The 144,179-nt window shown below is 44.9% G+C and overlaps 2 protein-coding genes across 2 annotated transcripts; one reads left to right on the top strand and one right to left on the bottom strand.

The window, feature by feature from the left end:
• Positions 1-44,032: 44,032 nt before the first annotated feature.
• Positions 44,033-47,218, bottom strand: LOC138363564 (uncharacterized). The gene is made up of 2 exons (XM_069322918.1): positions 45,959-47,218; positions 44,033-45,919 (listed from the first exon to the last, which is right to left on the bottom strand). The coding sequence occupies exons 1-2, from the start codon at positions 46,739-46,741 to the stop codon at positions 44,033-44,035; spliced, it is 2,670 nt and encodes an 889-aa protein (XP_069179019.1). The 5' UTR covers positions 46,742-47,218.
• Positions 47,219-55,412: 8,194 nt separating this feature from the next.
• Positions 55,413-140,830, top strand: LOC138363563 (adhesive plaque matrix protein-like). Its single transcript, XM_069322917.1, has 9 exons — positions 55,413-55,422; positions 98,151-98,542; positions 99,105-99,419; positions 100,483-100,693; positions 106,338-106,454; positions 109,779-110,293; positions 123,179-123,446; positions 131,962-132,294; positions 140,439-140,830. The coding sequence occupies exons 1-9, from the start codon at positions 55,413-55,415 to the stop codon at positions 140,828-140,830; spliced, it is 2,553 nt and encodes an 850-aa protein (XP_069179018.1).
• Positions 140,831-144,179: the final 3,349 nt, after the last annotated feature.

Here is a 144,179-nt window from a genome sequence, read left to right as displayed (position 1 = left end):
AAGGATTCTACTTCTGTATGAAGTGTAGGTCTAAATGTTGTGGGTAATTGGTTATGACCCACTAAAGCTATGTATAAGGTAGCTGTTAGTGTGATCTAGGCTAACTGATGTGTTACACTATTAGTTGACACAATTAATTAAATAGTTAGCCTAGCTTCTATCACACAAGGATTAGTTATTAATGGTTAATATTTTAATTATAAATTTAATGCCTATCCGGTTCGATAAGGACCATAATGTGGGATATTTGGGTTTGATTCTGATTAATTAATAATTAATGTAGCAAATTAAATTACAAAGGACCACCCGCTTTTATAGTAAAGAGGGAAACTGAGAATTTCAGATCATTGGATAAAATTCTAGAGAAAACCAGTGACTATGGATATAACTAGAAAGCATGATCATAAGAATAATTAATGGGCTGTATTATTAAAGAAACAAACCTCAAACACCTACATTGGGGGGTTATTACTGGAGGTAAGTACGTCCAGGAATCAGTGTGGTTCGTTCACTAATTCAATTAATAATAATCTAATCCTATAAATAATGCTGAATATAATATCATTCACATAAAGAAGAACATGAATATGAGCATAATAATGAGTTACAGTAAATCACACATTAATATCAAACATTCTGAATAAATCAAATTGCAAATAATGGATAAAAAGAAATAAGCCTTAGCTGGAAGCAGATTCCTTTAGATAACCATAGTAGTCCTCTTAATTCTCCAGATTCGGTACACTGACGAGTGGTACGGGTTAACATGGAGGAGGCAGCCGGAGGAATTCTTCTCTCGGGCTGCAAGATAAATAACTACCAGTAGCAATTGATTTAACTACTCAATTCATATTCAAAAATATTAATATCTACAGATGGAATTCTAATCACCTGTTATTAGGTGTTATCCCACGGCGTAACGAACAATCACCCCGCTATTAACAGACCTGTAAATGATGCATCAAATAAAGGAATACTTAGCTGTGGGCACTGTATAAGTATTAAGATTGCCGTAATTTCGCATCCCAGGCTCCGGTGAACCTATCCTGGATAGTGATGCGTTTCAAGCTGGCTGATCACGTGTCGTCAGGAACCAAGTCAAGGGGTCCCTAACACCAGCACTAGTTGAAGATATTATCTGCAAGGTCATTCACGCCTCACAGTGGCGGCTTTCATCTGAGGATGGATCACACCTGTCCTATTTGCTGGACAATGGCGTCTTTTATGAGTACGGTAAGCGCAGCTTTGCCTCCTTTCGGCTCTGCACGTGTCCGCGTACTGAGGATGGTGGCGTCCCTCCAACCCACGCCGAGTCGACGTTCATAACACAAATTATTGTCACGAACATTAATATTTCTCGCATTCGCGCTTGAAACTTTAAAGACTGGACGGGTTTATTATTTAGAGGAACGAAATATTATTATTTACTGATTTAGGAATAGTAAATATATAAGGGAGAGGAATTAATGTCTCCCCATGGCATTCATTGATGACGTTAACTCTATCGCGAGGTAGACGCTATGATTCTAACGCTCTATTCGGCTTTAAGTTAGAGACCAATTCGTCTGCAATCAGTTGTCATACAGAATGCTTTAATTATGGAGAATCGTATTTAATTCTCACAAATTGAATATAATGTGTTTTACTGTAAAGAAATCTGACGCAATACTGGCGTCAGGTGACGAGAATTCTAGCCTACTGCACAGATGAATTATTAGTACATGAGAATTCTACGAGTTGTTAATTTTACTTAATACAATATTTAGTATGGTTAGTAATAAGTAATGAGAATACAACAATGCTGTATTCGATGTTGGAAATATCCAACAGCTCATATCAAGTGGATAACACCAGCAGCATATGCCAGGTTGGCTAACATTTAGCCAACCTTTAGAACGGCCTTTAGAAACTTGTGAAAGAAATCTTTCAGAACATTATATACCACATATGTCAGACCAATCCTGGAGTATGCGGCTCCAGCATGGAGTCCAAATCTAGCCAAGCAAACTGGAAAAGGTTCAAAGGTTTGCCACCAGACTTGTACCCGAGCTGAGAGGTATGAGCTACGAGGAGAGACTACGGGAATTGAACCTCACTTCGTTGGAAGACAGAAGAGTTAGGGGGGACATGATCACCACATTCAAGATTCAAAAGGGAATCGACAGGGTTGATAAAGACAGGCTATTTAACACAAGGGGCACACGCACTAGGGGACACAGGTGGAAACTGAGTGCCCAAATGAGCCACAGAGATATTGGGCTCAGAGGTTCCTGAGCCCAATAGGCTCAGAAACCTGTACACCTGTTGATTGACGGTTGAGAGGCGGGACCAAAGAGCCAGAGCTCAACCCCCGGAAGCACAACTAGGTGAGTACAACTAGGTGAGTACACACACACTTTCATTCACACTTCCCTTGTCCCATACTTTGAGAGAGATTTTCTAATTTATTCACTCTACAGTTTGGGTCACAACAATGGCCTTCTTAAAAATAAATGATGCCTTACAAACCTGCTCAAATTTTAGGGAATGGTAACTAGCTATTCAGACAAGGACTTTCAGTACATGTAGTATACATGGTCTTTGTTAAAGCTTTTGATAAGGTGCCATATGAAAGACTGACATGGAAAGTACAAGCACATGGAATATATGGTAGAATACTAGAATGGATCAAATAATGATTCTAACAAAGAAAGTAGAGTCGTCCTAAACGGAAATAACTATGGCTGGAAAAATGTGGTGAGCGAAGTACCGCACGGGTCCATTTTGGGGCCATCCCTATTTGTCATATATATCAATGACATGGAATAAAATATTACAAACCATATCATCAACATTGAAGATGACGCTTAGATTTATGGTAAATTATGGAGTGACCATAATATTGAGGCCTTACAAAGCGAGCTACATGAACTCCATAAGTGTCGGAAGATTGGCAGATGCTCTTTAATACCGAAAAATGTAAAGACCTTGCATGTGGGGCATAACATTGCACATCATAACTATCAAATCAAAAGCCTTACCTTGCAGGAGGTTGATGAAGAAGGACCTTGGAGTCAGAATCCACAAATCAGTAAAAGTTGGTCAACAAGTGGGAGCTGCAGTAAAAGTTGGTCAACAAGTGGGAGCTGCAGTAAAAGTTGGTCAACAAGTGGGAGCTGCAGTAAAAGTTGGTCAACAAGTGGGAGCTGCAGTAAAAGTTGGTCAACAAGTGGGAGCTGCAGTAAAAGTTGGTCAACAAGTGGGAGCTGCAGTAAAAGTTGGTCAACAAGTGGGAGCTGCAGTAAAAGTTGGTCAACAAGTGGGAGCTGCAGTAAAAGAAGCCATCCACATCCTAGGAATAGTCAGCCGCTTGACGTCAGTCAGGTGCTTGTATTATTGTAGCCAAGCATGGAGACCTCAGCTTCAGAGAGGCACATCTGCTTAAGAGTTCAACACCTGGCCAGAAAAATCATTCATGAACTAAGTGGGTTCCCATACGAGGAATAGTTGAGGGTTTACAGGGTTAACAACACTGCAGACCAGACATGACAAGGCTGATCTCAACGAAACTTAAAATATTGAAGAATTTGTGGATCCAGACCACTTCTTCAGAAGGTCAGATGTATCACAAACAAGTACCAACGGTTTTAAGCTCAACAAGACACAATGTAGGACAGAAAATAGGTGATGCTTTTAGTATAAACCCATGGAACTGCCTACCCGCCGAAGCCGTAAATGTCAAAAGACTGCAACAATTTAAGATCCAAATAGACAAAATCATCAGAACAAATGGACGTGACTTTTGACGAAGCCGGGTTCGTCGAGGACACTCGAGAGATAGTGGCCTTCAGGTAAGTTCAGGTAAATATGTACACGTTGGACTGGACGGCGTGAGAATAGCTTGAACTGCTTCAACTCTTTGTGTATAAATTATATCTCAATAAATTGATTTTAATTTCAAATTAAGAAATAAATTTAGAAATCAATTTATTTAAATTTTAAAACATCAGTGGCCAAATATAAACATATGTCACAGAGAACTGTACTAAGATCAGGTTCAGTCTCGTGTCCTGTATACAGCACAGCTGTATAGTGTTGAATACTTATCTCTGAAAGTATTACATGTAATACAGGCCCAGAGGAATCTTCACCGACGTTCCTTACTCTCATAATTTTATAATTTCATCCTAAAATTCATAAAACTTTTTGTCTTTGAAGGCAATCACAAATCCTTTGATTATATAATATTTGTTTTGTCTTAAATCCTGTTAATAGTATGATGGTCAGAGCACTAGTTCTTGGTCTGGTCTGGGACAGGCAGCCATCTCTGGGACACCCAGCATCTTGCCACAGAGTATCCCAGCCATCTTTGGGACACCCAGCATCTTGCCACAGGGTATCCCAGCCATCTCTGGGGCACCCAGCATCTTGCCACAGAGTATCCCAGCCATCTCTGAAGAACCCAGTATCTTGCCACAGGGTATCCCAGCCATCTCTGGGACACCCAGCATCTTGCCACAGGGTATCCCAGCCATCTCTGGGACACCCAGCATCTTGCCACAGAGTATCCCAGCCATCTCTGGGGCACCCAGCATCTTGCCACAGAGTATCCCAGCCATCTCTGAAGAACCCAGCATCTTGCCACAGGGTATCCCAGCCATCTCTGGGACACCCAGCATCTTGCCACAGAGTATACCAGCCATCTCTGGGACACCCAGCATCTTGCCACAGAGTATCCCAGCCATCTCTGGGACACCCAGCATCTTGCCACAGAGTATCCCAGCCATCTCTGGGACACCCAGCATCTTGCCACAGGGTATCCCAGCCATCTCTGGGACATCCAGCATCTTGCCACAGAGTATCCCAGCCATCTCTGGGACACCCAGCATCTTGCCACAGAGTATCCCAGCCATCTCTGGGACACCCAGCATCTTGCCACAGAGTATCCCAGCCATCTCTGGGGCACCCAGCATCTTGCCACAGAGTATCCCAGCCATCTCTGAAGAACCCAGCATCTTGCCACAGGGTATCCCAGCCATCTCTGGGACACCCAGCATCTTGCCACAGAGTATACCAGCCATCTCTGGGACACCCAGCATCTTGCCACAGAGTATCCCAGCCATCTCTGGGACACCCAGCATCTTGCCACAGGGTATCCCAGCCATCTCTGGGACACCCAGCATCTTGCCACAGGGTATCCCAGCCATCTCTGGGACACCCAGCATCTTGCCACAGAGTATCCCAATGATATATGAATTTTGGAATGCTTTAATGTGACAATTCCAACCAGGCAAACTTCTTCTATTTATACAGAAGGATTCTCTCTCCTCTTCCTTAACTAACACTGACATGACAGACGGAAAAAAACAGTAACTGAAACGGTTTTGATCGATATTACACTGAAGATTTGTGTTGAAAGTTGCAATGATTTTATCTTGAGGTTATCTTGAGATGATTTCGGGGCTTTTAGTGTCCCCGCGGCCCGGTCCTCGACCAGGCCTCCACCCCCAGGAAGCTGCCCGTGACAGCTGACTAACACCCAGGTACCTGTTTTACTGCTAGGTAACAGGGGCATAGGGTGAAAGAACTCTGCCCATTGTTTCTCGCTGGCGCCTGAGATCGAACCCAGGATCACACGTCCAGTGTGCTGTCCGCTCAGCCACCGGCCCAACTGGTGTCTGTGTACTCACCTAGTTGTGTTTGCGGGGGTTGAGCAACCGTCAATCAACAGGTGTACAGATTCCTGAGCCTATTGGGCTCTATATCATATCGACACTTGAAACTGTGTATGGAGTCAACCTCCACCACATCACTTCCTAATGCATTCCATTTGTCAACCACTCTGACACTAAAAAAGTTCTTTCTAATATCTCGGTGGCTCATTTGGGCACTCAGTTTCCACCTGTGTCCCCTTGTGCGTGTTCCCCTTGTGTTAAATTGCCTGTCTTTATCTAACCTATCAATTCCCTTCAGAATCTTGAATGTGGTGATCATGTCCCCCCTAACTCTTTCTGTCTTCCAGCGACGTGAGATTTAATTCCCGTAGTCTCTCCTCGTAGCTCATACCTCTCAGCTCCGGTACTAGTCTGGTGGCAAACCTTTGAACCTTTTCCAGTTTAGTCTTATCCTTGACTAGATATGGACTCCATGCTGGGGCTGCATACTCCAGGATTGGCCTTACATATGTGGTATACAAAGTTCTGAATGATTCTTTACACAAGTTTCTGAATGCCGTTCGTATGTTGGCCAGCCTGGCATATGCCGCTGATGTTATCCGCTTGATATGTGCTGCAAGAGATAGGTCTGGCGTGATATCAACCTCCAAGTCTTTTTCCTTCTCTGACTTCTGAAGAATTTCCTCTCCCAGATGATACCTTGTATCTGGCCTCCTGCTCCCCACACCTATCTTCATTACATTACATTTGGTTGGGTTAAACTCTAACAACCATTTGTTCGACCATTCCTTCAGCTTGTCTAGGTCTTCTTGAAGCCTCAAACAGTCCTCTTCTGTTTTAATCCTTCTCATAATTTTAGCATCGTCCGCAAACATTGGGAGAAATGAATCGATACCCTCCGGGAGATCATTTACATATATCAGAAACAAGATAGGACCGAGTACAGAGCCCTGCGGGACTCCACTGGTGACTTCGGAGCAAATCGGAGGTCTCACCCCTCACCGTAACTCTCTGCTTCCTATTGCTTAGATACTCCCTTATTCACTAGAGCACCTTACCAGCAACACCTGCCTGTCTCTCCAGCTTATGTACCAGCTTTTTATGCGGTACTGTGTCAAAGGCTTTCCGACAATCCAAGAAAGTGCAGTCCGCCCAGCCCTCTCTTTCTTGCTTAATCTTTGTCACCTGATCGTAGAATTCTATCAAGCCTGTAAGGCAAGATTTACCCTCCCTGAACCCATGTTGACGATTTGTCACGAAGTCCCTTCTCTCCAGATGTGTTACCAGGTTTTTTCTCACGATCTTCTCCATCACCTTGCATGGTATACAAGTCAAGGACACTGGCCTGTAGTTCAGTGTCTCTTGCCTGTCGCCCTTTTTGTATATTGGGACCACATTCGCCGTCTTCCATATTTCTGGTAGGTCTCCCGTCTCCGTGACTTACTATACACTATGGAGAGTGGCAGGCAAAGTGCCTCTGCACACTCTTTCAGTATCCATGGTGAGATCCCATTTGGACCAACAGCCTTTCTAACATCCAGATCCAGCAGGTGTCTCTTGACCTCCTCTCTCGTACTTTCGAACTCTTCCAAGGCCACCTGGTTTACCTCCCTTTCTCCTTGCACAGTGACCTCACCTTGTTCTATTGTGAAGACCTCCTGGAACCTCTTCTTGAGTTCTTCACACACCTCTCTGTCATTCTCAGTATACCCGTCCTCGCCTGTTCGAAGTTTCAATACCTGTTCTTTCACTGTTGTTTTCCTTCTGATGTGACTGTGGAGTAGCTTTGGTTCGGTCTTGGCTTTGTTTGCTATATCATTTTCAAAACTTTTCTCTGCTTCTCTTCTCACCCTAACGTACTCATTCCTGGTTCTCTGGTATCTCTCTCTGCTTTCTGGTGTTCTGTTATTCCGGAAGTTCCTTTTGTTCAGTTTCTTCGCTTCCATACATGCCCTATTATACCATGGATTCTTCTGTTGCTTCTCGGATTTTTCCCTTTGGGCCGGGATGAACCTGGTTACTGCCTCCTGACACTTTTGGGTAACATAGTCCATCATACCCTGTACAGACTTATCTCTGAGGTCTGTGTCCCAAGGTATTTCACTTAGGAAATTTCTCATCTGTTCATAATTCCCCTTCCGGTATGCCAGCCTTTTGATTCCTAGTTCTTTTTTGGGGAAGATAAGTCCTAGCTCTACCAGGTACTCAAAGTTCAATTCACTGTGATCACTCATTCCCAAGGGCGCTTCCATCTTAACTTCCCTTATATCCCACTCATTTAGGGTAAATATCAAATCAAGCATTGCTGGTTCATCTTCTCCTCTCATTCTTGTTGGTGTGTGTGTGTGTGTGTGTGTGTGTGTGTGTGTGTGTGTGTGTGTGTGTGTGTGTGTGTGTGTGTGTGTGTGTGTGTGTCTCTCTCTCTCTCTCTCTCTCTCTCTCTCTCTCTCTCTCTCTCTCTGTCTGTCTCTGTCTAACTGGCTGGCTGGCCGTCTAACTGGTTGTCTAACTGGCTGGCTGGCTGGCTGTCTAACTGGCTGGCTTGACTGGCTGTCTAACTGGATGACAGGCTGTCTAGCCGGCTGCAGCTTGCTCGCAGTGTGTATATCCAATCAAAGACCCCCAATGGCGTATCTTCCTCCAGCTGGGGGAATCAACCCGAGCCCTTCCTACACACGCCAGACATCTGCTCTCCCATATTGAGGCGCACTTGTATCCCCCCCCCCCCACACCCCATAACCCAATCACTTCACATGCCCTACGAAGCGCCCATAGCACCGCTCAACCAGGCCGACATGCGTTACACTAACAAAGCTATTCAACTATCACCAATTTTAACGTGAATTGCGTAATTTCATATTAGTATTTAAACAATGATTGATATATGAATATTATAAAATTTTCTGTTAAACAGACACTCGAAGTTTTTCCAGAACAGCAATGGTGACTTTTACTGAGTCTTATACCCTCAGATGTAACTAGTTCGGTCATCTTCAATGATTTTTTTCGTTAAATAAGACTTTCCTCTCCAGTCACTTAAAGAAAAGTCAAAGGAATATTAAACTTTTCATAGACAGTATTGATCATCATATGCAAATCTTTTGTTAAATTTTAAAAGCCTAAGTTATCTTGCAACGATTTTAAGTTTTTCTTAATTTATTTATATGAACATTTTTGTATCATCGGAAACTAGGTAATGTTGCACTTGAGCGTTGTATCAACATGGTTTATATATACGGTAAACAAGACAGGTCTCAGGCCAGAGTCCTGAGGACCATTGACAACTATGGTAATGTTGCACTTGAGTGTTGTATCAACATGGTTTATATATACGGTAAACAAGACAGGTCTCAGGCCAGAGTCCTGAGGACCATTGACAACTATGGTAATGTTGCACTTGAGTGTTGTATCAACATGGTTTATATATACGGTAAACAAGACAGGTCTCAGGCCAGAGTCCTGAGGACCATTGGCAACGTTTACCACTCGGATTTGTCTTACTCTGTTTCTGTTGAAAAAGTCATATCATATACCACTAGCAAGTTAATACCTCCAAACAATAGGCCTCAGAGAATGAGGGCAAATAAAAGTGTTTAAATTGTTTAAACTTATATGTTGCTTTATTTCAGATAATGCATGTATTTACTTTAATACTTGCTGTACTGTACTATAAAAAATATAGTACAGTACTACTTACTGTATCAAAGGAGGTGTACATATTGCAATTTCTTTACTAAAGTAATTGTACATTTAAGTGTGCAGAAGGACACTTGCTGTATTAAACTACTTGAACAGTAAGTATTAAATATGAAGTACTGTATGAAATATCTTGTACAGTACGTTAATTACTGTAATAAAGTAAGTGCCCAAAAGCTAGCTACTGTATTAGAGCAAATTTACAAAAGAATACTGATAATACTAAAAAACATATATACAGTAAGCTGCTTAATGCATTATGGTAAATTGCAATAGGCAACTTACTGTATTTAGTTGTACATTAAGCAACTTAAAATATCAAAGATGTATATATGCTCCTGCTTAATCTTGAGGATAATAAGGTTAAGGCAGCCTAAAAGTCAGACAAAAATTCTCAATGCCTAAAATCCTTAATAAAATGTTACAATAACTAAGATCCCTTAACAAATAAAGATCCAAGACTAATAATAGTGATCCAATAAACAATAGTAAATAAAGTCATATTGATAATAAAGTGTAGAAAATGCTAATATATCAATTACATACCAAAACTTATTCATAAAATCAGCAAACAAATGCTTATTTATACTTTCCACTACAGACTGGAAGGCTGCTTATCTATCCCTTCGACTATATTTATACTATTTCAGTACACATAAGGGGCATAACTGGCCAACCTCTCACAGTGTTCATGACAGAACACTCATGAACACTCGAGATACCTGGATGATCAGGTATCCAGAGGATACCTGATCAACGAGGCTGTGAGTCATATGTCAGGCTGCGAGCAGCGGCGTCCAGTAGCCTGGTTGACCAGTCCAGCAATGAAGAGGCCGGGCCGCGGGGACGCTAAGCCCCGAAACAACCTCAAGAAAGGTATCTCCAGCATACTAAAACTCATTCATACCTCCAGCATACTAAAACATATTCATGCCATCAGCATACCATATCTGTTCATATATCCAGTATAAACAAATTATTTATATCATTAATATAACAAACCCCATCCATACCACTTGCGTACCAAAGTTCATTAATACTACAGCATAAAAACTCATTCTTACAATGGACACAAGAAATTTGTAGACCAGACCACACACTAGAAGGTGAAGGGACGACGACGTTTCGGTCCGTCCTGGACCATTCTCAAGTCGATTGTGACAATCGACTTGAGAATGGTCTGGTCAACATACTTTAGCCACGTTATTGTGACTCATCGCCGACACAAGAGATCCTTTAATCCACCATCATACACATTCATACCACCCACTTGTAGTCTACCAGTTGGTCGTTCTGGGGACCATGACCCCTGGTCACCGGCCATGTCTCCTGGCTGCTGGTCTGGTCACCGACCATGTCTCCTGGCTGCTGGTCTGGTCACCGACCATGTCTCCTGGTCTGGTCACCGACCATGTCACCTGGTCTGGTCACCGACCAAGTCTCCTGGCTGCTGTTCTGGTCACCGACCATGTCTCCTGGCTGCTGGTCTGGTCACCGACCATGTCTCCTGGTCTGGTCACCGACCAAGCCGCTATGGCTTGCTGCTCTGGTCATCCAGGCTGTTAGACACGTCTGCTCACAGCCTAAAGTCACAGCCTGGTTGATCAAGTAACCTTTGGATATATTTATCATACAACCAACACACAAAAACTTAAACAAACCACAAACATACACATGGTCTTGTTGTATGTCTTACTAAACCCAACTTGTGATAAAACTTTGATAAACCCGTCAGTGGTAAGAGTTCCAGCGAGGTCCTCGTATGTAGGAGGACATTGGTCTCAATGTTATGTACATCTGTAGATTACTGTACATCTACACATGTACATCTGTAGATTATTGTACATCTACACATGATAATCTGTAGATTACTGTACATGTACACATGTACATTTGTAGATTTCTGAACATCTATACATGTGCATTTAATACTTGATGAGATGTACTCATCTCATTGAGAGATGTATATCATAATCATTTAGATGTAATGTATATCTACATTGGTCTCGTGAGGCTGGTCTCAACAACCAGCTCCTCGTAGATGTGTCCTTGTACATTATTGGTCTCGTGAGGCTGGTCTCAACAACCAGCTCCTCGTAGATGTGTCCTTGTACATTATTGGTCTCGTGAGGCAGGTCTCAACAACCAGCTCCTCATAGATGTGTCCTTGTACATTATTGGTCTCGTGAGGCTGGTCTCAACAACCAACTCCTCGTAGATGTGTCCTTGTACATTATTGGTCTCGTGAGGAAGGTCTCAACAACCAGCTCTTCGTAGATGTGTCCTTGTACATTTTGGTCTCGTGAGGCTGGTCTCAACACTCTACCATATATCAACATTACTAAAATTGTTAAGCGACGCAGCGAGCTCTCGGAGGTATTTCTTGTTCTTCTCACTGTCCTCGATCCAAATCTCAAGGTCACGGCCAGTGACACCCCTCCGGTGAAGTCCTCGCAGGAGTCTCTCCCCACCCACACCTGTAGATGAAAGTGAAAACTGAAGCCCACACCTGGCTACTCCTCACACCCATCTCTTAAGCAGGAGGAGGAGGATGGTAGAGTTGCAAAGGAGGAGGAGGGTTGTGGTGCAGAGGAGGAGGGTTGTGGTGCAGAGGAGGAGGAGGATAGTTGTGCAAAGGAGGAGGGTAGTGGTGCAGAGGAGGAGGGTTGTGGTGCAGAGGAGGAGGGTAGTGGTGCAGATTAGGAGGATAGTTGTGAAGAGGAGGATTGTGGTGCAGAGGAGGAGGGTTGTGGTGCAGAGGAGGAGGGTAGTGGTGCAGAGGAGGGTAGTGGTGCAGAGGAGGAGGAGGGTAATGGTGCAGAGAAGAAGGGTAGTGGTGCAGAGGGGGAGGGTAGTGGTGCAGAGGAGGAGGGTAGTGGTGAAGAGGAGGAGAAGGAGGGTAGTGGGGCAGAGGAGGAGGAGGGTAATGGTGCAGAGGTGGAGGGTAGTGGTGCAGAGGAGGAGGGTAGTGGAGCTGAGGAGAAGGAGGGTAGTGGTGCAGAGAAGAAGGGTAGTGGTGCAGAGGAGGAGGAGGAGGAGGGTAGTGGTGCTGCGGAGGAGGAGGGTAGTGGTGCAGAGGGGGAGGGTAGTGGTGCAGAGGAGGAGGGTAGTGGAGAAGAGGAGGAGGAGGAGGGTAGTGGGGCAGAGGAGGAGGAGGAGGGTAGTGGTGCATAGGAGGAGGGTAGTCGTACAGAGGAGGAGGAGGGTAGTGGTGCACAGGAGGAGTGTAACGGTGCAGAGGAGGAGGAGGGTAGTGGTGCAGAGGAGGAGGGTTGAGGTGCAGAAGAGGAGGGTTGTGGTGCAGAGAAGAAGGAAAGTAGTGGTGCAGATTAGGAGGGTAGTGGTGCAGAAGAGGAGGGTTGTGGTGCAGAGAAGAAGGAAAGTAGTGGTGCAGATTAGGAGGGTAGTGGTGCAGAAGAGGAGGGTAGTGGTGCAGAGAAGGAGGTGTTGGAAATTTCCAACACTTAATATAACACTGTTGTATTCTCATTAATTATTACTAATTCTACTAATCATTGTAGTGATTCGAATTAACCAAGCGTAGAGTTCACATGTACTAATAATTACATCTGTACAATAAGGCTCGAATTCTTACGTCACCCGACGCCAGTATTGTGTCAGATTCCATTGTAATAAACACATTTATATCCAGTGTGTCTGAGAATTGAATTTGATTCTCTATAAACAACGGCGTTCTGTGTGATAATTAATTACAGATAAACTGATCTCCAACTAAAGCCAAATAGAGCGTTTATAGTTCTAACTGTTATCTAGCAATAAAATTAACGTCACGCGTGAATGCCCTGGAGAGACTTTAATTCATCTCCATTGTTCGTTTACTATCATAAAACAGGCAAATAATAATATTTAACTCCTCTAAATAATAAACCCATCCTTATCCGAGCATTTCAATCACAACTGCGAGAAATGATAATATCCGTAATAAATAATTTGTGTAACGAACGCGGGACGCGGAGCGGGAGAGAGGAGATGCCATTACCCCAGCCACCAGGGTAGACGCCATCGAGAGCTCCAGAAGAAAGTCGCCACTGTGAGGTGTGAAGAACCTTTGCAGATATTAACTTTGCTGGTGTCAGTGTCACTTTACATAACAAATTGAATTGTCAAGAGATTTAATTTGACATTCGGCCAGAACCTGTTAAATTTGGTTCTATGTAATACCACGTGACTGGCCAGTGAAGCTCGTCAGTATCTAGGATAGGCTGGACACCACGTGTTCTTTATCAAGAAGCCGGAGCCTAGGACGCGAACTTCGGCAAGCCTTAACATACACAGTGCCCATATTAGCTAAGTACCTTTATCCTTATTTGATGCATCATCTAGGGGGTGGGTTTATAGCTGGGTAGCTTGTCGTGACGCCGTGCGACAATAACAAACTACAGGTCATTATTTACTCTTATTATTAATCTCAATTTCTTGAACATAGATATCTAGCAGCTTAATCTGTTGCTACTGAATACAATTTGATTTACAGCGTGTGTGAACAATTCTCCGAGCTGTCATTTCCCATGTTAATCAACTCCCAGTGTTCATGACGAGTCCAGGAGAATCAGAGGATGAGTCGTAACTAACTTCTCGGAAATCGTCTTCAAGCTAAGACTCCTTTCGTATTCCTTTTGATTTCTATTATCTGTATTCCTTTACATGCAGAACTCTGTTTCATTGGATTGACATGTGTTTATTATAATCATTAATTAACATGTTCGTGATCTATGTTCTCATTGATGATAAAGATAATGACACTATAAATATTCATAGGATTAGATTATTATACATTGGACTGGTGAACGAACCACACTAGTTCCTGGACGTATTGAGTTCCAGTAATAACCCCCCAATGTAGGTGTTTGAGGCTTTGATTCAGTTAATTAGACAACCCATTAATTATCTCAGTGATCATATTCTCTAGTAATTGGTCCATAGTTACTGGTTCATCTAGGAATTTTCTAATGATCATATTTTCTTAGTTTCCCTCTTTACTATAAAAGCGGGTGGTCCTTCATAATTGATTTTCACTATATTAATATTTAAATATATAGAGTCAAACCCCAAATGTCCCACATTATGGTCCTCTTCGAACCGGATAAACATAAATTATAATTATAAATACTAGTTATTAATAACTAATCCTTGTGTGATGTAATCAAGACTAACCCTTTTAATTAATTGTGTCTACTAACAACGTAACACATAGGTTAGCCTAAGTCACACCATTTCATTGCTACTTATACCTTATGTATAAGGTAGCACTCGTGGGACAGTTTATTGCCCATAACACTTAGGCCTACACTTCATACTGAAGTAATAATCTTTAGGTCACCAGGAGCAACAGCTCATAACCTTATATTAATCACTAACACCAATTATGTGTTAACTATTTGGGCTATATAAATGTTTCAATGTATGGCTGTCAGCAGACTGTCCATTATAGCCTGAATCCATGTTATAATTACTGATTCACTCAAGTCAGTGGATCATTAACATTTAGGGATCCAGTATACTAATATAAATTACTGATCTCATACTAGTTAATCATTACTAACCCTGATAACATTTTATTCCACAATTAGGAGTACATTCAGGAGTTAGATAATATTTACGGCAGTAGAATACTTGCCAAACACAATTAATTCTCTTGTGTTCATTTAATTTCTTATACACATAATTATACAAGTGTATATTATATAAAATCCAAAAAAAAACAACAAAAACACAGCACAATTATTTGCACATTATTGCACCACAATATAATCTTTGCCAACCTTTATTAGGTAGCAATTTAGGCTGTGATTGTGTTGAATTTGGCACAAGCATAGACTAAATATAGTTGTAGTTTCTTTAGTAGAAATTCTCACGACTAGGCTTGAGCTAGTTAGTGGCATATATATTATTCATTTTGTGCTGACCCTATCAAGGGTGGGATTAACCATTTATTGTGTAATTATATTTTATTGCATATTTCTATGTATGTCTTTGAGTGTTACTGTAAGTCCACTACCCATCCGAAGCTGATTTTGAAGAGCTAAGCTGAGGAACACCTGTAGTGAGACCAAGGTACCACTCAAATCTTAGTTGCTTATTATTAGGTAGGTAGCTAACCTCTAAATGAGGTAACTTACAACCAGCCTCAAGAAATATCAGGCTGTCAATAATTATACCTGCTCTACATCAAGGAGCAGACACCATAGCTATACAAATAGCTACATAAGCCCTATCAGGCTCAATTTACCGCAAGAATGAATCCTTTAGAATGGAATGCAAGATTCTTGAGAACTCTTCAAATTCGCCTAGGAGAACTGCTTATCAGATGTCATCACTGTGTAGAAACTGACCCAGGTGACGTCTACAGACTAGCAACTTCCATAAGGAACGCTAACCAAAAATATGATTATATAAAGACTGTGATCGAGTCCCACAGGAATTTACTCCAGGTCGGTCATACTGTCTCAGACCACTTACGTCTGACAGAATCTGATCTTGATAACTATGAACATAACGTTCAAACCAGGTTAGACCGATATAAGAAGGTGCTTGCGAGACAAGATATTCCCGAGTGGATAGAACAGATCATTAATAGACCTACACCCGAGTCCACACTCAGCTCAGATGAAATACTTGAGCTACCTCAAGATGAGGAGAATCCTCTAACCAATACTGATCACTACACAGGATACACAACTGAAGTTCAACCTTCATTTTCTAACCTCTCATCTAATACAGCTTCATGTGATGATTTGTTTACAGAGTCTGACCAATTTTCAGACCACTCTTCTCCATGTTCCCTGGATTCTATAAGTTCAATACATAAGGCTACTGAATTAACTAGCTTATCACAAGAACCCAGAGAAACAAGTGAAGCTGCAGATGAAACAAGTGAAGCTGCAATAATCAGTGAATCTGAACCAGGAAATGATAAAGCTAATGCTACAGCAGCAGTCGAAGCTGTAATCAAAGCTGAGGCTAAGCAAGAAGCCTTAAGCAACACAAGTAATGGTCACAATTGCTCCCAACAGCCTTCTAAAGTAAGTGCTGACAATGAGAAGACTATTATAAACCTTGTGCACCAATTATTAAATTTATCTTCACCAGAACAATCAGTTGACTCTTTACAAGCCTTTAGTTTCCAACTTGAGTCACTGATGAATTCTTTCAGTAAAGAGGTGGATCACCCAACTACTGAGTGGATGACTAAAATTATCATCCAGAGAAAATTGTCTGGTGACACACTTAATAAATTATATGTATGCCAGAATGGTAATACCCTGTCAATGCAGGATATATTTACAGGTTTGCGCAATATGAGCAATCATACAGCAGACCAAGCAATTAATGCTAAATCTGAATGCACCAAAACTGTACCTACATCAGCTTCCTTACCTGAAACTCCTAAAGTGACACTGTCACAAGGTAACAAAGGTGCTAATAATCAATGTAACAACAATCAGTCAAACACTGATTCATCAGTGAGGCCTAAGAGCCCCACAGGTGCTCCTAAGAGACCTAATAGTCCAAAGAGCACTCCCAAGAGCCTATTAATGGCTCCCCAGAGTACACCAAGTACTCACAAGAGAATAAATAACAAGCAAATGCAAGCAGCAAAACCATCACAACCTGCAGGTACTGTTTTACCTAAACCGGTAACCCCTAAACGAACCGTAGGATGGGGAATGTGCTTGTTTTGCAACCAAAACCATTCTCTGTACAAATGTACCAATTATCCTAATAGAGACACAAGAGTCAGACGACTCAAACAGTTACACAAATGTACTAGGTGTCTCAAACCACATAATGTTAATAGCTGTGAAACCCCACTGAACACCTGCAATAGGTGTAGAAGGGGCAAGCATCATGCTGCACTGTGCAAATTAGTTAGGACAAATTATGTCAATCCTAGAATAGGACGTAGAGAATCTACACCAGTACAGTGCTGCAAGGTGCGAGATGTGTACAGCGTAACATCACAAGCATCTCAAGTGGATGCTGCTTTGCCTACTGCCCAACTTCAAGTGAAGAACAGAGGAGCCAAGATCACCACACGTGGACTATTTGACCAAGGTTCCCAGAGAACTTTCATTACTCAAAGGGCAGCAGAGGCACTTAATTTACAACCAATAGGACAGGTAAAATTAAACTTGTCAGGGTTCATGATAAATCGAGGAACCCATGAATACTCAGTAGTTCAACCGCTTGTACGACTAGGTAGTCATGCCAAGGCTGTCCAAGCCATTCTTGTAGATCAAATACCTTTAGACTTAAACATTAAGGGTCTGGGGTACACAGCCCACTTCCTGCAGGAACGTGAAATTAATTTGGCTGACAACAAATTAACGTCTGACCGCCTTAACAATGTAGATGTACTAGTAGGAGCCGACTACTATTACCAGTTCATAACTGGACATGTTAAACGATTGGGAATGAATATGCTCCAATCTGCAGGTGGCTACTTACTTACTGGTAAAGTTCTGAATGTGAACAAGCCTAAGCCTGCCAACGATAATAAATTAGTCAGCAGTAAATCAATTCTCCAGCAGCAAGCTAAAGGGAGAAACACAGCTGAGTAATAAACTCAGATTGAATGTAGTGCAATTGGTACTCGCCGAGATGTTTCATAGCTCTCAGTGAAAACCAATGGTCCGTACTCAAACAAGTACAAGTCACAGCGACCAAGCCATTGGATTCACTGCAGACCTAGAATTATTCTCGACAAGTAGAAATTGACCACACTCAGTCTACCTAGGTAAATTGTAATGTTGGGCTAGAGAATCTAGTACTCCCTAGGTAATTAATAATGTTAGGCTAGAGAATCTAGCACTCAATGCCACTGGCATTTCCTGAATTTAGTAATACTATGAAGTCATCAAGCAACTTCAGTAATTACAAATTCACTAGGACCACTGGCCCACTATACTTGCGCTTAAAGGTTTGCCAAGAAAACCTTCTTAATACCATGTTTTCTGCACTAAGAGTTAGTGATAATACTTGCATCAATTTGTTTGAGTTGTTTTTCTTTCGTTTCTGCTTAATTAGTGTAGGAGCGCAGCACGAACAAACTTGCAAACTTACCAATACGTAAGTGAATTTACAGAGAACTAATAACCCGTGAAACGTTTAGGTTGGGAAAATGTTACAAATTATCTTGAATAGGATTAATCGTAGCAGTAATTTAATTTCCAGCAATCTTAGGTTTCTCTTTGTTTAATGCTTTATCGTTAAACATCAGCATTGTTAATTAACATGCTTCATGAGCTTAATATAGCTCATCTTAGAATTAACGTAATAATAGAGTGCTTCTTGTTCCCCATGCGCATACGAGCTCAATATTGCTCGCCATGACAATCGAACGCTTTAATGTTCCCCATGCCACGAGCACTGCTCGCCATGATAATTGAATGATGCAATACTCCACCTCGTTAATTCGAGCTCACTGTAGCTCACCCTGTTAACTGTTAACGAGCTCACTGTAGCTCACCCTGTCAACACTGTTGACGAGTTCAATATAACTCACCCTGTTAACTGTTAACGAGCTCACTACAGCTCACCCTGTCAACACTGTTGACGAGTTCAATATAACTCACCCTGTTAACGAGCTCACTGTAGCTCACCCTGTCAACACTGTTGACGAGTTCAATACAACTCACCCTGTTAACACTGTTAACGAGCTCACTGCAGCTCACCCTGTCAACACTGTTGACGAGTTCAATACAACTCACCCTGTTAACACTGTTAACGAGCTCACTGCAGCTCACCCTGTCAACACTGTTGACGAGTTCAATACAACTCACCCTGCTAACACTGTTAACGAGCTCACTGCAGCTCACCCTGTCAACGCTGTTGACGAGTTCAATACAACTCACCCTGTTAACGAGCTCACTGCAGCTCACCCTGTCAACACTGTTGACGAGTTCAATACAACTCACCCTGTTAACACTGTTAACGAGCTCACTGCAGCTCACCCTGTCAACACTGTTGACGAGTTCAATATAACTCACCCTGTTAACACTGTTAACGAGCTCACTGCAGCTCACCCTGTCAACACTGTTGACGAGTTTACTATAACTCACCTTATTAACATGCTTAATGAGCTCAATATAGCTCCCAATGTTAATACGAGTACATTTTGCTCACAATTAGTTTCATCCCTTACTTAGGTAGGTTAGAAATTTAAACCATTTATTTAGGTAGGTTTAGGGACTTTAGTAGTGTCAACTGAGTACTTGCCTAATCTGTACTCACCATTAATTGCAGTTGACTATACCTATAGAGACTGATTTAATAAACTCAATTTCATGTAAAGGTTGATTTCGTGTTAACAAGTTTACAGTGTCAAGCCTATGAGCTACCATTCAATTAGCTCATAAGTCAGAATGACTAGGCTGCTAATCTCACTGTCGACTCAGAATTTTCCTTGATTTTAATGAATAAACTTTTCAGTTCTCTACTTTTCCATTATTTTAGCTAGTTAGCAAATTAGTTGTACCATCAGTCAGAATGACTACTGCACGGCAATGCACATTAAATTCAATTTCCTCATTTGAATTTGGGGTGATCGTGATGCTGCGTGATGTTATTGTCTAGTAACTCAATAGTTACAAGTCACAGCGACCCTAGACAGTGACCTCACTGCAGTGTCATAGTCTCCTTGATCTTGAATGACCCAATAATACTTTACTGTATAATTATACAATAGTGTTATCAGTTCTTAGGAACTTATTCTGAGTTTGCCTACAATTCAGCAGCTACGTAATACACCATTACATGTCACTGCGACCCTAGTTGTTGAGTTTATTGTGAGCATTAGAGAGTTCCTGATTACCGATAACGTAATCATTTAATGTTTCAATATTTAACACATGTTTCCACTAAGGGAAACTACAGGCCTATTATAGTTCTTAACTAAGAGCAAATAACTTTACATCCAATTTAAGCAACCATGATGATACTGTGGCGTGGTGTCAAGTAACAAACCATTACAAGTCACTATGACCCAAGACATTCTCATCACCGTAGATTCTGTTGTTTGAGTTGTGTGATTTAAATTCTGTAATTGTTGTATAGGCTATAAGTAATTCATAATAACATGTTCCATTTGACATGAAATTAGCAAGACTTAAGTTTCTTGTGTGTCCTTGACAAATACGGGACATTCATTATGTGTGTACTAACATACTAACATACTAATATATTAATATTAATACCAACTTCGGGATAGGTGTCAGTACTCCACATTACACTACGACCCTAGAATCCTCCCCCGGAGTTATGTTGGAAATTTCCAACACTTAATACAGCACTGTTGTATTCTCATTAATTATTACTAATTCTACTAATCATTGTAGTGATTCAAATTAACCAAGCGTAGAGTTCACATGTACTAATAATTACATCTGTACAATAAGGCTAGAATTCTTACGTCACCCGACGCCAGTATTGCGTCAGATTCCATTGTAATAAACACATTTATATCCAGTGTGCCTGAGAATTGAATTTGATTCTCTATAAACAACGTCGTTCTGTGTGATAATTAATTACAGATAAATTGATCTCCAACTAAAGCCAAATAGAGCGTTTATAGTTCTAACTGTTATCTAGTAATAAAATTAACGTCACGCGTGAATGCCCTGGAGAGACTTTAATTCATCTCCATTGTTCGTTTACTATCATAAAACGGGCAAATAATAATATTTAACTCCTCTAAATAATAAACCCGTCCTTATCCGAGCATTTCAATCACAACTGCGAGAAATGATAATATCCATAATAAATAATTTGTGTAACGAACGCGGGACGCGGAGCGCGAGAGAGGAGACGCCATTACCCCAGCCACCAGGGTAGACGCCATCGAGAGCTCCAGAAGAAAGTCGCCACTGTGAGGTGTGAAGAACCTTTGCAGATATTAACTTCGCTGGTGTCTGTGTCACTTTACATAACAAGTTGAATTGTCAAGAGATTTAATTTGACATTCGGCCAGAACCTGTTAAATTTGGTTCTATGTAATACCACGTGACTGGCCAGTGAAGCTCGTCAGTATCTAGGATAGGCTGGACACCACGTGTTCTTTATCAAGAAGCCGGAGCCTAGGACGCGAACTTCGGCAAGCCTTAACATACACAGTGCCCATATTAGCTAAGTACCTTTATCCTTATTTGATGCATCATCTAGGGGGTGGGTTTATAGCTGGGTAGCTTGTCGTGACGCCGTGCGACAATAACAAACTACAGGTCATTATTTACTCTTATTATTAATCTCAATTTCTTGAACATAGATATCTAGCAGCTTAATCTGTTGCTACTGAATACAATTTGATTTACAGCGTGTGTGAACAATTCTCCGAGCTGTCATTTCCCATGTTAATCAACTCCCAGTGTTCATGACGAGTCCAGGAGAATCAGAGGATGAGTCGTAACTAACTTCTCGGAAATCGTCTTCAAGCTAAGACTCCTTTCGTATTCCTTTTGATTTCTATTATCTGTATTCCTTTACATGCAGAACTCTGTTTCATTGGATTGACATGTGTTTATTATAATCATTAATTAACATGTTCGTGATCTATGTTCTCATTGATGATAAAGATAATGACACTATAAATATTCATAGGATTAGATTATTATACATTGGACTGGTGAACGAACCACACTAGTTCCTGGACGTATTGAGTTCCAGTAATAACCCCCCAATGTAGGTGTTTGAGGCTTTGATTCAGTTAATTATACATCCCATTAATTATCTCAGTGATCATATTCTCTAGTATTTGGTCCATAGTTACTGGTTCATCTACGAATTTTCTAATGATCATATTTTCTTAGTTTCCCTCTTTACTATAAAAGCGGGTGGTCCTTCATAATTGATTTTCACTATATTAATATTTAAATATATAGAGTCAAGCCCCAAATGTCCCACAGGAGGGTAGTAGAGCAGAGGAGGAGGAGGGTAGTGGTGCAGAGGAGGAGGGTAGTGGTGCAGATGAGGAGGGTAGTGGTGCAGAGAAGGAGAATGGAAGTGGTGCAGACGAGGAGGGTAGTGGTGCAGAGGAGGAGGGTTGTGGTGCTGAGAAGGAGGAGGAGGATAGTGGTGCAGAGGAGGAGGGTAGTGGTGCAGAAAAGGAGAATGGAAGTGGTGCACAGGAGTAGGGTAGTGGTGCAGAGGAGGAGGGTAGTGGTGCAGAGGAGGAGGCTTGTGGTGCAGAGGACGAGGAGAGTAGTGGTGCAGAGGAGGAGGAGGGTAGTTGTGCAAAGGAAGAGGAGGGTAGTGGTGCAGAGGAGGAGTAGGAGGGTAGTGGAGCAGAGGAGGAGGAGGATAGTGGTGCAGAGGAGGAGGATAGTGGTGCAGAGGAGGAGGGTTGTGGTGCAGAGGAGGAGGAGGGTAGTGGTGCAGAGGAGGAGGAGGGTAGTGGAGCATAGGAGGAGGGGGGTAGTGGTGCAGAGGAGGAGGAGGAGGGTAGTGGTGCAGAGGAGGAGAAGGATAGTTGTACAGAGGAGGAGGAGGGTAGTGGTGCAGAGGAGGAGGAGAGTAGTGGTGCAGAGGAGGATGGTAGTGGTGCAGAGCAGAAGGAAGGTAGAGGAGCAGAGGAGGAGGAGAGTAGTGGTGCTGAGGAAGAAGAGGGAGGGTAGTGTTGCAGAGGCGGAGGAGTGTAGTAATGCCGAAGAGGAGGATTGTGATGGAGAGGAAGAGGAGGTGAGTAGTGCAGAGGAGGAGGAGGATAGTTGTGCAAAGGAGGAGGGTAGTGGAGCAGAGGAGGAGGGTAGAGGTGCAGAGGAAGAGGATGGTAGTGGAGCAGAGGAGGAGGGTAGTTGTGCAGAGGAGGAGGAAGGTAGTGGTGCAGAGGAGGAGGAGGGTAGTGGTGCAGAGGAGGAGGAGGAGGGTAGTGGTGCAGAGGAGGAGGAGGAGGGTAGTGGTGCAGAGGAGGAGGAAGGTAGTGGTGCAGAGGAGAAGGAGGGTAGTGTTGCAGAGGAGGAGGGTTGTGGTGCACAGGAGGAGGAGGAGTGTACTGGTGCAGAGAAGGAGGAGGAGGGGAGTGGTGCAGCGGAGGAGTAGGAAGGTAGTGGTGCAGAGGAGGATGGTAGTGTTGCAGAGGAGGAGGAGGAGGGTAGTTGTGCAGAGGAAGAGGAGAGTAGTGGTGCAGAGGAGGAGGAGGGTAGTGGTGCAGAGGAGGAGGGTAGTGGTGCAGAGGAGGAGGAGGGTAGTGGTGCAGAGGAGGAGGAGGGGGGTAATGGTGCAGAGGAGGAGGAGGGAAGTTGTGCAGGGGAGGAGGAGGGTAGTAGTGCGGAGGAGGAGGAGGAGGGTAGTGGTGCGGAGGAGGAGGAGGGTAGTGGTGCAGAGGATTGGGAAGATAGATTGTGCAGAGGAGGAGGATTGGGATACTGGTGCAGAGGACGAGGGTTGTTGTTCAGAGAAGAAGGAGAGTAGTGGTGCAGAGGAGGAGGAGGGTAGTCGTGCAGAGGAGGAGGAGGAGTGTAGTGGTGCAGAGGAGGAGGGTTGTGGTGCAGAGGAGGAGAGTAGTGGTGCAGAGGAGGAGGAGGGTAGTCTTGCAGAGGAGGAGGGTAGTGGTGCAGAGGAGGAGGGTAGTGGTGCGAGGAGGAGGAGAGTAGTGGTGCAGAGGAGGAGGGGGTAGTCGTGCAGAGGAGGAGGGTAGTGGTGCAGAGGAGGAGGAGAGTAGTGGTGCAGAGGAGGAGGAGGGTAGTGGTGCAGAGGAGGAGGGTAGTGGTGCAGAGGAGGAGGGTTGTGGTGCAGAGGAGGAGGAGGGTAGAGGTGCAGAGGAGGAGGGTAGTGGTGTAGAGGAGGGTTGTGGTTCAGAGGAGGAGGGTAGTGGTGCATAGGAGGAGGAGGGTAGTGGTGTAGAGGAGAAGGGTAGTTGTGCAGAGTAGGAGGGTAGTGGTGCAGAGAATTATGTGAGTAGTGGTGCAGAGGAGGAGGGAAGTGGTGCAGAGGAGGAGGGTAGTGGTGCAGATGAGGAGGAGGGTAGTGGTGCAGAGGAGTAGGAGGGAAGTTGTGCAGGGGAGGAGGAGGGTAGTAGTGCGGAGGAGGAGGGTAGTTGTGTGGAGGAGGAGGAGGGTAGTGGTGCAGAGGATTGGGAGGATAGTTGTGCAGAGGAGGATTGGGGTAGTGGTGCAGAGGAGGAGGGTTGTGGTTCAGAGAAGAAGGAGAGTAGTGGTGCAGAGGAAGACGAGGGTAGTCGTGCAGAGGAGGAGGAGGGCTGTGGTGCAGAGGAGGAGGGTTGTGGTGCAGAATAGGAGGAGAGTAGTGGTGCAGAAGAGGAGGAGGGTAGTCTTGCAGAGGAGGGTAGTGGTGCAGAGGAGGAGGGTAGTGGTGCAGAGGAGGAGGAGAGTAGTGGTGCAGAGGAGGAGGGGGTAGTCGTGCAGAGGAGGAGGGTAGTGGTGCAGAGGAGGAGGAGAGTAGTTGTGCAGAGGAGGAGGAGGGTAGTCGTGCAGAGGAGGAGGGTAGTGGTGCAGAGGAGGAGGGTTGTGGTACAGAGGAGGAGGAGGGTAAAGGTGCAGAGGAGGAGGGTAGTGGTGTAGAGGAGGAGGAGGTTACTGGTGCAGAAGAGGAGGGTTGTGGTGCAGATGTAACACCACTCTTTTGTAACACCACTATATTGGATACTAAACTAATAATGTAAACACTACTTATCCTGAGTAACACTTCCCCATCGGAGCACTTGGTAACACTGTTATGAGCTGACATATGATGGTTACAACGGAACTATTGTAACACCAATTGTAACACCACTATAATGGAACACCACTATAAAGGAACACTAAACTAATAATGTAAACACTACATATCCTGAGTAACACTTCCCCATCGGTTGCACTTGGTAACACTGTTATGAAACACGGTAATGTGAGCTGACATATGATGGTTACACCGGAACCAAAAGATACACTGCCAACAAGGAAATGCTAACACAAGGATTAAATACGCTGCCACCATCTGCCTTTGACCATTGAGACTATATCAAGCAACGAGGCAAGAAACATTGCTTGACTTGGAGAGTACTTTCTATGACTGTCATTAATTATGGGAACGGTTGTCAGCCACTATATCCAAAAGGCTAAGAGGATTCAACAATTGACACAGACGGGAAATTTAACATGAGTTTATTGAGACCAAAATTATGTCAATCATCACTTAAAAATCCTACTCTAACACTGGCAAAAAGTTAAGAAATTTGGACATGGAACAAAACCTCAGAGATCACACACAGTACCTTAAGACCTCTGTCTCTCCCTGGCTGAGATGTTTTTCACAGCCCTCTCTGAACCCCGGTGTCCGGCACTCTCTCCTCACTAAGTCCCTACAGGACCTCTATATACAACCCCCACAGGGGGAAAGGAAGGAGATCTGCTGTTGCTACCTACACCAAGAATGTAAGAAGTCGGCCACACATGCACAAACACTTAAAATATTTCAATTAAGCTTGTTTGACATTCACCATACACTCTTCAAGAGGGGATTTATTAATTACGTGTGTGACTGACCTCTGACCTGGCCAAAAGGGGGAGATCCAAGGATGTTTACACATAAGAATCTGGAATCTAATTCCCTTGCATGAAATATTACATACTTGAAACTATGCTGACTAAGACTAACCCAGGATTTTTTTTTTAATCAACATACAAGATAATCCGGAGGTCATCTGGGCTGACCTCTTGCCGAAGACTTCCCTGGGTGTGAACTCTAAGGGGGGAGAGGTCATGGGTGTTACACAGAGGAGGAGGAGGATAGTTGTGCAGAGGAGGAGGGTAGTGGTGCAGGGAAGGAGGAGGGTAGTCGTGCAGAGGAGGGTAGTGGTGCAGAGGAGGAGGGTAGTGGTGCAGAGGAGGAGGGGGTAGTGGTGCAGAGGAGGAGGGTTGTGGTGCAGAGGAGCAGGTGGGTTGTGGTGCAGAGGAGGAGGAGGGTAGTGGTGCAGAGGAGGAGGGTAGTGGTGCAGAAGAGGAGGAGGGTAGTAGTGCAGAGGAGGAGAAGGGTAGTTGTGCAGAGGAGGAGGGTAGTGGTGCAGAGAATTATGTGAGTAGTGGTGCAGAGGAGGAGGGAAGTGGTGCAGAGGAGGAGGGTAGTGGTGCAGAGGAGGAAGAGGGTAGTGGTGCAGAGGAGGAGGAAGGTAGTCGTGCAGAGGAGGAGGGTAGTGGTGCAGAGGAGGAGGAGGAGGGTAGTGGTGCAAAAGAGGAGGAGGATAGTCGTGCAGAGGAGGAGGGTAGTGGTCCAGAGGAGGAGAGTAGTGGTGCAGAGGAGGAGGGTAGTGGTGCAGAGAAGGAGGATGGTAGTGGTGCAGAGGAGGAGAGTAGTGGTGCAGAGGAGGAGGAGGGTAGTGGTGCAGAGGAGGAGGGTAGTGGTGCAGAGAAAGAGGATGGTTGTGGTGCTGAGCAGAAAGAGGGTAGTGGTGCAGAGGAGGAGGAGGGTAGTGGTGCAGAGGAGGAGGGTAGTGGTGCAGAGGAGGAGGAGGGTAGTGGTGCAAAGGAGGAGGAGAGTAGTGGTGCAGAGGAGGAGGGTAGTGGTGCATTAGAGGAGGTTGGTAGTGGTGTAGAGGAGGAGGGTAGTGGTGCAGAGAAAGAGAAGGGTAGTGGGACAGAGGAGGAGGGTAGTGGTGCAGAGGAGGAGGGTAGTGGTGCAGAGGAGGAGGAGGGTAGTGATGCAGAGGAGGAGGGAAGTGGTGCAGAGGAGGAGGGTAGTGGTGCAGAGGAAGAGAAGGGTAGTGGTGCAGAGGAAGAAGGTAGTGGTGCAGAGGAGGAGGGTAGTGGTGCAGAGGGGGAGGGTAGTAGTGCAGAGGAAGAGAAGGGTAGTGGTGCAGAGGAGGAGGGTAGTGATGCAGAGGAGGAGAGTAGTGGTGCAGAGGAGGAGGAGGGTAGTGGTGCAGAGTGGGAGGGTAGTTGTGCAGAACAAGAGAAGGGTAGTGGTGCAGAGGAGGAGGGTAGTGATGCAGAGCAGGAGGAGGGTAGTGATGCAGAGGAAGAGGGTAGTGGTGCAGAGGAGGAGGAGGGTAGAGGTGCAGAGGAGGAGGGCAGTGGTGCAGAAGAGGAGGAGAGTAGTGATGCAGAGGAGGAGGGTAGTGGTGCAGAGGAGGAGGAGGGTAGTGGTGCAGAGGAGGAGGGTAGTGATGCAGAGGAGGAGAGTAGTGGTGCAGAGGAGGAGGAGGGTAGTGATGCAGAGGGGGAGGGCAGTGGTGCAGAAGAGGAGGAGAGTAGTGATGCAGAGGAGGAGGGTAGTGGTGCAGAGGAGGAGGAGGGTAGTGGTGCAGAGGAGGAGGGTAGTGATGCAGAGGAGGAGAGTAGTGGTGCAGAGGAGGAGGAGGGTAGTGGTGCAGAGGGGGAGGGTAGTAGTGCAGAGGAAGAGTAGGGTAATGGTGCAGAGGAGGAGGGTAGTGATGAAGAGGAGGAGAGTAGTGGTGCAGAGGAGGAGGAGGGTAGTGGTGCATAGGGGGAGGGTAGTAGTGCAGAGGAAGAGTAGGGTAATGGTGCAGAGGAGGAGGGTAGTGATGCAGAGGAGGAGAGTAGTGGTGCAGAGGATGAGGAGGGTAGTGGTGCAGAGGGGGAGGGTAGTAGTGCAGAGGAAGAGAAGGGGAGTGGTGCAGAGGAGGAGGGTAGTGATGCAGAGCAGGAGTAGGGTAGTGATGCAGAGGAAGAGGGTAGTGGTGCAGAGGAGGAGGAGGGTAGTGGTGCAGAGGAGGAGTGTAGTGGTGCAGAGGAGGAGGGTAGTGGTGCAGAGGAGAAGGAGGGTAGTGGTGCAGAGGAGGAGGGTAGTGATGCGGAATAGGAGGGTTGTGGTGCAAAGGAGGAGGAGGGTAATGGTGCAGAGGAGGAGGGTAGTGGTGCAGAGGAGGAGGAGGGTAGAGGTGCAGAGGAGGAGAAGGGTAGTGGTACAGAGGAGGAGGAGGGTATTGGTGCAGAGGAGGAGTGTAGTGGTGCAGAGGAGGAGGGTAGTGACGCAGAGGAGGAGGAGGGTAGTGGTGCAGAGGAGGAGGGCAGTGGTTCAGAGGAGAAGGAGAGTAGTGATTCAGAGGAGGAGGGTAGTGGTGCAGAGGAGGAGTAAGGTAGAGGTGTAGAGGAGGAGGAGGGTAGTGGTGCAGAGGAGGAGGAGGGTAGTGGTGTAGAGGATGAGGGAAGTGATGCAGAGGAGAAGGAGGGTAGTGGCGTAGAGGAGGGTAGTTGTGCAGAGGAGTAGGGTAGTGGTGCAAAGGAGGAGGAGGATAGTGGTAAAGATGAGGAGGAGGGTAGTGGTGCAGAGGAGGAGGAGAGTAGTGGTGCAGAGGAGGAGGAGGGTAGTGATGCGGAGGAGGAGGGTAGTTGTGTGGAGGAGGAGGAGGGTAGTGGTGCAGAGGATTGGGAGGATAGTTGTGCAGAGGAGGATTGGGGTAGTGATGCAGAGGAGGAGGGTTGTGGTTCAGAGAAGAAGGAGAGTAGTGGTGCAGAGGAAGAGGAGGGTAGTCGTGCAGAGGAGGAGGAGGGCTGTGGTGCAGAGGAGGAGGGTTGTGGTGCAGAATAGGAGGAGAGTAGTGGTGCAGAAGAGGAGGAGGGTAGTCTTGCAGAGGAGGAGGGTAGTGGTGCAGAGGAGGAGGGTAGTGGTGCAGAGGAGGAGGAGAGTAGTGGTGCAGAGGAGGAGGGGGTAGTCGTGCAGAGGAGGAGGGTAGTGGTGCAGAGGAGGAGGAGAGTAGTTGTGCAGAGGAGGAGGAGGGTAGTCGTGCAGAGGAGGAGGGTTGTGGTGCAGAGGAGGAGGGTTGTGGTACAGAGGAGGAGGAGGGTAAAGGTGCAGAGGAGGAGGGTAGTGGTGTAGAGGAGGAGGAGGTTACTGGTGCAGAAGAGGAGGGTTGTGGTGCAGATGTAACACCACTCTTTTGTAACACCACTATATTGGATACTAAACTAATAATGTAAACACTACTTATCCTGAGTAACACTTCCCCATCGGAGCACTTGGTAACACTGTTATGAGCTGACATATGATGGTTACAACGGAACTATTGTAACACCAATTGTAACACCACTATAATGGAACACCACTATAAAGGAACACTAAACTAATAATGTAAACACTACATATCCTGAGTAACACTTCCCCATCGGTTGCACTTGGTAACACTGTTATGAAACACGGTAATGTGAGCTGACATATGATGGTTACACCGGAACCAAAAGATACACTGCCAACAAGGAAATGCTAACACAAGGATTAAATACGCTGCCACCATCTGCCTTTGACCATTGAGACTATATCAAGCAACGAGGCAAGAAACATTGCTTGACTTGGAGAGTACTTTCTATGACTGTCATTAATTATGGGAACGGTTGTCAGCCACTATATCCAAAAGGCTAAGAGGATTCAACAATTGACACAGACGGGAAATTTAACATGAGTTTATTGAGACCAAAATTATGTCAATCATCACTTAAAAATCCTACTCTAACACTGGCAAAAAGTTAAGAAATTTGGACATGGAACAAAACCTCAGAGATCACACACAGTACCTTAAGACCTCTGTCTCTCCCTGGCTGAGATGTTTTTCACAGCCCTCTCTGAACCCCGGTGTCCGGCACTCTCTCCTCACTAAGTCCCTACAGGACCTCTATATACAACCCCCACAGGGGGAAAGGAAGGAGATCTGCTGTTGCTACCTACACCAAGAATGTAAGAAGTCGGCCACACATGCACAAACACTTAAAATATTTCAATTAAGCTTGTTTGACATTCACCATACACTCTTCAAGAGGGGATTTATTAATTACGTGTGTGACTGACCTCTGACCTGGCCAAAAGGGGGAGATCCAAGGATGTTTACACATAAGAATCTGGAATCTAATTCCCTTGCATGAAATATTACATACTTGAAACTATGCTGACTAAGACTAACCCAGGATTTTTTTTTTAATCAACATACAAGATAATCCGGAGGTCATCTGGGCTGACCTCTTGCCGAAGACTTCCCTGGGTGTGAACTCTAAGGGGGGAGAGGTCATGGGTGTTACACAGAGGAGGAGGAGGATAGTTGTGCAGAGGAGGAGGGTAGTGGTGCAGGGAAGGAGGAGGGTAGTCGTGCAGAGGAGGGTAGTGGTGCAGAGGAGGAGGGTAGTGGTGCAGAGGAGGAGGGTTGTGGTGCAGAGGAGCAGGTGGGTTGTGGTGCAGAGGAGGAGGAGGGTAGTGGTGCAGAGGAGGAGGGTAGTGGTGCAGAGGAGGAGGAGGGTAGTAGTGCAGAGGAGGAGAAGGGTAGTTGTGCAGAGGAGGAGGGTAGTGGTGCAGAGAATTATGTGAGTAGTGGTGCAGAGGAGGAGGGAAGTGGTGCAGAGGAGGAGGGTAGTGGTGCAGAGGAGGAAGAGGGTAGTGGTGCAGAGGAGGAGGAAGGTAGTCGTGCAGAGGAGGAGGGTAGTGGTGCAGAGGAGGAGGAGGAGGGTAGTGGTGCAAAAGAGGAGGAGGATAGTCGTGCAGAGGAGGAGGGTAGTGGTCCAGAGGAGGAGAGTAGTGGTGCAGAGGAGGAGGGTAGTGGTGCAGAGAAGGAGGATGGTAGTGGTGCAGAGGAGGAGAGTAGTGGTGCAGAGGAGGAGGAGGGTAGTGGTGCAGAGGAGGAGGGTAGTGGTGCAGAGAAAGAGGATGGTTGTGGTGCTGAGCAGAAAGAGGGTAGTGGTGCAGAGGAGGAGGAGGGTAGTGGTGCAGAGGAGGAGGGTAGTGGTGCAGAGGAGGAGGAGAGTAGTGGTGCAGAGGAGGAGGAGGGTAGTGGTGCAAAGGAGGAGGAGAGTAGTGGTGCAGAGGAGGAGGGTAGTGGTGCATTAGAGGAGGTTGGTAGTGGTGTAGAGGAGGAGGGTAGTGGTGCAGAGAAAGAGAAGGGTAGTGGGACAGAGGAGGAGGGTAGTGGTGCAGAGGAGGAGGGTAGTGGTGCAGAGGAGGAGGAGGGTAGTGATGCAGAGGAGGAGGGAAGTGGTGCAGAGGAGGAGGGTAGTGGTGCAGAGGAAGAGAAGGGTAGTGGTGCAGAGGAAGAAGGTAGTGGTGCAGAGGAGGAGGGTAGTGGTGCAGAGGGGGAGGGTAGTAGTGCAGAGGAAGAGAAGGGTAGTGGTGCAGAGGAGGAGGGTAGTGATGCAGAGGAGGAGAGTAGTGGTGCAGAGGAGGAGGAGGGTAGTGGTGCAGAGTGGGAGGGTAGTTGTGCAGAACAAGAGAAGGATAGTGGTGCAGAGGAGGAGGGTAGTGATGCAGAGCAGGAGGAGGGTAGTGATGCAGAGGAAGAGGGTAGTGGTGCAGAGGAGGAGGAGGGTAGAGGTGCAGAGGAGGAGGGCAGTGGTGCAGAAGAGGAGGAGAGTAGTGATGCAGAGGAGGAGGGTAGTGGTGCAGAGGAGGAGGAGGGTAGTGGTGCAGAGGAGGAGGGTAGTGATGCAGAGGAGGAGAGTAGTGGTGCAGAGGAGGAGGAGGGTAGTGATGCAGAGGGGGAGGGCAGTGGTGCAGAAGAGGAGGAGAGTAGTGATGCAGAGGAGGAGGGTAGTGGTGCAGAGGAGGAGGAGGGTAGTGGTGCAGAGGAGGAGGGTAGTGATGCAGAGGAGGAGAGTAGTGGTGCAGAGGAGGAGGAGGGTAGTGGTGCAGAGGGGGAGGGTAGTAGTGCAGAGGAAGAGTAGGGTAATGGTGCAGAGGAGGAGGGTAGTGATGAAGAGGAGGAGAGTAGTGGTGCAGAGGAGGAGGAGGGTAGTGGTGCATAGGGGGAGGGTAGTAGTGCAGAGGAAGAGTAGGGTAATGGTGCAGAGGAGGAGGGTAGTGATGCAGAGGAGGAGAGTAGTGGTGCAGAGGATGAGGAGGGTAGTGGTGCAGAGGGGGAGGGTAGTAGTGCAGAGGAAGAGAAGGGGAGTGGTGCAGAGGAGGAGGGTAGTGATGCAGAGCAGGAGTAGGGTAGTGATGCAGAGGAAGAGGGTAGTGGTGCAGAGGAGGAGGAGGGTAGTGGTGCAGAGGAGGAGTGTAGTGGTGCAGAGGAGGAGGGTAGTGGTGCAGAGGAGAAGGAGGGTAGTGGTGCAGAGGAGGAGGGTAGTGATGCGGAATAGGAGGGTTGTGGTGCAAAGGAGGAGGAGGGTAATGGTGCAGAGGAGGAGGGTAGTGGTGCAGAGGAGGAGGAGGGTAGAGGTGCAGAGGAGGAGAAGGGTAGTGGTACAGAGGAGGAGGAGGGTATTGGTGCAGAGGAGGAGTGTAGTGGTGCAGAGGAGGAGGGTAGTGACGCAGAGGAGGAGGAGGGTAGTGGTGCAGAGGAGGAGGGCAGTGGTTCAGAGGAGAAGGAGAGTAGTGATTCAGAGGAGGAGGGTAGTGGTGCAGAGGAGGAGTAAGGTAGAGGTGTAGAGGAGGAGGAGGGTAGTGGTGCAGAGGAGGAGGAGGGTAGTGGTGTAGAGGATGAGGGAAGTGATGCAGAGGAGCAGGAGGGTAGTGGCGTAGAGGAGGGTAGTTGTGCAGAGGAGTAGGGTAGTGGTGCAAAGGAGGAGGAGGATAGTGGTAAAGATGAGGAGGAGGGTAGTGGTGCAGAGGAGGAGGAGAGTAGTGGTGCAGAGGAGGAGGAGGGTAGTGATGCGGAGGAGGAGGAGTGTAGTGGTGCAGATGAGGTGTAGGGTAGTGGTGCAGAGGAGGAGGAGGGTAGTTGTGCAGAGGAGGAGGAGGCTAGTGGTACAGAGGAGGAGGAGGGTAGTGGTGCCGAGGAGGAGAGGGTAGTATCACCACTCACCACCACTTCCCCTCACCACTCTCCATCGCTGTCACACACCACTCTCCATCGCTGTCACACACCACTCTCCACCACTGTCACACACCACTCTCCACCACTGTCACACACCACTCTCCACCACTGTCACACACCACTCTCCATCACTGGCACACACCACTCTCCACCACTGTCACACACCACTCTCCACCACAATCACACACCACTCTCCACCACAGTCACACACCACTCTCTACCACTGTCACACACCACTCTCCACCACTGCCACACACCACTCTCCACCACTGCCACACACTACTCTCCACAACAGTCACACACCACTCTCCACCACTGCCACACACCACTCTCCACCACAGTCACACACCACTCTCCACCACTGTCACACACCACTCTCCACCACAGTCACACACCACTCTCCACCACTGCACCTCATCACTCTCCACCACTGGCACACACCACTCTCCACCACTGCCCCTCACCTCTCTCCACCACTGGCACACACCACTCTCCACCACTCTCATACACCACTCTCCACCACTGCCACACACCACTCCCCACCACTGTCACACACCACTGCCACCACTGTCACACACCACTGCCACCACTGTCACACACCACTCTCCACCTCTGTCACACACCACTCTCCACCACTGTCACACACCACTCTCCACCACTGTCACACACCACTCTCCACCACTGTCACACTCCACTCTCCACCACTGTCACACTCCACTCTCCACCACTGTCACACACCACTCTCCACCACTGTCACACACCACTCTCCACCACTGTCACACACTACTCTCAACCACTGTCACACACCACTCTCCACCACTGTCACACACCACTCTCCACCACTGTCACACTCCACTCTCCACCACTGTCACACTCCACTCTCCACCACTGTCACACTCCACTCTCCACCACTGTCACACACCACTCTCCACCACTGTCACACACCACTCTCCACCACTGTCACACACTACTCTCAACCACTGTCACACACCACTCTCCACCACTGCCACACACCACTCTCCACCACTGCCACACACCACTCTCCACCACTGTCACACACCACTCTCCACCACTGTCACACACCACTCTCCACCACTGCCATACACCACTCTCCACCACTGTCACACACCACTCTCCACCACAGTCATACACCACTCTCCACCACTGCCACACACCACTCTCCACCACTGTCATACACCACTCTCCACCACTGCCACATACCACTCTCCACCACAGTCATACACCACTCTCCACCACTGCCACATACCACTCTCCACCACTGCCACACACCACTCTCCACCACAGTCATACACCACTCTCCACCACTGCCACACACCACTCTCCACCACTGTCACACACCACTCTCCACCACAGTCATACACCACTCTCCACCACTGCCACACAACACTCTCCACCACTGCCACACACCACTCTCCACAACAGTCATACACCACTCTCCACCACTGCCACATACCACTCTCCACCACAGTCATACACCACTCTCCACCACTGCCACATACCACTCTCCACCACAGTCATACACCACTCTCCACCACTGCCACATACCACTCTCCACCACTGCCACATACCACTCTCCACCACTTTCACATACCACTCTCCACCACTGTCACACACTACTCTCCACCACTGCCACATACCACTCTTCACCACAGTCATACACCACTCTCCACCACTGTCACACACTACTCCCCACCACTGCCACATACCACTCTCCACCACAGGCACACACCACTCTCCACCACTGCCACACAGCACTCTCCACCACTGCCACACAGGACTCTCCACCACTGCCACACACCACTCTCCACCACTGTCACACACTATCAACCACTGCCACACACCACTCTCCACCACAGGCACACACCACTCTCCACCACTGTCATACACCACTCTCCACCACTGCCACACACCACTCTCCACCACTGTCACACACCACTCTCCACCACTGCCACATACCACTCTCCATCGCTGTCAAACACCACTCTCCTCCACTGTCACACACCACTCTCCATCATTGCCACACACCACTCTCCACCACTGTCACACACTATCAACCACTGTCACACACCACTGCCACCACTGTCACATACCACTCTCCACCACTGTCACACACCACTCTCCACCACTGTCACACACCACTCTCCACCACTGCCATACACCACTCTCCACCACTGTCACACACCACTCTCCACCACAGTCATACACCACTCTCCACCACTGCCACACACCACTCTCCACCACTGCCACATACCACTCTCCACAACAGTCATACACCACTCTCCACCACTGCCACATACCACTCTCCACCACTGCCACATACCACTCTCCACCACTGTGACACACTACTCTCCACCACTGCCACATACCACTCTCCACCACTGCCACATACCACTCTCCACCACTGTCACACACTACTCTCCACCACTGCCACATACCACTCTCCACCACAGTCATACACCACTCTCCACCACTGTCACACACTACTCTCCACCACTGCCACATACCACTCTCTACCACAGGCACACACCACTCTCCACCACTGCCACACAGCACTCTCCACCACTGCCACACAGCACTCTCCACCACTGCCACACACCACTCTCCACCACTGTCACACACTATCAACCACTGTCACACACCACTGCCACCACTGTCACATACCACTCTCCACCACAGGCACACACCACTCTCCACCACTGTCATACACCACTCTCCACCACTGCCACACACCACTCTCCACCACTGTCACACACCACTCTCCACCACTGCCACATACCACTCTCCATCGCTGTTACACACCACTCTCCTCCACTGTCACACACCACTCTCCATCATTGCCACACACCACTCTCCACCACTGCCATACACCACTCTCCACCACTGTCACACACCACTCTCCACCACAGTCATACACCACTCTCCACCACTGCCACACACCACTCTCCACCACTGCCACATACCACTCTCCACCACTGTCACACACCACTCTCCACCACAGTCATACACCACTCTCCACCACTGTCACACACTACTCTCCACCACTGCCACACACCACTCTCCACCACAGGCACACACCACTCTCCACAACAGTCATACACCACTCTCCACCACTGCCACACACCACTCTCCACCACTGCCACATACCACTCTCCACCACTGCCACACACCACTCTCCACCACTGCCACATACCACTCTCCACAACAGTCATACACCACTCTCCACCACTGTCACACACCACTCTCCACCACAGTCATACACCACTCTCCACCACTGCCACACACCACTCTCCACCACTGCCACATACCACTCTCCACCACAGGCACACACCACTCTCCACCACTGCCACACAGCACTCTCCACCACTGCCACACACCACTCTCCACCACTGCCACACACCACTCTCCACCACTGTCACACACTATCAACCACTGTCACACACCACTGCCACCACTGTCACACACCACTCTCCACCACTGTCACACACCACTCTCCACCACTGTCACACACCACTCTCCACCACTGTCACACACCACTCTCCACCACTGTCACACTCCACTCTCCACCACTGTCACACACCACTCTCCACCACTGTCACACACTACTCTCAACCACTGTCACACACCACTCTCCACCACTGTCACACACCACACTCCACCACTGTCACACAACACTCTCCAACACTGCCACACACCACTCTCCACCACTGTCACACACCACTCTCCACCACTGTCACACACCACTCTCCACCACTGTCACACACCACTCTCCACCACTGTCACACACCCCTCTCCACCACTGTCACACACCACTCTCCACCACTGTCACACACCACTCTCCACCACTGTCACACACCACTCTCCACCACTGTCACACACCACTCTCCACCACTGTCACATACCACTCTCCACCACTGTCACACACCACTCTCCACCACTGTCACACACCACTCTCCACCACTGTCACACACCACTCTCCACCACAGTCATACACCACTCTCCACCACTGTCACATACCACTCTCCACCACTGTCACATACCACTCTCCACCACATGTCACACACCACTCTCCACCACTGTCACACACCACTCTCCACCACTGCCACACACCACTCTCCACCACTGCCACACACCACTCTCCACCACTGTCACACACTATCAACCACTGTCACACACCACTGCCACCACTGTCACACACCACTCTCCACCACTGTCACACACCACTCTCCACCACTGTCACACACCACTCTCCACCACTGTCACACACCACTCTCCACCACTGTCACACTCCACTCTCCACCACTGTCACACACCACTCTCCACCACTGTCACACACCACTCTCCACCACTGTCACACACCACTCTCCACCACTGTCACACACCACTCTCCACCACTGTCACACACCACTCTCCACCACTGTCACACACCACTCTCCACCACTGTCACACACCACTCTCCACCACTGTCACACACCACTCTCCACCACTGTCACACACCACTCTTCACCACTGCTACTTCCTTATTCTTCCTACCCCCTTTCCTTATACTTCGTCCTTCTTTAAATATATATTTTAATTAAATTAAATATTATTTAATTATTAATTAATAATATTAAATAATTATTAATAATTAATAATAATTAATTAATATTAAATAATTATTAATAATTAATAATAATTAATTAATATTAAATAATTATTTAATTATTTAAATATTATATATAATATAAATATATCCTTCCTGCTTCTTTATTTTTCTACTTTTCATATTCTTCATCCTTCTTCTATATTTGTCCTCTTCCTTCCTTATTCTTCCTCCTCCTTCCTTAGTCTTCCTCCTCCTTCCTTATTCTTCCTCCTCTTTTCTTATTCTTCCTTATTCCTTATTCTCCCTCCATCCCTATTCTTCTTCCTCCTACCTGATTCTTCCTACTTCTCTTTTCTTCACCCTTTCTTATTCTTCCTCCTTCCCTATTCTTCTTTCTCCTTCCCTATTCTTTCTACTCGTCCTTCCTTGTTTTTCCTCCTTTCCTATTCTTCTTCCTCCTTCCTTATTCTTCCTCCTCCTTCTTCCTTTTTCTTAATTCTCCCTCCATCCTTATTCTTCCTCCTTCCTTATTTTTCCTAATCCTTCTATGTTCTTCAACCATCAATATCCACTAACAACAACCAACAGCCACCACCAACACCTTCTCCTCCTCGATCTTCTCATTCTTCCTCCTCGACCTTCTCCTCTTTCTTCCTTGACCTTCTCCTTCCTCCTCCTTCTTCCTCGACCTTCTCCTTCCTCCTCGACCTTCTCCTTCCTCCTCGACCTTCTCCTTCCTCCTCGACCTTCTCCTTCCTCCTCGACCATCTCCTTCTTCCTCGACCTCCTCCTACCTCCTCTTTCTCCTCTTTACTCCTCCTCCTTCCTCCTCGACCTCCTCCTCTAACTACAACAACCAACCACCATTACTATCAGTGCTCAACTGCAGGCCATTCTGGTGTGTTTGGAGGAAGTACGTCATGACGACAAAGATGTTTTTGTATTTGTCGATAGCCGAGGAGCACTTGAGTCCTTAAACAGTCGAAATCCAGTCTTCATGTCCATAGTTGAGGATTGTAAGAAAAGGATAACTGAGATACAGCTGAATGGTCACAATGTGAAATTCATGTGGATTCCATCTCATGTTGGAATAGTGCTCAACGAGGTGGCGGATGACTTGGCCAAACGTGCCACATTAAAACCACAAGTTGACATTGAATGCGAATTCACAATGAGAGAAATAAGAAGCAAAATCAGAAATATTCAGGCACAGGCAGAAGTGGCCAGGAGAGGTATAATGTATGAGGGAAGCCAAACCATGCAACACTACATGTGTGTGAGTCAAAACACCCATTTCACTTATGGTAAAAGGAGAAATGCTTGAAGTGACTGTGTACATGCGGCTTAGGCTTGGGTACAAATATTACTGGGAATATGGGATTGGTGTTCATGATAATGACACGAAGTGTCAACTGTGTGGTATGTTAAGGTCTCACACCCTTGCCCATTATGTTCTTGATTGTCCGTTGATTAATGTATATAGAAACATTGAGATAAGGACTGTTCCTGAACAAATAGCCTGGATGTGTAACAACGGAAAGGTTGATAATATTCTGGAGAGATATAAGAATTTTGCACCAAGACTGTAATCTTTTGTTGAATTATCTGCATGTCTCTTGCAAATTGTCTATACAGTATACCTAAGTCGTAAAAGTATATGTGTGTACGTCTGATGCCATACTACTTGTGTAAAGGAGGAAATGTATATGTTTATCTCTCAGAATGTTCGGTAATATGTTTATTGTTTGTGATGTGTGTCTATATATGTATGAACACGTTGTACTGAACGGGGTGAGAATAGCTTGAGCTACCTCATCCCTTTGTGAGTATTTTACCTCAATAAACTTATTTCAATTTCAATTTCAACTACTATCAATAACCATAACCATCAATAACCACTGCCATCAACCTAAACAATCATCAACCACCTCAATCATCAACAACCACAACAATCAACCACTACTACTATCAACAACAACCATAAACCACCACTACCAACCACAACAATCAACCACCCCTACCACCAACAACAATCAACCACCACTACTGCCATATATAATCAACCACTACTACCACAAAATACAACAATCAACCACCAATATCACGAACCTCAACAACTACCAGTACAATCAACCACAGACGACCACAACCACCTTCTACCACTGCCCTCAACCACTACTATCAACAACCACAACTACCACCAACCACAACTATCAACCACCAACAACCATAAAACACCACCAACAGCCTCAACAATCAACCACCACTACCACCAACAACCAACCACCACTACCACCAAACACCACAATTAATAAACCAACACCCACGCGAACTATAACCAACAATCGCCACTACCATCACGAACCACAACTACCACCACTGCAATTAAGCCCTCAACCACACCCATCAACCACCACAACCATCAACCACCACAACCATCAACCACCACAACAATCAACCACCACAACCATCAACCACCACAACCATCAACCTCCACAACCATCAACCACCACAACCATCAACCACCACAACAATTAACCAACACAACCATCAACCACCACACCCATCAATCACCACAACCATCAACCACCACAACCATCTACCACCACAACAATCAACCACCATTACCATCAACCACCACAACAATCATCCACCACAACAATCAACCACCATTACCACCAACAAACACTACCATCAACCACCACAACCATCAACCACCACAACCATCAACAAGCACTACCATCAACCATCAACAAACACTACCATCAACCACCACAACCATCAACAAACACTACCATCAACCACCCCAACCATCAAAAAACACTACCATCAACCACCACAACCATCAACCACCACAACCATCAACAAACACTATCATCAACCACCACAACCATCAACAAACACTACGATCAACCACCACAATCATCAACAAACACTACCATCAAAAAACACTACCATCAACCACCACAACTATAAAAAAAACACTACCATCAACCACCATAACCATCAACAAACACTACCATCGTCCACCGCAACCATCAATCACCACAACCATCAACCACGACTATCATCAACAAACACTACCATCAACCACCACAACCATCAACAAACACTACCATCAACCACCAAAACCATTAACTACCATCACCATCAACAACCTTAGCCATCAACCATCACAGACATCAACCACCAGAGCTATCAACCACCAATACCATAAACCACCACAACCTCAACCACCATTAACATTAACCTCCACTACCACTAATCACAACCATCAGCCACCACAATTACCAACCACAGCAATCAACCACCACCACTAACCACAACTATTAACCACCACTAGAACCAACCACTACCACCAACAATAAACATCACCCACCACTGCCACCAATCACAACCTACCACCACTGCCACCAACCACAACTCAGCAACAATTCCACCACCACTACCATGGATTCTCCATAAAGTGAAAGTAATAAATAAAATATTTTTAACCTACCTTTTATTATGCTTCAATTTTATTTTTAGTATATGTAGAAATATATGTTTAATATATTTCTACATTTTTTATATATTTTCCATCAATCAGGAAAACGATTTTTATGCAACATTTAAGGTTGCGACATGGTCTCAAAATTGTTTAGCCAAAGTTGTGCAGTAAGTTGTGGCAACTTATTTACAACCACACAATAACGTAGCTAATACATGAAAACAAACGTTGTCACACCTGGCTACTCTCCCGACCCATACCTGTAGATGAGAGGGAACACGGAAGCCCACACCTGGCTACTCTCCCTCCCCACACCTGCAGATGAGAAGGAACACGGAAACTCACACCTGGCTACTCTCCCGACCCACACCTGTAGATGAGAGGTAACACTAAAGCCCACACCTGGCTACTCTCCCCACCCACACCTGTCTATGTCACACACTCATGCCAAAGAAAACTTATATCAAGTAAATCTAGCTTGTATTAAGCAAGACAATGTTGGGCTAAATATTGATCAGTGTTATCTTATAAGCAGTGAAGCTTGCTTAATGAATATTCTTGGTCGCTAAACGGTGCTCAAAGTTACTCAAAAAGCCTTATAAGTTCTCTAATTCATGACTTTTAATGTAAAAATATTTTTGAAACCACTGGAAGCACTGTGAATTAAACAACTGAGATACAGATATTCACGTGTTAAAATGTAGTCAATACGTACTGGTGAGACGCGTGTCAGAGAAGACCAGGAGACTATACCCTCCTCTTGAGGGAGGACGCAGCTGAGCCGCCAGGTGGCAGCACCAGTCTATGGCGGGGTCGTCATCAGTGAGGTCCCGCCTGATGGTCAGGCCGAGCGTCCTTCCCTGGTACGGCAGAGTGTCCAGGGTGTCCGTGTCCACGTAGCCCGTGGCGTCCAGGGTGTCCGTGTCCACGTAGCCCGTGGCGTCCAGGGTGTCTGGGTCCACGTAGCCCGTGGGGTCCAGGGTGTCCGGGTCCCCGTAGCCCGTGGCGTCCAGGGTGTCCGGGTCCACGTAGCCTGTGGCGTCCAGGGTGTCCGGGTCCACGTAGCCCGTGGTGTCCAGGGTGTCCGGGTCCACGTAACCCGTGGCGTCCAGGGTGTCCGGGTCCCCGTAGCCCGTGGCGTCCAGGCTGTCCGGGTCAACGTAGCCTGTGGCGTCCAGGGTGTCCGGGTCCACGTAGCCCGTGGTGTCCAGGGTGTCCGGGTCCACGTAGCCCGTGGCGTCCAGGGTGTCCGGGTCCCCGTAGCCCGTGGCGTCCAGGGTGTCCGGGTCCACGTTGCCCGTGGCGTCCAGGGTGTCCGGGACCACGTAGCCCGTGGCGTCCAGGGTGTCCGGGTCCACGTAGCCCGTGGCGTCCAGGTCAATGCCTGAAGACATACACTGAGATACAGTCACTGTCGTTACTGGTATGTTCTAAGATATAACAAGAAGACATACTGAGCCATCCACTCACCTTACTGCTGGGTTTATTACCTGATGACAAGTCCGTATTTTGGACAGTATTAATAGCATCTAAACTATGTATTAATAGCTATTAAAAGCCACGGTCAAGGTCATCTGTAGCAATGGTCAAGGTCATCTGTATTAATGGTGAAGGTCATAGTGAAGATTATCTGTATCAATTGTCAAGGTCACAGTCAAGGTTATCTGTATCAATTGTCAAGGTTATCTGTAACAATTGTCAAGGTCACAGTCAAGATCATCTGTATCAATGGTGAAGGTCACAGTCAAGGTTATCTGTATCAATGGTCAAGGTCATCTGTATTAATTGTCAAGGTCACAGTGAAGATTATCTGTATCAATTGTCAAGGTCACAGTCAAGGTTATCTGTATCAATTGTCAAGGTTATCTGTAACAATTGTCAAGGTCACAGTCTAGGTTATCTGTATCAATGGTGAAGGTCACAGTCAAGGTCATCTGTATCAATGGTGAAGGTCACAGTCAAGGTCATCTGTGTCAATGGTCAAGGTCATCTGTGTCAATGGTCAAGGTCATCTGTATCAATGGTCAAGGTCATCTGTATCAATGGTCAAGGTCATCTGTATCATGGTCAAGGTCAGTCATGGTCATCTTTATCAATGGTCAAGATCTCATTAGAACGTCATATAAACTAAGTGAAGGTCACAGTGAAAGGTCATCTGGACCAAGTATCAAGGTCACAGGGATAGATGGGTCACCTGAATTAAGGATCAAAGTTACAGAAGGTCTAATTAACCAAGGATCAAGGTCACAGTGAAAGGTCATCTTGAACAGGAAATAGTTCAGTGTAAAAGGTCATCTTGAACAGGAATTAGGTCATACTGAAAGGTCATCTTAAACAGGAATTAGGTCACAGTGAAAGGTCATCTTGAACAGGAATTAGGTCACGGTGAAAGGTCATCTTGAACAGGAATTAGGTCACAGTGAAAGGTCATCCTGAACAGGAATTAGGTCACAGTGAAAGGAGATCTGTACCACGAGTCAAAGTCAAAGTGGTAAGTCATCTGAACCAAAAGTATGGCGTCGCTAAATACTTCATGAAATTATTTATGCACAAGAATATATACAGCAGCGGAATGTTTCGAAAATTTATTATTCATGGAGTAGTCGCCCTTAATAAGTCTATATTTGTAATCAAAGTAGAAGGTTTGTCACCCTTAAGGTGACTATATTTGTAAACAATATAAGATGTTTGTCGCTCTTTAGGCGACTATATTTGTAAACAATATCAGGTTTTGTCTCCCATAAGGTGATTATGTTTGTAAACAATATAAGGCATCTTTCGTCCATAAGGTAAACTTATATGTAAACAATGTAAATCTGAATTACTATATTAAACATGACGAATGAAGCCCTTTGCGTAATTTTAGTATTAATAAATAACCCTAAAAATTATGGTGGGAAATATGAATATTTACCAAGACTCCGAAGGTGAGGAAGGTGAGGCAGGTGACGGATGAGGACGGGCAAGTGCTGTAGTGTGAGCCGCAGGATGAGGCTCACGAGGGTGTGAGGCAGGAGGGGTATGGCTGCCTCTGACAAGCCACCTTCAAACCGCTCTAAGGTACACTTACTGCCGGGGGCTGTCAGCCTCTCCAAACATTGTTTTGATATCTCAAAAACTTTGCTGTATAAACTATATTCAAGATATAAGGATATGGTTACCTTCATTTTTGCCAGCACAGACAGTGTAGACAGACACTGCTTTAGTTGGGATGTATCGTTCATGTTTAGGCAAATGTTCTTAGGTGTCACCTTCTTAAGAACAAGCGGCAGGACAACCCATGAGTCAACACTCTCTATTTCCCACCTGTGTTCTGTACGCAGCTTCTCACACACGGCTTGGATGACGTGCTCACTCCCGCGGGACTCTGCTACATGCTTCAACAGCTCGTCAGTCTCATGTGTAACCATCTCGCACAGGTCAATTATGTGAGTAATGAACCTGTGCTCTACTTCACGGGCACACAGCACCCCGGTAGTGCTGAGTAAAATGTTCTGCCATCTGGGGCGCTCCCTAAACTCTTGTTGCACGTCGCTAATATCAAACTTTGACCCTTTCAGGTGATCTCCCAAGGAGCGTTTTTCCTTACGTACAACATCCCCCAAAAGGTCAATGATTATAGAGCTTTCCCCTGGCACACGATGTGATGCTGGATCACCTTGGTCTTGCTCAGCTCTCGACAAGAGAGCGACCAGCCCCCTGCTGGCACAATACTCCTGGTACCTGGCGTGAAAATAGCCAAACACCCACACCACACTGAGGCCCCGACGGTAGCTGGTTCTTGTGAAATAGTTGGACAAGACCTCCTCCTGCGGCAGTCCCAGAGTGTCACACTTCTCCCTAATCTCCGCTTCCGTCTCCGGCCAAAGGTCGTACTCCTGCCTCTGGATCCCTCTTAAACTAATCTCTTCTAAGAACCTCAAAAGCTTTTTCACATTTTCGTCACATTTTCCTTTGGGATCGGTCACGTGTTTGTCTGTGAGTCTGGATATTAATTTGTTGGTTATGAAGTCATGAATCTTCTCGTAGACTTGAGTGTTTGTGGTAAGGTTGTTAAATTCTTCTGGAGCCTCGACGCACAGCAGCGCCAACAAGGTCAAGGTGAGTGGAGTGTTGAGGTACTCACCCAGGAACTGACTCATCTGCTCCAGCCGCTGGGTAAACCTCCCTGTGATGACACTCCGTTGGCTCTCTTCCTCCTCCAGCACCTTGATGGTTCTCTCGGCGAACTCCACGCGACGTTCTGGAGTGATGCCCAAGACGAGGATGTTGCAGCGAGGTCTGGTGTGTGGGACGAGCTGTGACAGGTGTTGGTCCCACCCCGGCCGTGTGGTTATCACCAACCTCACATCCTTGCCAGGCAGGTGCAACAGCTCCTCCACCAGCCTTCCTGAATGGTCGTTGACCTCGTCGTAGCCGTCAATCAGGACTAATATATTTAAGCTCAAGATTATATCCTTAAGCACCTGGAAGTCAGCGTCAGAATCACGAAGTGTTTGAGGCAGTAACTGGCGGAGGAGATCATCGAAGGTATTAAGATGTGAATCCCTGCACTGTACATAGAAAACGAGGTCCACAGTGCCCAGGTGACGTATGGCAGCAGGGTCCTCTACCCACTTCTCGAGGATGAGCTTGAGTAAAGTTGTCTTGCCCATACCACCTTCCCCCGTCAGGACGACACACTGAGGGACACTTCCGTCCTCTCGTCTCATACTCAAGATGTCTTCATAGTTTATATCCTGACCCTTGGCAGCCTGGGAGGGTCTTGTGTTATCCTGACCCTTGGCAGCGTGGGTGGGTCTTGATCCTATGACGGGATCTTCAAGGAGTCGCAGTCGTGTAAAAGCAAGACTTGGGTTGTAGTTAATGTTGAGGAGGAGCCAGGGTGCGGGAACAATCTGGTACAGCAGTTTATACCCGTCAGTTAGCTCCTGCTTGCTCATCTGTTTAACCTCTTCTGTGATGTGTCTTTTGAACATCCTAATCTCCTGGCGGAGCTGAGGCAAGTACGCCACATCTGAGGGATCCAGCGGCTCTCTGACCTTCTCTAGCAGACCACCAATATGCTTGGTGACATCTTTGGTCACGTGGTCCACATCCTGGCAATTTGTCCTACACCGAACGCCGGCCTCAGCCAGCATCTCAGTCAATAAGTCACTGAGCTCCGTCAGTGTTGACGTAAGATCTTGGGCTGACATTCTCCCATTATCATGGGCCCACGTGTTTCGGTGTTGCTTGAGCTTGTATATGAGGTGTTCAAGTGATGGTCCCTGAGGCCCTGGAGTGGTCCACGTGGGGTCATTCATCTCAGCCAGACCACACACACGTTGCAGAAGTTTATACAACAGGGTGATGTCAAAAGTTGCCGCGTCAGAGGAAGCTTCGAGTTTATCCCTCTGTTGAGCATCGAAGACACGCCTGTACTGAGCATTGGTGTACCCCAAGTCCTGAGTGAGGTAAGTCACTACTGGGAAGGTGCCCCGGTACGACCACATAAACACACTTGCTAGCGCGTCTCGTCCTGCCTTAGTCACAGCCAGTCCATACCGCAGTCTGTTCACATCTTCCGGTTGGATAACAGAACTCGAGGCCGCCATATTGGGCCGTATGATTCTCACCTCACACAACTGTTGTCAAGTTTCACACGAGCAGTAAATGTCCCACGCTGGTTTTGTTATTATATTATGTTTAAAAACATAACATTGCTTCTCACTGTCGGAGACGGGCAGCTTGTTAGGCTTGTGTAGGCCTTCCTAAGCCAACGACAGACCTTCCTCAGGATGTATCCCTCAACAGTTGACTAATTTCCAGGTTAATATTTACTGCTAGGTGAACAGAGGTATCAGGAGGCTGAGCATCTCACACTGCCAGGGAATCAAACTCGGTGATGATCCGACTGCATTAACCATAATACAGTCACTTAATTTACCAAAAATATAAGTGATTTCCAAAAAAATCCAATTTTACTAAATGTGTTCACATGTTAATGCAATATTTGGTTCCAGCTTTATTTGTTATTTTCAATTTGTTCTGTAACTAGTTAATTTCTTCTGTCTTCATATTCTTCAGAATTCTGTCATCTGGAAGAACAAATTAACGTTATTAAAACAAGATGTTAGTGTTAAACATTGGGCCAGAAATACATTTTTGAGATCACTAAAACAAATAAAATTCCAAAGTCTGCCTCCTGCATTTTGTTTTATTTTATAACTTAAAACTTGTCAATATTTTGACCTAACTCCTGTGATCATTGTGGTGTTGGCTTCTGGTTTAGGTAGAGTAATGGTGCTCATTTTCTCACACAGAAATATACGGTGTAGCATTTAGTAATGTTATTCTCTGCCTTTATCTTGCTCTTGTAAGGACCTATTTAGATTATGCAGTTCAGTTTGGTCAACATACAATATACTGGACATAATTTAACTTGAACCCATAAAGAGAAAAATGACAAAGTTGATCTCAGGAATTAGAAATCTCCCTTATTAAGAGAGATTAAGGAAGCTATGTTTACACATTCTTCGGAAAGTATAGTTGATATTATTGATGTTGTCAAAAGGATGAAAAGTTATATCGAAGGTAGTAATAGTAAGTTGTTAACTATATCAACACAAAATAGAACAAGAAATGATAAATCTGTATCAATAAAAATAATGTCTGCTTCTCTGTCTATGCGAGCTAGAAGACCCTACTCAGGGAGCTAGCCTCACCTAATTTCTAACAGTAATTCCTGCTGGGTATGTGCCCAACAAGGAATGGCATATATGTAGGGAGTACAACTTTAAAGAGTACCAAAGCTACCCCCTACCACGAACTTTGCTATATCATATTAATTAGGTTTTGGAATATTTATTTATTTTCTTGCTAGGGTTCCCAGCTGAGCTTCTGTGTAGATCGCCCTCTCCCCTCCACTCTCTTGTGGACAATATTCACAGTATAATGTAAACAACTTGCATGGAGTTTACTACAAGTAAACTTCCGTTCCCTGAGAGTCTCTTATAGGAGCAATGATGGAGGGCCGCGTAGAGGCTCATCATAAAAAATTGCCGCCTAGAGGCACATAAAATGGCCGCCTAGAGGTGCATAAAGGGCAGCCTAGAGGTGCATAAAGGGCAGCCTAGAGGTACATAAAGGGGCCGCCTAGAAGCACATAAAATGGCCGCCAAGAGGTCCATAAAATGGCCGCCTAGAGGCACATAAAATGGCCGCCTAGAGGCCCATAAAATTGCCGCCTAAAGGCCCATAAAAGGGTGGCCTTGAGAGACATAAAATGGCAACCTAGAAGCCAATAAAGAGGCCGCCTAGAGGCCCCTAAAATGGCCAGCTAGAGGCCCCTAAAATGGCCGCCTAGAGGCCCATAAAATTGCCGCCTAGAGGCCCAAAAAATGGGCTACCTAGAGGCACATAAAATGGCCGCCTAGAGGCCCTCAAAATGGCCGCCATGAGGTCTATAAAATGGTCGCCTAGAGGCACATAAAATGGCCACCTAGAGGTCCATAAAGGGGCCGCTTAAAGGCACTTAAAATGGCTGCCTGCAAGTGCATAAAAGGGCAGCCTAGAGGTGCATAAAGGGGCCGCCTAGAGGTGCATAAAAGGGCAGTCTAGAGGTGCATAAAGGGCCGCGTAGAGGTACATAAAGGGGCCACCTAAAGGCACATAAAAGGCCGCCTAGAGGTACATAAAGGGCTGCCTAGAGGTACATAAAGGGGCCGCCTAGAGGTGCATAAAAGGGCAGTCTAGAGGTGCATAAAATGGCCGCCTAGAGGAACATAAAGGGCCGCCTAGATGCACATAAAGGGCCGCCTAGATGCACATAAAGGGCCGCCTAGAGGTGCATAAAGGGCCGCGTAGAGGTACATAAAGGGGCCACCTAAAGGCACATAAAAGGCCGCCTAGAGGTGCACAAAAGGGCCGCCTTGAGGCACATAAAGGGGCTGCCTAGAGGAACATAAAATGGCTGCGTAGAGGCCCAAAAAATGGGCCGCCTAGAGTGTTACAGAAAGTCTTATCGTGTTATTGCGTCGCATTAGAATAGCACTGTTATTTAATAGTAATGTTTTCAATGTTAGAGGGAGAACAAGGTTAACGAGCGTGAAGGTTGTTAACGGTCGGCACTGAGTGGCTCGTCAGGAGGCGGGAATGCTGACAGCCAATCATAATGCTCGGGGGGCGAGGCAATGAGTGGTGGTGGGAGCATAAGCAGAGACAGTAGCCTACTCCCCTCCATGCCGTGGACATGCAGTCATCACGTGTGTGTGTGTGTGTGTGTGTATGACCAGCTGGACCCAACTGTTACAGTGTGCTCCACTCTCACCAGCGACAAGGACGCCACCACCTAGCGGCATGCTCCACGTCTTCCAAGTTACCGTCTTTGATACTTGGAAGTAGTATATTCCGAGCCAGATAGGGGCACTTAACAAACAATGGGGGGTACTTATCAGACAATGGAATCAGAGGCGGGGAGCCAGATAGGTCCACTTATCGGACAATGGAATCAGAGGCGGGGTGACAGATAGACCCACCTCAAATTGTAGTCTACGGTGTGTCCCTACCATATTTCACTTACTCCGGGGTATCTCCGTTTAAACACTACGTCGTTATATAGGACTAATTAAGGATATATATATTCGAACAAGTCTGAATGGCCCCTCCCTTATATAGGAGTATTTAAGGAGTATTAAATTATAAATCCCCCCCCCCCCAAAGGTTAAAAAAAAATCAAATAATTTATTAAATGCTTTATTAGGTAAAAACCACAAAATGTATAAGTAATTATGTTAGTTAATAATTGTAGTTTACAGTGTGCTCTTGCCATATTTCACTTACTACAGCTCTACCCCCCCTCCCTATCCCACACCCCCCTCCACCCCCCCCCATCCTCGTCTGAGTAGAATTGTGACGATTCCTCGTCAGTGAAGAGTGGGGGAAGGTCTTGAGCCCCACCCCCCCCCCTCTCTTGGGGGGATGGGGTGAGTTGGGTGGACACCTTTTGGCTGAGTTTCCTCCTCTCTCTCATCGGAAGTGTTCTGGAAAGAGATGGGGGAAATAATTTATAGTGATTAAAGGTTTTTATATAATTATATATATTATTAGAAAAATATTCTATTTTTCTCTAAAAACAACTAGTACATACCTTTCCCCCTGCAGGAGCGGCCTTGTGTCCTCTACAGCAGGCATCGTCAATTAGGCTACGTAACAGCATCTTGTTTGGGGCAGACCCCCCACGTAGAATTACTACTCTATAAATGTGGAAGGGCCCCAAGAACTGCACTGGAGAAAAACATGAGGTGAAATAGAGGATATACAAACTTTTTTATTGAGGGAAATAAACATAAAATAAATCTATTAGCAGAAAGATAGGGTAATACTAACCAGGTCCTTCAAGGACTTCAATCTTCCCCGCAGGTGTTTTTTGAGAGACACCTTCCATTTCGTAGGAGGAAGACAGTCTTCTGAGGGGAATGGGTGGGGGAGAGGGGTTTTATAGGAGGCTACACCCCTTGTTAGGTAGGCTGCCTAGCTAACAAAAATATTCTCTACACCACCTATAAGAACCAACTCCTATACCTTTACAAAATGTCTTAACACAATGATGTTTCATAGTAAAATATCGTCTCGCATAAGCAAGGGCTCGTTTATCATTTAATTTTAAAGTAATGCTTGAAAATACATTATGAAAGTAATGTACTGTTGAAGGCAACCCCAGGTGGCTTATTCTATGAACAAATATGACGCAATACAAACCACAGGCAAGAGTAAAATCACTCTGGAGTCTGTAGCGCATTCCAAACACCTTTCTTATTTTGTTAGTTTTAATAAATCCTTGAAAATGACGGCCGTAAGTAACCGGCGATATTGCATAACTATCAAAAAAAAACATCCGATGATTAACTTTATCAACATAAATTCCTACCCAATGTCCCATAGTGATTCTGCTGTGTGATGGTAAAATATTAGTTATGAAAACAATAGGTTTTCTTGAAGAGAGATTTAAATGTTCTATTTCATCAGCATTATAACAACCTAGGTAGAGTGCTCGATCCCCTAGATTATTTTTTAAATTAATATTTATATCATAACAATTCATTATGTTTTTTTACGCTCGTACGTCACACAGAACAGTTCTCTGCCCATCGATGGATAGTACCCCGGTCATTTCCCCAAACAGTAAAACCAGCCTGTTATATGTAACACCACCACCAAATTCAAGCTCCATACGCAAGTTGCCAGATTTCTCCAAAGGGAGGGAATCTTTTGTTTGAATGGTGGTTAAGTCAAAGGCGAATATTGATCTTCCCTCATTAAAAGAGTCATAGGCCAGTAGTGAATCACGCTCTAAGCCTAATGTCTTCAAAGTTTCATAATAAAGGCGGGAATAATGGTTATCGAAATCGCCACCAATTCGGTATATTGCATTATTGTTCAAATACATAGCAATACTTTTCAGCTTTGCATTTTCAAAATATAATCCATTACCTTGGTGAAGACCGGTGAAATAATTCATTGGAACGATTATCATGTATATCTTGTGTGGAATTACTTGCGCCCATGGTTGATCAATTAAGAGACTAGTTTGATTCCCTGCTAGGACATATGTTTTAGAAATGGTTCTATTGAAAGTATAGGTTATGGGGTCAGGGGATGCTAACAGTGAGCTGTTTAAGGCTAGGTAAGCACTTGGGTAGGGGAACACCCGCGTCACCCATAACTTAGTATAATCCATATGCAGCCGATACTTAGAGCCATCGTCCACGCTTGTATTTAGGACCCAGGCATAGGGGGAGAGCTCCAATCTTAGTCGCATATCTATATTATCTGATATGTATTGGTCTAGGGATGATATATCCAATAGGAGGGGGAAACACATCGACGAACCTTTACTTTTTAAATCAGTCATAAATTTTTTATCCTTGGCAGTTGCTCCAGTAAAATAAGTATTTGTAAACTCATTAGTGATTATACCATCGTCATCTCTCCAGTCCCTGCGAAAGCCTCCAATTCTCCCCAAGGAAGACATTTTTGATGGAGGCATGGAGATAATTAATTTAATAAACGACCAATAATTAAAATTAGTATTTGTTTCAACTACCTGCTCTCCTAAAAAAACCTAAACACCTTTAAACATGGTATTTGACAACCCATTCACAAATTCCACATGGTCATCCTCTTCCAATTTTGTGGTATCGTCATCTTTCGTTAAAGATACCTTAAAATCTATAACAATATTAGCAAGATCTAAGAAGGCGCCCTGGGTTCCAGGGATGCGGAATTCTAAGTAATTATCCCGCAAACGTTGATTAATGGGGAGGTTGACAGGTAGAATGTCTATTTGCTGCTTAGAGGCAATTGAACTCTCCACATTACGTATTCTGTTACTTCTAGGAAATTGGTCAATAATACTAGAGCTATAATATTCTAGTGGTATTTTTACCCCAGCTCCGCTAGGCTCCCCCATGATCCCCTCCGAAAGTTGAAGTATGACTGCTTACGTTAGCGAAAACACGTCATTTTTATACCCAAGACCTCGTTTACATTTTTTTTTTTTTTTTTTTCGCCTAGAGAGTCTTTTAATTTTACCCCCCATTACAAATTTCTTTCCCACACTCTTAAGAGCATCAATACCGTGAGTTCTCAGAGCACTCTTTACATCCCGTTTACCACTGCTTAAATCACCAAGGACATTTTTCCCAAAATCGATGGCGCTAGGTGTTACAGCTTTCATGAAAAATGGTATGGCCCGTCGAGCAATACCAGCCAAGGTCCCAAAGAAACCTCCACCAGATCTGAGATAAGGTGCTTGGAATGTGCTTATGTCATTCATCGCTCCCCCTCTCATCCCATGTCTCCTAGGGGGAGGTGTAAATATCTCCCCAAACTCCCCCTGGGAGGGTGGGTGGAACGGTATTCGCATTCTGAGGTCTCTTCCTATAATAACCAAAGTCGAGGGTATACACTTCTTTATATATATGTTGCTATACCTTAGGGTGTATATGTAAGACCGTCGTAACCGACCTCCCATCTTCAAAACTAACCATTCGACCAAACTGATCTGTTATTTTAATACTTACTTTCTCCAACGTGTTAGTGTTTAATGTTTTGTACACTAGAGGGTGAGCCCCTCTAGAAAATGAGTCATTATAATTGATTGCATCTAAGATATTTACAATCTGCCCTCCGTATCGTTCCGGCTCGATGACGTCACTCTAAATAAGTAAATAGTCACAACCTCCGTCAATGTCTGGGGGCGATAAGGCCACAGTCTTGCAGGCTGACGTAATGTCATCTGTTTTTGCTCGATAAATGGTGTATTTGCGACTGCTGTCAAAACCAAGTACATTAGCTATTCTGTGTTTAAATTGAAAGCTGAGAGAATTTAATGAGCCAGTACTTCCACTGTTAAGCGTTGAAGCTAGTAATACCCTCTCTACAGATTGGTCATAGGTGAGGATTGGTTCTTTATCTGAGAAGTATATTTTGAAATCATCCCTAAAGCTAAGCTGCACGTCGGTGGTTATTTGCCGACTAACCACGTCTGTAATGAATTTGATGTTTCTTGATAATATGTTGGTTTTTGGGTGGAAGGTGTATATTAGGTGTCCTGGACTCTTAGAAAGAGTTCCACGTTTAAAAGTGGCATAGATATCTATGCCAGAGTCCTCCTCATCTTTGATGATGGCATTAATTCGCCTGGGAAGGAGTATGTTGACTAAAGCCACTTCATGTTTAATGGAAGGGTTTAAATATAGTGTTGGGATGGTGTTTGTAAATGCTGAACTTGTGTTGTTGTAAATATCTCCTTGATCGAGACTGGTAAGATATATGTAATGTTCTTCCCCCATTGTCCCGTTATGTACTGAATGGGCAATATACAGGGGATGGGTTTTTGTAAGAAGGGAGAAAATAAACAACATAACTTATATTTTATTTTATTAAACTACTTAAAGAACTACAACAGTTGAAGATTCCCACACATTTTTTTTAAGAATAGTGATTAACCACACACTTCTCGCTACTACTGCTGCTGGCTGCTGCTTCCGCCGGGGCTACTGTAGCTGACACTACCTCAACTTCTTTACTAGAGTGGTGGTTACAGCTTTCGTTGTTTTTTCGGGGGGGGGGGGGAGGATAACAGGAATATTTCCTGTTACTCACCATCGAGGATGGAGTCGATACGGCGATTCGCCTCCGTTTCAAAGTCGAGGAGTGGCTCAATCCTCCGTTTGACTGAGGTTGATGTTGTAGGGGTGGTGGAGGGGTGGCAGTGGAGGTGGAACCGTATTCCTGAGAGTGTTTCTTCTTCCTGGGTGTGGCTGGTGGTGCTGGAGGTGTAGAACGAGAAGAGGTTCTTGGTGTGGTACCACCCTCTCCCACCACGGTGTCGAGCGTTTTAGTAAGATTATCAGCACTTGGGTCGTCGAACGGGAGGGGCACCACTGATGGGGTAACAGCAGCAGGTCGTTTGAGGATGACTAACTCTTTGTTGAGTTTGGCGAGTTCTTGATGAAGATACAGTAGCATGGGTCCAATGTCCTTGTGCCAGTTGACCATACCGTCGCGGGAAGCCCCTAAGCCGTAGGGTACCACTAGTCGAGTCATGGTTGGGGTTGCCACCATTAAATTGCCCACCTTTGTTAGGCACATCTTGAGCCAGTATCTGCGGTTCTTGGCGGTATCCAGGGTGACGTTAGTGACGTAGTGTGTGTCGGCAGAAGTCTGCACTTGTTCCTGGGCTATTGGGTATGACTCGAAGGGGGCTCCTGCCCGGAAAGCAAAAATCATCCCCACGAAAGTGGGCCTGAAGAAAAGGACGGGCTCCTCTATGAGATCTTGTCCGTCGGAGGGGAAAGGGGCTATCTTCACAACAATGTCCCCCGGGGTAGACCAACAACGAATTATTGCCCTATTGGCATTACCCAGTCCTTCACGTTCCACATGGGCGTAGGAGAACGTCTTCCAGATGACGGAAGCCAGCCCATAGAGTCGCACAACGGCAGCTGGGAGGTCGTAGATTATCACATCTCCCACCCCAAAGGTGTGGGAGTTAGTGATATCGTCGCCGATGGTCTTGATACTCGCCAGGGACATGGTGAGAGGGCGGCTGAGAGGAGAGTGTCGACAACTGTAGTATAGTGTTCCAGGAGCGGCGGTAGGCGACCTTTAAATACACCTGTGTCCCACCTGGGGGAAGAGGGATGAAGAAGTAGGGGGTAGAGATCACCTTATGAGCCCATAGACACTCTGCCCAGACTCAAAGGCTGTAATCATATCACGATGTTGGAAGGTTAATTTTTCCATCTGCCAAATCTCTGTCTGGATCTCCAAAGATGAATACTCTTCATACCTTTTCACCGTTTCTCCAAATGACTTAAAAAACCGTTCTGGGGGAGCACTCAACACAAGACGGTCATAACAATCCCATAAGGCATATATCAATCTACTTTTGTGTTCGACAAACTTGTAGTAATGTTGAGTAGCAACCAAACGCTTCAATAGGGGAGATTTTTCTTCCTCCTCTACAAGCGGAGGGGGGGGGGGGGGGGGGGTAGAAGCTCTCTCCATGGTGGATACACAACTGAATATAATGTCGTTTAAGATGTGCATCATATAGTTTTTTTTCAATACGGTTCCCAATGGGGTCTCCTATGGATACCCCTATCCCCCTTTTAACTGTGATCTGGCGAGAGTATTACGTATAAAGGATGGGTCTACGCCAGCCACCTTCAGTAAAATCCTTACATTTGCCTTGTCAGCCGTCCTAAATTGTCCTTTAGTAAAGGCTAAAGTTTTAATTATATCTAAAATATTTAAATTTTGCACAGGCTTTAATAAATTCCCGCGGCTATCCCATACCACCTATTGACTGTTTTGTTCAAACATATTCAATAATGTTTTGACGTGGGGAATTTCCCCTATTTTAAAATACACATTTATTAAGTTGTCCAGACTTGGGTTTTGGGGTGTGGTGGTGGTGGCTTTGTGGCGAGTGGGCCCAGCAACAGCTACCCGCATCTCAGGCGGTAGAATGGAATGTATCCTTTTTATTATTTGTTTTTTTAAAGGGCGACGGTCCCACCTGTCCCGCGTTTTTTGTTGAAAGAACCCCGCAGCGGCGGGCACTGCGTGTGTGGGGGGGGGGGGGGGGGGGCGGGCGCTTCGGGGGTGGGGGGGCGGGCAATATCTTTTAAAGGTTGTCTGACCGTTCCCCCCCCCCCTTTCAAACGTTCAAAGGAGCTACCGTGGCAACACCGTCCACAAGTTGTTGTTGCTGCTGGGAGTGTGGGGGGAGTGTCCACTCCCCCCACTCCATCATCACCACCGCTAGAGTCACAGCCAAGGTGCTTACAGCTACCACCAACATTATTAGCCGAATTGCCCCATTTGCTTTCGTTTTTTAAAGAGAAGGACTTATTTCCACCTCTACCACTGGTGGAAGAGGGTGGAGCCACCTCATTAAGAGGCGATGGAGTACTCTCGTTTTTATTAAATAAATATTTTTCAGCAACGAGTCGTGGTACTAGGCAATATTCTTTCACCATTTTTTTCTCTTCTTACACAATTACTTTATTAGAGAGGAAATTAACGATACAGCCAAAGGTAACAGAGCTGCCAATATGGCGCCACCTCTCCTGGAGTTAAAATGTTTTTCTTTTTGTACAATGGAGTTTTCTTACGTGCTACAGAACGAATGTCATTCTGATACCTCTGTAGTCCATTAATTATCTGAGGTTGAACTGGGATGTTTCGTTTCAGAAAATTGGCAAAAATTTCACAAATTGATTCAATTTCCTGTCGTTTTAAAGCCTTGATTAGTTTATTCTGCTTCTTGGGCGATAAATTGTTTAATAAAAATAACAGTTGATGGTGTTTCTCTACGAGAGAGTCCTGATGAACTGTCATTTTTTTTTTAAATTTGACGATGTCTTGAGCTTTAATCCAGCAATTGCTAGAATCTGGGTACCCTCTCCACTTGACGAAATATTATCTGTGTCCTTTCGATGTCTTCCTAGACTGTAATATCGTTATGGAAAAATAGTCTGGAAGCGTTGTTGGAATCAATTCTTGCTCATAAAACATACCACTGATCGGCTCGTTGGTTAAATCTTTGACTTTATAGGTTGGGATTGGTTGTGTTCTATCGTTATGAGACACTTGAAATGTTTCTTCTGTATTTTGGGGCCAAAAGCCCTTGTGAAATATATTCCTTCGCTTTGCTAGTCGTACATACTGCCCAACCTGCAGTTGTGGACTGATGGGAGTTATGGGGTGATCTTTGTTTAAATACATGACCTTAAACTGTCTTCGTATATCTTCAATGTTTTGCAACTTATGAATGGCATATAGAGTATTTTTTAGTATTCTGTGGAAAGTGTGGTTGTATACATTCACAACTTTTGGAAGGATGTGAATGTATTGTAAAGAATTAGCCTGGGTCATATAATGATACAGTTTATGTTTTAAAGTTTTGATGGCTCGCTCCACTATACTAGATTTCATTTCCGAAAATACACTATATAATTTAATATTTTTCTTATTCAGATAATTTTGAACTGCCCTGTTGTAAAATTCTCTACCTCGGTCGGTGAATATTCGTCTTACCCCGTGAAACTGAGAGGTTTCCTCTAACACCTTCTTTAGGGCAGCTACCACATCCGTTGAATTTTTTGTTTTTAAAGTTTGAGTCTGCATTAGGCGAGAATAAACATCGACACAAATCAAAATATATTTTACACCACTATTGTATTTTTGTAAACTACAAAAGTCTCCCAAATCACAGGCAATTATGGTGCGGGGTTTAGGAGCTAATGTTTTCTGCCGAGGAAATCTAACTAAATTTCTTCTATGTAAGGTGTAAGATCGTTCCCCACGGAGAAATTCCTTCACATCTGCAATACTGATGCTGGTGTCTTTAAGTCTGGCAGCCTTATACAATTTTTGAATTGATCCTGTGAAACCACCCAGGGTAGAAATGTCATTATAGATGGAGGTAAGAATTGACCGTTTAAAAAAAGACCGTCACTGGTCTTCATTGACAATCCCCGTTCGTAGTTGTAATGTCTCAGGAACTGTCAGATCGACCAATAAATAGCCATACTCTCTCTGGGATATTGCCCGTCGGTATATTTCGACAAAATTATTAATAGTTTTCCGCCCATATAACTGACCACTTAAAATTTCAAGTTGGGTTATGTCTCTCTGCTTCATTAATATATAATGGGTACAATTCAGAGCTATTGTCCTAGCATATTTCCCCTGGGGAAACAAATTTTGACTAATTAGAATTACAGAAATATTATCGTGTCTCCCTCGGGTGAAGATATTGGCTATAATTGGACTCTGAATGGCTTCCAGGTATAAGTCATCAATTATATACAAAACTGACTCATTTGAAAAAGGATTCTTATACTCTAAAGGGTTAATCAGCCCTTGGGAGAGAGTAACCTTATTTCGCAAAATGGGGTTGTTTGAAAGAGGATGTTCAGTATTATTTGCAGTTGACACTATAATTTTTGAGAATTTCCCTTGGTATTTAACACAAATTTACCACCAGACTAGTTTTCCCAGAATTGCTAAATCCAGCTACAAATATTCTCGCTGGTTGATGAAAAATATTAAGTTGGTCGTCTGTGGCAGAAGTACACTCCTCCATATTTTCCTCATAAATTGTCCAATTACCTGTGGGACAGCCACATATATATATATATATATATATATATATATATATATATATATATATATATATATATATATATATATATATATATATATATATATATATATATATATATATATATATATATATATATATATATATATGTCGTACCTAGTAGTCAGAACGCACTTCTCAGCCTACTATGCAAGGCCCGATTTGCCCAATAAGCCAAGTTTTCATGAATTAATGTTTTTTCGACTACCTAACCTACCTAACCTAACCTAACTTTTTCGGCTACCTAACCTAACCTAACCTATAAAGATAGGTTAGGTTAGGTTAGGTAGGGTTGGTTAGGTTCGGTCATATATCTACGTTAATTTTAACTCCAATAAAATAAAATTGACATCATACATAATGAAATGGGTAGCTTTATCATTTCATAAGAAAAAATTAGAGAAAATATATTAATTCAGGAAAACTTGGCTCATTAGGCAAATCTGGCCTTGCATAGTAGGCTGAGAAGTGCGTTCTGGCTACTAGGTACGACATATATATATATATATATATATATATATATATATATATATATATATATATATATATATATATATATAGATAGATATATATATATATATATATATATATATATAGATATATATATATATATATATATATATATATATATATATATATATATATATATAATATATATATATATATATATATATATATATATATATATATATATAATATATATATATATATATATGTATATATACATATATGAGGGAGTGAGAGTGTGAGTGTGTGTGTGTGTGTGTGCGAGAGTGAGTGTGTGGGCATGTATTCACTCCCCAAGGAGCGCCACCCTCCTCAGGACAAAGACGGCCCTACCTGGGTTTTTTGGGACTCCCATTGAGATGACCTCCAGACGAGAGAAAAAAAAAGTTCTCTATAGCAAGTCTAATCCTTCTCTTTCACACAGGAGCTGTGAGATGTTGCATGTATTGTGTATTCACTCTCCAAGGAGCGCCACCCTCCTAGGACCATAGACAGCCTACCTGGGTTTTTTGCTGAACTCCCATAGAGATGACCGCCAGACGAGAAAAAAAGTTCCCCATAGCAACACTAACCATTCTCTTACACACGATGGAGGGAGGGGCTGTGAGGTATTGTATGTGGCAACACCGCCCCCCCACTTGATCATCAAATATTAGGACACCACACGCCCCTCCTTCGTCGTATTATAGTTAGTGTTGAAACCTTCCACGCTCCATCTCCATCTAGACTAACATGTAAGTAAATTAATATCTATTTTATATTTAGGGTATATATATATATATATATACCCTATATATATATATATATATATATATATATATATATATATATATATATATATATATATATATGTATCTATCATCAATAGATAGAGCGATAGCAGACGGCTTGACGTTTGCGAGGCACTACACACCAGCAATCAACAGCCAATTAATGCACAACTATATTCTACCCACCTCAAGACTCCGCTCCAATATAGAAGCATCAAGAAATATGGACCAATAGGCTTTCTACAATCACTTCCATTCAATACCCATTGTTTCGTGTTCTGTCTTGTGTTGATGAATTTAATACCCTATTAATACCACCTCACCCCATCCACCTCACTCAAATGTAGATATAAACAAATCGGAGATGTGTAAGTTCTATTCAGTTGTGTATGTGTAAACTAAAGTCTTTGAAAATGTAATAAGTTTTACGAAACGCGCTCAAGTGTCACGTCACTTGAGCGCGTTTTAAACTAGAAATAAAAATGAATTTATATATATATATATATATATATATATATATATATATATATATATATATATATATATATATATATATATATATATATATATATATATATATATATATATCTGCCTGAAACGCTTTGCGTAATAGTGGCTTTAGGCATTATATGTACTAGCTCTATCTGTTAATCCAACAAACTTTGTAAAATCTCTTTATGTATGTACCTTACCTAAATAAACATTTATTTATTTTATTTATTTATATATATATATATATTTTTTTTTTTTTTAAACCTACAAGGGGTACCACCTCTGGTGCAAATGTAGGGACCCATAGCCTCGGAGAAGAAAATAAAGAGTACTCAGAGAAGACCTTGTGGATCCTCACTGAACACTTTGATATTTTCTTCTCCTACCACCCCTATTCTTTTGTTAAGTGTGTATATTTATCTAACTTTATTTGAAAATGTCATTACACAAAAAAAGTTACAATATTGATTACATACAGGGTACAAGGCTGCTTGTCACAAGTTGAATAGCTCCTCCAGCTCCTCAGATGGCGGGCAGGAACCATGGATGCAGTGAGCATTTCCTCTCTGGATTGCCACACTAAGGCGCTGAAAAAGAAAACTGGCAGCTCTGGGGTCTCTAGTTGTTTCGATTAGCTTAGACCCCAACTCCTTTAAAAAGCTAGCAGCACTTTTACCCCAGGCACCAAGCGTCTCTGAGGCAATGGGGACAAAATTGTAGTGGTGCTCAAGGATCTCTGTATTTACGTGACTTGGCCGCTTCCCGGTGATTGGCAGCTCCTCCTGCTTGTGTAGCACTGAAGTCAACATAGGTATTGGCTAAAGTTGAAACGCAAGTGTAGTCCCACACCAACTGTCTACCATTCTTCCAGGGGTTCACCGTAATTCCGTCTGGGCGACCGACAGGCTCATCAGAGTTGCGGGACATTAGGTAACGGGGCTCTCTCTCTGCTGGACAACCGGCTGTGGTAAGGCTTCTCTTAATAATGTCATTAACCTCGCCGTGTCTTGCATGCCATCCTCCGGTCCTTTGGCAAAGAAGGCCATGCCGTCCATATCTGTCGGCCTCTGCCTCGCCGCAAATACACCTGTATTCGGTGTGGATTGGGGCAGCTAGGCGGAGAGCCACGGCAATTCGGAGGGCCTGCGGTGTGAGACGGGTGCCGGTTGCTGACATTGGGGTTGCTAATAGGAAATCACCTGCATGGGGAGCTGCTACAGCTCTAAGTCGGGCAGTGTCATGTGGTGTCGTCGCAGCTTCTAGCAAAGTTGCAGCTTCTTGGTCGGCAATGGGGCGATCCCAGCTGGATTGCTTATGGGCTTCAGAAGGCGGTGGTTGGGGTGCTGGTCCTGCAAGAGAGACCCATTTGGTTGTGCAGTCTGTGAAGCTGGGATCATGCACCCCTGCCTGTTGAACTAGGTGCTCAGGTAGGATTTCCTTCACCAGGTTGTCAGACCCCACTGAAGAGGACAGGAATGCTGGTACAGCAATTTGTGTTGCTGTGCGCACGCCAAGGCCCCCGAGTCTGACAGGAAGGGAGGCCTGTTTCCACTGTGAGTCGCTGAGGGAAAGATTGAGGGCTTTTTCTAGTGTTGATTTCAGCAAGCTGTCATACTCTTCTAATTTAATATTGTTGAAAGATGGCGAACATCTTAGAAAGTAGGTCAGCCTGGGAAGGGACAAGCATCTGGTGATGAGGTAAAGTGCATCATGAGCATCGATGTCTTCAATCCTCTCGTTCATCCTCTTCAGGTCAGTGATCTTCTTACCAAGGACCCCGTCGATGGCATTCCTTCCAAGAGGAGCACCTAGGAGTGTGCTGTCCTCAGGGTTGGTTGTATGAATGTCAGGCAAAACAACCTTTATTTGCTCTATTATGTGCTGGTTGGTGGAGGTTATTTCGCACTTGGAAGAGTTCAGGGTGAGGCCTAGACTTGCTCCTTGCTCCTGGATTATTCTTATGTTGTCCAAGAGTGAGGCTGGGGAGCCGGCTAGAGTACCATCGTCCAAAAACCAAATGTTGAGCTCACTGGACAGGTTATCGGTGACTTCCTTGATAACTAGGCAGAACAGAAAAGGAGCAAGGGGGTCACCTTGTTGGACACCTTCTTGTGATTCAATTTCATGTTCCCCAAAAAGCAGGGTTAGATTCTTGCTGTAGCATGAGTTTACAAACGGGTAGAGGGAAGGAAAAAGGCGATGAAATGCACTGAGTACTGCATCCCTTCTAACCAGATTGAAAGCATTTTTGAAGTCCAGCTTTATCAGGGCTTTTTCATTCGTAATGTTGGCAATGTAGGCTCTAGCTGCATGAGCCGCTGCCTCACACCCTTGGGGAATGCCAAACCCAAGCTGTTTTGGCTTCAGCATGTCGGCTGCTGCCTGACTAACTGCTCTAGCAGCAGCCTTAGCGACGAGACGCCGGAGTGAATTGCCGACAGCTATCGGTCTGATTCCTCCATCTTTTTTCCTCAGGGCACAGAGGGTAGCGCCAAAAAAGAGAGGCCGTATGGTCTCTGGTATGTTGCCAGCTAGACATGTGTTGGCGAATCTAGTTAGTTCCACCAGGAGGCCCTGGGCAATGTCTCCCAGTGCAGGGTTGAGCATTTGTTTGATGTGGTTGGGTCGTAGTCCTGTGAACCCACCTGCTGATCCTGGTGGGAAGGATAAAGCTGCTTTGTGCACCATGGATTCGAGCACATATATATATATATATACATATATATATATATATATATATATATATATATATATATATATATATATATATATATATATATATATATATATATATATATATAATTTATATATATATAAGAGAAAGAGGGGTGTTTTGAATGGGAGGGAATATATATATATGAGAGGGGGGGGGGTGTTTTGAGTGAGAGAATATATATTTATTTATTTTATATATTTTTTTTCCTAGGAGTGGGAGATAATGTCACTCCCAGGTGATATTTGCAACATTTGTGGTTGGAGCTCATCACCACAATTCGTGCATACAACTTATTGCTGCCTCCGCTGTGGGGAAGCTGTGTGTGTTCAATCTAGTGGAGTTCACAGGAGAACCTGTGGTGGAGGTAAGCCCTTATTTATTTATTTATTTATTCGTATTTATTTCAATTGAGAAATATTGAGATGGTTTCCCCTATCTTCATGGGGGTGTGTGGGGGCTGTGTGAGTGAGAGTGTGTATATTTATATGTTATTTCCTTGTTAGGAGGTAAACACCACCAGCCTACCGGAGAGAGTGGATTTGTATGCCTCATATGCGGCAGCGTCACCTTGAAGCCTCACCCCACTTTCACCTGCAGCAGTTGTGGGGTCACTTTATGTGAGCACTTGACCTCTGAACATCTTCAATCATGTCCCCAAGGTGTGTGAATAAAGCCGCTTTCCAATTTTATTATCTTAAGAAGCTTTCTTGAGGCGTTATGTCATGGGGTTTAGTAGGGTGTGTTGGAGTGTTGCTTTTTATTATTATTATTATTATTATTATTATTATTATTATTATTATTATAATTATTTTTTTCCAGGGGTGCTTCAGAGGCAGGTAAAGACATCTCAGGGGCAGATAGGAGAGGAACTTCACCCCAAAGCCCAACGTAACAATAGCCCCTTAGGTGGTGGTGGGGATAGACAGCCCTTTGAAAATGGGGGGGAGGAAGAGATGAGTGATGATGGTGGTGGTGACATCCCTCATTCAGGTCCTAGTGGTCTTAGACCTCATGACAACATTCGAGATAGTGATGGAAATTCCTCAGAAGGGGGGGATGTTATAGACATCCCTCACTTAATTAATAGGGTGGGGGCCCTGGGGGATCTCTTTACTAGAATGGAATATTCCATCCCCCCAGCCTTTGCCACAGATCCTGTAGGTCTCCTAAGCAACTTTAGAGAACTATTCTCTAACGAAATAGAGAATTACATGAATTCTCTGGCGGGTCATGGCAATTTTACTTCATCATTCAAAATCCTCCTTGAAGTGAAGGTAACACTTTTCAAACAACGTCTCACAGAAGATGATGACTATAGGGAACACTTCATAACGACACCTGCTAGGCTAGTAACTCTTGAGGAGGTGGGTGATCTTATTGATAGTTGGGTGGGCTATATGATTACACGTCTGGAGGATCTCCTTTCAGAAACAGAGGGGAGTGGTTTTATATTATTTAATGTTGATTTCCTCAAAATCGTTATCTGTAATGGTAGTGTAAGGTCAGTTTTGGGGGATTATGTCCCTTATCCCCCCTTTTTAAGGGGGCGACATGAGGTCTTCAACCCAAACCCCAATGGTAACAATGGAACATGCATTATTCAATGCATTGCCGCTTTTTGGGCGTCACAACAAGGATGGAAATGGAAACGTATAGGAAGACTTGTAGAGTCTCACTCTAGGGTTAGGAAAATGGTCAAATACGAGCAATTATCTTTCCCTCTCTCATGGGAGGATATCTCTAAATTGGAAAATAGGAATAAACTCTCCATTTTTTTGTATTCAATTCACAAACATACAGACGCTGCCTATCACGTCTCTCTTTGTCGTCGTGGTAGCAGACAGTACTCAGACATAGTTCCATTATTATTATTGGGGGAGTCTCATGTAAGTCTTATTAAAGACTAAAATAAGTTTTTGCGAAACTTTACCCGCAGCCACAGGCGAAAGACAGTCTTCTGTAGAAGCTGTCTCTCTGAATATCAAAATTCTAGTGAGCTGTCTCACCATTCTGTTTCCTGCGACATCACACAGAAAATGATTTATCCCCAGGAGGGGGACACCCTTCATTTTAAAAATACAGGGAAAGGTTACCCCCCTTCCCATATTGGCTTTTTTATTTCGAGAGCGTCCTAACACTGAGGATTGTCTAGGTTCTATTACAGCCATACTTAGGCCTATAGCATACAGCTATAAAATTGTTGATAGGAACCACTCCGTCATTGATAAATTTACTTATTTGGGGGGGACAGTGTCACTCATTTCATGGAGCGAGTTGCCACCAAATGGGAAATTATCAGATCCACCCTACCCAAATATGAAATAGACATGTCTCTTGAGGATATGGTTCATTTTAGGACACAGACTCACTGTCAGTTTTGTGAGGAGGTATTTACATCCACCAATTTCAAGGTTCAACATAATGATCACCTTAGGGAAAAGCTCAATTATATTGGAGCTCTATGTAATTACTGCAACCTCCGCCACAAGAATGCTCTAGAGAGTTTAGTCCTAATTGCCCACAATATGTCTTATGACATGGGATTAATTTTGAGGGAGTTTGCCATGGGTTCAAATATTAAGAACAATATCCTCATGAGGCAGGGGACTAAATATCTTAAGGTAGAAATAGGCAACCTTAAATTTCTTGATTCACTGGCTTTTATTACGGGCAGTCTTTCGTCCCTAGCAAAAACCCACATTGATTCAGGCAGCCCCTTAACATTCACTCACTCAATGATAGAAGGTTTACCCGAAGAGAGTCACCACCTACTCTTAGAGGGTAAGCAGTTTTTCCCTTATGAATATGCCACAAAAATCAGCTGCTTTAATGATGCAACACTCCCCCCTATTGAAATGTTTTACAGCTCCCTAAACAAATCATCCATCACTTTGGAAGAATATACACATTCTAAGTTAGTATGGGAGGCTACAGGATGTGAGTCATTAAAGGATTATCTCCTTATTTATTTAAGGTGTGATGTCGATTTACTGGCTGACATTTTTACTCACCATAGGGTAATTCTAAATGATATATTTTCCTTAGAGATGACTCACTACTGTAGCCTTCCGGGCTACTCCTATGATTGCTTCTTGAAAAGTAGCAAAATATCGTTGGAGTTAAGTGCAGATGTGACGTTGCACAATCTCGTATCACAAAACATACGAGGGGGTTTTACAACTGCAGTTAGGAGTTATGCCAGAGCTAACAACCGCTATGTCGACCCGTCTTTTAACCCCCAGGAGGATAGATCTTCATTCTTACTTTACTTAGACTTCAACTCCCTTTACGGGAGTTGTATGACCAAGAAATTACCCTATGGTGGTCTAAGAAGGTTGTCATCTGATAAGATGAACTCCTTCATTAACGAAGGGAAGATAATGACAGAACAGCCATTCTCTTCTAACAAAGGGTACTGGCTATTAATTGACACCAAACACATAAGACCTGAAATAGCTAGACTAACAGACGATCTACCCCTTTGTTTACACCATAGGGGGATAAGTATGGAGGATATCTCACCATTTAGTAGGGGACTTCTGGAAACAAATAACATTACAAAGCTCCCTAAAAAAAATATTAAGCTGGTAGGGGATCATCTCCTTAAGAAACATTATTTCATATCTCTACACCTCTGACAGTTATTTATTGAGATAGGTCTTGAAGTAGGGGCTATTCATGCCATTTACGAGTTCCACCAGTCTGATTTTATTACAGAATTTGTTAACACCAACGTTAACAATAGAAATGCTTCCACCAGTAACGATAGGAAAACACTCTTCAAATTACTGACGAACAGTGTTTTTGGTAAAACACTACTGAACCCAGCCCGTTATGCCAGTGACACCAAACTAGTGACTTCAGCTAGGGTCTTTTTACGAGAGGTGAAGAATCCTCGCTTTAAACGTATGGTACATTTAGGTGACAATAAATTATTGTCTGTCAGTTCCAGACCATTCATTAAAATTACTCATCCTAATTACATTGGGTTCCAGATTCTTGAGCTAGCAAAATACAGTTTGTACCATTTTTGGTATAGGGTACTTAAGAAGCACAATACAGATAGGGCAGCACTGATATACAGCGATACAGACAGTTTCATCTTCAGTTTAATGACTGAAGATGTCTTTAACGAGATGGGGAAAGAACCCCTTAGATCATGGATCGATACCAGTAACTTCCCTGGAACTCACCCCTTGTATGATTCTTTTAAAAAGGGTGTTTTAGGTCTTTTAAAGTCAGAGGTTTCAGATAGACACATCCTTGAAGTTGTAGCTCTCAAGCCCAAAATGTATAGTTTGCTGTTGCACAACAATTTAAATTCCATTACCGCTAAGGGTATCCCCCGCGCTGTGCAAAGATCTTTAACTCATAGACATTTTAAAGAAACCCTACACAGTAATGGAGTAGTAAATACTTTCCAATACTTCCAAATTATGAATTTAGGAGGGCAAATGGTCACCACCCATAATACTAAGAGGGGTTTAAGTGCATTTGATGATAAACGTTATTACCTAAATAAATACAAAAGCCTAGGCTATGGTCATCCAGACATACCACCTGAGCCCCAACCATCCACCTCAGCCCAAGGGGTGACCACTGGAAGTGAAAGTGATGACGTCATCGAGCCACAATGAGAGGAAGGGCGATACCCTTCCAGTGAGAGTGAACGCTATGACGTCAGCACCCCCCTAGGAGAGGAAGAAGAACCACAACACCCCTTTCTCCCTCTGGATGATGACTCATCGTCATCATCACCCCAGGAGGGGGAGGAAGACCCCACAACAGACCTGTGAGCACGGAGGAGGGGTCTAGTTAGACAATATTATGGGGGGGAATTAGACTACAACTACGTTTAAGCCGCTATGTACTTTTGTTAATATATTGTATAAAACAAGTGTTATTTCTTTTCGCGCACTTTTATTTTGAGTATATATATATCCTATATAGCTCCGGACATATATGCACATAGTCCTGGAGGGGCCATTCAGACTTGTTCGAATAAATATATCCTTAATTAGTCCTATATAATGACGTAGTGTTTAAACGGAGATACCCAGTGTAAGTGAAATATGGTAGGGGCTCACCGTAGACTACAATTTGAGGTGGGTCTATCTGTCACCCCTCCTCTGATTCCATTGTCTGATAAGTGGGCCTATCTGGCTCCCCGCCTCTGATTCCATTATCTGATAAGTACCCCCCATTGTTTGTTAAGTGCGCCTATCTGGCTCAGAATATACTACTCTTGGAGGTCGACGTTGAGATAACGCGCTCTTCCTGATAGTGCTACTAATTCCTGAAAGTAGATGATCCTTAAGTGGGAGGAAACGACGGATGAGTGACAACTTTCTCATGGTCATAGTATCCATATATATATATATATATATATATATATATATATATATATATATATATATATATATATATATATATATATATATATATATATATATATATATATATATATTATATATATTTATATATATTATATATATATATATATATATATATATATATATATATATATATATATATATATATATATATATATATATATATATATATATATATATATATATATATATATATATATATATGTCGTACCTAGTAGCCAGAACGCACTTCTCAGCCTACTATGCAAGGCCCGATTTGCCTAATAAGCCAAGTTTTCATGAATTAATTGTTTTTCGACTACCTAACCTACCTAACCTAACCTAACCTAACTTTTTTGGCTACCTAACCAAACCTAACCTATAAAGATAGGTTAGGTTAGGTTAGGTAGGGTTGGTTAGGTTCGGTCATATATCTACGTTAATTTTAACTCCAATAAAAAAAAATTTACCTCATACATAATGAAATGGGTAGCTTTATCATTTCATAAGAAAAAATTAGAAAAAATATATTAATTCAGGTAAACTTGGCTTATTAGGCAAATCGGGCCTTGAATAGTATAGTAGGCCAAAAAGTGAGTTCTGGCTACTAGGTACGACATATATATATATATATATATATATATATATATATATATATATATATATATATATATATATATATATATATATATATATATATATATATATATATATATATATATATATATATATATATAGAGGCAGCAGGTTTTCTTTCAAACATGTTTCATTGAATATGACCGCATATTCTGTATTTATTATTTTCTGGTTTAGGGCTTCTATCCCTCTAACTATTTTCTTAGCATCAGGGCTTAATTGAAATAGGAGTTCTCCAAAACTCATTTTCGTACTTTTAAGGTGAAGAAAAGAAGTGATTTACTATAGAGTGTATTACACTTATTTGTATAATTTGCACGACGTTTCGAACCTCCATGGTTCATTCTCAAGTGAACAGATCTTACAATACTAGTTGATTTTATACCCGCATTAGGTCAGGTGATAATACAATGAAGGTGAAAAACATGGGGGGATACATAAGTGAGGTGAAACATAGAGGCTGCAGAAGGCGTATTGGCCCATACGAGGCATCTCCTATCCAAACATAAAGATTAATCCAGTGTAATTGGCCTGTTATGTTGGACATTGTCTTCTGTGTTGGCATCGATATGTTCTTGTCTTGTCCTTACTCTCATGGTTGGTAGAGTAAATAGTTCCGTGACTTGGGTGTTCATGGTAGGTCGCTCTATTCTTATGTGAATTGCCTCAAGAATTTGTAATCTTCTTGAATCTTGGGTTTTGTCTATTATGCAAGTATTCTTTGTTACGGTGCCCTCTCCTATTTCTTTCGTTTGCCGGCTTAAAGAGTCATATCAGCTCTCCCTACTGATTCTCTGAGGTTCAGGGAATCTATTGATATATGTGGCGACCAGACCGGCTGCCAGTTAAGGGAAAGAAGTTATATTATAAGTTGTAAATAAAGGAAAATTGGCGCCCTGTTATAAAATGAAACAGTATCCCCTACGGCAGATATGACCTTGTGGAAGGGACACTATGCCGATCGCGGATTGGCCGACGTAGGTCGCGGGCGACAAATCAGGGCCCGCCATGACGTCACCGAGTGCCCCGGGCGGCGCCAACGTCAGAGTTGTACTGACCGTGGAAGCGACAGGACGCGCCTCGGTCTGCTCTCAGGGATTGGAGGCTCTGCAAGCCTTGTTCAGTGGATTGAGCTGGCTGTCGCAGCCATCACAGCTATTGGAGACCCTGCGCATCTGGGAAGCAAAAGAGGAACCAAGTTCAGTGAGCAGAGAAGTGCCCAAAATTGGAAAATAGTCGGCGACGACGCTGGGCGGCGCCGCTGGCTGGACGTTGAGGTCTGGAAGGTGGGCGAGCAAGCTAGCTGTGACTGGGGTCACATCCACTGAGAATCTTGGAAGGACGACACCGTGCCTAGGACAAGGAGCGACGCCCTGTGGGAGAGGCGAGTGTGGGGAAAAATAGTGATTAGCTCAGCGCCCATCGATGAACCAGGATTGGGGCAGCTGAATCTCAGGGATTGGAACGGCGACGACGCGAAGGCTTCACGACACCTGAGGACCTGTGGAACGCCCTGGATCGTCGAGGATCGACCCAAGGAAGCGTGGGAACCTCACACCATCGAGGGATAGGCGTCGTGAGCCAGGAGTGTAAGGTAGATCATTTTTCCCTCCCATTACCCCTTGTATGAGTAGGCTAGTTAGGCCACAATATTTACTTGTGTATGTGGCAGCAAGACTTTATTACTTTAATAGTAGAATAGGCTGCAAGGCAGCTTGTGTCCAGGACTGTCAGAGAGGACAGTGTGTATGGATGGCAGGACAGTGAAGAAGAGGTGCCGACGTGGTGAAGAGGCCCTCCTGTGAGAGTGTGAGACTCCTGTCTTCCTGCCCAGTTGAAGGAGTGTTGGATGGTCGTGGAAGAAGAGGCTGACGATCTCCAGGCTCATTATCCATATTCCATATTCATGTATTACTTGTGATTGTGCGTGTGTGTTCATGTAATTCGCGTCAGTAAATCCACACATTTTATTACTGTGTTTGAGTGTGCCTCCATTTATGATATTTCTCTATGAGCATACATTTCTGGCTACAAACAATATATATACACCCACTGAACTGCATTGCTGGGGTGCAGATATAATAACCCAGCTGGCGACCTTGCTAAGAGGAAGATAGAGAAGACAGGCGGGAAAGGAGTTCCTGCAACCTTTTTTTTTGTCTGGCAGGCAAGACTCAGGGAGGTTATGGTTATAGGTAAGCCTGAGTCTTCCTTCACTCCCCCACGGGTCTAGGCCGGAACTGTTAACAGCAGTTTCCCCGTGTTTGACTGAAGGGCTTCCAGGGTGAATCAGTGGCACCCCCTTTTGTGGTGGAAGCAAAGACCTGCGGAGGTGGGCATTGTTGGTCCTATCTTGTGTGACCAAGGAGACTCCGGTGAATCCCGGGAGTCGGAGGGGCTGAGTATTTGGGCCTTTGAGCCCCTAGCAGTTAAGTGTTAGCAGAGCCCCGGACCGCCCACCCCCACGTGACAAGAGAACTGGCGACCTTGCCAGGATTCGAACCCCAGTAGCCAAGAACTGGGAACCTCGCCAGGAAGCGTGGATCAAGCTACAGTGTGGACCAAATTTCAAGACAAGTGTTGCCAGGGTACTAATACAGTGTGGCCAGTGAATTCGGTGGTACTGTTACTCAACCGGCTAAGGGACTGAAACGGTGAAATTAGTGCCTACTAACTTGTCTGTGCCGTCGTGTATGCTTGATGATATAGAGATGGAGGAAGACAAAGTAAAGAAATTTATTGACACAAGGGACGAGAGAATTTTGGAAGAGTGTACCAAGGCCCAGCTCCAACAAGTGGCAAACCACTTTGGGATCAGGTTGAGGACGACTAAGGTAGCGGAGCGAAGGATAGAGATCATGGCACAACTCACAGCTCGAGAGGAAGCGACGGGAGAGGAGCCATCTCAAGAGGAGCTGTCCCGAGGAGAGCCGTCGCAAGGTGAACCGTCCCGACTAGGGCCTCCCCAAGCGCCTACCAGTGTGGAGAGAATTCACAGTGAACATGGGAGCAGTGGAAGGTCCAGCTGTAGTAAGAGGAGCCTGCAACTGGAAATAATGAAGATGCAACTGGAAGCCCAGCTGCGACGAGAGGAGAGAGAAGCGCAAATGCAGCGAGAGGAACGTGCGGCTGAGCTGCAGCGAGAGGAACGTGCGGCTGAGCTGCAGCGAGAGGAGCGAGAAGCTCGGCTGCAGCGGGAAGAAGGAGAGAGACAACTGCGACTGGAGGAGATAAGGGCAAAGAAAGAAGTCGAATTGCGTCGCGTTGAACGTGGTCTGCCCTCACTACCTGCACGGCGGGATGACCTCAAGGTAAGGGAACGTGACTTACCTACGTTCGAACCACAAGAAGCTGAGGCGTTCTTCGAACACTTTGAACGGATAGCAACTCTGAAGGAGTGGCCGGAAGATGATTGGGCTGCTCTGGTCCAGGGCAGATTGACTGGTGAGGCCCGGGAAGCCTATAACATGCTGGACCTAGAGGAGTGTACTAGTTATGACGCGATTAAGAATGCGGTTCTCCACTCATTCCGGCTGACTCCGGAGATGTACCGGAAGCGGTTCAGAGAGTGTACAAGAGCGTCGGGAAAGACTTACGCCGAGACCGCCAGGGATATGGAACGGAAATTCCTACGATGGTTGAAGGCGGAGGAAGCGGAGTCGGTGGATGATATCAAACGACTGATAGTGATGGAGAAGTTTATGTCGGTGCTCCATCCTGAGTTGCGAGTAATGGTGAGAGAAGCAGGTATTAAGGACCTGAAGGCTGCAGCGGATCGAGCCGACATGCTGGAGGAGGCACTACATATCAGGAGGGAGGGGCCGCCCAGACACTCGCCTTACCCCAGGTCGGGAGGGAACCTTAGGAGTTCAGGAGGAGCGAGGATGGATGGGGACTCTCCCAAAAGTAGTGTACCCAATGAGGTAACCCAGTTCAAGAGCTCAAGGGACGCGGGGAGGAAGCCCCAACCTGTGAGCAGTGGACGTAGCTCGGGAGCGAGTGCTGCAGTCCCGGACACGACGACAGGGAGTCCAAGGAGGACCCAGGGGACGTCTGCAAGTGGTACCGCCAGAGTGACTAGCGAGTGGCCGCCCAGGGGAGGTGGCCGATGCTACAACTGTGGTGTGAGAGGACATTATGCCCGCGAGTGTGAGGAGCACCAAAGGAATGTAGGATTAATGTTGGAAGAGGAGAGAGTGTTTGTTCACACCCCATATTATAGTGGACCCAACGTGAATGGTTGGGAAATGAAGTTGGGTGAACATCCCTTCGTTTTCGGGGCCAACGTGAAGTTTGGAAAGTCAGACCCAGTGGAGGTTGCCGTGCTTCGAGATACGGGTGTTGACATAAGTATGGTGACCAGGAGTATTCTCCCCAAGGAATTTAATGATTCACCTGTGGGAGTGGTGAGGATACGCAGTGTGGGGGAGGAATACAGGTTGCCACTTCACGAAGTACAGCTGATTGCCGACTGCGGAGTCGAGAAAGCTATAGTAGCTGTAGCCCCTAAGTTACCCCTAGAGCATGTACAGATGGTGCTGGGTAATGACCTCGGAGGAGGCAAGATACAACCCGATTGGGCCAGGAGTGCCTATGTTGCAAGCAGCGGTACAACCCTGCCAGGTGAGGTATCGGTCGTTCCAGATGGTGGTGAGGAAGCCGACTTCGCCAGGGAAAACGTCGCCAGAGACGACGACAACGAGGGCGAGAGTGCAGAGAGGTCGTCGGAGGTTGTGGAAAACCCCGACGAAGCCCTCCGATTAAGCCTGATGATGCGTGTGGAGGAGTGGCGAGGAGCAGCTGTACAAACGCCTGGGGCGGTGAAGAGGCTGCAGACCGCACTCCCTCCATACAGAAACGTAAATAAAGTAAGCTCAGTGGATGAGCGAACGGCAGTGAGGGGCAGAGTGGAGGAGCCACGACGCAGTGCACCCTATGCCGGTCAGATGAATAGTGGTAGGTGCAAGATGAACCACCGTAGTGAGGTGAGCCACAGGGAGGTGGATGAGCCCAACCACGAACCGAACAAGACGTCTGCAGGGAAGAGAATCTCATGGAGGAGTGAAGATGTTCGTCGGGAAAGAAGGAGCGAGTGGTATAGAAAAGGCAATACGAAGAAAGCAGAGAATAGGTACACCCAGGGTAGGCGCCAGCCTAACCAGAGGGGCATTGGGCCATCGCAAAAGCCTAGTGTGGAAGAGAGGAAGCTGCTGGATGGAGTACAGGTTACAAGTGCCACTGTGAGGAGACAACGCACCTACGGGAGAAGAGGAACCGAGAAGAGAGAAGATTGGCGAAGAGGAGATCATGAGAGGAAACATGGAGTACCTGTAGGACGCAGTGGAAATGCAAGACTATCTCGGAGTGCACGACGCGGTGGAGGCGCCGCATGCACTGAATCTTACAGTGGTAACGAGCCGTGGGAGTACACTTGTAGCCACGGAGAGAGGATTTCTTGTAGGTGTTCAGGGAACACCCATCACACCCGGTACTATGCGAGGTGGAGATACAATGAGGCAAGTGACTGGCAAGGTGGTACGAGCCACGTCACCAACTGGAGGAGTGACACTTCAGGAACGGAGGGAGCAAGAGTATAGATGGCCCTCTTGAGTGCTGCTCTTCCGATATGACTCTTATTTTAAGGGGAGGGGTATGTTACGGTGCCCTCTCCTATTTCTTTCGTTTGCCGGCTTAAAGAGTCATATCAGCTCTCCCTACTGATTCTCTGAGGTTCAGGGAATCTATTGATATATGTGGCGACCAGACCGGCTGCCAGTTAAGGGAAAGAAGTTATATTATAAGTTGTAAATAAAGGAAAATTGGCGCCCTGTTATAAAATGAAACAGTATCCCCTACGGCAGATATGACCTTGTGGAAGGGACACTATGCCGATCGCGGATTGGCCGACGTAGGTCGCGGGCGACAAATCAGGGCCCGCCATGACGTCACCGAGTGCCCCGGGCGGCGCCAACGTCAGAGTTGTGCTGACCGTGGAAGCGACAGGACGCGCCTCGGTCTGCTCTCAGGGATTGGAGGCTCTGCAAGCCTTGTTCAGTGGATTGAGCTGGCTGTCGCAGCCATCACAGCTATTGGAGACCCTGCGCTTCTGGGAAGCAAAAGAGGAACCAAGTTCAGTGAGCAGAGAAGTGCCCAAACTTGGAAAATAGTCGGCGACGACGCTGGGCGGCGCCGCTGGCTGGACGTTGAGGTCTGGAAGGTGGGCGAGCAAGCTAGCTGTGACTGGGGTCACATCCACTGAGAATCTTGGAAGGACGACACCGTGCCTAGGACAAGGAGCGACGCCCTGTGGGAGAGGCGAGTGTGGGGAAAAATAGTGATTAGCTCAGCGCCCATCGATGAACCAGGATTGGGGCAGCTGAATCTCAGGGATTGGAACGGCGACGACGCGAAGGCTTCACGACACCTGAGGACCTGTGGAACGCCCTGGATCGTCGAGGATCGACCCAAGGAAGCGTGGGAACCTCACACCATCGAGGGATAGGCGTCGTGAGCCAGGAGTGTAAGGTAGATCATTTTTCCCTCCCATTACCCCTTGTATGAGTAGGCTAGTTAGGCCACAATATTTACTTGTGTATGTGGCAGCAAGACTTTATTACTTTAATAGTAGAATAGGCTGCAAGGCAGCTTGTGTCCAGGACTGTCAGAGAGGACAGTGTGTATGGATGGCAGGACAGTGAAGAAGAGGTGCCGACGTGGTGAAGAGGCCCTCCTGTGAGAGTGTGAGACTCCTGTCTTCCTGCCCAGTTGAAGGAGTGTTGGATGGTCGTGGAAGAAGAGGCTGACGATCTCCAGGCTCATTATCCATATTCCATATTCATGTATTACTTGTGATTGTGCGTGTGTGTTCATGTAATTCGCGTCAGTAAATCCACACATTTTATTACTGTGTTTGAGTGTGCCTCCATTTATGATATTTCTCTATGAGCATACATTTCTGGCTACAAACAATATATATACACCCACTGAACTGCATTGCTGGGGTGCAGATATAATAACCCAGCTGGCGACCTTGCTAAGAGGAAGATAGAGAAGACAGGCGGGAAAGGAGTTCCTGCAACCTTTTTTTTTGTCTGGCAGGCAAGACTCAGGGAGGTTATGGTTATAGGTAAGCCTGAGTCTTCCTTCACTCCCCCACGGGTCTAGGCCGGAACTGTTAACAGCAGTTTCCCCGTGTTTGACTGAAGGGCTTTCAGGGTGAATCAGTGGCACCCCCTTTTGTGGTGGAAGCAAAGACCTGCGGAGGTGGGCATTGTTGGTCCTATCTTGTGTGACCAAGGAGACTCCGGTGAATCCTGGGAGTCGGAGGGGCTGAGTATTTGGGCCTTTGAGCCCCTAGCAGTTAAGTGTTAGCAGAGCCCCGGACCGCCCACCCCCACGTGACATCTTGTTCAACATTTCTCTTGTTAGAGTAATGTCATGGGCTTGTCTCATGTGATTCCTAGGGGCACCAGATTGAAGATGGCATGTCAAACGCCTCGTCAGCTTGGTCGACGTCATACCTATGTACTTACATTGAAGGTTACATCCTTCGTGGGGGCAAGTTTACATGTATACAACGCTTGACTGCTGTAGAGGGTTCTCCGTCGGCTTCGGGCTGTTTTTGATAAGGAGTTCGGAAGTCTTCTTGGTTTTGTAGAATATTATCAGGTTTATGTTTTGGTTAGGAGTAGTGCTTTTTACTCCTTTACGGATTATTTCTTTCATTATTCTTTCCTCTTTTATATGTTCACTGTGCATGGTTGATTTGTAATATAATTTTATTGGGGGTGTTGTGGTTTCTGTTCTAGGTTCTGAATTATACCAACGGTCCAAGTGTCTTCTTATAGCAGCGTTTATTTCCGCGTTGCTATATCCGTTGTTCACCAATACCTGAGTTACTCTTTCAAACTCTCTACTCACGTTGCTCCATTCAGAGCAGTGGGTAAGCGCTCGACGAATATAAGCATTGAGAACACTGGCTTTGTATCTTTGGGGGCACTCACTTCTACCGTTCAGGCATAATCCTATGTTGGTGGGCTTGGTATATACGTTGGTGCTTAAAGAGGTTCCTGTTTTTGTTATTAGTACATCCAAGAATGGCAGACTGTTATTTTCACTATTTTCATGTGTAAATCGGAGTACTGACTCTCTCTCTAGGTGTCTTTTTAGGTCAATTAGTTCATCTGAGTCTTTTACTATTACGAATATGTCATCTACATAACGGCAGTATACAGTTGGTTTTTGTCTGCTACTGAAGACCCTATCTTCGATGGTTCCCATATAAAAATTAGCAAATAAAACTCCTAAGGGGGAGCCCATTGCTACTCCGTCTATTTGTAAATACATGTCTCCTTGTGGACTGATGAAAGGGGCTTCCTTTGTACATGCTTCGAGAAGACTTTTCAAGTGTGGCTCAGGTATGTCTAATTTGGGGGTGCTCTCGTCTCTGTATACTCTGTCCAGTATCATTCCTATGGTTGTGTCGACTGGGACGTTGGTAAATAGGGATTCAACGTCCAGGGAAGCGATGATTCCATCGGGCTGGGTAGATTTGATCAATTCTAGGAAATCTGCTGATGATTGTAGACTAAACTTACTTGGAGTGTATGGAGTTAGGAGTTCATTGAGTTTCTTTGCCAGGTGATAAGTTGGGTTTGGTATTTGGCTGATTATAGGGCGTAGTGGGTTACCTGGTTTATGCGTCTTAACATTGCCGTAGGCATATCCTAAGCCATAGTCACCTTGAAGTTTATTGAAATGCACACTACCTTTCTTTGCGTTGATTGCTGTAATTGTTTTGTTTACTTTCCGCTTAAGGTCTTCTACGGGGTTCCTCGTGATTCGTTGAAATTTGGAGTCGTCACTTAGGATGTCGCTAATTTTGTTCATGTATTCATGGGTAGGAATCAATACATATGCTGCTGTTTTGTCGGCTTTTCTTATTGTTACGTCTTTCAGATTTTTTAGTTGTTTCGCTGCTTCTTTGAGTCGTGGGGTTAAGATTGTAGATGAATATGTTCCTCGTTTTTTCCCTGCTTCTGCAAGTAGTTCAGCTTGAAGTGTGTCAGTGGTGATGACTTTTTTGTTGTCTTCTAGCTTATGGATATCGTCCAGAAGCATTTCGATTTCCAGGCGTTTTTGATGCATCTTTGGTTTAGATAAGAATTGACAATTTAGACCAAGATTTAAGAGGTCTCGTTGGTCCTGGGTAAGATCATAAGAAGTCAGGTTAAAGTAGCCATCTTTAGGACGAGGGATTTTTAGCTGGCCACCGTTTAGGGATGTTAACTTACGGAGTGTCTTTGTTTCTACAAGAGTTTTATGTTATTGTTTCAGGTTAAATAGTTCACTGTTGATGGTTTGCTTGAGTTGGATAGGGATGTCGTACTGGGTCCATTTGTTTAACAGATGCTCCGCCTGCTCTATAAAGGTTTGGAGGGCTTCCTTCTTCTTGTTTAGTTGATGCCGAATGAGCTCTTGCCTATACCTATAGGTAAACTCTGTATTGCGGACTGCTGGGTCATGTGGGTTTATATTGGTGTATACTGGCAGCAGGTTTTCTTTCAAACATGTTTCATTGAATATGACCGCATATTCTGTATTTATTATTTTCTGGTTTAGGGCTTCTATCCCTCTAACTATTTTCTTAGCATCAGGGCTTAATTGAAATAGGAGTTCTCCAAAACTCATTTTCGTACTTTTAAGGTGAAGAAAAGAAGTGATTTACTATAGAGTGTATTACACTTATTTGTATAATTTGCACGACGTTTCTTCAGTAGCAGACAAAAACCAACTGTATACTGCCGTTATGTAGATGACATATTCGTAATAGTAAAAGACTCAGATGAACTAATTGACCTAAAAAGACACCTAGAGAGAGAGTCAGTACTCCGATTTACACATGAAAATAGTGAAAATAACAGTCTGCCATTCTTGGATGTACTAATAACAAAAACAGGAACCTCTTTAAGCACCAACGTATATACCAAGCCCACCAACATAGGATTATGCCTGAACGGTAGAAGTGAGTGCCCCCAAAGATACAAAGCCAGTGTTCTCAATGCTTATATTCGTCGAGCGCTTACCCACTGCTCTGAATGGAGCAACGTGAGTAGAGAGTTTGAAAGAGTAACTCAGGTATTGGTGAACAACGGATATAGCAACGCGGAAATAAACGCTGCTATAAGAAGACACTTGGACCGTTGGTATAATTCAGAACCTAGAACAGAAACCACAACACCCCCAATAAAATTATATTACAAATCAACCATGCACAGTGAACATATAAAAGAGGAAAGAATAATGAAAGAAATAATCCGTAAAGGAGTAAAAAGCACTACTCCTAACCAAAACATAAACCTGATAATATTCTACAAAACCAAGAAGACTTCCGAACTCCTTATCAAAAACAGCCCGAAGCCGACGGAGAACCCTCTACAGCAGTCAAGCGTTGTATACATGTACACTTGCCCCCACGAAGGATGTAACCTTCAATGTAAGTACATAGGTATGACGTCGACCAAGCTGACGAGGCGTTTGACATGCCATCTTCAATCTGGTGCCCCTAGGAATCACATGAGACAAGCCCATGACATTACTCTAACAAGAGAAATGTTGAACAAGAATACTTGCATAATAGACAAAACCCAAGATTCAAGAAGATTACAAATTCTTGAGGCAATTCACATAAGAATAGAGCGACCTACCATGAACACCCAAGTCACGGAACTATTTACTCTACCAACCATGAGAGTAAGGACAAGACAAGAACATATCGATGCCAACACAGAAGACAATGTCCAACATAACAGGCCAATTACACTGGATTAATCTTTGTGTTTGGATAGGAGATGCCTCGTATGGGCCAATACGCCTTCTGCAGCCTCTATGTTTCACCTCACTTATGTATCCCCCCATGTTTTTCACCTTCATTGTATTATCACCTGACCTAATGCGGGTATAAAATCAACTAGTATTGTAAGATCTGTTCACTTGAGAATGAACCATGGAGGTTCGAAACGTCGTGCAAATTATACAAATAAGTGTAATACACTCTATAGTAAATCACTTCTTTTCTTCACCTTAAAAGTACGAAAATGAGTTTTGGAGAACTCCTATTTCAATTAAGCCCTGATGCTAAGAAAATAGTTAGAGGGATAGAAGCCCTAAACCAGAAAATAATAAATACAGAATATGCGGTCATATTCAATGAAACATATATATATATATATATATATATATATATATATATATATATATATATATATATATATATATATATATATATATATATATGTATATATATATATATATATATGTATATATATATGTATATAATATATGTATATATATATATGTATATATATATATGTGTATATATATATATATATATATATATATATATATATATATATATATATGTGTATATATATATATATATATATATATATATATATATATATATATATGTGTATATATATATATATATATATATATATATATATATGTATATATATATATATATATATATATATATATATATATATATATATATATATATATGTGTATATGTGATAATATATATATATATATATATATATATGTGTATATATATATATATATATATATATATATGTGTATATATATATATATATATATATATATGTGTACAACTTTAGAACACTTTCCCACCAGGAGACTCGAACCCTAGCCAGCACAGAAGCCTTCCAGCAACTGGCATAACAGGTACGCCTTAACCTCTTCACCACCTGCTCAGACCCTTAAAAGAGATGGTAATTTCGGAGTATTTAAATACACCAAAGATCAACACCTCCCAAGAGCACTAGAGCAAGTGAGGGGTCATTTAGACGTTAATTTCATCAAGTCCCTGTTAATATGGGAAGACACAGTGTCTATGCTTAAGGCACAACTCTCCTAAACACGAGAGTGAAGTATACAACTTTAGAACACTTTCCCACCAGGAGACTCGAACCCTAGCCAGCACAGAAGCCTTCCAGCAACTGGCATAACAGGTACGCCTTAACCCTCTTCACCACCTGCTCAGACCCTTAAAAGAGATGGTAATTTCGGTGTATTTAAATACTCCGAAATTACCATCTCTTTTTAAGGGTCTGAGCAGGTGGTGAAGAGGGTTAAGGCGTACCTGTTATGCCAGTTGCTGGAAGGCTTCTGTGCTGGCTAGGGTTCGAGTCTCCTGGTGGGAAAGTGTTCTAAAGTTGTATACTTCACTCTCGTGTTTAGGAGAGTTGTGCCTATATGTGTATATATATATATATATATATATATATGTGTATATATATATATATATATATATATATATATATATATATATATATATATATATATATATATATATATATATATATATATATATATATATATATATATATATATATATATATATATATATATATATATATATATATAACTGTACCTATTATGTACAGTGTCTTAACATATATTCATATATTAAATTGTATATAATGTACTCACTTATAATTTTAGTGATATAGCCGAATATATCCATGATGCAGTCTATTCCAAAATTATATCTTGACCTTTGTCAGGCGTCAGCACCACGTGTGTCGCAGCTGACAATAGGTCATGCTGAGACTGACACCTCATTAAATTAATGTAACCCGTTGGATTACAAAGACAAATAAGGAAAGCAATCACAGAACAAACTTATTTAAATGTGTTGAGTTTTCGATAGTTCGATCCCAACAATATAAAATGGCCGCCTTTAGGCCCATAAAAGGGCCGCCTAGTAGGACATAAAATGGCCCTCTAGAAGCCCATAAAGGGACTGCCTAGAGGCACATAAAATGGTCGCCTACAAGCCACTAAAATGGCTGCCTAGAGGCACATATAGGGCCGTCTGAAGGCGCATAAAATGGCCGCCTAGAGGCCCATAAAATGGTCGTCTAGAGGCCCAAGAAAAGGGCCGTCTACAGGCACATAAAGATCCGCATAGAGGTACATAATGGGGTGCCTAGAGGCACATAAAATGGCCGCCTAGAGGCACATAAAGGGCCGCCTAGAGGCACATAAAGGGCCGCCAAGAGGCGCATAAAGGGCCGCCTAGAGGTATATAAAGGGGTCGCCTACAAGCACGTAAAGGGGCCGCCTAGAGGAACATAAAGGGTCACCTAGAAGCACATTAAGGGCAGCCTAGAGGTACATAAATTGCCGTCTAGAGGCAAATAAAATAACCGCCTAGAGGCACATAAAGAGCCGCCTAGAGGTGCATAAAGGGCCACGAAACAATGGGTATTGAATGGAAGTAATTGTAGAAAGCCTATTGGTCCATATTTCTTGATGCTTCTATATTGGAGCGGAGTCTTGAAATGGGTAGAATATAGTTGTGTATAGCAAACAACACAGAAATCATCGATAGATACAGCGATAGCAGGCGGCTTGACGTCTGCGAGGCACTACACATCAAGAAGTCAACACCAGCAATCAACAGCCAATTCATGCATAACTATATTCTATATTCATGCATAACTATGTTCTGTCTTGTGTTTGAATTTAATACCCATTCAGTACCCATTGTTTCGTGTTCTGTCTTGTGTTGGAATTTAATACCCATTCAATACCCATTGTTGAAAGTTCCTTTTCACCTCATTCACCTCACCCAAATGTAGATATAAACTCAAAGATGTGTAAGCTCTATTCAGTTTCAGTTGTGTGTTTGTAAACTAAAGTCTTTGAAAATGTAATAAGTTTTACGAAACGCGCTCAAGTGTCGCGTCAGACTAGAAATAAAAATGAATTTTGGAGAATTGATCTTTGAATTACCATCAACAGTGAAAAGAAACGTAAGAAAGATAGAGAAAATTCGTGTTAGAATTATTAATCTTACTTTTTCGGTCATATTTAATAATATATATATATATATATATATATATATATATATATATATATATATATATATATATATATATATATATATATATATATATATATATATATATATATATATATATATATATTTATATATCTATATATCTATATATGCGAACAAGCCTGAATGGCCTTCATAGGTGAACAAGCCTTGTTATATCTATATATATATATATATATATATATATATATATATATATATATATTATATATATATATATATATATATATATATATATATATATATATATATATATATATATATATATATATATATATATATATATATAGGGGGGTACCACCTCTGGTGCAATTATAGGGACCCTCAGCCTCAGATAAGGGATCACAGAGCATTCAGGGAAAACTTGCCATTTAACTCTGAATACGTAAGAGTGTTCGCTTCTCCTACCACCCCCCTTTTTTTATGGTGTACACTTTATTATACAAGGTTATACAGATACATATCTGATTTTATACAAAAAATTAACATTAAGAGAACACAAAAAAAAGTTCGCTTCCTAAAGGCTGTAGATTTCCTCGAACTCCTCCGACTCCAGGCAGGAACCGAGGATGCAGCGAGCATTCCCCCTCTGGATTGCGACACTGAGGCGCTGAAAGAGAAAACTTGCTGTTCTTGGATCTCTTGTGGTGTCAATGAGCTTGGAACCAAGATCCTTAAGAAACCTTCTTGCACTCTCTCTCCATGGGCCTAGGGTCTCAGACCGTATTGGAACGAAGTTGTACCGATGATCTAGTTGCCTGTACTTGGCTGACTTGTCTCTTTCTCTGCGTGTCGCCGCGGCTCCTGCTGTGCCGGCAGAGAGGTTGATGCATGTGGTTGCCAGGGTGGATACACAAGTATCGTCCCATGCCAACTGTCTGCCACCCTTCCACGGTCGCAGTGTGATTCCGTCTGGTCGGCCGGCAAAGCTAACAGAGTCATGGTTCAGTAGGTTGCGGGGCATAACTGCCCGACCCCTCACAGTGTTCAAGAGAGAACTGGATAAGCACCTCCAAAGGATACCTGATCAACCAGGCTGTGACTCATACGTCAGGCTGCGAGCAGCCGCGTCCAACAGCCTGGTTGATCAGTCCGGCAACCAGGAGGCCTGGTCGACGACCGGACCGCGGGGACGCTAAGCCCCGGAAGCACCTCAAGGTAAGGTAACCTCAAGGTAAGGCTCTCTCTCCGCCGGACACTGAGCAGAGGCAAGGCTTCTTTTAATGATGTCATTGACTTCGTCGTGTCTAGTGTGCCAACCACCAGATTTTCCACAGTGCAAGCCATGCAATCCATTTTCGTCAGCATCTGCCTCGCCGCAAATACACCTATGAACAGTTTTTTTTTTTTTTTTTTTTTTTTTTATTATTTTCTACCACAGACGTGGCCACACATTTACAATGCTAACCAGCATATATACATTTTCTTCTGTCCTCCATGGACAGGGTTAGAGAAGTGTTAAACATACAGTTCAAGGGTTTATTGAACACTCAACCACAGAATGTGATTCGGTGCTTTTAAAATGCTAAGCTAACCTACATACGTAAATACAAAGATACACAGATTTACGTACGCCCTACATAAAGTATTAGATGTGTCTTTTACATAGTGTCATTAATGTACATTCACAAAGGTGAAATGTAATTCTGATCAGCTTCCATATTTGCTTTATACCCATACATATACATACACACACACACATACACATACATATATACACACATACATGCATTCACATACATTTGTCTCATTTACCCTGACAGGGTGAGGTAGCTGATAAAGAAACTAGTGTGCAATTAAGCACTTAATCACTGAAGGTGATGAAGGTGCTTTTACAAGCTCAGGTTATATAGTTACATCACATACATACATTGTATGATTGATACATTACATGGTCAATTTTGGATACAAGTCCAATATATCATCAAGTGTTCCAGTACTCATATAGTAACTACAGAGTTCAGCATACCTTAGCCCAGGAGGGCGAAAGTCAGTCAGTATGGGACATTCTACAATATAATGTTCAAGAGAGTGCATGTTTTCTCTTTCACAAAGTTGACACATTGTGTACTCGACATTTGGGTTTTGAGAAAGCTGCCAGATACGTCTATATCCCAGGCGTATTCTGGCCACTATAACATCACATTGCCGGGTTCTTGTTCTATTAGTCCCATATGTGAATGTCTCCTCACGATATCTATCATAATATTTAATGCTACAACTTTCAGGTCTTTGAGAATTTGTTAGGTCGGTGAGATTTTCATTAGATATTTGTATGAACAGTGTGGATAGGGGCAGCAAGACGGAGAGCGACTGCAATACGGAGCTCCTGCGGATCAAGACGTGTGCCTGTCACAGACATAGGGACTGCCAAAAGGAAGTCCCCTGCATGGGGAGCCTGCACAGCTGTGAGGCGTGCACGACCACTGGGCGTTGTTGCTGTCTCCAGCAAAGCTGTGGCTTCTTTGTCTACAATGGGACTGTCCCAGCTGGATTGCTTTTTGGCTTTCGGCATGGCTGGTCTGAGTGCTGGGTCTGCCATGGCACCCCATTTCGTGTCGCATTCCGTGTAGTGGGGGTCCTGTATCCCCGCTACATCACTCAGGGTGTCAGGTAGAATTTCCTTAACCAGGTCATCTGATGCTAAGGAGGAAGACAGGAAGGCTGAGACAGCAATTTGGGTAGCAGTGCGGACACCCAAGTCACCGAGCCTAACAGGAAGAGTGGCTTGTTTCCACTGGCATTCGTTGAGGGAGAGGTTAACAACTTTTTCCAGCATGGTCTTCAGTAAGAGGTCATACTCTTCAAGCTTTCGGCTGTCGTAAGATGGGGCGCACCTCAGAAAGTAGGTTAGCCTCGGAAGGGATAGGCATTTGGTGAGGAGATAAAAAGCATCGTGGGCATCGATGTCACCTATTCTGTCTTCCATCCTCCTAAGGTCTGCGATTTTCTTGTCAAGGATCTCCTTAATGGCGTTAGACCCGAGGGGGGGGGGGGCTCCAAGGAGAGTGCTTGTTCTCGGCCCTAATGACATGGGCTCCAGGCAAGGCAGACCTTATTCTAGCTACGATGTCTGGGTTGGAGGAGACTACTTCACACTTGGAAGGGTTCAGGACAAGACCCAGGCTTACTTCTTGCTCCCTTATTTTCCTGATATCTGCCAAAAGATGGTCTACGGTGCCAACTATAGTGCCATCATCCAAAAACCAGATGTTGAACTCGCTGGACAAGCTTTCGGTGATTTCTTTTAAGACTAAGCAGAAAAGAAGGGGAGCAAGAGGATCACCTTGCTGAACATCTTCACATGATCTGATTTCATGTTCACCAAAGAGCAGTTTTGACTCACCACTGTAGCACGATAGTATGAACGGGTAGAGGGGCCGGAAATGGCGATGTACGGCACAAAGTACTGCATCTCTTCTGACCATGTTGAAGGCATTCTTAAAGTCCAGTTTGAGCAGGGCCTTTTCATCAGAAATGTTGGTGATGTATGGTCGTGCAACATGGGCAGCCCCTTCACAGCCTTGGGGGATTCCAAATCCTACCTGGATTGGATTCAGCAATTCAGCCGCTTGCTGGCTGACTACCCTCGTAGCAGCCTTGGCAATCAGGCGTCGGAGAGTGTTGCCAACAGCGATTGGCCTAGAGAGGCCAGCAACAGAGAGGCCTGATGACCTCAGGTATCTCACCAGCCAGGCACATGTTGACGAACCTTGTGAGTTCCATAAGAAGATCTTGTGCAGCATCACCAACCGCAGGATTTAACATTTGCTTGATGTGTTGAGGTTTTAACCCTGTAAAGCCGCCTGCTGACCCAGGTGGAAAAGAAAGGGCTGCTTTGTAGACCTCAGATTCACCAACGATTAATGGGTCTGAAATGGTGTCGGCTGATGGCGGAACGATGTTGTCGCCTTGAGGGGCTCTGGGTGGGTGCTGGCTTTGCAGGGCCCGTGCTGTGGCTGAGTTTCAAGGAGCAATTTTCTCGTCACTGGTGAGGACTCTAATAGCACTTGCGGTATTTCCCTCTTCAATTTTCTTGGTGATTTGTGCTCTGATTTTGTACGTTTCCGGTATGTTGTTGTTACCATTTCTGCGGTGGGTGTGTTTTGCTCGCAGAGGCAGGCGAACTAGGTTGTCCTCCCTTGGGTATTCATTTATCGCCCTCAGGACCGAGGAAGCAAGTGATTTGTCCCTCCTTGGAGGGACGGTGAGGCATACATTGCCAAACAGAAGGACATTTTGCCACGCTTGAATGTTTTCCGGGGCATCATTGACCCTTTTCAGAAGATTACAAAGTTTGGCTGCTGCATTTGGGCGGGCTGCTTTTGGAATGTGTGGTAATGTTCTAGCAGACGTCGCTATGATCGCTTGGGTGAGGTTTTCAGATGAGATTAGGTTAATGGGAGTCTCTTCCCTGACTGTCAATGGCAGCTGGCCATTGCTTCCCTTTGGGAGCTGGTGAGAACCACTGCATCTTACCTCGTTGACGGTGTGAAAGCGGATAACACCACCGTTGGAGTTTATGGCGGTGTTTTTGTTGCATACTCGGCAAAAACCTCTTTTAGGAGTAGTTGATGGCACCTCAAGGCTTGTGGAGTCCTGCCCGACCGCTGGGACCCTTTCCATTTCAACTCGGTTGGGAGAGTTAAACTGTGCATTGTTCTATTGAGGGGGGCAAACACACTGGGTCATGGCCAAGCAACTGCCAGCAACTGGGTGTGGAGGCATCAACTGGGTGTGGAAAAAGCACCTGGGTGTGGAGCCAGCAACTGGGTGTGGAGCCAGCAACTGGGTGTGGAGGCCGCGGCTGGGTGTGGAGGCATCAACTGGGTGTGGAGCCAGCAACTGGGTGTGGAGCCAGCAACTGGGTGTGGAGGCCGCGGCTGGGTGTGGAGGCATCAACTGGGTGTGGAGCCAGCAACTGGGTGTGGAGCCAGCAACTGGGTGTGGAGCTAGCAACTGGGTGTGGAGGCATCAACTGGGTGTGGAGCCAGCAACTGGGTGTGGAGCTAGCAACTGGGTGTGGAGCCAGCAACTGGGTGTGGAGGCCGCGGCTGGGTGTGGAGGCCGCGGCTGGGTGTGGAGCCAGCAACTGGGTGTGGAGCCAGCAACTGGGTGTGGAGCCAGCAACTGGGTGTGGAGGCCGCGGCTGGGTGTGGAGGCATCAACTGGGTGTGGAGCCAGCAACTGGGTGTGGAGCTAGCAACTGGGTGTGGAGGCCGCGGCTGGGTGTGGAGGCATCAACTGGGTGTGGGGGGCCGCGGCTGGGTGTGGAGGCATCAGCTGGGTGTGGAGGCTTCAACTGGGTATGAGTATTGCATATATATATATATATATATATATATATATATATTTTATTAAATATGACCGAAAAAGTAAGATTAATAATTCTAACACGAATTTTCTCAATCTTTCGTACATTATGCTTCACTGTTGGAGGTAAATCAAAAATCACTTCTCCAAAATTCATTTTTATTTCTAGTCTGACGCGACACGGGCGCGTTTCGTAAAACTTATTACATTTTCAAAGACTTCACAAATACACAACTGATTAGAACTTGCGTTTCCCTGATTTTATATCTACATTTGAGTGAGGTGGGAAGGGTGATGTGGCATTACATTTGAGTGAGGTGGGAAGGATGATGTGGCATTAGAGGATATTAATAGGGTATTAAAAGTATCAACACAAGACAGAACACGAAACAATGGATATTGAATAGAAGTGTTTGTAGAAAGCCTATTGGTCCATATTTCTTGATGCTTCTATATTGGAGCGGAGTCTTGAGGTGGGTAGAATATAGTTGTGCAATAATTGGCTGTTGATTGCTGGTGTTGACTTCTTGATGTGTAGTGCCTCGCAAACATCAAGCCGCCTGCTATCGCTGTATCTATCGATGATTTCTGTGTTGTTTACTAGGATTTCTCTGGCGATGGTTTGGTTATGGGAAGAGATTATATGTTCCTTAATGGAGCCCTGTTGTTTATGCATCGTTAAACGCCTAGAAAGAGATGTTGTTGTCTTGCCTATATACTGGGTTTTTTGGAGCTTACAGTCCCCAAGTGGGCATTTGAAGGCATAGACGACGTTAGTCTCTTTTAAAGCGTTCTGTTTCGTGTCTGGAGAGTTTCTCATGAGTAGGCTGGCCGTTTTTCTGGTTTTATAGTAAATCGTCAGTTGTATCCTCTGATTTTTGTCTGTAGGGATAACGTTTCTATTAACAATATCTTTCAGGACCCTTTCCTCTGTTTTATGAGCTGTGGAAAAGAAGTTCCTGTAAAATAGTCTAATAGGGGGTATAGGTGTTGTGTTAGTTGTCTCTTCGGAGGTTGCATGGCTTTTCACTTTCCTTCTTATGATGTCTTCGATGAAACCATTGGAGAAGCCGTTATTGACTAGAACCTGCCTTACCCTACAGAGTTCTTCGTCGACTTGCTTCCATTCTGAGCTGTGGCTGAGAGCACGGTCGACGTATGCGTTAACAACACTCCTCTTGTACCTGTCAGGGCAGTCGCTGTTGGCATTTAGGCACATTCCTATGTTTGTTTCCTTTGTGTAGACTGCAGTGTGGAAACCTCCGCCCTTTTCCATGACTGTTACATCTAGAAAAGGCAGCTTCCCATCCTTTTCCGTCTCGTAAGTGAAACGCAGCACGGAACTCTGCTCAAATGCCTCCTTCAGCTCCTGCAGATGTCTGACATCAGGTACCTGTGTAAAAATGTCGTCAACATACCTGCAGTATATGGCCGGTTTCAAGTTCATGTCGACTAAGACTTTTTGCTCGATGGTACCCATGTAGAAGTTTGCAAACAGGACACCTAGGGGAGAACCCATAGCGACCCCATCTACTTGCTTATACATATGCCCATCCGGGCTCAAGAAGGGTGCCTCTTTAGTACAAGCTTGGAGTAGTTTCCTCAGAATACTTTCTGGCATGTCAAGAGGAGTACAGGCTGGATCACGATACACTCTGTCGGCTATCATTCCGATTGTCTCGTCCACAGGTACGTTGGTAAACAGCGATTCTACGTCCAACGAGGCTCTTATCCCTGTGGCCCGTGCGCCCCGCAGTAAGTCCACAAATTCCTTTGGAGACTTCAGGCTGAAGGCGCAAGGAATATAAGGAGTCAGCAGGCCGTTGAGTCGCTTTGCCAATCTGTACGTGGGTGTGGGTATCTGGCTAATGATTGGCCGAAGTGGGTTTCCAGGCTTGTGCGTCTTGACATTTCCATACGCATATCCAGGTTTATATTCCCCAATGATCTTTGGCAGGTGGAGTCCGGATTTCTTGGCGTTCACAGTTTCGATCAGTTTGTTGACCTTTGCTTTTAATTCGGCTGTAGTGTCCTTCGTTACCCTTTGGAACTTAGTTTGGTCAGAGAGTATGATGTTCATTTTCGCCAGATATTCGTCTTTTTTAAGAATGACATATATTGGCGACTTGTCACCTCTCCTGACAACTATCTCCTTGTTCTCACGAAGGCTTTTAGCTGCCGCTCTAAGCTCGGGGGACAGTATGGTGCTTCTGTAGTTGCCTCGATTCTTTCCTCCTTCTGCAATAAGTTCTGCTTGTAAGGTATCTTTGGTAGTGACCTTCTTTTGTGTCTCGAGGTCGAATATGTCGTCCAACAGAATTTCCAACTCCACTTTCCGGGCCATTTCACTCGGTCTGGACATAACATGACAGTTTATGCCCAGATTTAGGAGAGTGACTTGGTCCTCAGTGAGGTTAATTCCTGCAAGGTTCAGGAAGCCATCTCTTGGTCGTGGAATTGCCATAGGTCCTCCATATAATGTTGTTAGTTTCTTGATAATCCTTGTTTCAATCCTTGTTTTTCTAGATGTAACAGTCATGGAAAAGGGCGGAGGTTTCCACACTGCAGTCTACACAAAGGAAACAAACATAGGAATGTGCCTAAATGCCAACAGCGACTGCCCTGACAGGTACAAGAGGAGTGTTGTTAACGCATACGTCGACCGTGCTCTCAGCCACAGCTCAGAATGGAAGCAAGTCGACGAAGAACTCTGTAGGGTAAGGCAGGTTCTAGTCAATAACGGCTTCTCCAATGGTTTCATCGAAGACATCATAAGAAGGAAAGTGAAAAGCCATGCAACCTCCGAAGAGACAACTAACACAACACCTATACCCCCTATTAGACTATTTTACAGGAACTTCTTTTCCACAGCTCATAAAACAGAGGAAAGGGTCCTGAAAGATATTGTTAATAGAAACGTTATCCCTACAGACAAAAATCAGAGGATACAACTGACGATTTACTATAAAACCAGAAAAACGGCCAGCCTACTCATGAGAAACTCTCCAGACACGAAACAGAACGCTTTAAAAGAGACTAACGTCGTCTATGCCTTCAAATGCCCACTTGGGGACTGTAAGCTCCAAAAAACCCAGTATATAGGCAAGACAACAACATCTCTTTCTAGGCGTTTAACGATGCATAAACAACAGGGCTCCATTAAGGAACATATAATCTCTTCCCATAACCAAACCATCGCCAGAGAAATCCTAGTAAACAACACAGAAATCATCGATAGATACAGCGATAGCAGGCGGCTTGACGTTTGCGAGGCACTACACATCAAGAAGTCAACACCAGCAATCAACAGCCAATTATTGCACAACTATATTCTACCCACCTCAAGACTCCGCTCCAATATAGAAGCATCAAGAAATATGGACCAATAGGCTTTCTACAAACACTTCTATTCAATATCCATTGTTTCGTGTTCTGTCTTGTGTTGATACTTTTAATACCCTATTAATATCCTCTAATGCCACATCATCCTTCCCACCTCACTCAAATGTAATGCCACATCACCCTTCCCACCTCACTCAAATGTAGATATAAAATCAGGGAAACGCAAGTTCTAATCAGTTGTGTATTTGTGAAGTCTTTGAAAATGTAATAAGTTTTACGAAACGCGCCCGTGTCGCGTCAGACTAGAAATAAAAATGAATTTTGGAGAAGTGATTTTTGATTTACCTCCAACAGTGAAGCATAATGTACGAAAGATTGAGAAAATTCGTGTTAGAATTATTAATCTTACTTTTTCGGTCATATTTAATAAAATATGTCTACAGGAAAGACTGCTACCAAAATATACTAATATATATATATATATATATATATATATATATATATATATATATATATATATATATATATATATATATATATATATATATATATATATATATATATATATATATATATATATATATTTATTTATGATCGATGTTCCCTTCGGGAACCTTAATTTTAAGATGAATAGGAAACCAATTAATTTTAATAATAATTTTAAGGAAAATGCTATTAACACTCTACTGAATAGGGCCTTTGTTTTATGTTCAAATTGGAATAACTTTGATCAAGAAATTAATTTTCTTGTGAATTTTTTTTCAAATAATGGTTATCCTGTGCATATGGTTTATACATTTATAAGGAATTTCTTAAATAAGAAGTTTCACCCATCGTGTAGGATTACTAAAGTAGAAAGGGATCTTAAATATATTAAATTACCATTTTATGGCACTATTAGTTTTTCTGTAAGGAGTCGTTTGAGGAGACTGTTGCAGCATTGTTATTCTCAAGTAGACTTTAGATTTATTTTTGTCAACACAAATACCATAGGCTCTTATTTTAAATTTAAAGATAAAGTGCCTACCCTCTTGTGCTCAAATGTCGTATATATGTATAATTGTTCCAGCTGTAATGCTGGATATGTCGGGAGTTCCATTCGGAACTTTAAGATTATGATACTTGAGCACCGGGGATTATCTTTTAGGACTGGATTACCATTGTCTAAACCAGCATTTTCGGAGATTAGAAACTATTGTAATGAGTTTGATCATTCTCTGCTGGAATCTGATTTTAAAATTCTGGACACTTGTATGAATGGCCAGTCAGATTTGAGAGTAATGGAATCCTTATATATAAAGGAGCTGCGGCCTCTGTTAAATAGCAACCTTTCAGCTGTTCAATTGTACACTGTATAGTGCACAGTAGGCCCTGTAATTTGATTTATAGTTCATTCTGGTAGTTTAATTTTATTATAATTTTGTTTAGTTTACCATGTCTTTGCCCTTTCTTACTTATTTCAAGTCTTGACATTGTACATTATTATAATCTTTTATTTAGGATATATAATATATTTTTTTGGTATTTAGTTTTATTTAATATTTGAGTTTTTATAAGATTTTGGTTAGCACTTTATAATTGTCTTTTTCTGTTTATATTTTATATACATTTTTTGTAAATTTGCATTCATTATATGAATATTTGTTATAGTGTTTAGTGTCTATGAGATAGGTATCAAGTTTCACTTCTGATCACTTCACGTAAGTTTAATAGAATGGTTTGTTTTAGTAGTTATAAAATTCATCTTGTAGTTTAATGTATTTTTAAGTTAGCTTTTATATATAGGACAGTTAATAAGTTTTATTAGTATTGATCACTTTAAGTGAGCTTAAGTGTTTTGTTTTTAAAGCATTTTCCTTTCTTTGATTGGCAATTATATTCATTATGAGTTCTTTGTTTACCAGTTATTTGATTGTGATTTCTGTTTTTTCTTTTAGATCTGATGATGAATACGAGACGTATTCGAAACGTTATGCATTTTAAAGTAAAGAATCTGAAACAAGATGTTCAGTATATCCCTGGTTGTCCTATTCATCTTAAATATATATATATATAATATATATATATATATATATATATATATATATATATATATATATATATATATATATATATATATATATATAGTATAATGAAGTTTTTTCTCAATTTTATTTTGTGTTATAAATTAGATGCCATTGTTAAGTCTACTGCCGTTTGTATTTTTACAGTGCTTGTCATAAGAGTTCATTAATGTTCTAGCAACCACATTGAGGCCAGTGAATCCTGACTGCTATCACTCAGATGTTAGTCTTCTTGATCCAGGTCTTGTATATAGCTTGTAAATATATTGAACATTAAATATATTGTCCATTGGTCTTGTAAATATATTGTACATTAACAAGAAAAAAAAAGAAAAAATCATTATCTAATCTTAAAATTCATTTGTGGTTGTTAGGTCAGAACTTTGTTCCATTAATGTAATAATTGTTTAATTTTGTATGGTTTTCAAGCACATGCCATTGACACATGTTAATAATTTTGTTTAGGCAATACCTTGAGTTGTACTGTTCATATCTGATAAGTAGACATACACATGTTAATAATACTCTGGTTTAATTAAAGCATTGTTACCATAATTTTCACCTATTATGATAAATTTTTTTGGTGCATATGCCTAGGTGTTAGTATTATGCACACCTGATATTCTTTCAATGTTTATTATGCAAATTTCACATGTAAGCCATTATTGAATGCCACCGATGTCCTTTCAGTATCATTGTAACTATATAGCTAGCTAGAGCTTGTCGACAAGGGACGTCGACTTGGTAGCGTGTCCGAGAGGTGTTATACTCAAATTCTATGACAAGTTGGAATATAACCAATCACAGGCGAGAAGGCCTCTGACGTCATGCCAGACAGACAGTCACCAGCCGTGCTCCCAGCAGGCTCAGTTTTCTCTCAGACTCAGAGTAGGTGGACCTCGGCTGGCCAGATATACACCTTGTTGTCTCAGTTAATAAAACTACAGAAGTGTCTACTGAGTATAATATTCACCGAATACAGGGGGAGGATCAGAGGCGTTAAGGAGGCAAAGGCAGTGCATCTTGGGTGAGGTAGTGGTCTGGTGGAGGAGATGATGGTGGGTTGACTCATCCTGAGTGGCTGTGATCTCCGTGGAACTGTGAATCTTTGGCTCATGAGCTGTTGGTTGGAGCACGCTTGTCAGTGACGTAAATTGGGTTCCTATCAAGCTAATTTAACCCGATTCAACATGAATACGAAGTATCCGTGTTTCTTGAACGTATTACTCGAGGACAACCCCTAACTGCCAGTTGACTCGCAGTACCACGAGGTTCTAGCAGGGGATCGGCATAGCAGAACTACCAGGCAGGGTGTCACAGGGCGCAAGCACGTGCTGTGGCCCCACCTGGGAGGACAGGACGAATACCCCACCTCAATTTCACCACACAGGGGGAAGGTCCCGACCTGGAGAGGAAGAAAGGTTTAGCAGAGAAGAGAAAGAGTGCTATACACGACAATACACATTACGTAAGGTAGACCCTCCAGCTGTCCCTGGTTGTATTCAGGGCGGCAGTTCGGGTTGGCTAACTTGGGTAATATATCTTTGCACGCGATCTCACTGATAAAGCTGTGAATCTGCACCGTGAACACGTCGAGAGGAAGCGCTGTTGTTGCCTGGGAGGAAGTGTGTGCTAGTTTGGCTGGGTGCTGCTTGGGTGGTAGAGGCTCTGGGCCCAGATAGTTACCACACTGAGAATGTAGCCCCAGATAGTTACCACACTGAGAATGTGGCCCCAGATAGTTACCACACTAAGAATGTGGCCCCAGATAGTTACCACACTAAGAATGTTGCCCCAGATAGTTACCACGCTAACAATGTGGCCCCAGGTAAGTACCACGCTAGGAATGTGGCCCCAGATAGTTACCACGCAAAGACTGTGGCCCCAGATAGTTACCACGCAAAGAATGTGGCCCCAGATAGTTATGACGCTAAGAATGTGGCCCCAGATAGTTACGACGCTAAGAATGTGGCCCCAGATAGTTACCATGCTAAGAATGTGGCCACAGATAGTTACAATGATAAGAATGTGGCCAAGATAGTTACCACACTAAGAATGTGGCCCCAGATAGTTACCATGCTAAGAATGTGGCCCAGATAGTTACCACACTAAGAATGTGGCCCCAGGTAGTTACCGCACTAAGACTGTGGCCCAAGATAGTTACCACGATAAGAATGTGGCCCCAGATAGTTACCACACTAAGAATGTGGCCTCACATAGTTACAACGCTAAGAATGTGACCCCAGATAGTTACCACGCAAAGAATGTGGCACAGATAGTTACCATGCTTAGATTGTGGCCCCAGATAGAGTTACCACGCTAAGAATGTGGACCCAGATACTGTTACCAAGCTAAGAATGTCGACCCAGATAGTTACCACACTAAGAATGTAGCCCCAGATAGTGTTACCACACTAAGAATGTGGCCCCAGATAGTGTTACCACACTAAGAATGTGGCCCCAGATAGTGTTACCACACTAAGAATGTGGCCCCAGATAGTTGCCACACTAAGAATGTGGCCCCAGATAGTTACCACGCTAAGAATGTTGCCGCAGATAGAGTTACCACGCTAAGAATGTGGCTCCAGATAGTTAACACGCTAAGAATGTCGCCCCAGATAGCTACCACTTTAAGAATGTAGCCCCAGAGAGAGTTACCACACTAAGAATGTGGCCCCAGATAATTACCACACTAAGAATGTGGCCCCAGATAGTTACAACGCTAAGAATGTGCCCCAGATAGTTACCACGCTAAGAATGTGGCCCCAGATAGTTACAACGGTAAGAATGTGCCCCAGATAGTTACCACGCTAAGAATGTGGTCCCAGATAGTGTTACCACACTAAGAATGTGGCCCCAGATAGTGTTACCACACTAAAAATGTGGCCCCAGATAGTTACCACGCTAAGAATGTGGCTCCAGATAGTTACCACACTAAGAATGTGGCCCCAGATAGTTACCACGCTAAGAATGTGGCCCCAGATAGTTACCACGCTAGGAATGTGGCCCCAGATAGTTACAACGTTAAGAATGTGCCCCAGATAGTTACCACGCTAAGAATGTGGCCCCAGATAGTTACCACGCTAAGAATGTTCCCCCAGAAAGGGTTACCAGACAAAGAATGAGGCCCCAGATAGTTACCACACTAAGAATGTGGCCTCAGATAGTTACCACGCTAGGAATATGGCCCCTGATAGTGTTACCACACTAAGAATTTCGCTGCAGATTGTGTTACTACACTAAGAATGTGACCCCAGATAGTTACCACGCTACGAATGTGGCCCCAGATAGTTACCACGCTAAGAATGTGGCCCCAAATAGTTACCACGCTAAGAATGTGGCCACAGGTAGTTACCACGCTAAGAATGTGGCCTCAGATATGGTTACCACACTAAGAATGTGACCCCAGATAGTTACCATGCTACGAATGTGGCCCCAGATAGTTACCATGCTACGAATATGGCCCAAGATAGTTAACATGATATGAATGAGGTCAAAAATAGTGTTACCACAGTAAGAATGTGGCCCCAGATAGTTACCGCGCTAAGAATGTAGCCGCAGATAGTTACCATGCTAAGAATGTGGCCCCAGATAGTGTTACCACACTAAGAATGTGACCCCAGATAGTTACCACGCTAAGAATGTTGCCACATGTTGTTTCACGCAAAGAATGTGGCCCCAGACAAGATTGCCTCACTAAGAATGTGGCCCCAGATAGTTACCACACTAAGGATCTGGCCCCAGATAGTTACCACGCTACGAATGTGATCACAGATAGTTACCACACTAAGAATGTGGCCCTAAACAGGGTTGCCACACTAAGATTGTGGCCCCAGATAGTTACCACACTAAGAATGTGGCCCCAGATAGTTACCACAATAAGAATGTGGCCTCAGATAGATACCACACTAAGATTGTGGCCCCAGATAGTTACCACACTAAGAATGTGGCCCCAGATAGTTACCCCACAAAGAATGTGGCACAAGATAGTTACCACACTAAGAATGTGGCCCCAGATTGTTACCACACTAAGAATGTTGCCCCAGATAGTTACCACAGTTAGAATGTTGCCCCAGATAGTTACCACGCTAAGTATGTGGCCCTAGATAGTTACCACGTTAAGAATGTGACCCCAGATAGTGTTACCACACTGAGAATGTGGCCCCAGATAGTTACCATACTAGGAATGTGGCCCCAGATAGATACCACATCAAGAATGTGGCCCCAGATAGTTACCACACTAAGAATGTGGCCGCAGATAGTTACCACACTAAGAATGTGGCCAAAGATAGTTACCTCGCTATGAATGTGACCCCAGAGAGTTACCATGCTACGAATGTGGCCCCAGATAGTTACCATGCTACGAATGTGGCCCCAGATAGTTACCACGCTAAGAATGTGACCACAGATAGTTACTACACAAAGAATGTGGCCCCTGATCGTTACCACACTAAGAATGTGGCCCCAGATAGTTACCACACTAAGAATGTGGCCCCAGATAGTTATCACACTAAGAATGTGGCCCTAAACAAGGTTGTCACACTACGAATGTGGCCCCAGGTAGTTACCACACTATGATTGTGGCCCCAGATAGTGTTACCACACTAAGTGTGTGGCCCTAGATAGTTATCACACTAAGAATGTGGCCCTAAACAGGGTTGCCACACTAAGAATGTAGCCCCAGATAGTTATCACACTAAGATTGTGCCCCAGATGGTTACCACACTAAGAATGTGGCCCCAGATAGTTACCACACTAAGAATGTCGCCCCAGATAGTTACCACACTAAGAATGTAGCCCCAGATAGTTACCACGCTAAGAATGTGGCCCCAGCTAGTGTTACCACACACAGAATGTTGCCCCAGATAGTTACCAAAGTTAGAATGTGGCCCCAGATAGTTACCACGCTAAGTATGTGGCCCTAGATAGTTATCACGTTAAGAATGTGACCCCAAATAGTGTTACCACACTGAGAATGTGGCCCCAGATAGTTACCATACTAGGAATGTGGCCCCAGATACCACATCAAGAATGTGGCCCCAGATAGTTACCACACTAAGAATGTGACCCCAGATAGATATCACACTAAGAATGTGGCCCTAAATAGGGTTGCCACACTAAGAATGTGGCCCCAGAAAGTTACCACACTAAGAATGTGGCCCCAGATAGTTACCACACTAAGAATGTGGCCAAAGATAGTTACCTCGCTAAGAATGTGACCCCAGAGAGTTACCATGCTACGAATGTGGCCCCAGATAGTTACCATGCTAAGAATGTGGCCCCAGATAGTTACCACGCTAAGAATGTGACCACAGATAGTTACTACACTAAGAATGTGGCCCCTGATAGTTACCACACTAAGAATGTGGCCCCAGATAGTTATCACACTAAGAATGTGGCCCTAAACAAGGTTGCCACACTAAGAATGTGGCCCCAGGTAGTTACCACACTATGAATGTGGCCCCAGATAGTGTTACCACACTAAGAGTATGGCCCCAGATAGTTATCACACTAAGAATGTGGCCCTAAACAAGGTTGCCACACTAAGAATGTGGCCCCAGATAGTTATCACACTAAGATTGTGCCCCAGATGGTTACCACACTAAGAATGTGGCCCCAGATAGTTACCACACTAAGAATGTCGCCCCAGATAGTTACTACACTAAGAATGTAGCCCCAGATAGTTACCACGCTAAGAATGTGGCCCCAGATAGTGTTACCACACTAAGAATGTGGCCCCAAATAGTTATTACACTAAGAATGTGGCCCTAAACAAGGTTGCCACACTAAGAATGTGGCCCAGATAGTTATCACACTAAGAATGTGGCCCAGATAGTTATCACACTAAGAATGTGGCCCCAGATAGGTACCACACAAAGAATGTGGCCCCAGATAGTTACCACACTAAGAATGTGGCTCCAGATAATTACCACACTAAGAATGTGTCCCCACATAGTTACCACACTAAGAACGTCGCCCCGGATAGTTACCACACTAAGAATGTAGCCCCAGATAGTTAACACGCTAAGAATGTGGCCTTAGAGAGTTACCACATTAAGAATGTGGCACCACATAGTTACTACGCTAAGAATGTGGCCACAGAAAGTTACCACACTACGAATGTGGCCCCAGATTATTACCACCCCAAGAATGTGGCCCCAGATAGTTACCACACTAAAAATGTAGCCCCAGATAGTTACCACGCTACTAATGGGGCCCTAGATAGCTACCACAATAAGAATGTAGCCCCAGATAGTTACCACGCTAAAACTGTGGCCACAGGTAGTTACCACACTAAGAATGTGGCCCAAGATAGTTATCACACTAAGAATGTAGCCCTAAACAGGGTTGCCACACTAAGAATGTGGCCCCAGAGAGTTACCACACAAAGAATGTAGCTCCAGATAGTTACCACACTAAGAATGTGGCCCCAGATAGTGTTACCACACTAAGAATGTGGCCCCAGATAGTTATCACACTAAGAATGTGGCCCTAAAAAGGGTTACCACACTAAGAATGTGGCCCCAGATAGTTATCACACTAAGAATGTGGCCCCATATATTTACCACACTATGAATGTGGCTCCAGATAGTTACCACACTAAGAAAGTCGCCCAAGATAGTTACCACACTAAGAATGTCGCCCCAGATAGTTACCCCACTAGCAATGTAGCCCCAGATAGTTACCACGCTAAGAATGTGGCCTTAGATAGTTACCACACTAAGAATGTGGCCCCAGATAGTTACCACACAAAGAATGTGGCCACAGAGAGTTACCACACTAAGAATGTGGCACCAGATAGGGTTACCACACTACGAATGTGGCCCCAGATAGTTACCACGCTACGAATGTGGCCCCAGATAGTCACCACGCTAAGAATGTTACCCCAGTTAGTTACCACGCTAAGAATTTGGCATCAGATAGGGTTACCACACGAAGAATGTGGCCCCAGACAGTTACCACGCTAAGAATGTGACCCCAGACAGTTACCACACTACGAATGTGGCCCCAGATAGTTACCACGCTAAGAATATGGCCCCTGATAGTGTTACCACACTAAAAATATGGCTTCAGATAGTGTTACCACACTAAGAATGTGGAACCAGATAGGGTTACCACACTACGAATGTGGCCCCAGATAGTTACCACGCTACGAATGTGGCCCCAGATAGTTACCACGCTAAGAATGTGACCCCAGATAGTTACCACGCTAAGAATGTGGCCACTAGTAGTTTCACGCTAAGAATGTGGCCCCAGACAGGGTTGCCACACTTAGAATGTGGCCCCGGATAGTTACCACACTAAGAATGTGGCCCTAGATAGTTACCACACTAAGAATGTAGCCCCAGATAGTTACAACGCTGCGAATGTGGCCCTAGATAGCTACCACACAAAGAATGTGGCCCCAGATAGTTACCACGCTAAGAATGTGGCCCCATATAATTACCACACTACGAATGTGGCCCCAGATAGTTAACACAAAATGAATGTGGCCCCAGATAGTTACCACACTAAGAATGCGGCCCCAGATAGTTACAACACAAAGAATGTGGCCCCAGATAGTTACCACACTAAGAATGTGGCCCCAGATAGTTACCACACTAAGAATGTGGCCCCAAATAGTTATCACACTAAGAATGTGGCCCTAAACAGGGTTACCACACTAAGAATGTGGCCCCAGATAGTTAACACACTAAGAATGTGGCCCCCAGATATTTACCACACTAAGAATGTGGCTCCAGATAGTTACCACACTAAGAAAGTCGCCCTAGATAGTTACCACACTAAGAATGTCGCCCCAGATAGTTACCACACTAAGAATGTGGCCCCAGATAGTTACCACACTAAGAATGTGGCCACAGAGAGTTACCGTACTAAGAATGTGGCTCCAGATTGTTACCACGCTAAGAATGTGGCCCCAGATAGTTACCACGCTACGAATGTGGCCCCAGATAATCACCACGCTAAGAATGTGGACCCAGATAGTTACCACGCTAAGAATGTGGCCCCAGTTAGTTACCACGCTAAGAATTTGGCATCAGATAGGGTTACCACACTAAGAATGTGGCCCCAGACAGTTACCACGCTAAGAATGTGACCCCAGATAGTTACCACACTAAGAATGTGGCCCCAGATAGTGTTACCAAACTAAAAATGTGGCCCCAGTCAGGGTTACCACACAAGGAATGTGGCCCCAGATAGTTACCACGCTAAGAATATGGCCCCTGATAGTGTTACCATACTATGAATATGGCTCCAGATAGTGTTACCACACTAAGAATGTGGCCCCAGATAGTTACAACGCTAAGAATGAGGCCCTAGATAGTTACCATGCTAAGAATGTGGCCCCAGATAGATATCACACTAAGAATGTGGCCCTAAACAGGGTTGCCCCACTAAGAATGTGGCCCCAGATAGTTATCACATTAAGAATGTGGCCCCAGATAGTTATCACACTATGAATGTGGCCTCAGATAGTTACCACACTAAGAATGTGGCCCCAGATAGTTACCACACTAAGAATGTGGCTCCAGATAGTTACCACACTAGGAATGTGACCAGATGGTTACCACACTAAGAATGTGGCCCCTGATAGTTACCACACTAAGAATGTGGCCGCAGATAGTTACCACACTAAGAATGTGGCCCCACATAGTTACCACGCTAAGATTGTGACCAGATAGTTACCACACTAAGAATGTGGCCCCAGATAGTTACCACACTAAGAATGTGGCCGCAGATAGTTACCACACTAAGAATGTGGCCCCAGATAGTTATCACACTAAGAATGTGGCCCCAGATAGTTACCACACTAAGAATGTGGCCCCAGATAGTTACAACGCTAAGAATGTGGCCCTAGATAGTTACCACGCTAAGAATGTGACCCCAGATAGTGTTACCACACTTGAGAATGTGGCCCCAGATAGTTACCACTCTAGGAATGTGGCCCCAAATAGATACCACACCAAGAATGTGGCCCTAGATAGTTACCACACTTAGAATGTGGCCCCAGATAGTTACCACACTAGGAATGTGGCCCCAAATAGATACCACACCAAGAATGTGTTCCTAGATAGTTACCACACTTAGAATGTGGCCCCAGATAGTTACCACGCTAAGAATGTGACCACAGATAGTTACTACACTAAGAATGTTGCCCCTGATAGTTACCACACTAAGAATGTGGCCCCAGATAGATATCACACTAAGAATGTGGCCCTAAACAGGGTTGCCCCACTAAGAATGTGGCCCCAGATAGTTATCACACTAAGAATGTGGTCTCAGATAGTTATCACACTAAGAATGTGGCCCCAGATAGTTACCACACTTAGAATGTGGCCCCAGATAGTTACCACACTAAGAATGTGGCTCCAGATAGTTACCACACTAGGAATGTGACCCCAGATTGTTACCACGCTACGAATGTCGCCCCAGATAGTTTCCACACTAAGAATGTAGCCCCAGATAGATACCACGCTAAGAATGTTGCTCTAGATAGTTACCACACTAAAAATGTTGCCCCAGATAGTTTCCACGCTAGGAATGTGGCCCCAGATAGTTAAAATGCTAAGAATGTGGCCAAAAATAGTGTAACCACACTACGAATGTGGCCCCAGATAGTTACCACGCTAAAAATGTAGCCGCAGATAGTTATCATGCTAAGAATGTGGCCCCAGATAGTGTTACCACACTAAGAATGTGACCCCAGATAGTTACCACTCTTAGAATGTAGCCGCAGATAGTTATCACGCTAAGAATGTGGCCCCAGACAGGGTTGCCACATTACGAATGTGGCCCCAGATAGTTACCACACTAAGAATGTAGCCCTAGATAGTTACCACACTAAGAATGTAGCTCCAGATAGTTACCACGCTACGAATGTGGCCCTAGATAGCTACCACACAAAGAATGTAGCCCTAGATAGTTACCACACTAAAAATGTGGCCACAGATAGTTACCACACTAAGAATGTGGCCCCAGATAGTTACCACACTAAGAATGTGGCCCTAGATAGTTACCACACTAAGAATGTAGCTCCAGATAGTTACCACGCTACGAATGTGGCCCTAGATAGCTACCACACTAAGAATGTAGCCCCAGATAGTTACCACGCTGAAAATGTGGATCCAGATAGTTACCACTCTAAGAATGTGGCCCCAGATAGTTACCACACTAATATTGTGGCCCGAGATAGTTACCACACGAAGAATGTGGCCCCAGATAGTTACCACACAAAGAATGTGGTCCCAGATAGTTACCACACTAAGAATGTCGTTCCAGATAGTTACCACACTAGGAATGTAGCCCCAGAATGTTACCACGCTAAGAATGTGGCCCTAGATAGTTACCACACTAAGAATGTGACCCCAGATATTTACCACTCTAAGAATGTGGACACAGATAGTTACCACACTAAGAATGTTGCCCCTGATAGTTACCACACTAAGAATGTGGCCCCAGATAGTTAACACGCTACGAATGTGGCCCTAGATAGTTACTACACTAAGAATGTTCCCCCAGATATTTACCACGCTGAGAATGTGGCCCCAGATAGTTACCACACTACGAATGTGGCCCCTGATAGTTACCACACTAAGAATGTGGCCCCAGATAGTTACCACACTACGAATGTGGCCCTAGATATGCTTGCCACACTAAGAATGTGGCCGCAGATAGTTAACACACTAAGAATGTGGCCCCAGATAGTTATCACACTATGAATGTGGCCCTAAACAGGGTTGCCACACTAAGAATGTGGCCCCAGATAGTTATCACACTAAGAATGTGGCTCCAGATAGTTACCACACTACGAATGTGGCTCCAGATAGTTACCACACTAAGAATGTGTCCCCAGATAGTTACCACACTAAGAATGTCGCCCCGGATAGTTACCACACTAAGAATGTAGCCCCAGATAGTTAACACGCAAAGAATGTGGCCTTAGATAGTTACCACATTAAGAATGTGGCCACAGATAGTTACCACGCTAAGAATGTGGCCACAGAGAGTTACCACACTAAACATGTGGCCCCAGATTGTTACCACACCAAGAATGTGCCCCCAGATAGTTAATACGCTACGAATGTGGCCCCAGATAGTTACCACACTAACAATGTTGCCCCAGACAGTTACCACACTAAGAATTTGTCCCCAGATATTGTTACCACACTAAGAATGTTCCCCCAGACAGGGTTACCACACAAAGAATGTGGCCCCAGATAGTTACCACGCTAAGAATGTGGCCCCAGATAGTTACCACGCTAATAATTTTGCCCCAGATAGTTACCACGCTAAGAATGTGGCCCCAGTTAGTTACCACGCTAAGAATGTGGCTCCAGTTAGGGTTACCACACTAAGAATGTGGTCCCAGATAGTTACCACGCTAAGAATGTGACCCCAGATAGTTACCATGCTACGAATGTGGCCCCAGATAGTTTACATGCTAAGAATGTGGTCCCAAATAGTGTTACCACACTAAGAATGTGGCCCCAGATAGATACCACGCTAAGAATGTGGCCACAGGTAGTTTTCACGCTAAGAATGTGGCCCCGGACAGGGTTACCACACTAAAAATGTGGCCCCAGATAGTTAACACACTAAGAATGTGGCGCTAGATAGTTACCAAACTAAGAATGTAGCCCCAGATAGTTACCACGCTACGAATGTGGCCCTAGATAGCAACCACACTAAGAATGTGGCCCCAGATAGTTACCACGCTAAAAATAAGGTAACAGATAGTTACCACACTAAGAATGTGGCCCCAGATAGTGTAACCAAACAAAAAAATGTGGCCCCAGACCGGGTTACCACACAAAGAATGATGCCCCATGAAAGTTACCACGCTAAGAATGTGGCCTCAGATAGTTTCCACGCTAAGAATATGGCCCCTGATAGTGTTACCACACTAAGAATTTGGCTCCAGATAGTGTTGTCACACTAAGAATGTGGAACCAGATAGGGTTACCACACTAAGAATGTGGCCCCAGATAGTTACCACGCTACGAATGTGGCCCAAGATAGTTACCACGCTAAGAAAGTGGCCCCAAAAAGTTACCACGCTAAGAATGTGGCCCCAGGTAGTTACCACGCTAAGAATATGGCCCCAGATAGGGTTACCACACTAAGAATGTGACCCCAGACAGTTACCACGCTAAGAATGTGACCCCAGATAGTTACCATGCTACGAATGTGGCCCCAGATAGTTACCACGCTAAGAATGTAGAAGCAGATAGTTACCATGCTAAGAATGTGGCCCCAGATAGTGTTACCACACTGAGAATGTGACCCCAGATAGTTACCACGCTAAGAATGTTGCCACAGGTTTTTTCATGCTAAGAATGTGGCCCCAGACAAGGTTGTCACACTAAGAATGAGGCCCCAGATAGTTACCACACTAAGGATGTGGCCCTAGATAGTTACCACACTAAGAATGTAGCCCCAGATAGTTACCACGCTAAGAATGTTGCCACAGGTAATTTCATGCTAAGAATGTGACCCCAGATAGTTACCACACTAAGGATGTGGCCATAGATAGCTACCACACAAAGAATGTGGCCCCTGATAGTTACCACGCTAAAAATGTGGCCACAGATATTTACCACACTAAGAATGTGGCCCCATATAGTTATCACACTAAGAAGTGGCCCTAAACAGGTTTGCCACACTAAGAATGTAGCCCCAGATAGTTACCACGCTTCGAATGTGGCCACAGATAGTTACCACACTACGAATGTGGCCCCAGATAGTTACCACACTAAGAATGTGGCCCCAGATAGTTACCACACTAAGAATGTGGCCCCAGATAGTTACCACACTAGGAATGTGGCCCCAGATAGTTACCACACTAAGAATGTGGCCCCAGATAGTTACCACACTAAGAATGTGGCCCTAAACAGGGTTCCACACTAAGATTGTGGCCCCAGATAGTTACCACACTAAGAATGTGGCCACAGATAGTTATCACACTAAGAATGTGGCCCCAGATGGTTACCACACTACGAATGTGGCCCCAGGTAGTTACCACACTAAGAATGTTGCCCCAGATAGTTACCACACTTAGAATGTGGCCCCAGATAGTTATCACGTTAAGAATGTGACTCCAGATAGTGTTACCACACTGCGAATGTGGCCCCAGATAGTTAACACACTAGGAATGTGGCCCCAGATAGATACCACATCAAGAATGTGGCCCCAGATAGTTACCACACTAAGAATGTGGCCCCAGATAGATATCACTCTAAGAATGTGGCCCTAAATAGGGTTGTCACACTAAGAATGTGGCCCCAGATAGTTACCACACTAATAATGTGGCCCCAGAAAGCTTCCAAACTAAGAATGTGGCCCCAGATAGTTACTACACTAAGAATGTGGCCCCTGATAGTTACCACACTAAGAATGTGGCCCCTGATAGTTACCACACTAAGAATGTGGCCGCAGATAGTTACCACACTAAGAATGTGGCGCCAGATAGTTACCACATTTAGAATGTGGCCCCAGATAGTTACCACGCTAAGAATGTGGTCCTAGATAGTTACCACGCTAAGAATATGACCCCAGATAGTGTTACCACACTGAGAATTTGGCCCCAGATTGTTACCACACTAGGAATGTGCCCCCAGATAGATACCACACTAAGAATGTGGCCCTAGATAGTTACCACACTAAGAATGTGGCCGCAGATAGTTACCACACTAAGAATGTGGCGCCAGATAGTTACCACACTAAGAATGTGGCCCCAGATAGTTACCACACTAGGAATGTGGCCCCAGATAGTTACCACACTAAGAATGTGGCCCCAGATAGTTACCACACTAAGAATGTGGCCCTAAACAGGGTTCCACACTAAGATTGTGGCCCCAGATAGTTACCACACTAAGAATGTGGCCACAGATAGTTATCACACTAAGAATGTGGCCCCAGATGGTTACCACACTACGAATGTGGCCCCAGGTAGTTACCACACTAAGAATGTTGCCCCAGATAGTTACCACACTTAGAATGTGGCCCCAGATAGTTATCACGTTAAGAATGTGACTCCAGATAGTGTTACCACACTGCGAATGTGGCCCCAGATAGTTAACACACTAGGAATGTGGCCCCAGATAGATACCACATCAAGAATGTGGCCCCAGATAGTTACCACACTAAGAATGTGGCCCCAGATAGATATCACTCTAAGAATGTGGCCCTAAATAGGGTTGTCACACTAAGAATGTGGCCCCAGATAGTTACCACACTAATAATGTGGCCCCAGAAAGCTTCCAAACTAAGAATGTGGCCCCAGATAGTTACTACACTAAGAATGTGGCCCCTGATAGTTACCACACTAAGAATGTGGCCCCTGATAGTTACCACACTAAGAATGTGGCCGCAGATAGTTACCACACTAAGAATGTGGCGCCAGATAGTTACCACATTTAGAATGTGGCCCCAGATAGTTACCACGCTAAGAATGTGGTCCTAGATAGTTACCACGCTAAGAATATGACCCCAGATAGTGTTACCACACTGAGAATTTGGCCCCAGATTGTTACCACACTAGGAATGTGCCCCCAGATAGATACCACACTAAGAATGTGGCCCTAGATAGTTACCACACTAAGAATGTGGCCCCAGATAGATATCACACTACGAATGTGGCTCTAAATAGGGTTGCCATACAAAGAATGTTGCCCCAGATAGTTAGCACACTAAGAATGTGGCCCCAGAAAGTTACCACACTAAGAATGTGGCCCCAGATAGTTACCACACTAAGAATGTGGCCCCAGATAGTTACCACGCTACGAATGTGGAACCAGGTAGTGTTGCCACACTAAGAATGTGGCTCCAGATAGTGTTACCACACTATGAATGTGGAACCAGATAGTGTTACCACGATAAGAATCTGGCCCCAGAAAGTTAACACACTAAGAATGTGGCCTTAGGTAGTTACCACGCTAAGAATGTGGCCCCAGATGGTTTTACGACAATAAAAATGTGGCCACAGATAGTTACCTCGCTAAGAATGTGACCCCAGAGAGTTACCATGCTACGAATGTGGCCCAAGATAGTTACCATGCTAAGAATGTGGCCCCAGATTGATATCACACTAAGAATGTGGCCCTAAACAGGGTTGCCCCACTAAGAATGTGGCCCCAGATAGTTATCGCACTAAGAATGTGGCCCCAGATAGTTATCACACTAAGAATGTGGCCCCAGATAGTTACCACACTAAGAATGTGGCCCCAGAGAGTTACCACACTAAGAATGTGGCTCCAGATAGTTACCACACTAGGAATGTGACCAGAGAGTTACCACACTAAGAATGTGGCCCCTGATAGTTACCACACTAAGAATGTGGCCGCAGATAGTTACCACACTAAGAATGTGGCCCCAGATAGTTACCACGCTAAGAATGTGACCAGATAGTTACCACACTAAGAATGTGGCCCCTGATAGTTACCACTCTAAGAATGTGGCCGCAGATTAGTTACCACACTAAGAATGAGGCCCCAGATAGTTATCACACTAAGAATGTGGCCCCAGATCGTTACCACACTAAGAATGTGGCCCCCAGATAGTTACCAAGCTAAGAATGTTGCCCTAGATAGTTACCACGCTAAGAATGTGAACCAGATAGTGTTACCACACTTGAGAATGTGGCTCCAGATAGTTACCACACTAGGAATGTGACCAGAGAGTTACCACACTAAGAATGTGGCCCCTGATAGTTACCACACTAAGAATGTGGCCGCAGATAGTTACCACACTAAGAATGTGGCCCTAGATCGTTACCACACTAAGAATGTGGCTCCAGATAGTTACCACACTAGGAATGTGACCCCAGATTGTTACCACGCTAAGAATGTTGCCCCAGATAGTTTCCACGATAGGAATGTGGCCATAGACAGCTACCACACAAAGAATGTAGCCCCAGATAGTTACCACGCTAAAAATGTGGCCCCAGATAGTTACCACACTACGAATGTGGCACCAGATAGTTACCACACTAATATTGTGGCCCGAGATAGTTACCACACGAAGAATGTGGCCCCAGATAGTTACCACACAAAGAATGTGGCCCCAGATAGTTACCACACTAAGAACGTCGTTTCAGATAGTTACCACACTAAGAATGTAGCCCCGGATAGTTACCACGCTAAGAATGTGGCCCTAGAAAGTTACCACACTAAAAATGTGGCCCCAGATATTTACCACGCTAAGAATGTGGCCACAGATAGTTACCACACTAAGAATGTGGCCCCTGATAGTTACCACACTAGGAATGTGGCCCCAGATAGTTACTACACTAAGAATGTGGCCCTAGATAGGGTTGCCACATTTAGATTGTGGCTGCAGATAGTTACCACACTACGAATGTGGCCCCAGATAGTTACCACACTAATAATGTGGCCCCAGATAGTTACCACACTAAGAATGTCGTTCCAAATAGTTACCACACTAAGAATGTAGCCCCAGATAGTTACCACGCTAAGAATGTGGCCCTAGATAGTTACTACACTAAGAATGTTCCCCCAGATATTTACCACGCTGAGAATATGGCCACAGATAGTTACCACACTACGAATGTGGCCCCTGATAGTTACCACACTAAGAATGTGGCCCCAGATAGTTACTACACTAAGAATGTGGCCCTAGATAGGGTTGCCACACTAAGAATGTGGCCGCAGATAGTTACCACACTACGAATGTGACCCCAGATAGTTATCACACTATGAATGTGGCCCTAAACAGGGTTGCCACACTAAGAATGTGGCCCCAGATAGTTACCACACTAAGAATGTGGCTCCAGATAGTTACCACACTAAGAATGTGTCCCCAGTTAGTTACCACACTAAGAATGTCGCCCCGGATAGTTACCACACTAAGAACGTAGCCCCAGATAGTTAACACGCAAAGAATGTGGCCTTAGATAGTTACCACATTAAAAATGTGGCCCCCAGTCAGGGTTACCACACAAGGAATGTGGCCCCAAATAGTTACCACGCTAAGAATGTGGCCCCAGATAGTTACCACGCTAGGAATATGGCTCCTGATAGTGTTACCACACTATGAATATGGCTCCAGATAGTGTTACCACACTAAGAATGTGGCCCCAGATAGTTACAACGCTAAGAATGTGGCCCTAGATAGTTACCATGCTAAGAATGTGGCCCCAGATAGATATCACACTAAGAATGTGGCCCTAAACAGGGTTGCCCCACTAAGAATGTGGCCCCAGATAGTTATCACATTAAGAATGTGGCCCCAGATAGTTATCACACTAAGAATGTGGCCTCAGATAGTTACCACACTAATAATGTGGCCCCAGATAGTTACCACACTTAGAATGTGGCTCCAGATAGTTACCACACTAGGAATGTGACCAGATGGTTACCACACTAAGAATGTGGCCCCTGATAGTTACCACACTAAGAATGTGGCCGCAGATAGTTACCACACTAAGAATGTGGCCCCACATAGTTACCACGCTAAGAATGTGACCAGATAGTTACCACAATAAGAATGTGGCCCCAGATAGTTACCACACTAAGAATGTGGCCGCAGATAGTTACCACACTACGAATGTGGCCCCAGATAATTATCACACTAAGAATGTGGCCCCAGATAGTTACCACACTAAGAATGTGGCCCCAGATAGTTTCAACGCTAAGAATGTGGCCCTAGATAGTTACCACGCTAAGAATGTGACCCCAGATAGTGTTACCACACTTGAGAATGTGGCCCCAGATAGTTACCACACTAGGAATGTGGCCCCAAATAGATACCACACCAAGAATGTGGCCCTAGATAGTTACCACACTACGAATGTGGCCCCAGATAGATATCACACTAAGAATGTGGCCCTAAACAGGGTTGCCCCACTAAGAATGTGGCCCCAGATAGTTATCACACTAAGAATGTGGCCCCAGATAGTTATCACACTAAGAATGTGCCCCAGATAGTTACCACACTTAGAATGTGGCCCCAGATCGTTACCACACTAAGAATGTGGCTCCAGATAGTTACCACACTAGGAATGTGACCCCAGATTGTTACCACGCTACGAATGTCGCCCCAGATAGTTTCCACAATAAGAATGTAGCCCCAGATAGTTACCACGCTAAGAATGTTGCTCTAGATAGTTACCACACTAAAAATGTTGCCCCAGATAGTTTCCACGCTAGGAATGTGGCCCCAGATAGTTAAAATGCTAAGAATGTGGCCAAAAATAGTGTAACCACACTACGAATGTGGCCCCAGATAGTTACCACGCTAAGAATGTAGCCGCAGATAGTTATCATGCTAAGAATGTGGCCCCAGATAGTGTTACCACACTAAGAATGTGACCCCAGATAGTTACCACTCTAAGAATGTAGCCGCAGATAGTTATCACGCTAAGAATGTGGCCCCAGACAGGGTTGCCACATTAAGAATGTGGCCCCAGATAGCTACCACACTAAGAATGTGGCCCTAGATAGTTACCACACTAAGAATGTAGCTCCAGATAGTTACCACGCTACGAATGTGGCCCTAGATAGCTACCACACTAAGAATGTAGCCCCAGATAGTTATCACGCTAAAAATGTGGCCACAGATAGTTACCACACTAAGAATGTGGCCCCAGATAGTTACCACACTAAGAATGTGGCCCTAGATAGTTACCACACTAAGAATGTAGCTCCAGATAGTTACCACGCTACGAATGTGGCCATAGATAGCTACCACACTAAGAATGTAGCCCCAGATAGTTACCACGCTGAAAATGTGGATCCAGATAGTTACCACACTAAGAATGTGGCCCCAGATAGTTACCAAACTAATATTGTGGCCCGAGATAGTTACCACACGAAGAATGTGGCCCCAGATAGTTACCACACAAAGAATGTGGTCCCAGATAGTTACCACACTAAGAATGTCGTTCCAGATAGTTACCACACTAGGAATGTAGCCCCAGAATGTTACCACGCTAAGAATGTGGCCCTAGATAGTTACCACATTACGAATGTGGCCCCAGATATTTACCACTCTAAGAATGTGGCCACAGATAGTTACCACACTAAGAATGTAGCCCCTGATAGTTACCACACTAAGAATGTGGCCCCAGATAGTTACCACACTAAGAATGTGGCCCTAGATAGGGTTGCCACATTTAGATTGTGGCTGCAAATAGTTACCACACTACGAATGTGACCCCAGATAGTTATCACACTATGAATGTGGCCCTAAACAGGGTTGCCACACTAAGAATGTGGCCCCAGATAGTTACCACACTAAGAATGTGGCTCCAGATAGTTACCACACTAAGAATGTGTCCCCAGTTAGTTACCACACTAAGAATGTCGCCCCGGATAGTTACCACACTAAGAACGTAGCCCCAGATAGTTAACACGCAAAGAATGTGGCCTTAGATAGTTACCACATTAAAAATGTGGCCCCCAGTCAGGGTTACCACACAAGGAATGTGGCCCCAAATAGTTACCACGCTAAGAATGTGGCCCCAGATAGTTACCACGCTAGGAATATGGCTCCTGATAGTGTTACCACACTATGAATATGGCTCCAGATAGTGTTACCACACTAAGAATGTGGCCCCAGATAGTTACAACGCTAAGAATGTGGCCCTAGATAGTTACCATGCTAAGAATGTGGCCCCAGATAGATATCACACTAAGAATGTGGCCCTAAACAGGGTTGCCCCACTAAGAATGTGGCCCCAGATAGTTATCACATTAAGAATGTGGCCCCAGATAGTTATCACACTAAGAATGTGGCCTCAGATAGTTACCACACTAATAATGTGGCCCCAGATAGTTACCACACTTAGAATGAGCTCCAGATAGTTACCACACTAGGAATGTGACCAGATGGTTACCACACTAAGAATGTGGCCCCTGATAGTTACCACACTAAGAATGTGGCCGCAGATAGTTACCACACTAAGAATGTGGCCCCACATAGTTACCACGCTAAGAATGTGACCAGATAGTTACCACAATAAGAATGTGGCCCCAGATAGTTACCACACTAAGAATGTGGCCGCAGATAGTTACCACACTACGAATGTGGCCCCAGATAGTTATCACACTAAGAATGTGGCCCCAGATAGTTACCACACTAAGAATGTGGCCCCAGATAGTTTCAACGCTAAGAATGTGGCCCTAGATAGTTACCACGCTAAGAATGTGACCCCAGATAGTGTTACCACACTTGAGAATGTGGCCCCAGATAGTTACCACACTAGGAATGTGGCCCCAAATAGATACCACACCAAGAATGTGGCCCTAGATAGTTACCACACTACGAATGTGGCCCCAGATAGATATCACACTAAGAATGTGGCCCTAAACAGGGTTGCCCCACTAAGAATGTGGCCCCAGATAGTTATCACACTAAGAATGTGGCCCCAGATAGTTATCACACTAAGAATGTGCCCCAGATAGTTACCACACTTAGAATGTGGCCCCAGATCGTTACCACACTAAGAATGTGGCTCCAGATAGTTACCACACTAGGAATGTGACCCCAGATTGTTACCACGCTACGAATGTCGCCCCAGATAGTTTCCACAATAAGAATGTAGCCCCAGATAGTTACCACGCTAAGAATGTTGCTCTAGATAGTTACCACACTAAAAATGTTGCCCCAGATAGTTTCCACGCTAGGAATGTGGCCCCAGATAGTTAAAATGCTAAGAATGTGGCCAAAAATAGTGTAACCACACTACGAATGTGGCCCCAGATAGTTACCACGCTAAGAATGTAGCCGCAGATAGTTATCATGCTAAGAATGTGGCCCCAGATAGTGTTACCACACTAAGAATGTGACCCCAGATAGTTACCACTCTAAGAATGTAGCCGCAGATAGTTATCACGCTAAGAATGTGGCCCCAGACAGGGTTGCCACATTAAGAATGTGGCCCCAGATAGCTACCACACTAAGAATGTGGCCCTAGATAGTTACCACACTAAGAATGTAGCTCCAGATAGTTACCACGCTACGAATGTGGCCCTAGATAGCTACCACACTAAGAATGTAGCCCCAGATAGTTACCACGCTAAAAATGTGGCCACAGATAGTTACCACACTAAGAATGTGGCCCCAGATAGTTACCACACTAAGAATGTGGCCCTAGATAGTTACCACACTAAGAATGTAGCTCCAGATAGTTACCACGCTACGAATGTGGCCATAGATAGCTACCACACTAAGAATGTAGCCCCAGATAGTTACCACGCTGAAAATGTGGATCCAGATAGTTACCACACTAAGAATGTGGCCCCAGATAGTTACCAAACTAATATTGTGGCCCGAGATAGTTACCACACGAAGAATGTGGCCCCAGATAGTTACCACACAAAGAATGTGGTCCCAGATAGTTACCACACTAAGAATGTCGTTCCAGATAGTTACCACACTAGGAATGTAGCCCCAGAATGTTACCACGCTAAGAATGTGGCCCTAGATAGTTACCACATTACGAATGTGGCCCCAGATATTTACCACTCTAAGAATGTGGCCACAGATAGTTACCACACTAAGAATGTAGCCCCTGATAGTTACCACACTAAGAATGTGGCCCCAGATAGTTACCACACTAAGAATGTGGCCCTAGATAGGGTTGCCACATTTAGATTGTGGCTGCAGATAGTTACCACACTACGAATGTGGCCCCAGATAGTTACCACACTAAGAATGTGGCCCCAGATAGTTACCACACTAAGAATGTAGCCCCAGATAGTTACCACGCTAAGAATGTGGCCCTAGATAGTTACTACACTAAGAATGTGGCCCCAGATATTTACCACGCTCAGAATGTGGCCCCAGATAGTTACCACACTAAGAATGTGGCCCCTGATAGTTACCACACTAAGAATGTGGCCCCAGATAGTTACCACACTACGAATGTGGCCCTAGATATGGTTGCCACACTAAGAATGTGGCCGCAGATAGTTAACACACTAAGAATGTGGCCCCAGATAGTTATCACACTATGAATGTGGCCCTAAACAGGGTTGCCACACTAAGAATGTGGCCCCAGATAGTTATCACACTAAGAATGTGGCTCCAGATAGTTACCACACTACGAATGTGGTTCCAGATAGTTACCACACTAAGAATGTGTCCCCAGATAGTTACCACACTAAGAATGTCGCCCCGGATAGTTACCACACTAAGAATGTAGCCCCAGATAGTTAACACGCAAAGAATGTGGCCTTAGATAGTTACCACATTAAGAATGTGGCCCCAGATAGTTACCACGCTAAGAATGTGGCCACAGAGAGTTACCACACTAAACATGTGGCCCCAGATTGTTACCACTCCAAGAATGTGCCCCCAGATAGTTACCACGCTACGAATGTGGCCCCAGATAGTTACCACACTAAGAATGTGGCCCCAGATAGTTACCACGCTAAGAATGTGGCCCCTGATAGTTACCACGCTAATAATTTTGCCCCTGATAGTGTTACCACACTAGGAATTTGGCTCCAGATAGTGTTACCACACTAAGAATGTGGAGTCAGATAGGGTTACCACACTAAGAATGTGGCCCCAGATAGTTACCACGCTACGAATGTGGCCCCAGATAGTTACCACGCTAAGAATGTGGCCCTAGATAGTTACCACGCTAAGAATGTGGCCCCAGTTAGTTACCACGCTAAGAATGTGGCTCCAGTTAGGGTTACCACACTAAGAATGTGGCCCCAGATAGTTACCACGCTAAGAATGTGACCCCAGATAGTTACCATGCTACGAATGTGGCCCCAGATAGTTAACATGCTAAGAATGTGGTCCCAAATAGTGTTACCACACTAAGAATGTGGCCCCAGATAGTTACCACGCTAAGAATGTGGCCACAGGTAGTTTTCACGCTAAGAATGTGGCCCCGGACAGGGTTACCACACTAAAAATGTGGCCCCAGATAGTTAACACACTAAGAATGTGGCGCTAGATAGTTACCAAACTAAGAATGTAGCCCCAGATAGTTACCACGCTACGAATGTGGCCCTAGATAGCTACCACACTAAGAATGTGGCCCCAGATAGTTACCACGCTAAAAATGTGGTAACAGATAGTTACCACACTAAGAATGTGGCCCCAGATAGTGTTACCAAACAAAAAAATGAGGCCCCAGACCGGGTTACCACACAAAGAATGAGGCCCCAGAAAGTTACCACGCTAAGAATGTGGCCTCAGATAGTTACCACGCTAAGAATATGGCCCCTGATAGTGTTACCACACTAAGAATTTGGCTCCAGATAGTGTTGTCACACTAAGAATGTGGAACCAGATAGGGTTACCACACTAAGAATGTGGCCCCAGATAGTTACCACGCTAAGAAAGTGGCCCCAAAAAGTTACCACGCTAAGAATGTGGCCCCAGGTAGTTACCACGCTAAGAATATGGCCCCAGATAGGGTTACCACACTAAGAATGTGACCCTAGACAGTTACCACGCTAAGAATGTGACCCCAGATAGTTACCATGCTACGAATGTGGCCCCAGATAGTTACCACGCTAAGAATGTAGAAGCAGATAGTTACCATGCATAGAATGTGGCCCCAGATAGTGTTACCACACTGAGAATGTGACCCCAGATAGTTACCACGCTAAGAATGTTGCCACAGGTAATTTCATGCTAAGAATGTGGCCCCAGACAAGGTTGTCACACTAAGAATGAGGCCCCAGATAGTTACCACACTAAGGATGTGGCCCTAGATAGTTACCACACTAAGAATGTAGCCCCAGATAGTTACCACGCTACGAATGTGGCCATAGATAGCTACCACACAAAGAATGTGGCCCCTGATAGTTACCACGCTAAAAATGTGGCCACAGATATTTACCACACTAAGAATGTGGCCCCAGATAGTTACCACACTAGGAATGTGGCCCCAGATAGTTACCACACTAAGAATGTGGCCCCAGATAGTTACCACACTAAGAATGTGGCTCTAAACAGGGTTGCCACACTAAGATTGTGGCCCCAGATAGTTACCCAGGTATGTGGGCATGCGGGCCGCTCCAAGCAACAGCCTGGTGGACCAAACTCTCACAAGTCGAGCCTGGCCTCGGGCCGGGCTTGGGGAGTAGAAGAACTCCCAGAACCCCATCAACCAGGTATCAACCACACTAATAATGTGGCCCCAGAAAGCAACCACACTAAGAATGTGGCCCCAGATAGTTACTACACTAAGAATGTGGCCCCTGATAGTTACCACACTAAGAATGTGGCCCCTGATAGTTACCATACTAAGAATGTGGCCGCAGATAGTTACCACACTAAAAATGTGGCGCCAGATAGTTACCACATTTAGAATGTGGCCCCAGATAGTTACCACGCTAAGAATGTGGTCCTAGATAGTTACCACGCTAAGAATATGACCCCAGATAGTGTTACCACACTGAGAATTTGGCCCCAGATTGTTACCACACTAGGAATGTGGCCCCAGATAGATACCACACTAAGAATGTGGCCCTAGATAGTTACCACACTAAGAATGTGGCCCCAGATAGATATCACACTAAGAATGTGGCCCCAGATAGTTACCACGCTACGAATGTGGAACCAGATAGTTACCACACTAAGAATGTGGCCCCAGATAGTTACCACGCTACGAATGTGGCCCCAGATAGTTACCACACTAAGAATGTGGCCCCAGATAGTTACCACACTAAGAATGTGGCCCCAGAAAGTTACCACACTAAGAATGTGGCCCCAGATAGTTACCACACTAAGAATGTGGCCCCAGATAGTTACCACGCTACGAATGTGGAACCAGGTAGTGTTGCCACACTAAGAATGTGGCTCCAGATAGTGTTACCACACTATGAATGTGGAACCAAATAGTGTTACCACGATAAGAATCTGGCCCCAGAAAGTTAACACACTAAGAATGTGGCCTTAGGTAGTTACCACGCTAAGAATGTGGCCCCAGATGGTTTTACGACAATAAGAATGTGGCCACAGATAGTTACCTCGCTAAGAATGTGACCCCAGAGAGTTACCATGCTAAGAATGTGGCCCAAGATAGTTACCATGCTAAGAATGTGGCCCCAGATAGATATCACACTAAGAATGTGGCCCTAAACAGGGTTGCCCCACTAAGAATGTGGCCCCAGATAGTTATCGCACTAAGAATGTGGCCCCAGATAGTTATCACACTAAGAATGTGGCCCCAGATAGTTACCACACTAAGAATGTGGCCCCAGAGAGTTACCACACTAAGAATGTGGCTCCAGATATTTACCACATTAGGAATGTGACCAGAGAGTTACCACACTAAGAATGTGGCCCCTGATAGTTACCACACTAAGAATGTGGCCGCAGATAGTTACCACACTAAGAATGTGGCCCCAGATAGTTATCACACTAAGAATGTGACCAGATAGTTACCACACTAAGAATGTGGCCCTTGATAGTTACGACTCTAAGAATGTGGCCGCAGATAGTTACTACTCTAAGAATGTGGCCCCAGATAGTTATCACACTAAGAATGTGGCCCCAGATAGTTACCACACTAAGAATGTGGCCCCAGATAGTTACCACGCTAGGAATGTGGCCCTAGATAGTTACCACGCTAAGAATGTGACCCCAGATAGTGTTACCACACTGGAGAATGTGGCCCCAGATAGTTACCACACTAGGAATGTGGCCCCAAATAAATACCACACCAAGAATGTGGCCCTAGATAGTTACCACACTTAGAATGTGGCCCCAGATAGATATCACACTAAGAATGTGGCCCTAAACAGGGTTGCCCCACTAAGAATGTGGCCCCAGATAGTTATCACACTAAGCATGTGGTCCCAGATAGTTACCACACTAAGAATGTGGCCCCAGATCGTTACCACACTAAGAATGTGGCTCCAGATAGTTACCACACTAGGAATGTGACCTAAGATTGTTACCACGCTAAGAATGTTGCCCCAGATAGTTTCCACGATAGGAATGTGGCCCCAGATAGTTAAAATGCTAAGAATGTGGCCCTAGATAGTTACCACACTAAGAATGTAGCTCCAGATAGTTACCACGCTACAAATGTGGCCATAGACAGCTACCACACTAAGAATGTAGCCCCAGATAGTTACCACGCTAAAAATGTGGCCCCAGATAGTTACCACGCTAAGAATGTGGCCCCAGTTAGTTACCACGCTAAGAATGTGGCCCCAGATAGGGTTACCACACTAAGAATGTGGCCCCAGACAGTTACCACGCTAAGAATGTGACTCCAGATAGTTTCCATGCTACGAATGTGGCCCCAGATAGTTAACTTGCTAAGAATGTGGTCCCAAATAGTGTTACCACACTAAGAATGTGGCCCCAGATAGTTACCACGCTAAGAATGTGGCCACAGGTAGTTTTCACGCTAAGAATGTGGCCCCAGACAGGATTACCACACTAAGAATGTGGCCCCAGATAGTTACCAGACTAAGAATGTGGCGCTAGATAGTTACCAGACTAAGAATGTAGCCCCAGATAGTTACCACGCTACGAATGTGGCCCTAGATAGATACCACACTAAGAATGTGGCCCCAGATAGTTACCACGCTAAACATGTGGCCACAGATAGTTACCACACTAAGAATGTGGCCCCAGATAGTGTTACCAAACTAAAAATGTGGCCCCATACCGGGTTACCACACAAAGAATGAGGCCCTGAAAGTTACCACGCTAAGAATGTGGCCTCAGATAGTTACCACGCTAAGAATGTGGCCACAGATAGTTACCACACTAGGAATTTGGCTCCAAATAGTGTTGTCACACTAAGAATGTGGAACCAGATAGGGTTACCACACTAAGAATGTGGCCCTAGATAGTTACCACACTAAGAATGTGGCCCAAGATAGTTGCCACACTAAGAATGTGGCCCCAGGTAGTTACCACACTAAGAATGTTGCCCCAGATAGTTACCACACTTAGAATGTGGCCCAGATAGTTACCACGCTAAGAATGTGGCCCTAGATAGTTATCACGTTAAGAATGTGACCCCACATAGTGTTACCACACTGAGAATGTGGCCCCAGATAGTTACCACACTAGGAATGTGGCCCCAGATAGATACCACATCAAGAATGTTGCCCCAGATAGTTACCACACTAAGAATGTGGCCTCAGATAGTTACCACGCTAAGAATATGGCCCCTGATAGTGTTACCACACTAGGAATTTGGCTCCAGATAGTGTTGTCACACTAAGAATGTGGAACCAGATAGGGTTACCACACTAAGAATGTGGCCCCAGATAGTTACCACGCTACGAATGTGGCCCCTGATAGTTACCACGCTAAGAATGTGGCCCCAAATAGTTACCACACTAAGAATGTAGCCCCACATAGTTAGCACGCTACGAATGTGGCCCTAGATAGCTACCACACAAAGAATGTGGCCCCTGATAGTTACCACGCTAAAATTGTGGCCACAGATAGTTACCACACTAAGATTGTGGCCCCATATAATTATCACACTAAGAATGAGACCCTAAACAGGTTTGCCACACTAAGAATGTAGCCCCAGATAGTTACCACGCTTCGAATGTGGCCCCAGATAGTTACCACACTACGAATGTTGCCCCAGAGAGTTACCACACTAAGGATGTGGCCCCAGATAGTTACCACACTAAGAATGTGGCCCCAGATAGTTACCACACTAAGAATGTGGCCCTAAATAGGGTTGCCACACTAAGATTGTGGCCCCACATAGTTACCACACTAAGAATGTGGCCCCAGATAGTTACCACACTAAGAATGTGGCCCTTGATAGTTGCCACACTAAGAATGTGGCCCCAGGTAGTTACCACACTAAGAATGTTGCCCCAGATAGTTACCACACTTAGAATGTGGCCCAGATAGTTACCACGCTACGAATGTGGCCCTAGATAGTTATCACGTTAAGAATGTGACCCCACATAGTGTTACCACACTGAGAATGTGGCCCCAGATAGTTACCACACTAGGAATATGGCCCCAGATAGATACCACATCAAGAATGTGGCCCCAGATAGTTACCACACTAAGAATGTGGCCCCAGATAGATATCACTCTAAGAATGTGGCCCTAAATAGGGTTGCCACACTAAGAATGTGGCCCCAGATAGTTACCACGCTAAGAATGTGGCCCCAGATAGGGTTACCACACTAAGAATGTGACCCCAGATAGTTACCATGCAACGAATGTGGCCCCAGATAGTTAACATGCTAAGAATGTGGTCCCAAATAGTGTTACCACACTAAGAATGTGGCCCCAGATAGTTACCACGCTAAGAATGTTGCCACAGGTAGTTTTCACGCTAAGAATGTGGCCCCAGACAGTTACCACACTAAGAATGTGACCCCAGATAGTTACCATGCTACGAATGTGGCCCCAGATAGTTAACATGCTAAGAATGTGGTCCCAAATAGTGTTACCACACTAAGAATGTGGCCCCAGATAGTTACCACGCTAAGAATGTGGCCACAGGTAGTTTTCACGCTAAGAATGTGGCCCCAGACACGGTTACCACACTAAGAATGTGGCCCCAGATATTACCACACTAAGAATGTGGCGCTAGATAGTTACCAGACTAAGAATGTAGCCCCAGATAGTTACCACGCTACGAATGTGGCCCTAGATAGCTACCACACTAAGAATGTGGCCCCAAATAGTTACCACGCTAAAAATGTGGCCACAGATAGTTACCACACTAAGAATGTGGCCCTATATAGTTATCTCACTAAGAATGTGGCCCTAAACAGGTTTGCCACACTAAGAATGTAGCCCCAGAGAGTTACCACGCTTCGAATGTAGCCCCAGATAGTTACCACACTACGAATGTGGCCCCAGATAGTTACCACACTAAGAATGTGGCCCCAGATAGTCACCACACTAAGAATGTGGCCCCAGATAGTTACCACACTAAGAATGTGGCCCCAGATAGTTACCACAGTAAGAATGTGGCCCCAGGTAGTTACCACACTGTGAATGTTGCCCCAGATAGTTACCACACTTGGAATGTAGCCCCAGATAGTTACCACGCTAAGAATGTGGCACTAGATAGTTATCACGTTAAGAATGTGACCCCAGATAGTGTTACCACACTGAGAATGTGGCCCCAGATAGTTACCACACTAGAAATGTGGCCCCAGATAGATACCACATCAAGAATGTGGCCCCAGATAGTTACCACACTAAGAATGTGGCCCCAGATAGATATCACTCTAAGAATGTGGCCCTAAATAGGGTTGCCACACTAAGAATGTGGCCCCAGATAGTTACCACACTAATAAAGTGGCCCCAGAAAGCTACCACACAAAGAATGTGGCCCCAGATAGTTACCACACTAAAAAAGTGGCCACAGATAGTTACCTCGCTAAGCATGTGACCCCAGATAGTTACCATGCTAAGAATGTGGCCCCTGATAGTTACCACACTAAGAATATGGCCGCAGATAGTTACCACACTAAGAATGTGGCCCCAGATAGTTACCACACTAAGAATGTGGCCCCAGGTAGTTACCACACTATGAATGTTGCCCCTGATAGTTACCACACTTAGAATGTGGCCCCAGATAGTTACCACACTAGGAATTTGGCCCCAGATAGATACCACATTAAGAATGTGGCCCCAGATATTTACCACACTAAGAATGTGGCCCCATATAGATATCACTGGGAATGTGGCCCTAAATAGGGTTGCCACACTAAGAATGTGGCCCCAGATAGTTACCACACTAATAATGTGGCCCCAGAAAGCTACCACACTAAAAATGTGGCCCCAGATAGTTACCACACTAATAATGTGGCCCCAGAAAGCTACCACACAAAGAATGTGACCCCAGATAGTTACCACACTAAGAATGTGGCCACAGATAGTTACCTCGCTAAGCATGTGACCCCAGATAGTTACCATGCTAAGAATGTGGCCCCAGATAGTTACCACACTAAGAATGTGGAGCCAGATAGGGTTACCACACTAAGAATGTGGCCCCAGATAGTTACCACGCTACGAATGTGGCCCCAGATAGTTACCACGCTAAGAATGTGGCCCAAGATAGTTACCACGCTAAGAATGTGGCCCCAGTTAGTTACCACGCTAAGAATGTGGCCCCAGATAGGGTTACCACACTAAGAATGTGGCCCCAGACAGTTACCACGCTAAGAATGTGACCCCAGATAGTTACCATGCTACGAATGTGGCCCCAGAGAGTTGACATGCTAAGAAGTGTGGTCCCAAATAGTGTTACCACACTAAGAATGTGGCCCCAGATTGTTACCACGCAAAGGATGTGGCCCCAGATTGTTACCACGCAAAGGATGTGGCTACAGGTAGTTTTCACGCTAAGAATGTGGCCCCAGACAGGGTTACCACACTAAGAATGTGGCCCCAGATAGTTACCACGCTAAGAATGTTGCCACAGGTAGTTTTCACGCTAAGAATGTGGCCCCAGACAGTTACCACACTAAGAATGTGACCCCAGATAGTTACCATGCTACGAATGAGGCCCCAGATAGTTAACATGCTAAGAATGTGGTCCCAAATAGCGTTACCACACTAAGAATGTGGCCCCAGATAGTTACCACGCTAAGAATGTGGCTACAGGTAGTTTTCACGCTAAGAATGTGGCCCCAGACAGGGTTACCACACTAAGAATGTGGCCCCAGATAGTTACCACACTAAGAATGTGGCGCTAGATAGTTACCAGACTAAGAATGTAGCCCCAGATAGTTACCACGCTACGAATGTGGCCCTAGATAGCTACCACACTAAGAATGTGGCCCCAGATAGTTACCACGCTAAAAATGTGGCCACAGATAGTTACCACACTAAGAATGTGGCCCCAGACCGGGTTACCACACAAAGAATGAGGCCCCAGAAAGTTACCACGCTAAGAATGTGGCCTCAGATAGTTACCACGCTAAGAATATTTCCCCTGATAGTGTTACCACACTAAGAATTTGGCTCCAGATAGTGTTGTCACACTAAGAATGTGGAACCAGATAGGGTTACCACACTAAGAATGTGGCCCCAGATAGTTACCACGCTACGAATGTGGCCCCAGATAGTTACCACGCTAAGAATGTGGCCACAGGTAGTTTTCACGCTAAGAATGTGGCCCCAGACAGGGTTACCACACTAAGAATGTGGCCCCAGATAGTTACCACACTAAGAATGTGGCGCTAGATAGTTACCAGACTAAGAATGTAGCCCCAGATAGTTACCACGCTACGAATGTGGCCCTAGATAGATACCACACTAAGAATGTTGCCCCAGATAGTTACCACGCTAAAAATGTGGCCACAGACAGTTACTACGCTACAAATGTGGCCCCAGATAGTTACCACGATAAAAATGTGGCCCCAAATAGTTATCACGCTAAGAATGTGGCCCCAGGTAGTTACCACGCTAAGAATGTGGCCCCAGATAGGGTTACCACACTAAGAATGTGGCCCCAGATAGGGTTACCACACTAAGAATGTGACCCCAGATAGTTACCATGCTACGAATGTGGCCCCAGATAGTTACCAGGCTAAGAATATGGCCCAAGATAGTTAACATGCTAAGAATGTGGTCAAAAACAGTGTTACAACAGTAAGAATGTGGCCCCAGATAGTTACCACGCTAAGAATGCGGCCACAGGTAGTTTTCACGCTAAGAATGTGGCCCCAGACAGGGTTACCACACTAGGAATGTGGCCCCAGATAGTTACCACACTAAGAATGTGGCGCTAGATAGTTACCAGACTAAGAATGTAGCCCCAGATAGTTACCACGCTACGAATGTGGCCCTAGATAGCTACCACACTAAGAATGTGGCCCCAGATAGTTACCTACGCTAAAAATGTGGCCCCAGATAGTTACCACACTACGAATGTGGCCCCAGATAGTTACCACACTAAGAATGTGGCCCCAGATAGTCACCACACTAAGAATGTGGCCCCAGATAGTTACCACACTAAGAATGTGGCCCCAGATAGTTACCACACTAAGAATGTGGCCCTAAACAGGGTTGCCACACTAAGATTGTGGCCCCAGATAGTTACCACACTACGAATGTGGCCCCAGATAGTTACCACACTAAGAATGTGGCCCCAGGTAGTTACCACACTATGAATGTTGCCCCAAATAGTTACCACACTTAGAATGTAGCCCCAGATAGTTACCACGCTAAGAATGTGGCCCTAGATAGTTATCACGTTAAGAATGTGACCCCAGATAGTGTTACCACACTGAGAATGTGGCCCCAGATAGTTACCACACTAGGAATGTGGCCCCAGATAGATACCACATCAAGAATGTGGCCCCAGATTGTTACCACACAAAGCATTGGCCCCATATAGATATCACTCTAAGAATGTGGCCCTAAATAGGGTTGCCACACTAAGAATGTGGCCCCAGATAGTTACCACACTATTAATGTGGCCCCAGAAAGCTACCACACAAAGAATGTGGCCACAGATAGTTCCCTCGCTAAGCATGTGACCCCAGATAGTTACCATGCTAAGAATGTGGCCAAAGATAGTTACCACGCTAAGAATGTGACCACAGATAGTTACCACACTAAGAATGTGGCCGCAGATAGTTACCACACTAAGAATATGGCCCCAGATAGTTCCCACACTAAGAATGTGGCCCCAGATAGTTACCACACTAAGAATATGGCCCCAGATAGTTACCACACTAAGAATGTGGCCCCAGATAGTTACCACACTAAGAATGTGGCCCCAGATAGTGTTACCACAGTAAGATTGTGGCCCCAGATAGTTATCACACTAAGAATGTGGCCCTAAACAGGGTTGCCACACTAAGAATGTGGCCCCAGATAGTTATCACACTAAGAATGTGGCCCTAAACAGGGTTGCTACACTAAGAATGTGGCCCCAGATAGTTATCACACTAAGAATGTGGCCCCAGATAGTTATCACACTAATATTGTGCCCCAGATGGTTACCACACTAAGAATGTGGCCCCAGATAGTTACTACACTAGGAGTGTGGCTCCAGATAGTTACCACATTAGGAATGTGGCCCCAGATAGTTACCACACTAAGAATGTAGCCCCAGATAGTTACCACGCTAAGAATGTGGCCCCAGATAGTGTTACCTCACTAAGAATGTGGCCCAAGATAGTTATCACACTAAGAGTGTGGCCCTAAACAGGGTTGCCACACTAGGAATGTGGCCCCAGGTAGTTATCACACTAAGAATGTGGCCCCAGATAGGTACCACACTAAGAATGTGGCTCCAGAGAGTTACCACACTACGAATGTGTCCCCAGATAGTTACCATACTAAGAATGTCGCCCCAGATAGTTACCACACTAAGAATGTAGCCGCAGATAGTTAACACGCTAAGAATGTGGCCTTAGATAGATACCACATTAAGAATGTGGCCCCAGATAGTTACCACGCTAAGAATGTGGCCACAGAGAGTTACCACGCTAAGAATGTGGCCCCAGATTACTACCACACCAAGAATGTGGCCCCAGATAGTTACAACGCTAAGAATGTGGCCACAGAGAGTTACCACACTAAGAATGTGGACCCAGATAGTTACCACGCTAAGAATGTGGCCCCAGATAGTTACCACGCTAGGAATTTTGCCCCTGATAGTATTACCACAATAGGAATTTGGCTCCAGATAGTGTTACCACACTAAGAATGTTCCCCCCAGACAGGGTTACCACACAAAGAATGTGGCCCAAGATTGTTACCACGCTAAGAATGTTGCCACAGGTAGTTTTCACGCTAAGAATGTGGCCACAGACAGTTACCACACTAAGAATGTGACCCCAGATAGTTACCATGCTACGAATGTGGCCCCAGATAGTTAACATGCTACGAATGTGGTCCCAAATAGTGTTGCCACAATAAGAATGTGGCCCCAGATAGTTACCACGCTAGGAATTTTGCCCCTGATAATATTACCACAATAGGAATTTGGCTCCAGGTAGTGTTACCACACTAAGAATGTGGAGCCAGATAGGGTTACCACACTAAGAATGTGGCCCCAGATAGTTACCACGCTACGAATGTGGCCCCAGATAGTTACCACGCTAAGAATGTGGCCCAAGATAGTTACCACGCTAAGAATGTGGCCCCAGTTAGTTACCACGCTAAGAATGTGGCCCCAGATAGGGTTACCACACTAAGAATGTGGCCCCAGACAGTTACCACGCTAAGAATGTGACACCAGATTGTTACAATGCTACGAATGTGGCCCCAGAGAGTTGACATGCTAAGAATGTGGTCCCAAATAGTGTTACCACACTAAGAATGTGGCCCCAGATAGTTACCACGCTAAGAATGTGGCCACAGGTAGTTTTCACGCTAAGAATGTGGCCCCAGACATTGTTACCACACTAAGAATGTGGCCCCAGATAGTTACCACGCTAAGAATGTTGCCACAGGTAGTTTTCACGCTAAGAATGTGGCCCCAGACAGTTACCACACTAAGAATGTGACCCCAGATAGTTACCATGCTACGAATGTGGCCCCAGATAGTTAACATGCTACGAATGTGGCCCCAGACAGGGTTACCACACTAAGAATGTGGCCCCAGATAGTTACCACACTAAGAATGTGGCCTCAGATAGTTACCACGCTAAGAATATGGCCCCTGATAGTGTTACCACACTAAGAATTTGACTCCAGATAGTGTTGTCACACTAAGAATGTGGAACCAGATAGGGTTACCACATAAAGAATGTGGCCCCAGATAGTTACCACGCTACGAATGTGGCCCCAGATAGTTACCACGCTAAAAATGTGGCCCCAAATAGTTACCACGCTAAGAATGTGGCCCCAGGTAGTTACCACGCCAAGAATGTGGCCCCAGATAAGGTTACCACACTAAGAATGTGGCCCCAGACAGTTACCACGCTAAGAATGTGACCCCAGATAGTTACCATGCTACGAATGTCGCTCCAGATAGTTACCAGGCTAAGAATATGGCCCAAGATAGTTAACATGCTAAGAATGTGGTCAAAAACAGTGTTACAACAGTAAGAATGTGGCCCCAGATAGTTACCACGCTAAGAATGTGGCCACAGGTAGTTTTCACGCTAAGGATGTGGCCCCAGACAGGGTTACCACACTAAGAATGTGGCCCCAGATAGTTACCACACTAAGAATGTGGCGCTAGATAGTTATCAGACTAGGAATGTAGCCCCAGATAGTTACCACGCTTCGAATGTGGCCCTAGATAGCTACCACACTAAGAATGTGGCCCCAGATAGTTACCACGCTAAAAATGTGGCCACAGATAGTTACCACACTAAGAATGTGGCCCCATATAGTTATCACACTAAGAATGTGGCCCTAAACAGGTTTGCCACACTAAGAATGTAGCCCCAGATAGTTACCACGCTTCAAATGTGGCCCCAGATAGTTACCACACTAAGAATGTGTTCCCAGATAGTCACCACACTAAGAATGTGGCCCCAGGTAGTTACTACACTAAGAATGTGGCCCCAGATAGTTACCACACTAAGAATGTGGCCCTAAACCGGGTTGCCACACTAAGATTGTGGCCCCAGATAGTTACCACACTAAGAATGTGGCCCCAGATAGTTACCACACTAAGAATGTGGCCCCAGGTAGTTACCACACTATGAATGTTGCCCCAGATAGTTACCACACTTAGAATGTAGCCCCAGATAGTTACCACGCTAAGAATGTGGCCCTAGATAGTTATCACGTTAAGAATGTGACCCCAGATAGTGTTACCACACTGAGAATGTGGCCCCAGATAGTTACCACACTAGGAATGTGGCCCCAGATATTTGCCACATCAAGAATGTGGCCCCAGATAGTTACCACACTAAGAATATGGCCACATATAGATATCACTCTAAGAATGTGGCCCTAAATAGGGTTGCCACACTAAGAATGTGGCCCCAGATAGTTACCACACTAATAATGTGGCCCCAGAAAGCTACCACACAAAGAATGTGGCTCCAGACAGTTACCACACTAAGAATGTGGCCACAGATAGTTACCTCGCTAAGCATGTGACCCCAGAGAGTTACCATGCTTAGAATGTGACCAAAGATAGTTACTAACTAAGAATGTGGCCCCTGATAGTTACCACACTAAGAATGTGGCCGCAGATAGTTACCACACTAAGAATATGGCCCCAGATATTTCCCACACTAAGAATGTGGCCCCAGATAGTTACCACACTAAGAATATGGCCCCAGATAGTTACCACACTAAGAATGTGGCCCCAGATAGTGTTACTACACTACGATTGTGGCCCCAGATAGTTATCACACTAAGAATGTGGCCCTAAACAGGGTTGCCACACTAAGAATGTGGCCCCAGATAGTTATCACACTACGAATGTGGCCCTAAACAGGGTTGCTACGCTAAGAATGTAGCCCCAGATAGTTATCACACTAAGAATGTGGCCCCAGATAGTTATCACACTAAGATTGTGCCCCAGATGGTTACCACACTAAGAATGTGGCCTCAGATACTTACCACACAAGGAGTGTGGCTCCAGATAGTTACCACATTAGGAATGTGGCCCCAGATAGTTACCACACTAAGAATGTAGCCCCAGATAGTTACCACGCTAAGAATGTGGCCCAAGATAGTTATCACACTAAGCGTGTGGCCCTAAACAGGGTTGCCACACTAGGAATGTGGCCCCAGGTAGTTATCACACTAAGAATGTGGCTCCAGATAGTTACCACACTAAGAATGTGTCCCCAGATAGTTACCACACTAAGAATGTCGCCCCGGATAGTTACCACACTAAGAATGTAGCCCCAGATAGTTAACACGCTAAGAATGTGGCCTTAGATAGTTACCACATTAAGAATGTGGCCCCAGATAGTTACCACGCTAAGAATGTGGCCACAGAGAGTTATCACGCTAAGAATGTGGCCCCAGATTACTACCACACCAAGAATGTGGCCCCAGATAGTTACCACGCTAGGAATGTGGCCACAGAGAGTTACCACACCAAGAATGTGGCCCCACATAGTTACCACGCAAAGAATGTGGCCCCAGATAGTGTTACCACACTAAGAACGTTCCCCCAGACAGGGTTACCACACAAAGAATGTGGCCCAAGATAGTTACCACGCTAAGAATGTGGCCCCAGATTGTTACCACGCTAGGAATTTTGCCCCTGATAGTATTACCACAATAGGAATTTGGCTCCAGATAGTGTTACCATACTAAGAATGTGGAGCCAGATAGGGTTACCACACTAAGAATGTGGCCCCAGATAGTTACCACGCTACGAATGTGGCCCCAGATAGTTACCACGCTAAGAATGTGGCCCAAGATAGTTACCACGCTAAGAATGTGGCCCCAGTTAGTTACCACGCTAAGAATGTGGCCCCAGATAGGGTTACCACACAAAGAATGTGGCCCCAGACAGTTACCACGCTAAGAATGTGGCCACAGGTAGTTTTCACGCTAAGAATGTGGCCCCAGACAGGGTTACCACACTATGAATGTGGCCCCAGATAGTTACCACACTAAGAATGTGGCGCTAGATAGTTACCAGACTAAGAATGTAGCCCCAGATAGTTAACATGCTAAGAATGTGGTCCCAAATAGTGTTACCACACTAAGAATGTGGCCCCAGATAGTTACCACGCTAAGAATGTGGCCACAGGTAGTTTTCACGCTAAGAATGTGGCCCCAGACAGGGTTACCACACTAAGAATGTGGCCCCAGATAGTTACCACACTAAGAATGTGGCGCTAGATAGTTACCAGACTAAGAATGTAGCCCCAGATAGTTACCACGCTACGAATGTGGCCCTAGATAGCTACCACACTAAGAAAGTGGCCCCAGATAGTTACCACGCTAAAAATGTGGCCCCAGATAGTTACCACACTAAGAATGTGGCCCCAGATAGATTCCACATCAAGAATGTGGCCCCAGATAGTTACCACACTAAGAATGTGGACCCAGATAGATATCACTCCTAGAATGTGGCCCTAAATAGGGTTGCCACACTAAGAATGTGGCCCCATATAGTTACCACACTAATAATGTGGCCCCAGAAAGCTACCACACTAAGAATGTGGCCCCAGATAATTACCACACTAAGAATGTGGCCACAGATACTTATCTCGCTAAGCATGTGACCCCAGATAGTTACCATGCTAAGAATGTGGCCCCAGATAGTTACCACGCTAAGAATGTGACCACAGATAGTTACTACACTAAGAATGTGGCCCCTGATAGTTACCACACTAAGAATGTGGCCGCAGATAGTTCCCACACTATGAATGTCGCCCCAGATAGTTACCTCACTAAAAATATGGCCCCAGATAGTTACCACACTAAGAATGTGGCCCCAGATAGTTACCACACTAAGAATGTGGCCCCAGATAGTGCTACCACACTAAGATTGTGGCCCCAGATAACTATCACACTAAGAATGTGGCTCTAAACAGGGTTGCCACACTAAGAATGTGGCCCAGATAGTCATCACACTAAGAATGTGGCTCTAAACAGGGTTGTTACACTAAGAATGTGGCCCCAGATAGGTATCACACTAAGAATGTGGCCCCAGATAGTTATCACACTAAGATTGTGCCCCAGTTGGTTACCACACTAAGAATGTGGCCCGAGATAGTTACCACACTAGAAGTGTGGCTCCAGATAGTTACCACATTAGGAATGTGGCCCCAGATAGTTACCACACTAAGAATGTCGCGCCAGATAGTTACCACACCAAGAATGTAGCCCCAGATAGTTACCACACTAAGAATGTGGCCCCAGATAGTTACCACACTAAGAATGTGGCCCCAGATAGTTACCACACTAAGAATGTGGCCCTAAACAGGGTTGCCACACTAAGATTGTGGCCTCAGATAGTTACCACACTAAGAATGTGGCCCCAGATAGTTACCACACTAAGAATGTGGCCCCAGGTAGTTACCACACTATGAATGTTGCCCCAGATAGTTACTACACTTAGAATGTAGCCCGAGATAGTTACCACGCTAAGCATGTGGCCCTAGATAGTTATCACTCTAAGAATGTGGCCCTAAATAGGGTTGCCACACTAAGAATGTGGCCCCAGAAAGCTACCACACTAAGAATGTGGCCCCAGATAGTTACCACACTATTAATGTGGCCCCAGAAAGCTACCACACAAAGAATGTGACCCCAGATAGTTACCACACTAAGAATGTGGCCACAGATAGTTACCTCGCTAAGCATGTGACCCCAGATAGTTACCATGCTAAGAATGTGGCCCCAGATAGTTACCACACTAAGAATGTGGAGCCAGATAGGGTTACCACACTAAGAATGTGGCCCCAGATAGTTACCACGCTACGAATGTGGCCCCAGATAGTTACCACGCTAAGAATGTGGCCCAAGATAGTTACCACGCTAAGAATGTGGCCCCAGTTAGTTACCACGCTAAGAATGTGGCCCCAGATAGGGTTACCACACTAAGAATGTGGCCCCAGACAGTTACCACGCTAAGAATGTGACCCCAGATAGTTACCATGCTACGAATGTGGCCCCAGAGAGTTGACATGCTAAGAATGTGGTCCCAAATAGTGTTACCACACTAAGAATGTGGCCCCAGATTGTTACCACGCAAAGGATGTGGCTACAGGTAGTTTTCACGCTAAGAATGTGGCCCCAGACAGGGTTACCACACTAAGAATGTGGCCCCAGATAGTTACCACGCTAAGAATGTTGCCACAGGTAGTTTTCACGCTAAGAATGTGGCCCCAGACAGTTACCACACTAAGAATGTGACCCCAGATAGTTACCACACTAAGAATGTGACCCCAGATAGTTACCATGCTACGAATGAGGCCACAGATAGTTAACATGCTAAGAATGTGGTCCCAAATAGCGTTACCACACTAAGAATGTGGCCCCAGATAGTTACCACGCTAAGAATGTGGCTACAGGTAGTTTTCACGCTAAGAATGTGGCCCCAGACAGGGTTACCACACTAAGAATGTGGCCCCAGATAGTTACCACACTAAGAATGTGGCGCTAGATAGTTACCAGACTAAGAATGTAGCCCCAGATAGTTACCACGCTACGAATGTGGCCCTAGATAGCTACCACACTAAGAATGTGGCCCCAGATAGTTACCTCGCTAAAAATGTGGCCACAGATAGTTACCACACTAAGAATGTGGCCCCAGACCGGGTTACCACACAAAGAATGAGGCCCCAGAAAGTTACCACGCTAAGAATGTGGCCTCAGATAGTTACCACGCTAAGAATATTTCCCCTGATAGTGTTACCACACTAAGAATTTGGCTCCAGATAGTGTTGTCACACTAAGAATGTGGAACCAGATAGGGTTACCACACTAAGAATGTGGCCCCAGATAGTTACCACGCTACGAATGTGGCCCCAGATAGTTACCACGCTAAAAATGTGGCCCCAAATAGTTACCACGCTAAGAATGTAGCCCCAGGTAGTTACCACGCTAAGAATGTGGCCCCAGATAGGGTTACCACACTAAGAATGTGGCCCCAGACAGTTACCACGCTAAGAATGTGACCCCAGATAGTTACCATGCTACAAATGTGGCCCCAGATAGTTACCAGGCTAAGAATATGGCCCAAGATAGTTAACATGCTAAGAATGTGGTCAAAAACAGTGTTACAACAGTAAGAATGTGGCCCCAGATAGTTACCACGCTAAGAATGTGGCTACAGGTAGTTTTCACGCTAAGAATGTGGCCCCAGACAGAGTTACCACACTAAGTATGTGGCCCCAGATAGTTACCACACTAAGAATGTGGCGCTAGATAGTTACCAGACTAGGAATGTAGCCCCAGATAGTTACCACGCTACGAATGTGGCCCTAGATAGCTACCACACTAAGAATGTGGCCCCAGATAATTACAACGCTAAAAATGTGGCCCCAGATAGTTACCACACTACGAATGTGGCCCCAGATAGTTACCACACTAAGAATGTGGCCCTAAACAGGTTTGCCACACTAGGATTGTGGCCCCAGATAGGGTTACCACACTAAGAATGTGACCCCAGATAGTTACCACACTAAGAATGTGGCGCTAGATAGTTACCAGACTAAGAATGTAGCCCCAGATAGTTACCACGCTACGAATGTGGCCCTAGATAGATACCACACTAAGAATGTTGCCCCAGATAGTTACCACGCTAAAAATGTGGCCACAGACAGTTACTACGCTACAAATGTGGCCCCAGATAGTTACCACGATAAAAATGTGGCCCCAAATAGTTATCACGCTAAGAATGTGGCCCCAGGTAGTTACCACGCTAAGAATGTGGCCCCAGATAGGGTTACCACACTAAGAATGTGGCCCCAGATAGGGTTACCACACTAAGAATGTGACCCCAGATAGTTACCATGCTACGAATGTGGCCCCAGATAGTTACCAGGCTAAGAATATGGCCCAAGATAGTTAACATGCTAAGAATGTGGTCAAAAACAGTGTTACAACAGTAAGAATGTGGCCCCAGATAGTTACCACGCTAAGAATGTGGCCACAGGTAGTTTTCACGCTAAGAATGTGGCCCCAGACAGGGTTACCACACTAGGAATGTGGCCCCAGATAGTTACCACACTAAGAATGTGGCGCTAGATAGTTACCAGACTAAGAATGTAGCCCCAGATAGTTACCACGCTACGAATGTGGCCCTAGATAGCTACCACACTAAGAATGTGGCCCCAGATAGTTACCACGCTAAAAATGTGGCCCCAGATAGTTACCACACTACGAATGTGGCCCCAGATAGTTACCACACTAAGAATGTGGCCCCAGATAGTCACCACACTAAGAATGTGGCCCCAGATAGTTACCACACTAAGAATGTGGCCCCAGATAGTTACCACACTAAGAATGTGGCCCTAAACAGGGTTGCCACACTAAGATTGTGGCCCCAGATAGTTACCACACTACGAATGTGGCCCCAGATAGTTACCACACTAAGAATGTGGCCCCAGGTAGTTACCACACTATGAATGTTGCCCCAAATAGTTACCACACTTAGAATGTAGCCCCAGATAGTTACCACGCTAAAAATGTGGCCCCAGATAGTTACCACACTACGAATGTGGCCCCAGATAGTTACCACACTAGGAATGTGGCCCCAGATAGATACCACATCAAGAATGTTGCCCCAGATTGTTACCACACAAAGCATGTGGCCCCATATAAATATCACTCTAAGAATGTGGCCCTAAATAGGGTTGCCACACTAAGAATGTGGCCCCAGATAGTTACCACACTATTAATGTGGCCCCAGAAAGCTACCACACAAAGAATGTGGCCACAGATAGTTACCTCGCTAAGCATGTGACCCCAGATAGTTACCATGCTAAGAATGTGGCCCCAGATAGTTACCACGCTAAGAATGTGACCACAGATAGTTACCACACTAAGAATGTGGCCGCAGATAGTTACCACACTAAGAATATGGCCCCAGATAGTTCCCACACTAAGAATGTGGCCCCAGATAGTTACCACACTAAGAATATGGCCCCAGATAGTTACCACACTAAGAATGTGGCCCCAGATAGTTACCACACTAAGAATGTGGCCCCAGATAGTGTTACCACAGTAAGATTGTGGCCCCAGATAGTTATCACACTAAGAATGTGGCCCTAAACAGGGTTGCCACACTAAGAATGTGGCCCCAGATAGTTATCACACTAAGAATGTGGCCCTAAACAGGGTTGCTACACTAAGAATGTGGCCCCAGATAGTTATCACACTAAGAATGTGGCCCCAGATAGTTATCACACTAATATTGTGCCCCAGATGGTTACCACACTAAGAATGTGGCCCCAGATAGTTACTACACTAGGAGTGTGGCTCCAGATAGTTACCACATTAGGAATGTGGCCCCAGATAGTTACCACACTAAGAATGTAGCCCCAGATAGTTACCACGCTAAGAATGTGGCCCCAGATAGTGTTACCTCACTAAGAATGTGGCCCAAGATAGTTATCACACTAAGAGTGTGGCCCTAAACAGGGTTGCCACACTAGGAATGTGGCCCCAGGTAGTTATCACACTAAGAATGTGGCCCCAGACAGGGTTACCACACTAAGAATGTGGCCCCAGATAGTGTTACCACACTAAGAATTTGACTCCAGATAGTGTTGTCACACTAAGAATGTGGAACCAGATAGGGTTACCACATAAAGAATGTGGCCCCAGATAGTTACCACGCTACGAATGTGGCCCCAGATAGTTACCACGCTAAAAATGTGGCCCCAAATAGTTACCACGCTAAGAATGTGGCCCCAGGTAGTTACCACGCTAAGAATGTGGCCCCAGATAGGGTTACCACACTAAGAATGTGGCCCCAGACATTTACCACGCTAAGAATGTGACCCCAGATAGTTACCATGCTACGAATGTCGCTCCAGATAGTTACCAGGCTAAGAATATGGCCCAAGATAGTTAACATGCTAAGAATGTGGTCAAAAACAGTGTTACAACAGTAAGAATGTGGCCCCAGATAGTTACCACGCTAAGAATGTGGCCACAGGTAGTTTTCACGCTAAGGATGTGGCCCCAGACAGGGTTACCACACTAAGAATGTGGCCCCAGATAGTTACCAGACTAAGAATGTGGCGCTAGATAGTTATCAGACTAGGAATGTAGCCCCAGATAGTTACCACGCTTCGAATGTGGCCCTAGATAGCTACCACACTAAGAATGTGGCCCCAGATAGTTACCACGCTAAAAATGTGGCCACAGATAGTTACCACACTAAGAATGTGGCCCCATATAGTTATCACACTAAGAATGTGGCCCTAAACAGGTTTGCCACACTAAGAATGTAGCCCCAGATAGTTACCACGCTTTGAATGTGGCCCCAGATAGTTACCACACTAAGAATGTGTCCCCAGATAGTCACCACACTAAGAATGTGGCCCCAGGTAGTTACTACACTAAGAATGTGGCCCCAGATAGTTACCACACTAACAATGTGGCCCTAAACCGGGTTGCCACACTAAGATTGTGGCCCCAGATAGTTACCACACTAAGAATGTGGCCCCAGATAGTTACCACACTAAGAATGTGGCCCCAGGTAGTTACCACACTATGAATGTTGCCCCAGATAGTTACCACACTTAGAATGTAGCCCCAGATAGTTACCACGCTAAGAATGTGGCCCTAGATAGTTATCACGTTAAGAATGTGACCCCAGATAGTGTTACCACACTGAGAATGTGGCCCCAGATAGTTACCACACTAGGAATGTGGCCCCAGATATTTGCCACATCAAGAATGTGGCCCCAGATAGTTACCACACTAAGAATATGGCCACATATAGATATCACTCTAAGAATGTGGCCCTAAATAGGGTTGCCACACTAAGAATATGGCCCCAGAAAGCTACCACACAAAGAATGTGGCTCCAGACAGTTACCACACTAAGAATGTGGCCACAGATAGTTACCTCGCTAAGCATGTGACCCCAGAGAGTTACCATGCTTAGAATGTGACCAAAGATAGTTACTAACTAAGAATGTGGCCCCTGATAGTTACCACACTAAGAATGTGGCCGCAGATAGTTACCACACTAAGAATATGGCCCCAGATATTTCCCACACTAAGAATGTGGCCCCAGATAGTTACCACACTAAGAATATGGCCCCAGATAGTTACCACACTAAGAATGTGGCCCCAGATAGTGTTACTACACTACGATTGTGGCCCCAGATAGTTATCACACTAAGAATGTGGCCCTAAACAGGGTTGCCACACTAAGAATGTGGCCCCAGATAGTTATCACACTACGAATGTGGCCCTAAACAGGGTTGCTACGCTAAGAATGTAGCCCCAGATAGTTATCACACTAAGAATGTGGCCCCAGATAGTTATCACACTAAGATTGTGCCCCAGATGGTTACCACACTAAGAATGTGGCCTCAGATACTTACCACACAAGGAGTGTGGCTCCAGATAGTTACCACATTAGGAATGTGGCCCCAGATAGTTACCACACTAAGAATGTAGCCCCAGATAGTTACCACGCTAAGAATGTGGCCCAAGATAGTTATCACACTAAGCGTGTGGCCCTAAACAGGGTTGCCACACTAGGAATGTGGCCCCAGGTAGTTATCACACTAAGAATGTGGCTCCAGATAGTTACCACACTACGAATGTGTCCCCAGATAGCTACCACACTAAGAATGTCGCCCCGGATAGTTACCACACTAAGAATGTAGCCCCAGATAGTTAACACGCTAAGAATGTGGCCTTAGATAGTTACCACATTAAGAATGTGGCCCCAGATAGTTACCACGCTAAGAATGTGGCCACAGAGAGTTATCACGCTAAGAATGTGGCCCCAGATTACTACCAAACCAAGAATGTGGCCCCAGATAGTTACCACGCTAGGAATGTGGCCACAGAGAGTTACCACACCAAGAATGTGGCCCCACATAGTTACCACGCTAAGAATGTGGCCCCAGATAGTGTTACCACACTAAGAACGTTCCCCCAGACAGGGTTACCACACAAAGAATGTGGCCCAAGATAGTTACCACGCTAAGAATGTGGCCCCAGATTGTTACCACGCTAGGAATTTTGCCCCTGATAGTATTACCACAATAGGAATTTGGCTCCAGATAGTGTTACCATACTAAGAATGTGGAGCCAGATAGGGTTACCACACTAAGAATGTGGCCCCAGATAGTTACCACGCTACAAATGTGGCCCCAGATAGTTACCACGCTAAGAATGTGGCCCAAGATAGTTACCACGCTAAGAATGTGGCCCCAGTTAGTTACCACGCTAAGAATGTGGCCCCAGATAGGGTTACCACACAAAGAATGTGGCCCCAGACATTTACCACGCTAAGAATGTGGCCACAGGTAGTTTTCACGCTAAGAATGTGGCCCCAGACTGGGTTACCACACTAAGAATGTGGCCCCAGATAGTTACCATGCTAAGAATGTTGCCACAGGTAGTTTTCACGCTAAGAATGTGGCCCCAGACAGTTACCATACTAAGAATGTGACCCAAGATAGTTACCATGCTACGAATGTGGCCCCAGATAGTTAACATGCTAAGAATGTGGTCCCAAATAGTGTTACCACACTAAGAATGTGGCCCCAGATAGTTACCACGCTAAGAATGTGGCCACAGGTAGTTTTCACGCTAAGAATGTGGCCCCAGACAGGGTTACCACACTAAGAATGTGGCCCCAGATAGTTACCACACTAAGAATGTGGCGCTAGATAGTTACCAGACTAAGAATGTAGCCCCAGATAGTTACCACGCTACGAATGTGGCCCTAGATAGCTACCACACTAAGAAAGTGGCCCCAGATAGTTACCACGCTAAAAATGTGGCCCCAGATAGTTACCACACTAAGAATGTGGCCCCAGATAGATTCCACATCAAGAATGTGGCCCCAGATAGTTACCACACTAAGAATGTGGCCCCAGATAGATATCACTCCTAGAATGTGGCCCTAAATAGGGTTGCCACACTTAGAATGTGGCCCCATATAGTTACCACACTAATAATGTGGCCCCAGAAAGCTACCACACTAAGAATGTGGCCCCAGATAATTACCACACTAAGAATGTGGCCACAGATACTTATCTCGCTAAGCATGTGACCCCAGATAGTTACCATGCTAAGAATGTGGCCCCAGATAGTTACCACGCTAAGAATGTGACCACAGATAGTTACTACACTAAGAATGTGGCCCCTGATAGTTACCACACTAAGAATGTGGCCGCAGATAGTTCCCACACTATGAATGTGGCCCCAGATAGTTACCTCACTAAAAATATGGCCCCAGATAGTTACCACACTAAGAATGTGGCCCCAGATAGTTACCACACTAAGAATGTGGCCCCAGATAGTGCTACCACACTAAGATTGTGGCCCCAGATAACTATCACACTAAGAATGTGGCTCTAAACAGGGTTGCCACACTAAGAATGTGGCCCAGATAGTCATCACACTAAGAATGTGGCTCTAAACAGGGTTGTTACACTAAGAATGTGGCCCCAGATAGGTATCACACTACGAATGTGGCCCCAGATAGTTATCACACTAAGATTGTGCCCCAGTTGGTTACCACACTAAGAATGTGGCCCGAGATAGTTACCACACTAGAAGTGTGGCTCCAGATAGTTACCACATTAGGAATGTGGCCCCAGATAGTTAACACACTAAGAATGTCGCGCCAGATAGTTACCACACCAAGAATGTAGCCCCAGATAGTTACCACACTAAGAATGTGGCCCCAGATAGTTACCACACTAAGAATGTGGCCCCAGATAGTTACCACACTAAGAATGTGGCCCCAGGTAGTTACCACACTATGAATGTTGCCCCAGATAGTTACCACACTTAGAATGTAGCCCCAGATAGTTACCACGCTAAGCATGTGGCCCTAGATAGTTATCACTCTAAGAATGTGGCCCTAAATAGGGTTGCCACACTAAGAATGTGGCCCCAGATAGTTACCACACTAATAATGTGGCCCCAGAAAGCTACCACACTAACAATGTGGCCCCAGATAATTACCACACTAAGAATGTGGCCACAGATAGTTATCTCGCTAAGCATGTGACCACAGATAGTTACTACACTAAAAATGTGGCCCCTGATCGTTACCACACTAAGAATGTGGCCGCAGATAGTTACCACACTAAGAATATGGCCCCAGATAGTTTCCACACTAAGAATTTGGCCCCAGATAGTTACCACACTAAGAATATGGCCCCAGATAGTTACCACACTAAGAATGTTGCCCCAGATAGTTACCACACTAAGAATGTGGCCCCAGATAGTGTTACCACACTAAGATTGTGGCCCCAGATAATTATCACACTAAGAATGTGGCCCTAAACAGGGTTGTTACACTAAGAATGTGGCCCCAGATAGTTATCACACTAAGAATGTGGCCCCAGATAGTTATCACTAAGATTGTGCCCCAGATGGTTACCACACTAAGAATGTGGCCCGAGATAGTTTCCACATTAGGAATGTGGCCCCAGATAGTTACCACACTAAGAATGTAGCCCCAGATAGTTACCACGCTAAGAATGTGGCCCCAGATAGTGTTACCACACTAAGAATGTGGCCCAAGATAGTTATCACACTAAGAGTGTTGCCCTAAACAGGGTTGCCACACTAAGAATGTGGCCCCAGGTAGTTATCACACTAAGAATGTGGCCCCAGATAGGTACCACACAAAGAATGTGGCCCCAGTTAGTTACCACACTAAGAATGTGGCTCCAGATAGTTACCACACTAAGAATGTGTCCCCAGATAGTTACCACACTAAGACTGTCGCCCCGGATAGTTACCACACTAAGAATGTAGCCCCAGATAGTTAACACGCTAAGAATGTGGCCTTAGATAGTTACCACATTACGAATGTGGCCTCAGATAGTTACCACTCTAAGAATGTGGCCCCAGATTGTTACCACACCAAGAATGTGGCCCCATATAGTTACCACGCTAAGAATGTGTCCACAGAGAGTTACCACACCACGAATGTGGCCGCAGATAGTTACCACGCTAAGAATGTGGCCCCAGATAGTGTTATCACACTAAGAATGTTCCCCCAGACAGGGTTACCACACAAAGAATGTGGCCAAAGATAGTTACCACGCTAAGAATGTGGCCCCAGATAGTTACCACGCTAGGAATTTTGCCCCTGATAGTATTACCACACTAGGAATTTGGCTCCAGATAGTTTTACCACACTAAGAATGTGGAGCCAGATAGTGTTACCACACTAAGAATGTGGCCCCAGATTGTTACCACGCTACGAATGTGGCCCCAGATAGTTACCACGCTAAGAAAGTGGCCCAAGATAGTTACCACGCTAAGAATGTGGATCCAGTTAGTTACCACGCTAAAAATGTGGCCCCAGATAGGGTTACCACACTACGAATGTGGCCCCAGACAGTTACCACGCTAAGAATGTGACCCCAGATAGTTACCATGCTACGAATGTGGCCCCAGAGAGTTGACATGCTAAGAATGTGGTCCCAAATAGTGTTACCACACTAAAAATGTGGCCCCAGATAGTTACCACGCTAAGAATGTGGCCACAGGTAGTTTTCACGCTAAGAATGTGGCCACAGACAAGGTTGCCACACTAAGAATGTGGCCCCAGATAGTTACCACACTAAGAATGTGGCGCTAGATAGTTACCAGACTAAGAATGTAGCCCCAGATAGTTACCACGCTACGAATGTGGCCCTAGATAGCTACCACACTACGTATGTGGCCCCAGATAGTTACCACGCTAAAAATGTGGCCACAGATAGTTACCACGCTAAGAATATGGCCCCTGATAGTGTTACCACACTTAGAATTTGGCTCCAGATAGTGTTGTCACACTAAGAATGTGGAACCAGATAGGGTTACCACACTAAGAATGTTGCCCCAGATAGTTACCACGCTACGAATGTGGCCCCAGAGAGTTACCACACTAGGAATGTGGCCCCAGATAGTTACCACGCTAAGAATGTGGCGCCAGTTAGTTACCACGCTAAGAATGTGGCCCCAGATAGGGTTACCACACTAAGAATGTGGCCCCAGACAGTTACCACGCTAGGAATGTGACCCCAGATAGTTACCATGTTACGAATGTGGCCCCAGATAGTTAACATGCTAAGAATGTGGTCCCAAATAGTGTTACCACACTAAGAATGTGGCCCCAAATAGTTACCACGCTACGAATGTGGCCTCAGGTAGTTTTAACGCTAAGAATGTGGCCCAAGACAGGGTTGCCACACTAAGAATGTGGCCCAAGATAGTTACCACACTAAGAATGTGGCGCTAGATAGTTACCAGACTAAGAATGTAGCCCCAGATAGTTACCACGCTACGAATGTGGCCCTAGATAGCTACCACACTACGTATGTGGCCCCAGATAATTACCACGCTAAAAATGTGGCCACAGATAGTTACCACACTAAGAATGTGGCCCCAGATAGTGTTACCAAACGAAAAATGTGGCCCCAGACCGGGTTACCACACAAAGAATGAGGCCCCAGAAAGTTACCACGCTAAGAATGTGGCCTCAGAAAGTTACCACGCTAAGAATATGGCCTCTGATAGTGTTACCACACCAGGAATTTGGCTCCAGATAGTGTTGTCACACTAAGAATGTGGAACCAGATAGGGTTACCACACTAAGAATGTGGCCCCAGATAGTTACCACGCTACGAATGTGGCCCCAGATAGTGTTACCACACTAAGAATGTGGCCCCAGATAGTTACCACGCTACGAATGTGGCCCCAG

The sequence above is a fragment of the Procambarus clarkii genome, chromosome 11 (genome assembly GCF_040958095.1).
Source record: "Procambarus clarkii isolate CNS0578487 chromosome 11, FALCON_Pclarkii_2.0, whole genome shotgun sequence".
Lineage (NCBI taxonomy): Eukaryota > Metazoa > Arthropoda > Malacostraca > Decapoda > Cambaridae > Procambarus > Procambarus clarkii.
Note: the sequence above shows the minus strand (reverse complement) of the source record. Positions and strands in the feature narration are given on the sequence as shown.

What these genes read in the sequence shown, in the direction of transcription:
- LOC138363564 (XM_069322918.1), bottom strand. Translation starts at nt 46,741, where the DNA reads ATGGCGGCCTCGAGTTCTGTTATCCAACCGGAAGATGTGAACAGACTG. An exon ending in TGCGACTCCTTGAAGATCCC is followed by an intron (nt 45,920 to 45,958) that starts GTCATAGGATCA and finishes GCCAAGGGTCAG; the next exon opens with GATAACACAAGACCCTCCCA.
- LOC138363563 (XM_069322917.1), top strand. An exon ending in TAAGAATGTGGCCTTAGATA is followed by an intron (nt 100,694 to 106,337) that starts GTTACCACACTA and finishes GCCCCAGACAAG; the next exon opens with GTTGTCACACTAAGAATGAG. An exon ending in AGAATGTGGCCCTAGATAGG is followed by an intron (nt 110,294 to 123,178) that starts GTTGCCACATTT and finishes GGCCCTAAATAG; the next exon opens with GGTTGCCACACTAAGAATGT.